Source organism: Heterocephalus glaber, unplaced genomic scaffold, assembly GCF_053883595.1.
Source record: "Heterocephalus glaber isolate CG9 unplaced genomic scaffold, H.glaber_assembly_v1.0 deba00001724, whole genome shotgun sequence".
Lineage (NCBI taxonomy): Eukaryota > Metazoa > Chordata > Mammalia > Rodentia > Bathyergidae > Heterocephalus > Heterocephalus glaber.
In genome coordinates this window covers 8,936,167-9,080,345 of record NW_028258435.1, presented here as the reverse complement: position 1 = coordinate 9,080,345, position 144,179 = coordinate 8,936,167, and the positions used below count along the sequence as shown (strand labels likewise).

Genomic DNA, 144,179 nt, shown 5'->3' with positions numbered 1-144,179 from the left:
ATTTGTATGTTTTCTATTTGTTTCTTTTTTAAAAATTAGCTATGTTATTTTTATGTTATTTTAGTTCTCTACCAAATTTCTCAATCTTTTTTTTGCTTGTGTATTTATTTGTTTTAGCATTCTTGAATATGGTAATTCTAATTATTTTAAAATATGTGTCTGATTACTCTAATATCTGGAAGCCCTGTAGTTTGGTAATTGGTCTGTCCCTTTTGGCTAATTTGAAATATTGTTTGTATAAATTATCAAAACTAATATGATGTTCTCTTCCTATAGAGATTTATGTGGTGCATCTTAACTGGAGGTGACTCCTTGGAGTCCTGATAGAGTCCAAGCAAACACTTAGTGGCTGGCTGGTTGCGGATACTCACAAGGTCCTCAGTCCCATGCAGAGGCACCTTTTCCAAGACTGGCCAAATTCCTCAAAGAAAACCATTCTGAATGTTGAGTTTACCCTGTTTTATATCTGTTTTCTCCCTGGTCTTGGCTCAGTAATTTTTAAATTTCTTGCAAATTTCCAATGTCAACAATCAGTTTTTTAAAAAAGTATCATTTCCAGGTGTTTTAGTTGTTTTTTCAACAGTAAGTCCAAATGATCAAATCTGTAGTTACTAGAAAGAGAAGTTAAGAAATAATTTCATTGGTGAAATGTGCAATGCTCAAAATAAATGAATGGTCTAAGATGTCTTATAGGCATTTCTCCCCCGTGTACATAGTTCAAGCAACAAGGGGGCCCTCTTGCTTCTGCCCCAAGTCACAAGTCTTCAGCATCCCTCCTGTCTGTCTTAGTCACTCCAAGTGTCTTAGTCATGTGGCTCCATCCCGACTGCCTGGCCATTTTTGTTCCTTTTGTGATGTGTAAATGTCAAGTGTACACCAAGCAAAACATAGAGATGAAGGGACTCCACTGAGACCTGAGCCAGGTAACAGGCTTTGTGCTTGCACGGAGCAAACATCCACATATACTGGGACACACTTACCTGATAACTGAAGAGCAGTTTTGAGCATCAGAGGAAATCCACTGTCTGACCTTAGTACCATAAGGATGTGGTATTTCTCTGTGGCCAAATTGTTAATCTTAAAACAGGGATTTAAAGGACTCTTTGCATAGGGTATGATTGCCTTAGTCACTTTCTTGTTGCTGGGAAAAAATACTAGACATTCACAATTTAAAGGAGAGGAGAAGAGGTTTACTTTGGCACACAGATTTTAGAGGATTCAGTCCACAGCTGGCTGGCTCTCAGGGAGGAAGGGCTTGGTGGAAGGGTCTGGTGGAGGACAGTTGCTCACCTCATGGCCATCAGGGAGCAGATAGAGAAGGGTGGAGCCAGGAACAGGAACACTCCCTTCACAACCCAGTGATCACCAACAACCAGGGCACCCTCCTACAGCACATTCAGCTGTGAACTCACCCATGATGGATCCACTGATGAGCACAGCGCCCTTGAGCCATCACCTTCCACACACAGGAGACGTTTGGAGCACATTCTATATCTCAGCCATACAAAAATCAATAGCCAAAGATTATCAGGAAACTGTAAGATGAAGTCTAAACCACACAGCACTTTCTTTATAAGGTGTTTTTGAGTAAAAGCAATGTGGGAAATATAGGTGGTTATCAGGAGGGCTATGAAAGGGAGGAAGTCAGCCAGGGTGGGAAAGAGATAGTATTTGATCTCACAATCAAAGTTGCTAAGAATTCTCATTAACATTCAGGGAGATAGATAAAATCCACTCATGTAGAGGAATCTGTAAAGCTGGTGCTAAACAGACTTAATGGGGTAAAGATCTATTACAATGAGGAATGCGGTGGGCACAATTCCACGCTGAGCTCCAGCTTCCTTCTCTCCCCTACGATCCCCTGACCTGGGATATGTCTGCATGACTGTGAATATGCTGGGTATCAGTTCTGGGATTAGATCACATTATATATAAAAGGGGAAGGAATTTTGCAGATATAACTGAAGTTCCAAAATAGCTGGTTTTGGGCTAATCACACTGGAGATGATCTTCCTTGGCTCTAGTTTGTGAACATACTTAAAGGAGAATTGCCTTTCTTAGTCTCTCTGGCTGGCCTCGGAAAAGCAAGGCACTGAATTCTGAGGCTTTAAGAAAATGAATTCTGGGACAGCCATGTGAGCTTGGGGAGGATCTGGACTCTCAGTGGAACCTGCAGACACTGGACCACAACGTGGCACACTTAGCGGAAGGTTATTCAAGCCGGACCCATGACCCCCGATCTCTGACCTCTGACCCACAGACCCTGTGAGATCATCAGTGTTTTGTCTTAAGTTGCGAAATTTGTGATAATTTCTTATGCAGCGACAAAAAATCAACGCAAAAGCAATAGCAGAAATTATAAACATCCTAAGAGAAATGAAGCAATTACTTTTGAAAATTAAAACAATCTCCTAGTCGAATAAAACATGAATAGAAACAATCCAACAGTGAGTAAATTAAAATAGTTAAAACAAAGGAGCAAATGAAGCCTTAATCATTAGAAATTTTAAAATATGGAAATAGCTGTCTAACTCCTGGATCTATGATGAGAATCTTTAAAAAAACATTACTTATATACAATTTAAAAATAATAGAACTGAAGATATTATGTATTTATATTTGAGAAGTATAAATATTCTAAACTCCCAAGTATTTTCGTTATTAAGCCATAATGATGTTAAATAAAACATTTAACTGAAATGATTAAAAGGAGAACAACATTAAATTATGAAATGGAAGTGAAATATATTTATGATAGTAACAGCCATTAATAAATTACAAGGAATGTGAAATACATACTGAGTTATCTTTAAGAAAACAATGTAGTATATAAACACTGGTAGCTCTAAGCAAAACGGATAAAAAGAAAATGTAAAAAATTTAAATCAGTGCAACAGCAAGATGTGTCAATTGAAACAAAAGAAAATTTGAAAGAAAAACAAGTATATTTTAAAATCTATTATTTTAAAAAGCCATGTCTCTTTAATAACATCTATATCTCTTTGATGTATTTCAATCCTCAGAGTAATCTCTCTCCTAATTAGTAACAAAGTCTTCGTGCTGCTTTTTTTTGGCGGCGGAGGAGGTCACAATAAGTTGCTAATTTCTCCAGGCTGGGCTCCAACTGGTGATCCTCCTGTCTCAGCCTCCCATAGCACCAGGGTTCCAGGCATCTACCATCACACCCAGTTTATGCTTTCCAAATTTGACGAGGAATCATTATTATGTTCATTTTCAAAGGAAAATCCTATTTGTCATTTCCTTCTCACCCTCCTCCTGCTCCTTCTCTTCTCGCGTGAACTCGGGGAGCCCCATCCTCTTGGGACCCCAGTGTCTACGGCGGGAATAATCACGAATATCCACACTACTGCGCAGCTTCAACTGTCCTGCTAAGTATCCCAGCTGGCAGGGAACTTGGGGGATGCGTTTGGGGTTTCGGTTTTCCAGCGGAAAACACATTCCCACTGTGACCCGGATGAATGACGTCACCCACAGATACCAGGTCCTTGCGTGGTAACAAGGCCCCAGCTCGGGGTAGGCATCGAGGAGGTGAGGAGAGAGAGAGGAGGAGAGGCCACAGACAGGTCATCCCTTCTTCCCTCCGTGGCTGGGAGGAAGACACTCCCTTATCCTCACGGCTCCACTAGGACGGCACTGGTGTTTTAAAATAGCTGCCCAGCTGGGGGTGGTGGCCCATCACTATGATCCCAGCCCTCCAGAGGCTGAAGCAGGAGGAACGCCACAAGTTCAGAAACAAAATGGAACAACAAAATAGGTGACAATGGCTCTTAATTATCTAAAATAATGACACATGATAGAGATCTGGCGGGCGTTGGAGAACTCAGCCTTTGTGTATTTGTTCTCTCCCTGACGTTAGCTCGCTTAGTAATCGGGTTCCACATCCGTCCTTACAGCAAATGCTGTTGGACACCCGTCACAGGGAAAACGCGGTGCTCAGAAGGTGGGGCCCCTGGATAAAAACTGGCCTCTAACTGTGAGGGTCTGGTCAATGGGGAGGAAGGAGATTTAAAAACAAAACACAGCACAGTGTTGCCAGGGTTAGGATGAGAGCCGAGCACATTAAAAGCCACTGCTGAGAAAGATGGAAGGACCTCTCTGGGCCTGCGCTTGCTGTCCTGTGTGTCCAGGCTTCCGTTGTCCGCGAGGAGGTGTGTGACCCTAAGACGGACGGATGATGCGGGTGCTAAGGGGTGGTCTGCATGAAAGCCAGGGCCGGGTGGAGGACACCAGCCGAAAGAGATGGCCAGAACTGGCTGTGATGGAGCTGCTCAGGGAGGAGAGTAGCAGTGAAAGTAAGCAGCACGGTGTTTCTCAGCAAGGCCGGCGCCTGCGGCGAGGTGTGCATCTGAGATCGCCCACGGCCCGTGGTGTCCTGTCCTGTGGTAGGTCACTGTGCTGCTTCCTGGGCACTGCATCTCACCTGCGGGTCCTGTGTGTCTCACAGAGGACGGGCTCCAGGCACCCATACAGGACACCTGTGGATCCAGAGACGTACACGATTGCCCGAGGCTCAGTACTCTTCTCAGGGACCTCAGAAGTCGGGCTTGAAGGTGCTCGGCCAGCTCCAGACAGGTGCAGAAGTGCTCAGGGCAGAGGAGGGCGGGAGCCACAGCCGGAGGGGACTACAGCTGCTCAGCTTTCTGCACAGACGGCTCCATTCATAGCTTGTTAAACGGAGGCGCAGGAATGCTTTCAACACCGGGGATATCTTATCGCAGCGAAGATGGGAAATTTCACTTCTAACAAAGCCCTGCACAGAAAGGTCTCTTATCTCGGAGTCCAGAATGAGGATATTAGTAACAGTGCCTGCTTCTCTCCCAAACCCTATTAGCACCAGGTAATAGGTTTCTCCGATGGTTTTTAGCATTTGCTCAGCTGCAGAAAGCTTCTGAAAAAGAAAGTTTCTTTGGAAACAAGGTAGAGGTACACTGAGAAACATTACCCCATCTTGCAGCTGCTATTGATTCACGTATTTCTCAAGAGTTGCTTGGAAAAAGGTTTTGCAGAATGAGTCAGATTTTTTTCCCCCGTTTGCTTTTACTATGAAGGTGACAGTTTCGTTCTTCGCGTAAGATAAGGTTTCAGGAAAAACTGTGCCTGTGAGTTCAGATAGCTCCACGAACCCCCTTTCTATTAGTGTATAATAAATATATCTGTCCTGAGGTACTGCTATATACACATACTACATCTTGACCCCTTTTATTTCCCCTTTCCTCCCTTTTGTCTCCTCCAAGCCAGAGCCCTTCAGATCCTAAATAATTTTGATTGTTTTGCTGTTCAACCTTTAGGTCTCTGGTACTTTTTCCTCTGTAATATTACACACCAGGCTGCAAGAATTGGGAACCGTAGAGATACATGAGCAGGCTGCTAGAGCTTCCCCACGTTCATGAATGGGATGCAAGGCTCAGTGCTGCCAATAAACACACAGTGCCCTCCCACAAGCCTCATGAGAAAGGACCCTGGAGGGGGGTGAGAGCCTGCTGACCTAGGGCTAGGAGAACAGCAGCCAGAAGAAAGGAGCCTGGGTTTCCTCTGAATAAGACCAGAAGTGGCTGGAGGGCAGGGAGGAGAACGTGGAGAAGGCAGCCGGGAGTCCTGAGGTCAGGGAGAAATTACTTGTGAGGGCTGCTAGCCATGCAGGGATCTGGCTTCTGCACCTGTGCGTTGGAAGCTGAAGGGAGGCTGACAGGACTGGATCTCCATTCCCAGAGTGTCCCACTGGCAGCCAAATGGAGGAGAGGAGCAGTGGAGTGGGCTGCAGAATGGAATGAGCCGAAGATGGCGGCCATGCAGAACAATAGCACCCAACTCCCTGTCCTTAGAAACCCTGGCACTCCTTTTGCTTGGCAGCAGTGGGCAGATTCAGGTTCCATGCAGAGCCAACCCGAGGCAGAGCAACGACTTAGAAACTGGCAGTCACTGCCAGAAAGGTCAGAGGGGCTGAGGGCCCACAGCTGCCCATCCATCCCGACCTCTTCAGGCCATGGGCGATGTCCTCCGAGGAATGAGCCCACTTCACCTGTGCACAAAAACAGGCTCAGAGAGAGGCATGGGGCACTCAAGGAGAAAGGCAGCAGCCTTGCTGCATCAGCAATAAAAGTGGTGAATGAAGCCTGGCATAGTGGTGCCTGCTTGTAATCCCAGGACTCTCGGAGGCTGAGGCAGGAGAATTATAAATTCAATCCCTGCCTGAACAATTTAGAGACTTAGTGAGATCCCATCTCAAAACTGGGGTCAGGGGATTTATCCCAGAACCATAAACAGAAGTGATGGGTGGACACCCAGTAGGCTAGGCAGGGCTCCCTCTGTTTATTACACAGCCTCCTGAGTCCAGAGGGGAGCCCCATCACACTGTGGTTGCAGGCTGCACATGGGTACCAGGAGGCACTCGCAAAACACTGGGCAGCCAGGAGAGGGGCCGGGTGCTCTCACCTTTGCTGGGAGCTGGCTGCACCCTTGGGCTCCCCCAAGTCCCCAGCCCCTGTCTGGAGTCCTTCTTCCCTCCTGTCCTTGACACAGCAAGGGTCACCTTGGTCCTGTCCCTTCCACGCTGGAGGCATCACTTGTTCTTGGATGTGTGGCCACTTCTATGATCTCCATACACCTGCCTCAATTAAATTCAACTCATATTTTGTACCTTATATGTGTCTTTATTTCCAGCAGAGACCTTGGCAGACACAGAAGCATAGTTTTTGGATCTTAAGAGGGAGTGAAGAATTATATAAATAAGGGTTTTAACTCTGAGGATTGTTTAAAATAGACTTTATTGAAGCATAATTTACATGCGATAAAATTCATTAATTTTGTTGTTCTTTTTGTAGCACTGGGGATAGAACTCAGGGCCTTTGCACCGAGCCACATCCCCCACCACTATTTTGAGGCAGGGTCTCCCGAAGCCACTAACTTGTCCAGGATGGGCTCAAACCTGTGATCCTCCTGCCTCCCAGAGCGATGGAATGACCGGTTTGCACCACCATGCCCAGTTCAAAACTCACTCTGGTGCACAATTTGATTAGTCTTTGCACATGTAAACAGACATGTGATGAACCACACCACCAAGATAGAGAACATTTCTATGAAGATGTCATGAGATTTTCATGATACCTCCGAGGCCTGGGTGACAATGCTGTTCTAAAAACTATGTCAATCCTAAAATTTGTAGCCACATGAGTAAATGGCCCAGGACATCCTTTACCAACAGCACAAAAATAAACTAATTAGCTAGGATCAGGGTACAGACCTGTAGTCCTAGCAGTTCGGGAGGCTGAGGCAGGAGGATTACAAGTTTGAGCTCAGCCTGGGTAACTTAGAGACTCAGCAAGACCAGTCTCAAAGTGAATAAAAAAGGACTGGGATGTATCTTAGTGCAGAGGACCTGGGTTTGGTCTCCTATACCAGAAAAAAATAAAATTTCTAACCTGTCCATGCAGAAATTAGAGACCAAGAATATGCATTTCCTTTATCTCATGATCACTGAATTATTAGCTTTCCCATCACTGGGTCAAGAAACCTGACAACCCAACTTCAAGAAAGGTTGAATTTGGCTTACGATTTTGGAGTTTCAGTGACCCATGTCTGAAATGGCCTGGGGCAGAAAAGTGCTCCCCTCATGGCAGCCAGGAAGCAGGGATAGAAGAGGAGCTGGGGACAGGAACACATGCTTCCAAGTCATGCCCTCTGTTACCCTCTCCTTCCTCCTAGCAGCACATTTAGCCATGAACTCACCTCTGGGTTAAGTTCCTTCGTGGGGCCTTTTAGAGCTAAATCGTAAGGACCACAGAGGCTTGGACCCAGGAGAGCTGCAGAAGTGCTTCCTTTCCTCAATGTCTTCCTGCTTAGTCTCTGTGCAAGAGCTTCTCTGAGTGCCTGCTCCGAATCTGCTTTCCTTCTAGAAACTACAGGGTTGCTCCTTCCCTACTGACTGGATGCACAGTGGCCAGAGCACTCTATAGAGTTCACAGGGCTTCAGGAACCGGAAGCATCGACGACATCACACAGGTCACAGCTCAGACAACCCCCCTCCATTAACATGACTTTATTCCTGAACTCCCCTAACTTTCCTATTCCAAGAACCTCTTCCCCAGGAAGATCAAATTATAAGTAACCTTGTGGTTCATATCAGGAAAATCTATTTTTCTGGAAAATAGGCTACTCCAGTAGTCCTGCTTATGTCCCTCTTGCTTAATTAGTCTCGTCAAACTGGTATTTTCTCCCCAAACAACTGCTTGTCCCTCAAGATGTCCTTCAAATCTCCCCTTCCTGGGCCAACCCATTCCAAACTGTGGTACATGAACTTTACCTAATCCCAATTAGTCGGCCCAACTAATACTAAGAGACCGATTTTAAAACAGAAACCCACCACCCCAAACCCGAGCTCTCCCCTTGAATACTAGTCAGACACCATTAACACATTGCATTAGGGCCCTGGTGAGTGAGCAGTAAAGTCAGCTTTACTTTACCAACAGGTTATTTGTGTAGTCTTTTGGGAGAGACGATCACCTCATAGTTTTTATCCACAAGGTGTAGAAAATATAAACAAATGTATTTATCTGTTCACAGCAGTCTACAGTCTGAATGTCAATTTCATGATACACAATAGCATTTCTCAGACATATGAAATTCCCAAAGGCCCATACATGGCACCAACTGGGGATTCTGGTAAAGGCTGCAGACTTCTGGACCCACCTGGATGGATTCTGATTCATTATGTCTGGGAAGTGAGTCAAGAATTTTAAGTTCCTGCTATGCAGGTGACTAATGCAGATGGTCCACGACAATATTGGAGAAACAGCAACCTAGACCCAGGTGGCTGTTTTCAGCCGCAGACCATAACAGAGGTTTAATACTCACTTTTGTCATGTTCTGGGCCTCTATGACAAAGCACCACAGGAGGAGTGGCTTATAAACCACAGAAATGCACTTCTCAAAGTCCTGAAGGCTGGCAGTTCAAGATCAAAGTGTCTGTATGTCGAGTTCTGGGGCAGACAGTGGACTTCTTACTGTACCCTGACATGGCAAAAGGAAGGTAAGGGAGCTCTCTGGAGACCCTTGTGTAAGGACATCCATCACATTCATGAGGGACCCACCACGTACCCTACTGTCGACAGCTCCTCACGGTTAGGATTTCAACACATGACTTTGGGGAAATATAAATATTCATTCCATTACACCTGAGGGAAGAGGAGGAATTACACGTCACTTTATTTCAGGTTAATAGAATTTCATTCATTGCATGTTGGACCCACATTGACTAACACCTATAAACTTCATCTCATCGGAGAAAAATTAACTCTTGCCAAATAGGTAATGGGGCAATTATGCCACCTATGTCCTGTGTGCAAGGAGTAAGGGTTTTGAGCTAGAAAACTCGCACGCATATAAACTGTTTCTCCTTTGAGTACCATCCTAAGAGTTTTTAATGCTGTAATTTAAGAATAGTGCTTGAGCACCACATATATTAGTCCAAGAGCTTTTTCTTCAACATTTAATCACCTCTACATTTCTTGTTCACTTTACTCACTGACCAGACATTCCTTATCTCCTTGGGGTGCATCAGCTTGCCTCCTACGTGCATTCAGCATGGACCACATTCATGCCCATTATGGTTTAGATCTAGAACGCCCCCCAATGTCTCAGGTATTCAGAGGTAAGGCTTTGAAAGGTGGTTGATCGTGGGCTTTGTATTCATTGGTAGATTTGTCCATGGATGAGTTCAGAGCTCAGTGTGTTGTGAGGAGCTGGGGTCTGGTTAGAAGAGGGGTCCCTGGGGGTATGGCCTGGAAGGGTGTAATACAGAATCTCCCTCCTTGGCTCTCCTTTCTCTCTGCTTCCTGATTGCTCTACCTGTAACAGCTCTTCTCTGCCATGCCCTTCCACCATGCCATATCTGCCTAGTAGCTGGCCAACCATGGACTGAATCTTCTGAACCATGAGCCAAATTAAAGGTCTTCTTGTTTAAGCTGTGGGCGTTGGGCATTGTATCCTGGCACCAGGGGAGCTGCCTAACATGATGCCTGTGACCCTGAGCAGCCTATCTCCCTGTCCTTCTGAATTTTCTCCTTCCCCAGCAGGAGGTGTGAGTTCTGTCAATCATTTTATCCCAGTGGCTGCTTCCAGCCCAGGAGGGACATGAGCCCTGGTGTTCTGAGAAACAGCATTCACTTTTCACTCTGTGTCTGTTCAGATGTGTCCATCTCTGAACTTTCATGCTCTCACTCTCAGTCTGTGTGATCTGGGTGCAGACAGCTCCACCCTGAAGCCTTGGTGCTGGGCCACACTCTGTGTCTTTGGCTTCTTTTCTTTCTTTCTTTCTTTTCTTTCTTTCTTTCTTTCTTTCTTTCTTTCTTTCTTTCTTTCTTTCTTTCTTTCTTTCTTTCTTTCTTTCTTCCTTCCTTCCTTCCTTCCTTCCTTTTCTTCCTTCTTTCTTTCTTTCTCTCTTCTTCTTTCCTTCCTTTTTTTCTACCCTTCCTTTCCCTCTTTTTCCTCCCTTCCTCCCTCCATCCCTCTCTTCTTCCCCCTCCTCCCCTCCTATCCTCTCCTTTCTTTTTTCCAGTACTAGGGATTGAATCCAGGGCCTTTCATGGAGCCATAGCCCCAACCCATTTTTTATATTTTATTTTGAGACACTGTCTCTTGCTAAATGGCTAAATCACCCAGGCTGGGCTCAAACTTACCACCCTCTGGCTTCACCTTCCCAGAAACATGGGATTACAAGTGTGCACTGCCACACCCAGCTGTACCCCTTCTAACATTGCCCTCTGTTTCTTTCTTTCTTTTTAAATATTTTATTCTTTTATTGGTACATTTCAGGTATACAATACATTTACATTTATCATTGGATGTTTGTACCTGAACATGATATTCTTGGTTCTTATTTTTCCCCCATTACCTGTGTGCCCTTCACCCTCTCCACCCTTCCCTATTTACATAGATTTCATTTCCATTTTTTTTCTTGTCTCACAATTTTTCCTTTCCCCTTCCCCTCCCACCACCCCTACACCTTTGGACTTTTCCCTATTTCAAATTATCAATTATTCATTTTAATCATTTTAATCCTTATTTACACTTTCAACTTCTCACACTAGAGAAACTATTCGGTATTTATACATGTGTGTCCTATTTATTTCACTTAAGAGTATGGCCTCAATATGCATCCATTTAGCTATAAATGACTCTAGTTTCTCATTCTTTATGGCTGAGTAGTACTCTATTTTATGGAAAAGGCACATCTTCTTTATCCTGTCACTCAAGACCCTCAGGGGTTGCTCTGCTTGCATTGCTGGGATGTGAGTGTGCAGAAGCATACTTCACTCAAGCAAAGCACGGCTGCCTGCTGTGAGTGGAGGTTCCTCCAGGCATCGAAGAACACCCAGCCCAGCCTCCTTTCTGAGTTGCTTGCTGGGAACCTGTCCGACCAACTTGTGTGCCTTCACAGTGCACTCTGTCCCCAGGCAGCTCCCCACAGCTAATCCAAGGAGCTGACTTCAGTAGTGCTGGGACATCTCCTCTCAAGCCCACCGAATGTTTAATGGTTGTTTTGTGTAGCTGAAGGGCAGCGTGATCAAGAACTCCAGATCGGGCCACTTGGCCACCTGGCCACAGCCACAGATATCAGAACCCAAAGTTCATGTCACACAACAGTGATATTTTATATTTGTGTATAGAACTTTATCTCTCTGACATTTGGAGTATGGGACTATTGATTTATTCTTTTGAATTGTCCATGTTTTCAAACTGCTTTTCCAGTAGGACACATCTTTTAACTAATTGGATGTCAAATAGTTTCTTGAGTCCCTGGGAACCCGCTTCTTCATCTCTGTGAATAGATTCAAGTAGAGATCTATTTCTTTAACTTAATATCCAGACTGAAATGGTAGGACAGGTAAGACTTCTAGGTCATTTATATATATATTAGCTTCCCTGGCAGTTGACCTTGCTGACTCATGTTCAAGAATTTAATGAAAAGTGTTCTCCAGGGGCCTCGTGGACAGGGGACAATGTGTTGGTGGGAACGTGGAGCCGGAGTTTGGATTCTCTCTTAATTGTCCAACCCAGGGCACATCTGATATGTTCCGCTTGAACCATGGCCTTTAATAATGAAAGCCCATTTCAGACCTGCTGAGGAGAGCACTTTAACTCAGATTGCCTGCAGCTACAGAAAGATCCTCCAGGAATAACAGGGCATAGAAAATTCTTTTTCATTCCTCTACTCTCCTCCTGGAAGCATGACAATTAGGTGTCTTTGAAAGGGGGGATATATGGGGTGGAAGTGAATAGGTTGGGTGCTCTGAGGTCCCAGACATTATAGACTTTTTATAAAGGTCATAACTTCCAATTGGTTGTGAATGACCAACTTTATCAGCTATCATCCAGCACAAGCTTCCATGTGCAATTCTGCCTTCTTCTCATTAGGAAATATTTGAAGTGTCCTAAAAGAGGTTTTATTCTTATTTAAAGTCTTTCTTTCTGGTTGGAAAATTTATTGAACATAGCAACAATTTTCTCATCAATTTCACACCCCCTTGTCTAGATTTAGTCTTCATACTTATAACTTGCAACCTCTTTTAACAGTTAAATAACTTACTTAAATGTTCTTCCTCATTGGGTTAGCATTACTGTGATACCCGGTGTAGTTTTTGTTTTGTTTAAGTGGATCTTCTTAGGACGCCCCTTTGGCAGGTGTGGAAATTCTACCAGCATTTCTTCTGACCCACAGTAAATCTTAATTCCATGGTGAATAGCATCACTTTATTTATACTTTGGCTACGTTTCACAGGACTCTAACATTAGGTGTTTTCTATAGGACTTTGAATTTGAATAGTGCATCAGTTCCTTTTCCCCCCTCTCAATTTTCTCCCATAATTATCGCATGGGATGAAAATGAAAATGAAACAAAATAAAATAGTAAGTGTATAAGAGAACTTTAAAGTGACAGCTGGTGATTTATAAATAAAACAACAAACAAACGAGGAAGTACATCAAGGACTGAGCAGTTTCACCTTGAATACTTCCACCCATCCAAGTTCAGCTTCTGTCTTAATGTTGTGGTAAGTAGCCCAGTTGTCTCTAAATTTCATTATATCCTATGCTTGCCTGGGACCCGGTTTAGTAACCTATCAGCGTTTTCTAACCTTCTGCTATTTTCTGTAACTTGAAATATATTATAACATGTATATGCAGAGCTGTATGTTATATATTTGGATTGGTGACACCACACAACAAAAACTCTTAAATTTCTTTTTAAAATCAGATAATATGGGAGAATAGTCAGTTTATTTTATAAATGCTTATTAAATTCTAATAATGGATCAGAGTCTGTATTAGGTTTATGATTTGGAAGATCCAAAACCAGATGCTTCCCCTGTCTTTATGGAAATAGTGATTACATACTAATATTGACAGATATATGAATAAAATGACTAATTTCTGGTGAGCAAATAAAACAAGCAGGTTTACTCTGGACTGACTTTCAGGGAAAGTCATGCTTGGATTAATTCTTAGATGATAACTGAATAAAAAATAATGAACCTCTGTAGGTACCATTCCAAGCAAGAGAGAGGCCTGTCCATAACTAGGGAAGAAAGAAAGATTTTCAAAAATTTAGGAAGCGTGGGTGACTGACCACAGAGAGCCTGGGGAGATATAAGGCAAGGGGGTGTGGATCAGTGAAGAGTGCCCATCTGCAATCACAAGGCCTGGGTTCAGTCCCCAGCACTGAAACATAAAAACAGAAGAAATGTAAGAGTTAAGTTGTGCAGGATCAAACTGTGAAAGATTTGTTACCTTATACTTTAGAAAAGATGGGAAGCTGTTGGTGCATCCAATACAATCAATGAATTCAATATTCCTCTCCTCCCCCCCCTTCTCCTCCTCCTCCTTTTCCTCCTTCTTCTGCAGTGATAGTGTAGAGAACTCAAGAGGGGAATTCAGAGTGGATTCCAGTTCCAGACTTCTTGGAAGGGCATTATTGCAACAGCAGCACAGCAGCAAGATGAGAGAGCTTGGACAAGAGTTTTGTAGCAGGCTCAGAAATATATACATGAAATTGTGAATGATTTGGAGGTAAAATTGATACATATTTGCTGAGGAGTTGTGTATACATCAAAGATACCCCCAGGTTTCTGCCTGCACAACATCAGTGATGGGTAATATAAGAAATATCAGATTTGGAACAAAAAAATTTGGTTTTGCAGTTGAACCTGTGATTCCTTTGAGACATCCAAGTAAGCTTACTCAGGAGTGGCTGGATCTAGAATGTGGAGTTAAACTTAGGTCTTGTCTGGAAACATCAAATCTGAAGTGATCAGCATACCCATGGGAGATTTTTGGAAACTGAAGCCCTGAGAGCAGATGACTGTGTATAAGAAGAAAGGGGCTTCTAAAGAGGAGAGAAAAGCCAAGACTGAACTCAACAACAAACACTAGGATTTGAAGAAAGGCAGAAGTGGAAAGAAAAACATGCCAAGTCAATACAGGATAAAAAGATTACCCTAAAGTGAACAGAAGATATGTGAATGACATTTTATTGAAAAGAAAGAATAAATATAAAATAAAGGAATAATAGTCTTGTACTCAATCTTATTAGTGATCAAAAGAACACAAAGTAAAAGCACAATGAGATGTCATCTCACAAGAAAAAGAATTATAAAGCAATAAAACCAAGTATTGGCAAAGACATGGACCAATGGGGATGGTAAAGAAAGGTATAAAAAGTGTACAAGAGCCTTGAGCTATAGATTGGCATTGTCTCTTCAACCTGAAGATGCATGCACCCAGCATCCTGGCAATTTCACTTGTCATAGTGCTGAACACTTCAGATTTTATGTGCACATGAGTAAGCACAGGCAAGAAGGTTCATGGCAGCACCGTCTATAATGGTAAAAAATTGGAAGCTAAATCAGATGCAGTGATACATGATTGTAATCCCAGCACTAGGGGAGGGTGAGGCAGGAGGATTACAAATTCAAGTCCTACTTGTGCAACATAGTAGGACCCCATCTCAACATAAAGAATAAAGTGGCTGGGATGTAGTTCAGTGATAGAGTGGTCCTGGGTTACATCTCTACTGCAAAAATGTAGCTGCACAAAAACTCAATGATAGAACAGTGGAGAGACTAATTTTTTATATATTTATATATGTTTATATGATTAAAGACTTGGCTATGAAAATGAATTACCTATATTGGCAAAATTCTGGCATTCAAATAAAAAAAGACAGTATTACATATAAATTCAAGACATGGAAGACATATGGCATGAAAACTCTACATATAAAATACTCAAGCACAGCATTAAATTATCTGAGAAAATAGTAAGACTAGAATGCCAGGGAATAAAAACAACAATAATTCAGAGTGAAAGTTTTGTGTTATTTGTTAGTTTTGTGGTCCCAAGGATTGGACCCAAAATCTCATGCATACTAGGCAAGTCTGCTACCACTGAGATATAGTCCCAGTCCCCATAGTTGTTTTTTTTTTTTTTTTTTGTACCGGGATCAAACTCGAGTCCTTGTGCTTGTGTAGCAGGCAGCGAAACCACTGAGCTAAATCCCCTGCCCCATAGTTATTTTTGCTACTGAAGTAGAGGTTTTGGATTGGGAATTATCACAGAGGAGTTTGCAAACTTGAGCAAAAGTTCTTTTATTAGACTACATGACAGGTTTGTTATTTTTTACATCTATGGAAACAATCTATACATGGTTGTTGTGCACAAAATGAGTTCCTAAAAGGCATTAGGAAGCAAATAGGGAGTAAAAGGGAACAAATACATAATGAACATTTGGTAGTTGCTGAATGTGGGAGAGATGGCAAACGTGGAGATGAGACAGAGATCACTGGTGTTAAGTAGCTTTGGGGGTAGTACTGGGGATTGAATGCACTGAGCTAACACCCCAATGCTTTTTACTTTTAACTTTGAGATAAGGTCTTGCTGAGTTTTTAAGTTCCTACTCAGGCTGGGTTCCCTCTTTCAATCCTCCTTCCTCAGCCACCCAGAGTGCTGGGATTACAGGGGTGCTAGGATTACATTGATGTTGTGTAGTTCGAGGATCCCACAGATCCATATTTAGGGGGTGTAGCCACAAAAGGGGATACAGAAATCAACAGGATGGTCACAAAAGCCTCCCCATAGAGGACAGACATGAATCAGAACCCGGAACATTTTCTAGAGAAGATAAGATGCAGCAAAGTGCATCAGGAATCAGAAGGGGTCAAGGATGGCAGAGCTCAAGGTCATTCACCCCAGGGGCATGGTCACTGGGTGAAACCTTTCCTCTTCGCAGCTGAGGCACGAGGGAATTATATTCTGAATGCATCGATGTAGCAATGTAGGGTGGGAGAGAGCTTCAGGAGAAGCAGCTTCCACGGAGGAACTCAGCAGATGGATGAAAATTCCAGACATGGCTGGGGAGGAACAGCAGTTGTTCTAAGGAACAGAATAAGAGACAGAGTAGCTGGGGAAGAGTGGGAAAGAGGCAAAGGGTGGCCCAGAGCCAGGAACTCCACTGAGCTCCCTGGGAGGGTGGAAGTGTGGTGGGGTCCCTCTGTCTGCGGGGCTGACAAGTGACTCCTGTTCAGGACAGACATCTGGGGACAGTAATCTGCTGTCAGTCTCCTAGAGGAAGTAGCAGAAGTTGGCCGAGAAAGCAGCTGGGATGGACCCCTGGACCGCTGAGGACCGGGCTGCACTTATCGCAGCTGGCCACTGCCTTCCTCCAGCCCCCCTAGGGCAAGGCCCCCAGAGGACGGCTTGTGACAGTCCAGAGCGGTCCTCTTCCCCAGTGTGTTCTCGTCTGTGTAGCGATGGCATAACGATGTTTACATAACCTGCTAATTATACCCAGAGGACAGCCAGAGCCTCCTGTTGAGTGGCATGTGCACTTTAATTCCAATTATTTCCCACGATTTTGCTGTACAGTAGCTAGTTTTAAACTGATGAGAAAGAGCCTGCTCAGGGCAGATGGGAAATGCTTATTATGCTAATCGAGTTCTGGGCTGTTAGTGGAAATTATTAAATGGAGATGTTAGTGATGCCTCTGGTGGAATTAAGGAGGTGGCAGGGTAAAGAGCAGAGATAAATGGCACAGGGACGATGGAGTGGGCTGCGCTGGGAGCTCCAAGTTCAAAGGAAAAATGTGGAATTCTAATTCAAAGGGTGCCACTTCTCTACTGTGAATTGCTCTAGGAGGAAGGGAGTGACATGATAGGGGATGCTTATTCACCAATTCTAAATAGAATAGTTACATTAGATTGAAGTATCTTAGCAGAGGAAGTTCAGAAAATGTCAGCAAAGATAAAGGTCAGTACAGTAAGCCCAACAGAAACTGTAATTTGAGATTTATATAGTTAGCTAGCAACACAGAACATGAGAAGAAAAAATAAATCAGATGTAGGAAGAGACTGTCAATATGTTCAGAGGACAGTGAGCTGACTATGTGGAATAACTACAACTCGACCCAAAAGCTAGCAATCAATTACTTTTCTTAGAAAATATAAATTCAGAATTGACCCAGGAAGGTAAACAATTTGAATATGCCAATAAACATGGAAGCAATGAAAACAAACGAAAAGAATGAACTTTAATAAATGTCCTAAAACAAGACAGTTCAAAAATTATATTTTTTTGAGCATTTTGTTTCATGCTAATACCCTAATATGTTTCACAGAATGTGGTAGGGGTGAGGGAAAGAAATCTCATTTTCTTGTAATGAAATTTGCATACATCTAATATTAAAATCTGAAAAGTAAGTAACAGAAATATTTTAGGGCTTAATTTATTAAAATGCTAAAATCTAGAATATGTATAATGATTTTGAGAAGAAAAATGTAAATATATAAGCTGCTGTAATAAAATTGAAAAGTAAAGTATGCAAAATATTAAAACCAGAAAAGGCATTAACTCAAGAATGAAATAATTTATCCCTATTATGAAATACACAATTGTTTTACAATGTACAATGCAATAAAGATAGTACATATTTAAAAATTCAATAGGTACTGAAAAGGCTTGGTGACTATCCATTCCCTTTTAACCACATAGTAGCTACATGGTGTCCGCCCTCAGCTTTCGTCTTCACCTTCCTTCTTGGACTCTGAAAAATGTGACTTTATTTGGAGAAAGAATCTTTGCACGATAATCAAGTTAAGAATGTCAAGATGAAACCACTTGTATAATTTAGTGGCTCTAACTCCAATGATAAAATATCTAGAAGAAGCCCACAGAGGAGACGCAGGCACAAGGCTGGACGTACTGTGACTGGAGTGAGAGACTAGCGTGACTCAGTCACAAGCTGCAGGAGGCACAAGAATTTCCACGGCTTCAGAGGAATTCAGCTGACTCCTGAATTTGGGTTTCTGGCCAACAGAACATAAAAGAGTATATTTCATTTATTTTAAAGCACTGGTTTATTGTAAAACTTTCTATCAGTCTTAGCAGACTAATACAAAAATTCTTAGTGCATTAGTAGATGGATATTTATTTATTATGATAAAGAGCATCTTCCTGTGCATGTATGCTACTCCAGTACTCAGAAAATGACTGTGTCTTCAGCTGGGTACAGTATGAGTTCTGAGGTCCAAACTTCTGGCCTCTTACAGAGCCCAAGGCTTTTGTCCAGACCTTCACAAGTTGAAACTCCATGTTTTCGTGTCTAGAATGTGGTGAACAAATGCTTCTCAGGGTAGTTACTACCACTTGACATCCATATAAAAATATTACTGTGCACCGTTGAGAAGCAGGGTGACTGCAAGTTTGAGCTCAGCCTGGGCAATTTAGCAGCTTAGCAAGGATGGCTAGGAATGTAGCTCCATGCGAAGGCCTTGGGTTTACACCCAGTACTAGAAAAAGGAGATTCCCATAGTGGCTGGCACATAATCAGTTCATGAAGAATTGTAACTGTTACGAACCCACAGATACCCACAGGGATATGGTACCTGAGGCTGTGCTGCCTTGCACCTGGCAGCCTCTTATCCCACCAAATAGTCCAGCAAGACAGCTGTCACTGGGAAGAGATAGAGCTAACTTGTCAATAAGATGGGTAAACCAAATTTTACCTACCTCTCCATATGACCCAATAAGAAATAATAGCTAAGATTAAAAAATGGCTAAGCTGCAAGAAAAGCATAGGGGCCTTCTGTATGAGCTGCGAATGGAGACATATTTTCCCAAATGCTATCTTAGAAACCCATGAATGCCCAAAGTTAAATGACAGTGAGCCTATCCACATGTGCTTCACTGGTCATGTGGAGTTACCCAGAAGAATTGGCACTAGAATTCATGGTGCCGCATTGGGAGGTACATTTCTTTTCTCAGCATGTTTCTTCAGTTTAGAGAGTGGCTAGGAATACCTTAGAATGTGCATAATGGAGTGGGTGATAGTCCCGGGGCTTGAGCATCTGGAATGTGGGCCTGGTACTGTGCAAGCATTTGTCCGTCATGTAGGAGCTAATTGCCACCACAGAAGCAGGACTAAAGGTAAGACAGCATTTCTCCTGTTCCCAGTCAAACCGCTTTCTCACATAGCGTGGATAAATGCCTCACTGATCTGTGAACAGGTATGCCGGATGGGGCTTCTGTGTGAGTCACTTTCCTGTTGCTGGCATCAATACCAAACACCCACAGCTTAAAGCAGAGGTCTAACGTGGCTCACAGTTTCAGGGGATTCAATCCATGGCTGGCTCTAAGGCAGGAACATCAGGGCAGAAGGGCATGGTGGAGCAAAGCTGCTTAGTTCATGGTGGCTAGGAAGCAGAGAAGGGGAACAGTGCCAGAGAGGAGGGGCAGGGATCAGACATAGATCCCAAGGTCACCCTCCACTACTCACCCAGGCACGCCTGGAAGTGTGTTACTAATCTACCAGCATTTCTTAATCCACTGAAATTGACAAATCAGAATTAGTGGTCACAGCAAGCAGCAAGTGATCACAGCAGCCCTCTTTCGGTCCCTTGTATTCTATCCAGGCGATATGCCTTTAGGTTAGGTAGCACTCACACCCAGGGTGGGCCTTCCCATTGTTCACAACCAGAATGTGATGAGCCAACCAGTGGAGTAATTTAGTAATCACATCCTTTCCATCCCAGCATCACACAGTTTAAACCTAGTATCGCAATACTCAACCCTGGCATCACACACCCTAGAAACAGCTACCTCTGAAAAGCCCCACTTATGAGTGCTTGAGGGTTTGGGGCGACATCTGGACACAGGCTGTAACAAGTGAGCTGAGTGCTTTATGAATCCTCTTTGATGACAGCCTTAATCTCACCCCCCAGAGACAGCTCTCATAGCCAAATCACCTTTCACTGGTCCCAATTTTCAATGCCACCCCATGGGCTGTTACATTTCAGCACTCGAAGTTTGGAAGGGACATGTTCAGACCTCAGGAGAGGCTGCCATCGGCCCTCCCACTCTCCAGGGAAAGGAGCCCACTGCTCTTTCCCAGCCTATGAGACTTAAGGGCATTTAGAAAGGGTGAGGAAGACAGAAGTTATTTAATGAAAGGTAGAATAGAAAGAATCTCTGTAGAATTCAATGGGTGCCTTTTCATTGAAAATTCAATTAATCCCAGTTAGCATAATTTGGGGCCATATTTAGGTTTGTCCTGGCAGAATATTAACTTATTTGGTTAACAAAGACATGAGATATCCTTGCTTATGATTTTTGCTCAGGTATTCATATGGTTTTTTAATATACATCAGGCAGTATGCCAGCAATACAAATCCTGGCAACTGACACATCTTTCTGGGTGTCAAGAATTATGCTCCTGGACTGCTTGGCTTTATTCCAGAGTTTGCATGAGTAGATATTTGGTTCTTTAACAAAAGTGAGGCTTCCTTACCAAAGATGCAAGGGAATGAGGATTGCTTTCAGCATTCTGCTTGATTGTGAAAGACCTGGATATAGAGTAGTAATGAAGGCAAGAAGAAGGTAATGAAAACCCTGTCCATCACATTTCTGGTTTTCAAAGCCACCCAGGTGTGATGCCTCACATGCTTCTGTGCACAGCTGGGTGTGTCTGCTTCCCATGTGGCGCTTTCTCCTCCCAGACCCTTGTGTCCAGGTAAGCCAAGTCCTAGTTGCTGTCACTTCTCATTCTTCCCCTCCACATGTGCGAGTTGAGGATAAGGTGCTGTGCTTTATTTGTAGCTCTCAGGGATACAGATGGATACAAGGTATGTTGGAATTTATTTGCAAAGCTCCCTGCCCCAGCTCCTAGTTACAAAGATTTTCTGCCTCTGGGAAGTGGTTTCCATAGCATTTTGTTTCTTCTTTTGGAGAATTAGCACAGGGATTTCAGGTATTTTTTTTATTTCACAGAGCTCTTACCCATTGACAATAACTACATGTTCTTTGCTACATCTGAAGTTCAAGAGATTCTTAAACCAACTCAAGAACCTAATTGAAAGTGCTATCAAAAAGAATTTTCATTTAAAACTGAACATATTTGGGGGGGGAAATAACCAGCGATTACAGGACCTTTAAAGCAAATTGATGACTTTTTGTCAGTGGTACATGATGACAGTTTTGTTCAGCCGATGGAAGGAGGTGTTTGATCCTTCTTGCATTTCAGTCATTTGTTTAGAAACAGCTGCCTACCAGCTGCATGCTACCCAGAGACACAAGGCCTTGAGACACCACCTTTACAAACAGCAGGAGCGGTGGGGAGAGCTTTTCAGAAGGAAGAGAGAAGACAAAGGCTATGGGGGGACTGCTTGAAAGAGGGCCACTGGGAGCTCAGTGTACTAAGAAGGAATGGGTTGGAGGGATTGAGGAATCAAAGGGAAAAGAAACAAGCACACATTGAGTTTGTAGTGTCACTGTAATGTTTTGGGGAAACAGTCCAAATAGCCTAACACTTTGCTAGTATATTTGTGCACGGAGCCTTTAATAAGTCAAGAACTCTCAGAGGTAGGTAGCTTTACTCCCATTTTCAGACAGGGAAGCCAATAAAGGCTCTTGAATCCCTGGGTTATGGAGTGGAAAGGAAGCATTCCGGGCTAGATTTAGGTTTCTTCCGGTCTGGAAGTTTGGAAACACCATGAGGTTTAGCTCTGGAGGCCTCCATGAGGGTTAAGCATGTCACTGTGACTGACCCTCAGCTCTTCCTCTTTGATCTCTGGCACTGTTCCCCAGCTCTGCTTCCACCACGAGGAGTGAAGCAGCCTTGCTTTCCCATGCCCTTCCTCCATGATGTTCCTGCCTTGGAGCCAGCTGACCATGGTCTGAAAATATGAACCAAATGAAACTTCACCTTTAAATTGTGGGTGTCTAGTATTGTGTCCCAGGGCCAGGAAAGCTGACTAATGCAGCCCGGCTGATGTCTTTCTTCTCTATTTAATCCTTCTCCCTTCTAAGAAAGAATAGAACAAACAGGAGGAGGAGGATCAGGTCTAGGTTGATATTAAATCCTTAAATCTCCTACCCACTGGGTACCTGAGCCAGGATAGCCTTGTGATATCAAGAGGATCTCCCAGTTGTGCACATAGGAGATGATGTAAAGACAGTCTCATGAAGACTGCTCAGCTTTCTGCATGGCAGAGGTTACTCCTGCATCTGGTGGGCTTGGTGCAACAGTGGCCTCTGCACTCCAGACTGCAAAAGCCCCCTGTGTAGCAGATGCAGCTGTGTAAGGGGTTTGAGAAGTCACTGCTACCAGAATATCCTACAGAGTGCACAAGGGTGTAAGAGTCCATGCACTGGGGCTTTGGGCGCCCTGGACATTACCTAGGCCACAGGTATCTGGGGACATTGTCTGCTCCTTGTCCTTCCGGGTCTTTTCAGGTCTTAAGAGACTGTGTCCTCAGCAAACCCTCTGATGTCCTGGACCTTGGTCACATGGTTCAAGTGGAGGCTGGACCAGAGCACTTCCTGGGGAGCATGTGATTGAGAGAATACTGATCCCCATTTGCATATGCTATTTTTTACTTTGTATATATTTTTTGGCACATTAGTTCTGCCCTTCTTCTTCTTCTTCTTCTTCTTCTTCTTCTTCTTCTTCTTCTTCTTCTTCTTCTTCTTCTTCTTCTTCTTCTTCTTCTTTTTATTACTATTATTATTTATTATTTTTTTTTGGTATTGGGGATCGAACTTTGGACCTTGTGCTTGTGAGGCAGGTGGTGGAACCGCTGAGCTAAATCCCCGGCCCTTGTTTTTATTTTTATTACTTATTTACCCTTAATTTCTTTGGTTTGATTCATAAAATCAGTTCTTTTTTTCTAACAAAAGTGTTTAAGACAGGGGCAGGGGATTTAGCTCAGTGGTTCTGCCTCCTGCCTTGCAAGTGAAAGGTTCCGAATTTGATCCCCGGTACCAAAAAAAGTGTTGAAGATTATGCATTTTCCTTATATTTTAGCTCTATCCTTAAATTTGACAATATAGTATTTTGTCATTTATTTCTATGTAAATATTTTATGGTCTTCTTTATTTAATCTTTGACCAAGTTAAAAGTGTGACTTAAAATTTCTAAACACACTATTCAAGTTATTTTTGTTGTCCTTTAATTATGTTTTAGACCTATAACTGTTGAGGCACACATTATGTATGGTACTGATTCTATGATATTTGAGACATATTTAGTAACCTACATGTGGTTAGTGTTTATATTGCTCCATATGTGCTTGAGAAAAATACATATCCTCTAATTGTTTGGTAAAGGATTATAAAAAGAAAAAAACTCAAATAATTACAATTATGCAAATAAATACTCTCTACCACAAGTGGGACCACTGGGAAGAACTACAGAAATGGATCCAGCTGTGGAATTTCATTGGTTTTTTATTATCCTTTTGCCACTCGATAAATATTTGAAAGATGTATCATGTGCCAAGCTACAGTTTTGCTTTCATGGAGCTAATATTTTAATTAGTGGAAGCAGGTAATTAATGTGCACATAAGTAAGTAAATAAGGCAGGGCTAGCAGGTGACAAGTGCTATGAAACCATCTGAACAGGGTGGCTGGAGGGGTGGCAAGGTTGGGAGCTAGGTGAGATGGGTACAGGGTTATGTACGAAGACAGAGGAATTTGAGCTGCAAGAATGAGGCAGGCCCTCAGGAAGATCAAGGCTTCACTGATTCTGGGATGAGAAATAAGCTCAGTAAGAGAAAGGTACATAGAAGCAGAAGTCTGCCATGTGGCCTATGAAGGTTAGAAGTTCACAGTCGAGGAGTCCCTTTGCATCCCCAGAGGAGGTAGCTTCTAGCTGCAAGTCAAAGGCTCACCTTACAGTGGGACTCCATCACACATTGGAAGTTTCTTGGGTCTAGTGGCCTGTTCAACCAGGCTTCTCTCCTTTTAATTGCCATTTAATCCTAGAAACCAAATGAATAGGCGTGCATGTAATTGAAATTGCAGGGAGTGACAGCTAACTCTAATTAACAAAGACCCCTAATACTAGGCATATGCACATCATAGAAGCTGAGCACAGCTCATTACCTAAATAAATTGTTGTTGCCCGGTATAATTCTTACTAACAAATGTTTAAATATTATGTTTTGTTCTTGCATGTACACTTCTAGGGTCAGGCGATGCATTTAAGGTGATGTTAGAATAAAGTTTGCAGAATTTGCAAGTATAGATCCCATCCAATTTTGCTCCTTTTTAAATAAGGGAGCTGGAGGTTGGTTGGAGTTCCTTGAGTGTTGGACTCTCCTTGCTAAACATGCACAGAACATTGCAATTGACAAGGCAGGGATGATGTTCGTTTTACTCATTACTGTATTACCAATGCCCATTACTGTTACAGATACCTACCAGGTGTGTAACTTGATGGATTAATATTTAATGACATGCAAGCATTTAGTCTATTCTGCTGTTCTACTGGTACCTCATTCCTACTTAGGACATATTAACTTTGCATATATTAAATATTTTAGTTTATACATGGATTGAATTTGAGCAGTTAATGTACAGGTCATTTCTTTAGGAGTTGAAATACATATCCCTATAAAGACAATGATAAAACATACACTCAGAGGGGGCTGCTGGAATCAAGTACTGAATTTTAATTGAAATAGGCTACTGTGGGCTGCCTGAGAGCAACATGTACAAAACAGGATCAGGACAAATAATGCACGGGGATTGTTGGGTATGACCCATCTCTCAGGGTAAAAGCATCAATCCTTGACCTCCACAATCCCCAAGTCTTACACCTGCCTTGGTGTCTACTTATTTTCGGGCCATTGGAAAGTCATATAGGAAAGTGATTCAAAGACTACTGAACATTCTGGTGGAGGGTGGAGGGGGTGGAATTGGAGTGGGCAAGAAGAGACAGCAAGACCCTCTGGTAAGTCCGGGCACTTGTAGTTCACAGTTCACAGTTCTCACAGATAAAGGATCAGAAATGAACAGTAGTTTGACCAGCATGACTGAATGAATTGTGCTCATTCAACATTCTTATGTTGAAGTCCTCATCCCAGACATGACTGTAGGTAGAGATAAGACCTTTAAAGAGCTCATTAAGATGTGGTATGTGCATGTACCGCGTAAGCATTATGCACTACAGACATGTACTCATGAACATGAAAACTGAAAAATCAACAAGTGAAACAAGGGTGAGAGCCTGATCAAATAGTAAGGGTGTTGTAGCAAGAGGAGTAGCAGACGGTACGCCTCTCTCGGCCTCTGTCTGTCTGTCTCTCTCTTTCTCTCCCTCTGTCCCGCGACAGACAGCTATCTACAGCCCAGGAAGAGGGCTCTCCCCAGAAATCAGCCTTCCCAGCACTGACATTGCACATCTGACCTCCAGAACAGTGAGAAATAAATTTCCGTTGTCTCACTTGCACAGCCTGTGGTATTTTATTACAGCAGCTTGGCTTGATTAATACATCCAGTATATAATTTTAAGAATTAAAAAAAGCGAGTTTACATTTGCATAGTACTTTATGTTATGAAAGCTATTTTTACTTACTTCATATGATTTAATTGTTCCAAAAACCTTGCCGACGCTGGCATAAATAACTAAGGCTGAGGGAGTTCACTTGCTTTATCTAAGCAAGAATTAATGCTAGGTTTTATGATTCTAATTTGTCCCTTTAAAGAATTACTGCCTAAAGATTGAATACATCCATCCTGGTGTTTCTTTGGCCAAAATGAGGACAAATTGCAATTGCTCATTCTGCCTTTCTACCTTTTTTTGAAAGAATTACCATCTTTGCATCTCTCTTGATCTTGCTTCAGACACTAAAAATCAGTCTCTTTGTCTGCACCTCAGGGAAGCCTAGCCAGGCACATTCACAGGCGTCCTCACCTTCAGAGAGACACTCGGCACTGCAGGCCACACCTGTGAGCTGCCACCACCAGAAGCTCGGCTTCTGTGTGACAAAAGAACCACAAAACCTGCAGGGCTCGTGGTCAGCAAAATCTACCTCTTCCTTTATATGTCCCCTCTCCTAGCTCTGCTGTTTCCTAGCCATCCCCTTGCATTTATCAATGTGTCCCTTCAAAGCCAAATGATTTCTGTTTTACGTTTTCGGTTGTACTGGCCTGCTTGTGCAGTACCTAATGATCACATCCTTGTGGGGAGTTGGTCATGAAAGTAACACAGCTTCATTCTTTTTTCATCCCTCCTCCTCTCTCCCCTCTCCTTCGATCTCTTGGTTCCTTCCCATCTGCAGAAGATCTAGCTTCCTGTTTCCTAGGACCTATCTTTTATTTTGCTCTTTAATTTCTTTGTACCTTAGGCTTCTCATAGAAGAAAAACTATGTGTTAAGCTCCTGTGTCTGATTTATTTCACTTAACATTACGGTCTTGAGGGGCATCCATTTTCCTGTAAGTGACTCAAGTTTATCCTCCTTTATTGAATCGCCATGAATTTAGACTTGAGGAACTGCTTGATAATTAGTCAATCAGTTGTGAATTTTGCCTGCAAACTATCCTTGGGAAAGGATACTGTTGAATAAATCATTGCCTAATTAAGTACATTGCTGAGGATCATTTGTGCACCTACTTTCCAAAACAATTGCTCTTTCTAATGGGCAAAGTGACTTTCCCACACTAGGTCAAAAGAACTTGGTTCAGCAAACACGCCCTGAGTCAAGCGGTACCCAGGAAGTAAGGTGTTATTTCCTAATCAAGGGATGGGCTAGAGCTTCCCAGCTATAGCTGGTGGAAGGCTCCCTTCCTGGTTGAGCTGGAATTAATCCATTCTTCTGAATCCCGCAGGTACCTCCTACTGTGCCCATCCTGTAAAATAAAAGCTGTGTGTGTGTTTATGCGTGTGCACAATTCCATGTTGTCTCATCCTCTCTTGCCCAGGCTGTGATAGTCAGATGGGTGCTCCTCCTTCTAGTTTTGTCTGTTTAACAAGTCTGTGTTCATCAGGAGCCAGGATCTTTTTTTGAAAATCCACATCAGAGCACATCACCTGTGATCAGCTAGACCCACTCTCTCTCTGTACTATGGTCTCAAGCTTCTTTGGACATGCCTGTTATCCTACTTACCTCTCCTGGTTTTCCTTCTCTACTTTTTCCAGTGCTGAAGATTGAACCCAGGGCCTTCACACTAAGGTACATCTCCAACTCTTTTTATTTTGTACTTTGAGAGAGGGTCTGGCTAAGTTACCCAGGCTGGGCTCAAACTGGTCCTCTTCCTGCCTCAGCTTTCCAGAGTGCTGGAATTAAAGACACGTGCCACCTTGCCTGGTTCTGTTCTTCCTTTTTACCCTACATGTGGAGCAAACTCTGCAACACAATGTGACAAGGACTTCTGACACAGGACCATGGCAGAGTTAGGGGTGGAAGACAGCAAAATGGCCACCTGTGCACTGGAGATCAGAAGGACCCATCAGAAGTGGAAGGCTGGAGCTCACTGCAGAGCCCAGTGGGAGTTTGTATCAGGAGGCTGAAGAGCCTGAGCTGCAAGCCTGGAGACAGACATCCAAAGGCGATGGTGAAGACTGGGGCTTCTCTGAAGAAACAGAAGTGAGACTTCCCTCCCCTTTCCATCCTCCCCCTTCCGTTTTTATTCCACCCAGGCTATAAGCCTATTGGTTGAGGGCACCTACACCCAGGGCAGGCCTCCCTCTTCAGCAAGTCCGTCACACCAGGAACTGTGTTCTTAAACCAAGCAGCTGGGCATTTCTATTCAAGTTAACACCAGTTAGCCATCACACCTGCTTTTTCTCTGTAGAACTTATTCCTTGCTGTCACTGCTTTGCTGTGAGTTGCTCACCTGCCATTCATGTGCTCTGCACTCACTAGGCAGTGGTGAGTTCCAGACCTGGGATCCCAATGTGGTTTTCTCTGCTCAGCCTGCAGCAACTGTTCACAGCCCTGCCCTGGAGGAGCTGCTCAACAAATATGTTGAGTGACTTTGGTACATTTTCTTGGGAGTGCAAGACTCTGGCAGTGTGGTGAGACAAGAGGAGATCGCACAGGAGGCAGGGATGCAGCCAGGTGTGCTGAAGCCCCAGCCCCCGGGTCTTCTCACCTGATCCAGAAAGGGATGCAGGATGTTAAGCTTAGAGTTGTGCTTCTGTTGCTGCATGTAAGGCAGAATGCAGGTGCACTCGAGTTCATGTTCATATTCTGCTGTGGAAACTTGCTGAAGTCCCTGCAGGAACAGAGGTGCCTGGCCTTGGAGTGGTGTGGTTGAAGATCCTGTTCTCTGTGTGAGTTCAGGGCCAGTATTTCCACCACAGCAGTGGGCAGTGCAAACCTGAATCCTCAAAGCACAGAGACCATCATGCAGGCAGGGTGTGTGCCCTGAAGATGGGAATTGAGCAGGCCGGGTACTGCTGTGACTGATAATTGTGATGTGTCAACCTGACCGAGGTAAGAACAGCCTAGCAAATGGATAAAGCAAGTGCTGGATGTGTCTGTGGACGATTGACATGTAGGCCAGTGAGCTGAGGTGTAAGGCCCACTGCGTTTGAGGGAGGCACCAACCAATAGGCTTGAATGGAAGGCAAGGGGAAAGACAAAGGAAGTGTGCATGTTTTGGAAGAGCAGCAGTCTTTTCTTTTGCCTTTGGACACTGGTTCCTAGTTTCTTCAGCTTCTAGCTCAGACTCCCACTGGTGACTGTCCAGGGAGCTCCCAGGCCTTTGACCTTGGGCTGGCACTGTGTCCTTGTTCTGCAGCCTCCAGCTTCTTGGGCTGAGCAGCTCTTGGATTTCCAGCTCTCCAGCCCACAGCCAGCCACTGGAGACACGCCTGCCTCTGATGCCACGAGCTACCTCATAAATCCACTCGAGTAAGTAGACATATATTGTCTATTAATTCTGCTCCTCACGAGAGCCCTAACTAACAGAGAGGCAGAAGTAGGAAGTGCAGCCTGGGCACTGTTTTCCACTGCAGGCTGCTGCCTGTCGGGCAGGTCACACTTAGGGGCAGACATCTGTACTCCACACTGGACAAACGCAGCACTGGGTTCCTGTTGCTTCTCTCACGAGGCCTCTGTTAAGCACCCGGTCTAAGACCCAGAATCCCTTGAGAAATTCTGAGGCCATCACAGTCTCTCACCTGCCACAGGTAATTAGTCAGTCGGAAAAGCATTGGTTCTGGCCCATCTGTACCTAAATGCCAGAAAACATGGGAGACACTGGAGCTCTCTGGCCATCAGTTTGCATGTCTACAAAACCGATAGGTAGGAAGCACAGGAATGCAAAAGAGAAAAAATATCTGAAAGAATTTAGTGCAGAGAAATTAACTAGACCAGAGGCCTATTAGAACGGACGGGAGGCTGCTGAGTGAGCAGGAGAAATTACACCAGAAGAGGAGACCAGTTCGAGGTTCCCTACCGGAGGCAGATAGGCTGCGGATCCTTAGACACAGAGACCCAGTGGAAGTCCGATACATTGGCTAAGAGCTCAGCACGGGTCTGCACCCTGGTGTAGATTTTAAAGCCAGTGGCAGAGGGGACATCACCCAGGGATGTCAGGGGCAAAGGAGCAAAGAGCCCCAACCTGCACTCGACAGTTTACACAATTGTCTCCCAGGCGTGATTTCTTCACAGCTGGGAACAGATTTGCTTTGAATTTTATGTATCGGACATAAAAGTTCTTACAATACGTTGTTGAGTTCATTGACTCATTTATTCCACAAAATATTTATCGCACGCCGACAATCTGTAGCCAGCCTCTGATCCTGTCTCTGGGAATACAACAGTGAAATCACATTGTAGAGGAAGAACGAACTAATTTACGAATGAATGGATAATGAATGAATAAACGGATGAATGGATTCGCGTGGAGTTTCGGAATTGTATTCACTAAATAGTCGTTCCACTTCCGTAGACGTTCCCCCCCCCCCCCCGCCCCGGGTCCCTGGCAAAAAGCTGTTGACCAGTAACTACATGTTTAACATTTCCCTTCAAAGTGACACTGCAATAGTTGAAAACTAAGTTCCAGGTCACATCTGCAGCCGAGTTGACGAAGTGAACCAGTTCATGAACTGCATTTGGATGCATTCTCCCGGCTACATCTGGACATTGCTACTGAAGCCTGCGGTGATTATGCAGGCTCCGAAGGAAAACACAACCTGTGTCGGGCCTTTGTTCTCTCTCTTCTCTTTCTGCAGAGGCTTTCAATCTTTGTTTTATTGTTTTCTGTCACAAACTCCTTATTTTCCACCCCTCGGCTTGGCTTGCAGATGTGGCTGGAATCTGCTGTCTTAGACTGTGTTTGATGGACTTCAACAGCCAAGGACACCAGCGAAAAGTTTTCAAGGGTGTCTGAGTAGTGCGGGTGGACGCTGGCCCTAGGCGATGGAAAGATGGAGGCAAGTAATGGTGGTCACCACCTTCGGCAGATTTGACCGCGTGAACAAGCCAGCGAATGGTCAGGTCTTGAAGGTACAAAGAGCAGGAAAATCTCCCTGTCAGGCTAGTGATGTTGAGGGCATTTAAGGCTCTGAGGCAATTATTCCATTGTCTCTTCCATTTTTATTTTTTTTCCATGGTGTTTTCTGGGCTTCCCTAGTGTGGCCTTTCTTCATCAAATGTCCTTACCTATGTAAGACTTGATCACTTCTTGTCTTCCTTGGAAAACTTGAGATCAGCTTGCTTGATGTGGTCTCCACCACGACTCTGCATCCAGGAATCCATAGTCCTAGGAGACCAGGCTTCTAGAAGAGGAGATGAAGCCACCTCCTCTATTCTGACACCTGATGTTGGGAAGGGTCCTGATTCTCCTCATTCCCCCAAGCTGCATTCCATAAATACATTCACATACAACATATCATTTAGCCAATTTTCTCAACTGATCTTGAGCACACTGATTATCACCTGGAGCAATCCTTGTGCGAACAGTCACTAACAAGATCCCCTCAAGATTACCCCGGATTAAATGCACGTGTGTGAGCTTGCAGTTGTTGTCAACTGCACATTTTAAAGTTTTGCTTCCTAGAATTCTTTCAGTACTAGTGAATTTTATTTTATGCAGTGCTGATATGTCATTCTTTCAAATAAATTATTTAAATTCAGTTTTGTCTTTGTTAGTTTATTATTTTAATTGATGCACAATTCAATATTAAATATTAATTAATGTTTATATAAGGGGCAATAACTACAATTCAAAGCACAAATATCCTGGTGCAAGTTTTGTGACCTACTGATTGTGGGATCTTCAGAGTCATGAAATTGCTCAGCATTAAAATGCTCTTGTTTGAGAAACACCATCATCCCTGATCAAGCATTGAGAACAAATTATATGAAAATGCTGAAACTATTTATTAACTCCAGTAGACTACAGAAATGGGAGGGAGTTATGGTGGAGAGCATCATCTTTAGGACTGCCTTCAACATGCTTGGCTATTTAGTTGCCTTTCTCTGAGTTTCCAGGAGGATGGGGTCACATGTAAATCTGTGTTGTATGTAGTTTTATTGAAATGTCCAGCACAGTCCATTGAAGAAATTCAAAAAATATTAGTCACAGAAGGGATAAATCTTTGAGATGGAAGTTTTTCAAAGTAGGACACCAGTGGGTCATAAACCGAACTTAATAGGATGTGATAAACACTAAATAAGTAGAACAGAATGAAAAGAGAAAACATTTGTGCAGCCTGCCTATGCTGGCAAAGTGGAGATTTATACTTGATGTTTTCTTATTTGTTTGTGCCTGAGGCGTCTTTGCTCTTACCTATATTTGACACCTAGTGTAGAAAGCATTTATACTTTTTACCTGGAGAAAAGGAAAGTTTTAACAACTTTTTCTCTAGACAAGAGGGAGGCTGAGTTGTAAATCTTTACAGTGTTACCCAATAGATGAAACAAGTGAGGAAAATTCCATGTAAATGACCTTAAGACATTTCCAGGGTGAATATGGGTCTAACTCATCTCTTTTGCCTTTCCTCTTGGGATATTTGGAAGCAGCAGTCTCCATTTTTGGTGGAATTTGCTGACGTACACTGTTCACACATCTCTAACTACATGTGAAGTCTGCCAAAACCCCGTATGTTGCAGGAACTCTGGCAGGAGGGGTAGATTCTTAGAGAATTTGAGCAACCCAGCCAGGGATTTTGAATAAGGCCAGCAAAATACACTTCCAAAGGCATGGGCCGCCTGAGAAGATATGGTGTGCCATGCGCGGGGCAACTATGGCTGTAGGAACTAGGGAAAATAGGGGGGGGGGTGGAATTAGTGCTGGACCTACTTGGAATCAGGGAAAAGCAAGGCAAGGGTGTAGAGTGACTCATCTATACTTTTAAAAAGAAACAGCAGAAAGCTATTGAGTGTTTTAGGCTGAACCATAGATCGTCATCTTAGTATCCTAGCTTTCCTTCCACTTCTCAGAAGTTTCTATTAATAGGGTCTAAGAAAGCCCAACCCATTGGATATTGAATAATAAAAAGAGACAGTGATGTTGTATTAGAATTAACAGTTAACTGAGAATCTGGGCATGGACCATTTTCCAGAAAAAACACATTGCTATGAAGGAAATGAAAATTGTTCCTACTTTTTTGTTTCCTTCTCAAACAGAACAGCAACTGCTATTATTTAGATTTAAATGTCTCTCCAAAGCCTCATGTGGTCATATGCTAGGCTTTTGAGTGGTGTTTGGATTACAGGTCTATAGCTGACTTGCTGTTAGGAGGTGGGGTCTGGTGAGAGTAGGTAATTGCGGGCATAACCTGGAGGGATTTATCCCCTCCCCAGCTCCTCTCTTGACTTTCCACTTCCTGTCCCCCATGCTGTGAGCAGCTCTCTTCCACCAGACCTCTGTGCCATGCTGTCCTGCCTTGAGTCAGTTGACCATGGACTGAAAGTTGAGCCAAAATAAACTTCCCCTTTTGATTGAAATTGTCAAGTATTTTGCTCCAGCAACAAGAAAAGTGATGGAGAAAACAAGAACAACATCAAACACAGAGGGCTTTGAAACAGTGAGCTGTGAGAGGAAAGTTCACCATTCAGAAATGCAAGACTGGAGGAGAGACACTGAGAGCTTGTTGGAGGGGAATTATGCACTTTCATAGTTTGAGAAGGAAGTAGGAGAAAGGAAATGAAACCATCAAAGTATGAAGCAAGGGACATAGATACTTCACAAAATCTAGGAGCAAAACCAAGGAACAGGGCCTGGAAATAACAGAAAAAAGAAAAAAATTAAACAGCATAACAAAATCAAGGATAGTAGTAAAATTAGAAGACGGTATTAGCTTCCCTGTTGTTGGGATGCAACACCCAACAGCCACAACTTAAAAAAGGAGTGGTCTAATTTGGGTCAATGTTTCAAGGGATTCAGTCCATGGTCAGCTGGTTCTAAAGCAGGAACGTCATAGCAGAAGAGAGTGGAGGAGCAAAGACATTCAGTTCATAGAGACCAGGAAGCAGAGCAAGGGAACAGTGCCAGAGAGGAAGAGGGACAGGGGTCAGATATGGTACCCAAGGCCATGCCTCCATGATCCACATAGACACACCCAGAATTGAGCCCTACCGACCCACCACATAGCTCCTAAACCAACCCAGTTGACACAATGAAGCTTACCTGTCACAGAGAGCTGACACACACATAACTAGTCACCAAAGATACAGGAAAGAATACTAGAATACAACCGATATTTAATATCATAATGGAAAAATAATCTGTTTCCTGCAACAAAAAAGACTTGAAAGTATGTACCGAAAATTTCCACTATGTCAAGGGAAAATGATATAATACAGTCAACTTTGAGACAAACACCAATGAAATTAGAAGTTTTATTTATTTTTTATTTTTTTAAAGTTGACAGTTTTAAAGAGAAAGAAAGAACCCTTTTGGAAGCCAGGAAAAACACCATAATCAGAGTGGGGGAAAAAGAGTTAGCCCCACCTCTCCATCCCTCAAAATCTTCAAAGCCCAAGGTTGTTGAATCACCCTACAAGCACCACAGGCAGTGGAATCTTCCCTGGATTCTGAGCAGACATGGACCGCCATCCATGCTCTCGGCTCTCTTAAATCCCAGATCTGGAGTCTCTGGTCTGAGTTAAGCAAACTCAGTCCCTGACCCCATAAGCCCCAGCCCACACTTGACTCAGGCCCGAAGATGGGTTCTAGATTTGGATTCCAGCATGGGGATAGAAATGTGGAAAACAAGTGACTTTTATTTCTTCAGAAGGCTTTTATCTTGGTTGAAAGAGATGAAGAGGATGAGTCTCATGCTTTAGGAAGCCTTTTTCAGCATTCATCTTGGGGTTCTAAAATTCTGACATTCTGGCATCAGTGTTAAAGAGTTTATTTAGGGTTAACTCATGGCTGCTGCTTAATTTAAACCAAGTTACATTTCATTTACAGTTTTATGAGGATGACATTTCATGGTGTAATTTAATGTAACAAAATGTCATATTTGATCAATAAAGTTTCAGAAATAATGTTGATATCTGTACTAGCCAGCTTTCTTATCACTAAAACACATTATTAGACATTCACAACTTAAAGAAGGAGAGATTCATTTGGTTCATGTTTCCCATGGGCTCAGTCCATAGCCACCTGGTTCCAAAGCAGAAACATCATGGTGGAAGGGCCTGGTGGAAGAAAGCTGCTCAGCTCATGGTGGCCTGGAAGCATAGAAGAAGGGAGGAGCCAGGGACAGGAACGCACCCTTCCAGGTCATACCCAGTGACCTCCTCCAACCAGGCCCAGCTCCTACAGCACAGTCAGCCCTGAACTCACCCATGATGGGGCCACTGGTGAGCACAGGGCCCCCTGATCTTTCCAAAAGCCCCACTTCTGAATATATGAGACCTCAAGGGGACATTTTAGATCTAAACCATAACAATATGTTCTCTAGAATATGTTTTCCTAGAAAAACCTAAAAATATTCTAATATGTAAGAAATTGAGTTGGGAGAAATCAGTTTTTGCTGGTCCACTTTGGAAGCACATCGGTCAGAACCTTTCATGAGTAAATTAGTTCAATATGCATGGAGAAATAATTCTCTGACTTGGGGTTTCTTTATGTGCAATTATAATAATTCCATAGGTTCAAATTCTTCTTTTCTGCAACTAAAACAATAAAATAGAACATATGTAAGCTTTTAAACAGGAATCTCTTGGAAAAGAAAACAAGGCACCAAGTCAATTTTGTGCTTTCTTTTTCAGTGTTTTGGATTGTAAACTAAGAGCATCTTCCAAAATCACACCAGCTGGAGCCTTGGGTGGTTGATAAGTGGAGGCCAATGGGTGCTGTGTTCCTGAAGCTGTTGGGTGAGCTCTAGCCCTTCTGACTTGTGTTCCCCATTCCAGCTCACCTCAAAGTCTGGCTCCACTATGGAGTATGTGTCAGGAACGAACCAGCAGACTACAGAGGAATGAGTGGTCTGATGTTTTCCTGGAATCAAGTATTCATGGCTTTCACTTTCTTCCCACAACCTGACTCAGTCTATTGAGGCTTCCTTCAATGAAATTCCCAAATTGAAGTGATTTTGGAGGCTGGAAATTTATTTCTTATGGTTCCTGAGGCTGGAAAGTGAGACCACTGTGCCCACATGGACAGTTTCTGGTGAGGACTTCTTCCTTGTTGCAGATGGCCAAAAGAAGGCAAAAGATCTCTCTGAGCTATCTTTCATAAAGGCATTAGTCCCTGTCATGAGGTCCCTACCCTCATGATCTGATGGTGTCCCATTGGCCCACCTCCTGAAACCATCACCAATGGGATTAGATGTCACATGTAAATTTGGGGTGGACTCAACCAATTCTTTCCCACAATGCATTTGGATAGTGTTATGGCTTGTGCCTAGCTGTCCCCCCAAAGCCTCATTAATCATAGGTGGGGCCTTTTCAAAGGTGGCTAGATCTAGAGTGTGTGACGCAGAGATTAAGGGTGTATGATGCTGGGATAAAGGATGGGATGCTAGGATTAAGGGTGTGGATGCTGCCCACCCTAAGGGCCAGCAGCCCTGGTAAGATAAAAGGGACAGAAAGAACTGTGGTACTGGCTTGTCACTGGTAGCTTGGTTGTTTGGTGTCTTCTGCCTGTCCTGCTTTGGCATGGTCTTTTTTTTCTTCTGCGATCCCCCTCTGCCATGTCACTGTACCCTGGAGCCAGCCAACTATAGACTGAAACCTCTACAAACTGTGAGCTAAATCAACCTGTCTTTCCTTAACTTTGGGTGTCGGGTATTTTATCTCAGCAATGAAAAAAGTAACTAATACAGAAGGTCCTAGAAGTGTCTGAAGAGAGCCCTCCCTTGCAGCGCTAAGGGTTCAATATGTATGTGAGTCATAGAAAGAATCCCAGGCATAAGGTGGGGTTCTCAGGGCTTGGAGACCAGCAGGAGGTGATGACAGTTAGGATGCAGGGGACTGAGGCTGCTGGGTTTGAACACACTGGTCTGTGACAGAGACTCCTCTATCAGTCCTCCCTGTCCCCAAACGCAGGAGGAAGATGTAAGTGTGGCAGGACAAAGTGCCCAGGTCCCCATATGAGGGGCTTTCTGATTCTCATTGGTTCAGGGGCCCAACATCTCCTCTGCAGTCATCAGCACAGCCATCAGGCCAATCGCTTTATCCTGAAGTTGCTCATGAGTGTCACCTAGCATCCCCAGCAGACACCACCCAGCAGCCTCTCTCCAACACCCTCCTGGCGGTTCAGGAACAAGTGAATCACACTTCTGCTTTGTCCCTGGCACGGCCCCCAGCACTGGAGATGCAGCAAGAAAGAGGACAGAAGTCCCTGCTGCTTCCAGCGTATGTCCTCATCGCAGGAGGTGTTTGAGATAAACAAATAAACAGCATGTCTGTGATGTGTCAGAGACTGATAAGTGCTGAGGATTAAAATAACAGACATGAGGAGAGACAGCAATGGGATGCCACTGAGTAGCTCAGCTGAGCAAGGTGTCTTTGATGATGCAGTGTTTGAGAATTAACCTGCAGGAGCCAGGGAGCTGTGCAGGTGGAAGCAGGGGAGGAGCACATGATTCACAAGCCTTGAGCCTGCAGCTGCTGGGAAGGCTGAAGAGCACTGGGAGTCTAGGGCAGGTGGGACACTGATCTGGAGCCTGCTGGCCCCACAGCTCCCGCTGAAAAGGTAACTTGTAAGCAAGAATTGTGTGTAAAAAGTAAGTGATAGTGCACAAGAATTAAGCATTATGTTAATAAAATATATACTTTAATGATAAAATTAACAAAATAATACCTAGAGGACATGTGAAGTGTTCTAAGTTATCACAAAATTGATTCAAGCAAACAGAGGAAACTTAAAGAGAATAATAGAGATGGAATAAACTAGCAAAGACTTAGAAACAGGCTGGATCAGTTACTCAGTGGTTTGCCCTCAGACCCAAAGGTACCACCTCAGTCTGAGGTGTGCTCAGAGAATACAGTGAATGTTTATACTTAATAATGAATTAGTAAAAAGACACATGGCCATGGATCACCCTCAAAATCCTCCTGTTCACTTCACCCACACTCCTCCCATCATCCTTGCCACTTTCTGCAGCAGCTCTGGAGTCCTCTTTCCTTACTTAGGGTCTTTACCAGCTGTAATCAAAAATAGTGAGTGCTGCTGCCCAGCACCATCCAGCAGAAAAGCCGCTTGTAAAAACATTGTAAGACCGAGGGCCTTACCAAATGCTCTGAGGAGCTGACTGCAGCGAAGAACACCCAGGAAGGAACACACCGGACAAGTTGGAAAGTAAAACAGACCTTTATTAGTCTGGCCAGACGGCACTCCCAAAGCAAAGTAGCTTAGAGAGGCAACTGGCTCAGAGTCCGAGGCTGTTTTTATAGGGGGTCTCAGGGGAAGTTGGCAAGCAGAAATACAAAAGCAGAGGAGAGAGATAAAACAGACCTTTTACGATTATCCTTAAGATAACATATTCAGATATGGAGTTGGGCAAGCATGACAGACCACTACGCACACAACAGACCTTCCTGGCACAACAACAAGCACATCCATGGAACTCGATGTCTACCTGGTGATCCGTAACAGAAGCAGAAAGTTGGGGCCCTATTACAAAGATGGAGTAACTGTTGTTCAGTCTTACAACATGATGCTGGATGCTGTGTCCTCATCCACCTTAGTCACAGGATCTGGCACTGTGTGACCTGTGTCTCTTCCTTCAAGTCACAATGACCATGAAAAGGAGACGTTTTGAATCCATTCAGGACATTGAGGCAGCCAGGACAGCACAGCTAAAGACCCTCAGGAAAGAGGACTCCAGAGCTGCTGCAGGAAGTGGAGAGGATGATGGGATGAGTGTGTTCAAAGCCAGCGGGAGGATTTTGAACAGGATTTGTAGTCATGTGTCTTTTACTGTATAAATGGTAAGCTAAGCATTTTCTATTTTTCCATTGTGCCTCCCAAGTTGTGACAAGTGGGCCAGGGATTTAGCTCAGCCGATCCGCCACTTGCCTCGAAAGCACAAGGACCTGAGTTTGATCCCTGGTACCAAAAAAACAAAAACAAAAACAAAAACCAAGTTGTGACAAGCAGTGAGAACAATGCTAAAACTTCTCAGCAGAGGGCGCTACAGGGGGCGGCAAGCCAGAGAGGCTCCCGGCCATTTCCCCAGGGGGTGGAGGGCTCAGCCCTGGGACTATGCCCCTCTGTGGCCTCCCAGCCTTGGCAGCTCTTGCTTGCTCTGCTCCACGACCTCACGAGCTTGAGTGCAGCCCCTACGCAGTTTCCTGTGGCCTGGGACTCCAGGAGCAAAGCGGATGACCCCTGCAAGGCCCCTTCCTCTAGAAGTAGCCTTCTGGGCGGGGCTGGATCCCGCTGCCCTGGACTCTCACTAGCCACCATAGCCGCTGCTGCGATGCTTCCTGCTTCTCCTTGCACTGGGAGAGCGACTCCTGCTTCTCAGCGACCATATCTGGCACCGCCTGGCTAAGCCAGTGAACTTCCCACCACCCAGGGGCGAAGCCGCACCTTCTGCAACACAGTGGGCCTTTCCAACTTTTCCCTTTCTTGGGCGCCCTCCCTTATCTTGAAATACCAAAGAATTTCCTGTGTCTCAGTTCAACTACTCCTTTATCATACTTAGCGATAGCATCCTTTAACTTGGCTGGGATTTCAGTTTAATGCAAGCTCTTTCTGTTGTTGCGTTTAATGAAATCAGCATAAAAGCACCCCAAAACACTATTCTATGGGTTTTTACTTATTTTGAAACAGAATATTCTTACTGTAAATATTGATGTAAAAATATTCAATAAAAATAATAGCAATGGTGGAGCTGGGGATATGCCTCAGTGTAGACAGCTTGCCTAGAATGCAGGAGGCTCTGGGTTCAATCCCTAGCTTTGCCAAAAGGAAAAACAGAAAGAAAGGAAGGAAGGAAGGAAGAAAAAAAGAAAGAAAGAAAGAAAGAAAGAAAGAAAAGGGTGAAGGGAGGGAAGGAGGGAGAGAGGCAGGAATATCATGGGTCAGTGTGATAATCTGTTTATCAGCAGCTCTCCTCCCCATGCTGCTGTGAAGGTATTTTGTAGAGGTGATTAGATCCACAGGGCCTGCTTCAGCAAGTGAAAAGCCTGAAGGGGAGAACTGGGAGACTCTGGAGAGCAGGAAATTCTGCCTAGAGTGCTGGCTGTCCCTCCGGTGACCTGCTCATCTGCAGCCCTCAGAACTGCGTAGGACAATTCCTTGCAGTGTGTCTCTTGACATTTATCTGCTTCTGGCTCCAGTTTGCTAATGGAATCTGGCTGATAAGGTGCACACACATCTGTAATCCCAGCACTCTGGGAGGCTGAGGCAGGAGAATCGAAAATTTAACCCCAGTCCAGGCAATTTAACAAGACCCTGTTTCAAAATAAAAGAATAAAAATTATTTTAAAAAATGGCGGAGATGTAACTTAATAAGAAAGTCCTGAACTCAATTTCTAGTACCAAAAGTAAAAGAAAAAAGAAGAAAAGGTGAACTTCCTTCTAGGTGTGCAGAAAAGATGTTATAATAGTGGGAAATTGATGGGCAAACTGGATAGCCGCCAGTTCCTAGGTCAAAATAAATGATTAGTGGATTTAAAGGTCAGTAGAAATATAATGGAAAGAAAATACATGCAATGAGGGGTAGGAAAGTCTTTCTGAGTAGGCTAAAGGCCAAAAGGCATCAAGGAAAAGAATGTGAGACATTTGACCACGCTTTCTGAAAGGCCACAACTCACAGAATGAAGTTGAATGCCAACTGCAATGCTTGCAAGAGAACAGCCTGCTTTCCTTCTATGTAGAGAACGAACTCAAGCCCAAAAGGTCATTAGGTAACTCCTTGGAAAATAGTGCCTGTGATTGGTCCCCGGATGTTCCCCGCCCTGGGAAACAGGCACCATGGCATGTGCACTTAAGGTGCTGTTAAGCACTAAGCAAAATATTGAAGCAAAACTTAAACCCTTTTTCGTTTATTCTTGCCCATTTCTGAGGAAATCTTCAAGGATCTCCATGCCAGTCCCCCCCTCAATCATCTCTTTCTGAAAGCTCTGTGTAGAAGCCCGCTGCTGTGTTTCACATCAATGGATGTAAGGCAGGGAACAGGACATGGACGTTTCCTGGCCCATTTCCCATTTCCCATCCGGTCCTTGGAGTAACTAGGATTGAACTTTCCAGACTTTCTCTTGCAAAGCCATTTTGTAAATCCTTTGGCCCACTTCTCTTATGGAACCTCCGAGCTGGGTTACGGTTTTGGGTGGTAGAAGGTGCTGGGAGTTCTGAGTGTCCTTAGGGCACTTGGACAATACAGAGAAAGGAGGACTATGGACCTTGAAGTGGGCTGGATGGTGTACCGAGAAAAGCTAAGTTGATTTTGCCAATACAATTTTATTGAAACTTCCTCCCATCCACTTTCTTGCATGCCACCCATGACTACTTAACGATGACAGAATTGAGTACTTATGGCAGAGTTCATATGGCAAACAAAATATTTGCTGCCTGACCTTTATAGAGAAAGTTCCCCAACTCTTACCCTAGGCCATAATAAACATTCTTTAAATTTTTAGGGAAAACAAATAATTTGAATGGATTCTGCCCATAAAATTACCCCATCAACTGCTTGTGTGGTATGAGACAACGTCTCGTCTCTACAGCCCAGAAAGAAGAAAATGACTTACACTTTCCATAGAACATGTAAGAGGGAAACTACATTGTGATTAGGGTGGATTTTCAGGTTTTAGAAAAGCTTAGCTTTGTTTGAAAGAAAGAATTATTTGTGGAGGAAGGGAAGGCAGGCAGCCAAGGAAAAAGAGATTCCTCTTTTTAAACAAAGAGTTTCAGAGTGAAACCTGAGTCAGTCTGAGAATTCCTGTGTCCTCTTCAGGCCTACAGGAAAGGCCTCAAGGAAAGACAGGGAGCAGCTCAGGCCTGAGAGGGGCCTCGATTGTACCAGGGGCCCCACTGCTCAGCAGATGGGGGCCTCGAGCTGTGAGGAGCCTTTGCCTGTGTTTCTGAAGCTCCCTTTTTACATTAGATGAGAGATTTAAAGAGCTGGGCCTGATGTCACATGCCTGTCATCCCAGGAATCTAGGAGGCTAAGGCTAGAGGATTGCAAGTTCAAACCTGGCCCAGTCAACTTAGCAAGATTCTGTCTCACAACAAAAAATAGAAAAGCAGAAAGGGTTTAGATCAATGTAAAGGCCCTTGGTTTAATTCCCAGGTAGAAAGAGAGAGAGAGAGAGAGAGAGAGAGAGAGAGAGAGAGAGAGAGAGAGAGAGAGAGAGAGGAGGAGGAGGAGAAGAGAGGAGAGAGAGGAGAGAGGAGAGATTGATTTAAGTAGTTACTAAACCATTACATGGATTAGACAAATCCAGGGGTCTCTCTAGAACCATAGGCCCTAACATATCCCCTTAGGGTTTCTGCTTTTGTAAGTCTCCAATGCGAACTGAGAATATGGCTTCTGAATATGGCTATGGTTAAGAAGTCTGATTGTCATTGACTCATGGGCTAAACCGGAGCCTCCAAATTAGACTCTGTGACATTCCTCCCAGTGCAGGGAGTCTGGATTGGGGTCTCCAGCTGGCTTCCTATGTACTGGGTGGCTGCCACCCAACCCTGCCCTATTATCTGGTGTCTAGTTGGAAATGTGTCTAAACACACACACACACACACACACACACACACACAGAAACCACCAGGCTTCCGCTTTTCTGATCTCTCGGCTTCCGTATCTATGGGAGAGGTGACACTTTCTAAACTACCCTGACCTCTCAGGAGCCACTGACCCTGGACTCATCCCAGCGCTGTGGTTCACAGACGTCATGAGCTTCCTCCTGTGTGGGGATCTGCAGTCGCAGTGACACAGGACCTGAGACAGAGCCAGAGGTGACAGTGGGAGCTGCCAGTTTCCTGCGCACCTGTGCTAGAAATTTCCAGAAGCATACCAGACCCTTCTAAACCCGCCAGCAGAGCAAGCTTTCCACTGAGACTCCAAGATAGGCGTTTTTGTTTTGATTTTTTGTATGTTCACTTCTTGATGATTTAAGAAAGTGAGAGGTTTCTAATCAAATCAAGGGTATGATATCCAGGGGCCTGAAAAAGCCCAGAAAATCCATCATTCTTCTCCATTCGCTTGTAGGAGTTTGGCAGCTGCCTTCTCTCCCAATGGGATTAACTCACGTTTCATTGAGCAGATTGTCATGCATTTTGGTAAGCAGAGGTTAGAGACACCCAGGATTTCGGGGAACAGGGTAGGAATCGGGATCCACGGGGAAAAGAGGCTGGAACACCAGATGTGGGTGGCACTGTCGAACCTGCGAGGGAGATCGGGATGCCGGGAAGAGAGTCCGTATGTGACCCCCTTGCTCTCTGTCTCTCTAAAGACACAAGCTGCAACTGCGCTGAATGAGTCAATTTGGGTGTAATAGCAAAATGATTCCATAAATTAAATCCGTGCCAAAATGTTGTCTGAATGTACAAGGTGTGATTGAAATATACAGTGACTGCTTAAATTTTTTAAACGTATTACAGTAAAAGACACGTTGCCATGAATCCCCCTCGAAATACTTTCCCTTGGTTCAAGCACATTTATGTCATCATTCTTGCCACTTTCTGTACCAATTCTGGAATCCTCTTTCCTGAGGGACTTTATGAAATGTGACCCCTGCTGAGCACCATCAAAGGGAAAGGCAGCTCGTAAAAACACGATGCTCTGTCCTCACCCACCTTAGTCACCTGATCTGGCACCGTGTGACTTCTGACTCTTCCCCAAAGTCAGAACAACTGTGACAGGGAGATGTGATGAATCCATCCGGGACAGTGCAGCTAAAGACCCTCAGGAAAGGACTTCCAGAGGAGCTGCTGCAGAATGGGGCAGAATAGTGGGATGAGGGCATTTGAATCAAGGAGGATGATTTTGGAGGAGACTCTTAGCAATGTCTCTTTTACTATAATAAACTTTTTTAAAGATTTTAAATATTCATTTAAAAGAATTCTTGTATTGGTACATTTTAGGTGTACAACACATTTACATTTATCATTGGGTGCTTGTACCAGTACATGATGTATCTTGGTTCTTCATATTTTTGAAACTTTCCTCATATGCTCAGAAACCAACGTAGCCCACTTTTCCTGGTACCTCAGCAGATTTTACTACCGACCATTACAGTGCTCTGTTAGCTCTGCCGTTTCCCAGGGTGCCCCTTTGGGGAAAAGCAATGCAGTTACACTCTGACACTCTCTGACTAAGAGTCAACACTGAGAGCACCACCCCCCAGCAGAGGAGCTTGCTTCCCTGCTTAGCTTTCTCACCTGTGACCCAGGCAGTCACAGCACAGCGGGATAGGAAATGGGACATTCGCTCTGTTCAGTGACCTAGACTGGGATCTGCAGGCAGAAGTGCAATGCGTGTTTCCTGCCCTCAGCTCTTCCTGGGTTAGTGGAGACACAGAGATGTTGACATAAGTTAAATTCATTGTTGTAAGTACTCTGCTTCTCAGGGTTGTTTTCCTTAGGCTGAGAAAGGGAGCCACCATCCTTTCGTGTCTTCCCCTCACTCAGATCCCGCAGTGGAGCCCACCCACTCTGCTCTTCCGCAGCTCTGTATACACACAAGACTTTCTCTGCTGGGGACGTAATGGAAGCAAAGCACACCTGCTCCCCACATTTTCTCTCTAGTGTTGGTATGTGCCCCTAAGATGTATATTAAAATCAGAGGAGCCCCGAGAGGCAGCTTGTCTGCCCCTCTCATCTTGTAAATAAAGTCAGAGACTTTCCCACAGAAGGGGTGATTTTACTCAGGCAGTCAGTGTCAGAACTTGAGCTGGGATTTGGGGTCCCCCACCCCGGCTGTGCCGCTCTTTACATATTGAGAGGTAGAGTAGTAAATGCAAAGATCACACATGGAAAGACACGAGCCCAAGTCCGAATCTCGGCTCCTCTGGTGTTTGCCTTCATGAGGCTTAAAACTTCAGAATTTCACCATCTTTTTGTCTTTATCACATAAATAAAGATATTAGTTATTTGCTTATAGAGTAGCTTTTAGGATTAGACAAAGCACTATGAGAGAAAGCACCTGGCTGGAGGCAGGTGCCTGCTGAGCATTGGTCTCTTCCCCCTTGCAGTAGAGCTTGTGTATTTATTGATGCTAAGAATTAGGAAAGAGACCAGAATGAACATAGCCTACTTCTGATGGTGCACTTGGCCTAGCGCCGGAGCTCAGAGGTATACACAGGTGAGTGCCTGCAGGCTTCGACCCCGACCGGCTCCTGAGCATTAAAGCAAGAGAGCAGTGAGAGCTTTCTTTTCTGGGAACACAAACTCATCAGTGAGGACGCTGAGGGAAGCAGAAGGTGAGTAGTGAAGCCCACAGGTGGCCCGGAGCCTTTGCAGTGACCAGAGTCAGAGTCAAGCTGCTTTCCTCCGGGCTGTCCCCACCTCAGGCTCGCAGGACGGCAGCCAAGTCAAACAGCACTGTGCACACTGTGAGCGGCTGTTGCTTCAGGCTCTCTCCGGGACGGCTCCATCGGGATCTGCAGGTCAGATGCTCACCCCTGTCATCAGGAGGCCCTGCACCTGTATGGCTATAATGTGCCTGCTGAGCAACCAACCACTTTGGTCTCAAAAAAGCTCCTGGGTTTGCATTTCTTTAGAGCATAGAACACTCTCTGAGTGCATGTTGTCAGGACCTCGCCAAACCTAAACATTTGTTTTGGCACCAGGCCATCCAAACACAAGGACTTGGTGTTGTCTGTGGCTGACAGGCGTAGAAGAGTCCCAAAAGCCGAAATTCAGTGAGATCATAAATACTGCTAGGTAGACAGTTGAAGGTGAAGATTAAAATCAGAGGGGAATTGCTTAAATCCAAGAAGTCAGAAAAAAGCAAACTGATTTCCCAGCATCCTAGGATTTGCACTGTACCTTAGTATCAGCTTTCTTTTATTGTGTGGCAGCTGTGGGCCAGTTGCTTGTGTATTTTCCTCCTAAATTCTGACAACGACTGATTCATGTTCTTCTCATGTTCATTTTACTGGTGCACACTCCGAGGCTCATATGGAGTAGGTGACCTAGCGAAAGATCACAGAGTGGACGTGCAAAGTGAGAATTCAAATCAAGGATGGTTTAATTTTTTAAAAAGCTCAAGTTGCCTTTACTATACTATGCTAGGAAACCACGGTAAGTAGGGAAGAAATTAAATACTTTCATGAGATAAGAGGCTTAACAAAAATTAACTGACCAGTGGATTTGTCCTTTGGAAGTCTACAAGCAAGGCACAAGTTCACTGAGACTATGCTTTGTCCAAAGGGGATTGCTCACCAGGATACCCCTTCTTGGTGCCTTCTCCTTACTGTTACTTCTGCAGGCAATACCCTTCTGGCTTCTTACTGTTGAATTCCTCACTGCCATTCATTGTCCTACATTCAAGAAAGGTTAGTGAACTCTCCAGATTCACATAAAGAACAAAATACTTGGTTTTATAAGTACGAGTTGAAATGAAGTTTTGCGTGTTCTGCCTCTAAAGATTCTTATTCTTTAGGGCTGGAAATATCACTTTTATTAAGCATTTAGAGGTCTCTGATACAGAAGAGACATAGCCGTGGGGAGCAGGCCAAGATTTATGCATTTTCTCTCTTCACAAACTTTACAGATCTTACCAGTGTTGTACTGGTAAATGAGGTTTAGTTTCACTTCTTTCAGCTCCATGTGAGGATTTTCTTCTTGTCAATTTTTGTGTGTGTGTGTGTAAATATTTTGATATATTTTCCTTTTTAAATTTTTTTCCTTTTAATAACTTTTATATATAAATCATACATATGTATGTGCTACCATACTGGTATACATTGTATAAAGTTTAAATCAGATGAAACATATCTATCTCCTCAGACATTCATCATTTCTTTATAATGAAAATATTCAAAATTCTAGAGAAAGCTTTTGGGAATAGGCTATGCATAATTGGTACCCACAGACACTATTTTGTAATAGCATACCTGAACCGTTTCTTATTTTTTATTTATTCTAGTGTCAGACTTAGTTGGGCCTTAACAAATGTTTATTGGCCTAACTTACTACCATGCTTTTCATATTGGGTAATGCTACCATGTTTTTCATTAAACAGAGCAATATTTCAGGAATGACTGATTTCATGCCCTTCCTCCTTGTATCAGGCAAACTTGGGAAAGGATGGGTGAGGGAATAGACATTGGAGAGATGGTAATGCAGGCATGTGGGAAGGAAGTGTCAGGGGGGTGCTGGACCCAAAATGGGGTCCAAGAAATCAACTTATCCCTTGGGAGTTGAATAAGGCAATGACAGAACAGCTGTGGTATTCTGAAAGAAACTGGGACAGGCTGCATGGTGGAGGTCTCAGGCTTTTCTTTCACTGCCATCTGACTTTTGAAGCTAGGTTTTCTATTCTGAATGGCTCAGGAACCAGTCCACATAGAGAAGGGAGACTGAACTGCCACGTTTCCTAAGTGCCCCTTCGAATCATAACTGGATGAAATGCAATGAGTTAGGTCTCTTGAATGTTTATCCATCAATAGTTCAGCATAAATTAATATGCCTACAATAAGACAAACCATGTTTCCCCCCCAGTCTGCAGCCTCTTGAAATTTATATGCATGCAAATTTCCTAAATTCAAAGTCCATAGGGAAATCAAGGGCTCAACTGAGTAAGATTTGGAAGACTAACACATTCCGGGTCTTGGAATCCAGTGGTCTTTGGAAAGGTGAACCTAAGTCACTAAAGCAGCCTCCTGCACTCTCATCCTCTTTACCTGTAGACCGAATCTATGGACCGTGATTTTTGTGCTTGTTGTATTCACCCACTCAGGGTTAGTCTTCTGTCATCCTGCCCCCCCCCATTTCCTTCCTGGGAAACCTTCTCCTCTTTGCTGAAACAGCTAGTTGACTCCCTTTGGTGTCCTTCTGCTCACTCTCATCTTTATTCTGAAATGACTCTTCACTTATAAACTTAGAGGACAATTTGAATCCTATTTCTATTCCATAAGAAAATTCCACAAAAAGGGGTTGAATGAGGATATTCTTAAGAATTCATTTGTATTCAGGGAACCAAGACATGCATGACCACTGCTGGGTGGACCAAGAGCATAACTTATTTAGCTAATGCCATCATCACCACACTCCATGTTTCTTAAGCGTTTAACAAAATGGCCATATTTTTGGTGAGCAATTTTGACCATCTCACTGGACAATAGCAATCTCTGTGCAAGAGCTGGGAAACACTGATTTGGACACGTGGGTATTTACAGGTCTTAATATTTACCTTCAGATTCACCCAGATATGCAGGGTGATGCCACAGCTCAATAAATCCTTAATCTTCTACTCATTAAATAAAAGCAAACAAACAGAACTCAGCACCTGTTATGTGCCAGGCATTCTGACAAGTGTGGAGAAATGTGACCTTTGTTCTTAAAGAACTCACAGTTTACTAGGAGCAGCCAAAGTGAAAATGGACAATATGATGAATCCAGGAAATTTCTCCAAAAGGGCTGTTCATAAGGGACCGGGAGAGGGCATCCTGAGCACAGACAAGCCGGCTTTCTGACCTTAACTAGGTATTTAACTAATGCATTCCTTCATTCAGTTCATTCACTCACATAATAAAAGGTCACACACCCTTACTACATCCCAGATGTCATCACCAGTGATTCTATAAGGCAGCCATGAGATCTCATCTTTCCCACCTTTGCAATAACTGAGACTCAAAGAAGTCAGCTACTGCATGAGGATTTATTGACTGAAGGCACAGGGAAGCTAGCTCAAATGAGTTTAAAAACTATGGCTATTTATAGTCTCATATACCTACTTCAGAGCTGGAGAAACTTTAGGGTTGCTTGATCGTGTTTTCAGCAATTATTAATAAGGCTTAGTCCACCCAGATCTGCTCTGGTGCCCATGTTGTTACTAACATTGCTCCTGTTTGCATAAAGGTGCCAGCAAAAGGCCTGGCTCTGCCCACTTGTTCACATGCATGGGAGGGGGGAAAGAAAAGAGAGATATTTTAGCTTTCCTAAAAGGGAAGTAACCTCCAGTAACCTCTTCCTCACAATTCATGACCTGAAGTTTGTCCTATGCCCATTATGAATCTGTGCAAAGGAGATGGAGTTACTCCTAGATTAAGGATTCCCCTAATTTAATCCTAGCACAGTTCTCCAACTTGTCCTGTGTCAGAGAAACACCAGAAGGGATGGAAGAGACCATCACAGTGCCCTCCCTAAAGTGGGAAGAAATCACCCTGTCTCAGAGGCACTGTGAGTTCAAACTTGGGAAGTCGCTCTGGTCACATCTAAAGGAAAAAAGAAATAGCTCAGACATGGGAAGAGAAGGTACAGTTTCAGAATCTGGAAAAAAAGAAACAATGTGGCAGAAAATGAGGAATGAGAATTTGAAGACGTCTGTGTGTGCACCTGGAGAACTGAAGTGAGTTCAGAGAAGCCTCATCTCAGATAATCACAGCTTTCAGGGTGAGGAATTAGGGAAGGAAGAGCAAGCTAAGCCCCAAACAAATAAGGAGACGAGATAAAAGTAGACTGCACATGAATGAAACAGGCAATAGAAATAGTATTGAAGTAGTATTGGGAGACTGTAGAATAGTGGTAGAGATAACAGAATAATAGTAGAGAAAGCAAATGAACATAAAAGCTGACTAGTAGAAAAGGTCAACAAAATTAACAAAATTTAAGCTAAACTAACTAAAAATTAGACAGGAAACTTGAATTACTAAATTAGAAAGGAAAGAAATGACTACCACTAAACTCACAAAACTAAACTATGTTCTGAGAATACAACAGACAGCTCTATGGTATCAGCTCACATGAAACACACAGATTCCTAGGAAGGTGAAAACAACCCAAACTCAAGCTGAAACAGAGCATCTGAAGAAATAAAACACAAATACATCGAATTGTAAAACAAGCTAACAAAACTTTCCCCCCATAAAAGTCCAGGCCCAGATAATTCTACTGGTGACTTGTGCCAGATAAACAAACCCTTCACAAACTCTTCCAAAAATACAGGAAAGGAAGGAACACTCAGGATATTATGTGAGACCAGACTTATCCTGTTAAGAAAACTGAAGAAAGATATCACAAGAAAAGAAAAATGAGGTCTAACACAGTTTATAACTACAGAGGCAAAAATGTTCAATAAAATATGAGTTTAGAAATAAACTCAAACATATACCACCATGTACACTTTATTCCAAGAATGCAAAGTTTGTTGAACATTCAAAAATCAATTAGTGGACTGAGGCTGGAGAAAAATGCCAGAGCGGTGAGTGTCAGCAACTCAGCTTCTCCAGGACAAAGAGCCAAGAGTCTGGAAAGCAAAGTCCAGAGTGGAACCAATGTGAGTGGAGGGCACACAGGAACCATGAGGGAACTGACAGAGAAGAAGAAGGAAATAGCACTCAGTTCTACAGAAGAAACAGCTCTCCGGAGACCAGGTGGTGTGGCAGAGTGGCTGTGTAGCTGCCCTGGCAAGGAGGCAAGAAAACAACTTTATTGCCCACCTTGAGATGGAGACCTGACCTGGACTGGGAGAATACTATGCAGGTGGAGGGAGCAATAAGAATACAAGACATTGTTTCCTGAGTGGCCATCAGAGTCAACAGTTGGTGAGTGAGCAACACACTCATTTGCAGCACACAGTTGGGTGGATAGGCTGTGGGTGGGTGGGTTCACCAATTTATTCAAAAGGCTCAGAGCTGGAACTCTGGGAGCAGAACAGCCCCAGGGTTGCTGTACTGCCAGCGTCCCAGAGTGGAAGGAGGGAAGGGCCAGCCAGTCACAGTGGACGGCTGGCAGTAGGACAGCAGGCTGGGGTGAATTCTGCTGAGAGGTAGGGCTAGGACCACCCTGGCTGTGTTCTGGCAGACCCCCAAAACCAGTCTTAACCCCAGCTACAAAGGACTGGAAACATTCCCCTGCTCTGCAACCAGCAGCGCAAGCAGACAAGCAGTCTTAGCCAGTGGCAGGACAAGGGCATCAGCCCCTGTACTACACCAGCATTTGAGGGCAGTCAGTGGTATGGAACAAAGGAGGCTGTGCCAGGTCCAGGAGGGGTGACCTGTATACTGGACTCAGAGCAGCCTTAGGCTGGCTGCATCTGAGGGTGCCATGGTAACTGGGAGAGGGGGAAAGAGAAAATTACAGTGAGGGGAGGTGGGTGGGCTGCCCTAGGGACATCCAGAAAGCTGCTGGCTGAAGACTGGTCCCAGCCCCCACACCTGGAGACCAAGATCACCCCTGTACCCAGCACCAAGCCTTCTGCAGACTTGGCAGGTTTACACGGGACATTTTTGAGCTCTGACTCAGACACCACCACAGAACTGTGGACACCAGAGGAATTTTATTATTTTTCTTTGCTTGTTTGTTTGTTTGATTCATTTTCCTTTTTCTATCTGGTTGGGGATTTTAAAATATTTTTTAAATTTTTAAAAATTAAAAAAAAGTTTAGATTGTTTAGGTTTTTTACCTTTATTTTCATTTTGTCCTAATTGCCTTCTTTCTCTCTTTGGTCAACTATCTCTCTTGATTTTATGATATTTTCATGTGAGTGAACATTGTCTCTCGTTGTTCTGGTTTGATTCAATATTCTTTTGCTTTCTCCTTATTCTTTCTCTCCTGACCACTTCTCCAGTTTCCCAAAGTTTGAGTGATCATCCTTTGCCCTCCAGCCTTGCTTCTACTACATTTCTATTCATTTATTTCTCTGTTTTGTTTCCTATCCCTTTTAAATCTGCCCCCCTCCTGGGTAAAAATCACTCTATTAAGGGGAAACTCATTGCAGAAAAGTTCCTGGTTTATGTTGGATTTTGTCATAAAAGCTTGCTGATATGGTTAAAGATACCAAATTAATAGTTATCACACTTTGTCAGTAGCTAGGCTGTACTGGGTGCTATTGTTATTACTAATTGCACTACTTTAGCCAGGATGTCATACCTGTTGTGTTCAGTTGTTCGCCCTTGTATGACAACACTGTGATTGTCTGGGGTCATAACCATCATCATAATCCAGTACCAAAGGACTGGGTGCTGAGCCAAATAGGTAGCAACTTCTCATCCTTAATAAATTGGAAAGGTAGGCTCTTGGGATAGACACAAAGACCAAGAACTGCCTCCACCTAGAAGACATCTCTGAAGAATAAACATTTCTTAGGGAAGCCTTGATACTAGTGATAAAGCTATCTACTATAAGAAAGCTACAAGCAACAATAAAAAAGCAAAATAAAATAAAAAGATAGAACATGACAAGATGCATAAGCAAAATGCAACCCCAGACCTCCAGTCCACCCAGAATAAGTCCAGGACACAATGAGATAGAGGAAATTGGAAGCCCCCCACATGAACTGTCTAAAATCATAGCAGCAGAAATTTAAAAAAAACCCAGATAGATGAGACTACAGAGAAAATAATCTCTCAGGTAAAAAAAAAAATGATAATCAAAATGAGGGACATATTCAGTGAATCTAGAGTAGATATATTAAAAAAAATAGAACAGGTTAGGAAAACATTGGAAACCATAAATGTCCAACATACGAAAGAAGTGGAATCCATGAAACATATTCACATACATATTCAGGAGATTAAAAATTCCATTGAAAGCAACTGATTGAATGAAGACGAGGACATAACATCAGATATAGAAGACCAAATTGCAGTTAGTGGCCATGGAAAGAAAGATACCTTAAAAATATCAAAGGTCAATGAAAAATCAGTCCAACAGTTTCAAGGTGATGTAAAGAAGAACGACATAAAATTGATTGGAGTCAATGAGAAAGCTGGAAACAGCACTAACACCTTAAAAAAGAAAAACCTGTTCATGGAAGTAATGGCAGAAAACTTCCCAAACATGGAAAAAGAATTTGACAAACAGAAAACAGATACAAACAGATTTCCAGGAGATTAAAAACTCCATTGAAAGCTTGTGCAGCAGAATGAGCCAATGTGAGGACAGAATTTCAGATATAGAAGATAAGATTGCTATTAGTGACCAGGAAAAGAAAAATTGCTTTAAAATTATAAGGGACCATGAGAAATCAATGCAGCAGTTGGTAGACAATGCAAAGAAAAATAACATAAGACTGATCAGAGTCAATGAAGAAACAGGAGAGAGTGCAGATGACATAAAAAACTGTTCACAGAAGTGATGGCAGAAGACTTCCCAAGCAGGGGAAAAGAACTTGACATACAGACAAGTGAGGCATATAGGACTTCAATTAGCCTTAATCAAAAAAAAATCTACACATAGGCATATAATTGTTAAGATTCCAGAAACCCAACAGAAGAACAAAATTCTACAAGCAGAGAAAAGAAACAAATCACATACAAAGGAAAGCCTATCAGAATCATAGCACGCTTCTCAACGCAAATCCTCAAGGTTAGAAGAGCTTGGAGTGATGTATTTCAAGCCCTAAAGGAAAACAGCCTCCAACCCAGATTGATGTACCCTGCAAAACTATCTTTCAAAATTGATGGAGAAATAAGATACTTTTATGACGAAGACCACCTTAGGAACTTCATGAATACAAAACAAGCACTCCAAAAAATTTTAGACAATATCCTAGGAAAAGACAGTGAGGATCACAACCCCAGGAAGCCCAGCAGAATTAATCCGTTGGGCTTGCCAAGAAATTAAATGCAAAGGAGAAGAATCCAACAAAAAGAATAAGTCATGACAATGATAAGTCAATACGTATCTGTACTGGCTATTTATCATCTTCTTATGTCTACTTTTTAATTGGGTTGTCTGTTAATGAGCTGTAAGAGTTCTATATATATTCTGGTCTTAGGTTATATGTATTATAAATATGGTCTGTTTAAGGACTACTTTTCATTTTCTTAATGATGTCTTTCAAAATTCTAAATTTTGATGGAATCTCATTTATCAATTTCTTTCTTTTGTACATCATGTTTTTTGTATCCTAGGAAATTCTTGCCTACCCTAAATTCATGAACATTTTCCCTTATAATTTCTTCTTAAACTTTTATAGTTTTAGTCTTTCATATTTAGATTCATAGATCCTTTCAATTTATTTTTATGTATGGAAATAAAGGGTTGAGTTTAATTTTTTACATACAGATACCAGATGTTCTAGTACTGTTTGGTGAAAATACTATCTTTTCCTCTGCTCTTGAATTGAGTTTATGTTCTATAAAATCTTAATGTTAAATAATCTTTCAAAATTTAGTGGACCATATATGTGTGATTCTATTTCTAGATTCTCTGTTTTATTCCGTCCATCTCTATGTCTTTCCTTATGCCAACACTGCCTTGATTACTGTAGCTTTAGAGCAAGTCTTAAAATTAGGTAATAAATGTCTTCCAACACAGTTTTCTTTCTCTTTTTTTTTAGGTCCTTTGTACTCCTACATAGGACCTTTTAAATTCAAATTTAAAATTTTAAATCCTACATCCTTTTAAATTTCAATATCCAATTCTTCATTTATAGAAAGTATACATAGACCTGAATTTTTATATATACCTTGTGTTTTCTAATCCTGCTAAATTCAAATACAAGTTCTAGGGGCTCCTAGAGATTTCTTAGTATTTTCTCTGTAGATGATAATTTCATCTACATATAAAGATTTTACTCCTACCTTCCCAATCCTATGCTAATTATTTCTTTTTATTGCCAGACTATTTTGGTTTGGGTCTATGTTTCAACTTTTAATGGACAGGGGAAGAGTAGGCATATCTGCCATTGTTCCCCACCTTAGGGAGAAAGCATTGTATCTTCTCCATTCATATAAGGCATTTTTGCTGGAAGTATGGAGTACATGGCTTATCTGTTGAGAAGGTTCTGTTCTACTTCTAGACTCCTGATAGCTTTTACCATGAACAGCTGTAGAATTTAGTCCAATACTTTTTCTGCAACTACTGACCAGATCATATGGCTTTTTTCTTTCCTCTGTTAAAATGTTACTTATAGGGGTGGATCTTCCAATGTGAACCAACACTACAATCCCTATAATAAAACCACTTTCTACATACTGACTTCTATCTGACTTCTAATAGTTTTTTTTGTTAAACAAATTTTTATCTATGTTCATACTTTTTTCTTGTATTATCTTTATCCAGTTTTAATATTAACACAATGCTAATTTCCTAAAATTAGGGGAGAGGTATTCCTTCTTTCTTCTGCTTTAAATGTTTGATATAATTTATCAGTTAAAATGTATATAAGCCTGTTGTTGTCATATAGGTAGGTTTTCAAGCTAGGAATATACTTTCTTTAATAGGTGCTATTAAAATTTTATATTTCCTCCAGAGTCAGTTTAATTAATTTGTCTTCCAAGGTATTTCTTAGAAGTTGTGAAATTTATTTCAAGAAAGATTTTTGTAGTATGTTTCTATATCCTTTTAAACTCTATAAAACCTGTGGTAATGTTCTCTAAATTTTGATATTGTAATTTTAAAAATGTATAATCGATATTGTGTAATAGGAAGAAAAGTTCTAAAGGAGTAGGGAAAGTGGGAGGGGTAGGGGAAAGGAAAGAAGGGAAAAGAAAAAATATGAGAAAAGAAAAAAATGGAAACAAAGTTTTTGCAAATAGAGAAGGGTGGAGGGGGTTAAGGGAGGGCAGGGGAAGGAGGAAAAAATAAGAACCAAGAAACATCTTGTAAAGGTACAAGATCCCAATAATGAATGTAATTATTTTATACCTAAAATGTACCAATAAACTTAATGGAAAAAAATTATCATCTGGGTTAAAAAAAAAAAGAAAGAAAGAAGATCCAACAGTATGCTGCCTACAAGAACCACATTTAACTCAGAAAGAAATTCATGGATTGAAAATTGAAGGATGGAAACAATACTCCATGGAACAGGAACCCAGAAAAAAGCAGGGGTAACTATTCTAATTGCAGACAATGTGAAATTCAGGCCAAAGAACTGCAATTCTTTGTCAAAAGACAAAGAATGTCACTACATATTTGTTAAAGGAAAACTCCAAGAAGAAGAGATAACATTCATAAATATACATGCACTAAATACCGGTTCACTCAACAATATAAAACAAATATTAGATATGAAAAATCTGATAAGCACTAACACAATTGTAATGGATGACCTTAATACTCCACTATCACAAACAGACAGATCAACTAGATAAATAATCAACAAAGAAATATCAGATCTGAACAAAACTTGGGAACAAATGGACTTAGTAGATTTTTACAGTGTTCCACTCCATAACATCAGAATGCACATTCTTCTCAGTTGCATATAGGATGTTCTTCAAGATAGACCACATACAACCTATAGAACATGCTCAAGCAAATGCAAAGAAATTGAAATTATCCCATGCATATTTACTGACCATAGTGCAATGAAATTAGAAATTAACAGCACAATCCCCCCAAAACTCTATAAACACATGAAAATTAAATAACACTCTCCTGAATGACCAGTGGGTCACAGATGAAATTAAAGAAGAAATTAAACAATATGTACAATTAAATGATAATGCTGATACAACATACTACAATATATAGGATGCAATGAAAGCACCTCTAAGAGTGAAATTTACAGTAGTGAATTCTCACATCAGGAAAATAGAATGAGCTCAAATAAACAACCCAATGTTGAACCTCAAATGTCTAGGAAAAAGAAGAACAAGTCAAGCCCAAAGCTCATACAATGGAGGAGATAATAAAGATCAGGGCAGAAATTAATGCAATTGAGACTAAGAAAAAAATACAAAGAATCAATGAATTGAAGAGTTGGTTCTTTAAAAGATTAAATAAAACCTTTAACCAACCTTATCAAAAAAAAAAAAAAAGAAAGGAAAGAAAAGACTCAGATCCATGCAATTAGAAATGAAAAGGGTAAAATCACAATGGGTCCCGTGGAAATCCAGAAGATAGTCAATACAACTTTAAGAACCTGTATTCTAATAAGATGGAAAACACAGAAGAAATGAACAGATTCTTAGATACATATGAATTACCAAAGCTAACTCAAGAAGATAAAAAAATTCTAAATAACCAAACATCAGTCAATGAAATTGAAAATGTGATTAAAAACTTACCAACAAAAAAGCCCAGGTCTTGAGGGTTTCACGGCTGAATTATACAAGAAATGTAGAGAATATTTAATGCCACTACTCTTCAGATACTTTAATGAAATAGAAAGGAATGCAATACTCCCAAAATCATTCCTGGAAGCAAGTATTACCTTGATACCAATACCAGAGAAGGACTCAACCAAAAATCAAACAAACAAACAACAACAACAACAAAAAACAAAAACTACAGGCCAATCTCCTTAATGAACATAGATGCAAAAATCCTCAATAAGATACTGGGAAATAAAATGAAGCAAATCATCAAAAAGATTATACGTCATGACCAAGTAGGATTCATTCCAGGGATGCAGGGATGGTTCAACATACACAAATCAATAAATGTAATACACCATATTAACAGAGCCAACGACAAAAAAATCACACAATCATCTCAATGGATGCAGAAAAAGCATTTGACAAAGACCAACACCAATTCATAACAAAAAATAAAAAACCCTACAGAAAATTGGAATAGAAGGTCTTTATCTCAATCTGATAAAAGCCATCTATGTCAAACCAACAGCCAACCTCATACTAAATTATCAAAATCTAAAATCTTTCATTCTAAAATCAGGAACAAAACAAGAATGTCCACTCTCACGACTCCTATTCAGTAAAGTTCTGGAAACATTAGTCAGGGCAGTTAGACAAGAGAAAGAAGTAAAAGGAATAAAGATAGGAAAGGAAGAAATTAAATTATCATTATTTGCAGATGACATGATACTCTACATAGATGACTCCAAAAACTCCAAGAAAAGACTTCTTGATCTAATAACCAAATTCATTTGTGCAGTTGGACACAAAGTCAACACTCAAAAGTCAATAGCATTATGGTACACAGATAATAAACTTGCTGAGAGAGAAAATAGGGAAAAACTTTCACAACAGCATAGAAAAAAATAAGACACTTAGGAATTAATCTAACAAAGGAAGTAAAAAGATCTTTACATTGACAATTACAGTACTCTGAAAAAGTAGATCAAAGAGGATATCAGAACATGGAAAGATACACCTTGCTCTTGGGTAGGAAGAACCAACATAGTGAAAATGGCCATACTCTCAAAATTGTTATACAGATTTAGTGCAATCCCAATCAAAATACCATTAGCAGACCTCACAGAACTTCAGAAAATATTCCTAAAATTCATTTGGAACCAGAAGAGACTTAGAATAGCAAAAGCAATTCTGGGCAATAAAGGCAATACAGCAGGCATCACAATCCCTGACTTGAAATTATACTACAGAGCTACTGTGATATAAACAGCATGGTACTGACAAAAAACATACCCAAGGATCAATGGAATAGATAAGAAGATGCAGAAAGAACTGCAAACATGAACTGACACTTCTCAGATGAAGAAATACAAATGGCAAATAAATGTAAAAAGAAAGGTTCAACATTACTGGCCATTTGAGAGATGCAAATGAAAACAACACTAAAATTCATCTCACTCCAGAAATAATGGTTTCTATCAAGAAATCAACCAATAACAAATGCTAGGTGCACTATGGGGAAAAAGGAACCCTTCTCCGCTGTTGGTGGGAGTATAGACTGATGCAACCACTGTGAAAATTAGGGGAGAGATTCCTCAAAAAACTAGGATTAGAGGTCTCATTTGACCCAGCTATTCCCCTCTGGATATCTTCTTGAAGGAGTTGTAAGCATCATACCACAGCAATATATGCAAACTCATGTTTATAACAGAAGTTTGTAATAGCTAAATCTTTGAAACAACCCAAATGCCCATCAACAAAAGAATGGATAAAAAAGAGGTGGTTCTTTTGTACAATGGGGCCATAAAGAAGGATAAACTTGAGGCATTTCTAGGTGAGTGGATGCTCCTTGAGACCATACTCTTAAGTTAAATAAATTGGACACACATGTGTATACATCACATTGTCTCTTTGGTGTGAGAAACTGAAAGTATAAATAAGGACCAAAATGCATAATAGATATTGTGAAATAGGAAGAAATTGTTCAAAGGAAAGGGGAACTAGGGAGGGGGAAAGAAAGAAAGGGAAAAGAAAAAATGAGAGAAGAAGGATAAAATGGAAACAAAGCTTTGTAAATAAGAAGGGGAAGAGGAGTTGAAGGGAGGGAACAGGAATGGGAAAAAAGAGCAATCAAGATATATCATGTACAGGTACAAATTTCCTATGATGAATGTTATCTTTATGTATATCTGAAATGTACCCATAAAAATTTTAAAATCAATTAGTGTAGTACAACATGTTAACAGAAGAAAAGTGATATGGTAATCTTAATACATAAAATATAACATTTAGCAAAATGCAATACTATAATTGAAAATATCCAACAACTGTTTAATCTAAAGAAGTATCCTCAACCTGATAAAGGACATAATTAAAAAACTCATAGTTAATGTCATATGTATTTGTAAAAAATAAATGCTTTCACATTAAGGACTAAGCCAAAAATATTGACTGTCCTCTTGGACCACTATTTTATATTTTAATGGAGGTTTTAGACAAGGTAAATAAGTGGGAAAACCACAAACAAATACACAGGCACACAAATTGGAAAGGAAAAAGTACAGCCATATATATTAAGAAATCAGATGATTATGCAAATAAGAATCCTAAAGTTTTCCCTACAAATACATTAATATGGCAATAATTCAGCATCCTTGAAGATGTATGATCAATATTCAAATCCCAGTTGAATTGCTGTACAGTAGTGATGGATATTATGAAAACAATACCATTTAAAATAGCATCATGTAGAATATCTAAGTATAAATTTAACAAAATAAACATAGATTTTATACTTTACCACTGTAAAATATCAATGAAAGAATTTAGGGATTTAATAAATGGAAGATATCCCATGTTTATGGGTCAGGAAAGTTAATATTATTAATAGTGCAAGAATGTTAAAATTGATCTGCAGATGTAATTCAATCCTTTCAAAATCACAGCTGTCTTTTGCCCAGAAAGTGACAAGCTCATCCTAAAATCTATACGTAAATGCCCAAGACCCAGAAGAGCCAAAATAATCTTGAAAAAGAAGAGCAGAGCCTGATGATTCAAAATTAGTGATTTTAAAACTTACTACAAAGATAGTTATTGAGGGAGTGTGGTACTGTCATAGCATAGTCGTATAATTAAAGGAGTAGAATTGAGAGTCAAGCAATTAACCCACACACTTATGGTCAATTAATTTTTCAGAAGGTGCCACGTCTATTCCATGGGGAAAGAATAACCTCTGCAAAAATAGTATTGAGAGGACCAGATACATACATGCAAAGGAATGACTGTGGAAACTTAGCACACACCAAACAAAAAGATTCATTCAAAAGGAAACTGAGTAAGAGGTAAAGCTATAAAGCTCTTAGAAGAAAACAGGGCTAACTCTTAGTGATCTTGAATTGGAGACTGGCTTCCTAAATATAACACCCACAGCCTGAGAACAAAAGATAAAATAGATAAATCAGACTGCATCCAAAATAAACATTCATACTAAAATGGATATATCAAGAAAGTGAGAGAACAACTCACAGGAGAGAGCATCTTGAAAACCATGTAACTGTTAAGGGATTTATATCCAGAGTATGTATGGAGCTCTTACAATCGCATATTAAAAGCTCAAATAACTCAATCTAAAAATGGACAAAGGATTTTCACAGTTATTTATCCATGAGTATATAGAAATGGGCACTAGACACATGAAAAGATGCTCAACGTCATTAGTCATCAGGGGAACTCAAATCAAATCCACTTCCACTCCACCTCCCATGGAGTTCAGAAGCACAGCCAACAACTCCTTGGGCCACCCCAGAAGCCACACACAGCTCTTTCCTTAAATTGGGCAGAATGTGTTACATTATAATTAAAAAGACAGACAATAACAAGTGCTGGCAATGGTGTGGAGCAGTCGAACCTCTTAGACCTTGGTGGTGTGAATGAAAAATGATTCATCTATTTGGGGAAAAAAATGTCTGTTAGTTCCTCAAAAAATTGATCACAGAGTAACCATGTTTACCAGTAATCCCACTTCTTGGTGTACACCTAAGTGAAATGAAAACACTCATACACAGAATTTAAATGAGTGAATTATAAAGTATATCAGTTATATCTCAATGATGCTGTATAAAAAGTGATGATAAATTAATTTTGGTTTATTTGCACATTAAATATTATGCATAAATGAAAAAGAACTGATTGATACATGGCACATGGAAGCATCCTATAGAAATGATAGTGAAAGAAGACAAACACGAGAAGTATGCACTACATGATTCCATTGACATAAGAAAACTAATCTGCAGGGATGGGAATAAGGACAGAGGGTTCCCCAGGGAGGGGAAGGAGCCATAGGACAGGGTAATGCCCTCACGATCTGGATGCTGGATACTTGGGTATGTCCAGGTCATAAAATTTACTGAGCTAAACTGCAGATTCTATAAACTTTTTCTCAATGTATGTTATAATTCAATGAAGAAGATTTTAAAATGCTCTGTATGTCATATCATTTTAATGCGTACCCTTGTTCTGGGCTATGGTGGAGAAGCAGCCAACTGCACAGGATTTTCAGTTTGGCAACACATTCTTTGTTGATTCAGCATAATATTGAAGAACTGCATGCAGAGTCTTTGAAAATGGCCCAGATTGCTGGATCAAGAAAGTGGACTGAACATTGTAACTACTTCTCTTTCTCCAAGTACCCATTGAATTGGCAGAAAATACATAACTTTGCTTAAACATAAGGAAGAGAGCCAGCCATGAACCAGATATTCTAAGCTATCTTGGGAGGCAGACTGCAGATTGGATTGAATTGATGGAGAAAAGAACCAGAGATCACATCTCAGTACCAGCACGAAGAGCACCCTCTCCCACCAACCTGGGAGATCTCACATTGACAGTGAGAAAACAGAAGACAGCAGGAGCAGTGATTCAGGAAAGAACAGAGGCCGCATTCAGGCCAGCTGGTCCACCTCCACCTCTGCCTCCATCTCCCATGCAATTCAGAGATGTGGTTGCCCTAGTTGAGAAGCACTGGCTAGGAGATGGCTGCTAAATGCTGGGGTCCTTGGCAAGCTCATGACCTGAGGACCACAGCAGGAGGACTGGTACATACAACGACCTGCACTAAGGCCCAGGGTCTATTCTCAGCTTCAACATCCCAAGCAGAATGTAGGTTACGCAGCAACACTTCTTCTCAAGGCTGAAATGCCTCCACTAAAGAGGGGGGCCCAGTTCTGGTGCTGGCAAAGAAGCCTTACTGGTCACTGTCCAGGCAAACCCAGGCAGTCTTGGCAGTTCACCCAGGGATGGTTTACAGTCACCCAAGGGTATCCCAGCCCCAGGTCCCCCAGCTACAAGGTGTGACCAGCAAATGCAGTGACTGTGTGCCTTTTAAAAGTTTGTTGCAGTGGACAGTGCGTTGTCATGAGCGCCCCTCCAAATCCTCCCTCTCGCTTCCAACACACTGATCCCATCGTTCTTTCCTCTTTGGTCAGCAGCCCTGCAGTCCTCTTTCCCGAGTGTCTTTAGTTTCACTGTCCTGGCTGCTTCAGTGTCCTGGATTGATTAAAAATGTGTCCCTTTCACAGTCATTCTGATTTTGGGGAAGAGCCAGAAGCCATACCGTGCCCCATCTGGTGACTAAGGCGGATGAGGACACAGCCTCGTATTTTTAAGAGCTGCTTTTCCATTGTAGCAGCATTTACCATACTTGTGATCACTCCTCGTACAGACCCTCAGGAAAGAAGGCTAGAGAGCTGCTCCAGAAAGTGGCAAGAACCATGGGATAAGTGTGTTCAAAGCCAGGGGTAGGATTTTAAGGAAGACTAATGGCAGTGTGTCTTTTACTGTAATGAAATTTAATTTAGACACTCACCGTACCTTTTAATCACACCTTGTATTTGCCCACTTCTCTGTTTGTGCAAATTCCACTGGCCTCCTTGGAAGACCTAAGGATCCAGGCATTTCTTTACCCCAGGCCTTCTATGGCAACAAATCCTTGGGCCACCCCAGAAGCCACACACAGCTCTTTCTTTACATTGGGCAGAGTCAGGAGAGGAGCATGCAGGACTGTTGGGGACTTGAGAGACGCAGAGTCCCACTGATGTCAAGCTCCGGGACCTTCACTTCAGGCTCAGAGGCTGAGGCAGCTGGCAGAGCCTGTAGGTAGAGGGACACTGCCAGTCCTTTCTCACTGCCCCCATGACTCCACTCTGAGAGCTGCTGCTTCTCACCCTGGGGACTCTCAGGCCTCACCCACCCTGCTGCCCCTGAGTCGGATGGTTGTTGTGACAAGATCTCCGGATGACTCAAGTGCAATTACACACCGAGTTACTCATTGGCTAACACTGTCTAACCTACTGTAACAACGCTGCCTCGGACATTTCACTACCGTGCTGCACACTCCTGTAGATTTGTGACAGAAATTTCCCTCATCCTTGGGCTGAAAAATGAGTTCACTCACTGTGTTAGCCAGGGTTTCCTGAAAGAACAGAACAAATCGATCTGGCTATGAAGAGGCTGATGGATGAGCAGGAATTGGCTCCTGTGATGAGGGCTGGCAAGCACCAGGCCCTGCAGGGAAGAGGCCAGCTAGAGATCCCAAAAGGGCTCCGTTCTAAAGGCCAACAGGGTCCAGATCCAAGGGGAGCCCCCTTTTCTGAAGGAATTGGAAGGCATGCAGACGTGCCGAGACTTCATGTCTCATCACAAAGGTCTTCGCGCAGGAAGAAGCCTCTTGTCTGTTGGTCCATGACTTAGCTCTATTGAAGACACCCACAGATGAGGGTGAGGCCCAGCCTCACATTCGCACTCTGCCGCTTCCCAGCTGGAGGCTCAACTCACTCACGCAGTGTGGAGACCGCCCCGCCTGTTCACCTGTCCAGCTGTCCCTACCACCACTTGCAGCTCCCAGACCTGCTGCTCATCTTTTCTCCCTGTGAGGTTGCTTCCACCCTGAAACATTTGTTGCCGAAGTGGCTCACAGTGTTCTTTTATACTAGATTAAGTGTAAAGTCCACCAGGGGAGGGTGAGCTCTTCCCTCCCGGGGGCTCTTTATAGCACCTGGCAGCGGCTGCCCCTTGGGGGAAGAATGGGCTGCCGTGGAAGCAGGTGCTGTGCAACGTGATGTCAGACGGACTGATAACCATTCACAGCACTCACCTTTGAGGTGCCCATATCACCCTCTCAGAGGTCTTGCACTAAGACCAACATGTGGCTTTCTTCCCGCAGAGATCTCAAGTGGATTCTTCCAGATCTTCATATACTTGTACTTGGATATTCTAGTTATTCCGTATCTGATTCTCCAACTAGATGAAATTTCCAGGAAGAGGCTTCCATGCTGGTTTTGCTCAGCTCAGTGCCATCCTAGCTCTTGGTGCAGGGTCAGGCTTAAGGAAAAACTTGTAGACCAGAGAATAAGGGGCAGGCCTGGCCCTTCACAGAAGGACCCAGCAGATGGAAGGCATGCTATTGAGAATTCTTCTATGCAGGAGTTTCCTAAGTTTTGATCACCTCTGTTATGTGCCTGATGGGTCAAACTTTCATGAAGAGTGAGGATTTCTGGGAAATGTTTCAGATCTACATTTCTCCAAAAATATAACGTGCATTTCTGGGGGCTTCCCAATGAAGGTACTGCGAAGGCAAAAGGCCAGGGAGCTGGGCCTAGTGAGAGTACTAGACAGCCTTATCATCACTCCTGGGACACAATACCTGACACCCACAACCTGATGGAGGAGAGGTTTACTGTGGCTCACCCTTCCAGGGGATTCAGTTTGTGGTCAGCTGCTCCAAGGCAGGAACATCATGGCAGAAGGGTATGGCAGAGCAAAGATGGATAGTTTATGGTGACTGGGAAGCAGAAGAGGGGAACAGCACCAGAGATGAAGGCTTGAGGGATCAGATATAGACTTCAAAGTCACACCTCCATGACCCACCAGACACACCCAGAAAGCCAATCAAGTTGACGATTAAGTTTAACTGTCATGGTGAGTTTTTATATTTTCCATAGCCAAGTAGTTTTAAAATCCCCTGGGCTACTTTTACTATGGTAGGAAGAGCTGCTCTATGATAACCATTGTATTGCTTTAGCCAAGGTCCTTGTCTAATTTGTGTTTCAGTTTCTCAGTTAGCAAAGGGGGCTGTGCATCATGGATGGATCTCTGCAATGTCTACCACCTTTAACACACAGCTTTCTAAAAGGATTCTAGTCAACCTGTATTTGCCAGTAGTTGTATATTAGTCAGCTTTCGCATCCCTGGAACAAAACACCTGACACCTGAAACTTAAAGGAGGAGGGTAATTTGGCTCGCAGTTTCTAGTGAGTTCAGCCCATGGTTCCCTGGCTCTAAGGCAGAAGTGGCCTGGGGAAAGGGCATTGTGTAGGATAGCTGCTCACCCCATGACAGCCAGGAAGCAGAGAGTGGGGACAGGAATGTACCCTTCCAGGTCACACCCCAGTGACTCTTCCAACCATGTCCCACCTCCTACAGCACATTCAGCTATGAACTCATCCATGATGGATCCACTCACTGGGCAGTGCAGCGCCCCATGATCCAATGATCTTCCAAACACATGAGACCCTGGGGGTATTCTAGATCTAAACTGTAACAAGTGGTAACTGGCAGGTCACTCCTTGCCTGGCACATGAAGCCTTGACTCTTTGTCTCTGTGGTCCCCTTCTGATGAATGACTGCCGTGTTCTTTTCAACATGGTGTCGGACCCCCCCCCCCACACCAGCTGAGGTCCTGAGAAGTCCTTGGGCACATTGGCAGGCAAGGAGAAGCCAGCGAGGGTTATCTGTCACACCCTGTGATGACACAGCGCACTCCCTGGGATGGTGTCCCCCCTTTCTTCCTACATTCTTGTTGCCTCCTGTGTCTCTTGCCTTTTTTGCAGCTGTGGCAGTTTTCACACTTGCTTCTGTGCCAGAATCACTGTGGTACCTGTTTAAACAAAGCCCTCAGGATGCTGTGCCCCCAGCATGTCTGACTCCACAGAAACCCCCATTTCTAACCCAGTCCCAGGTGCAGCAGCTGCTCCGGACCCCACTCACAAAATCCTGCTGCCTTGGGATGCAGCGTAAAGGAGAGAGAAGTACCGCTGACTATGGACATAGATTCCCAAGCCCAAACCAGAAAGCTCAACAGGTGTTGACACCAGAGGGTGAGCAATGAGCTGCTGCCAGGTGAAACCCCAGAGCCAGCCACACCTTGGCCAGCAGCGAGGCTCTGAGTCAGGGTCCAGACCACCTGTGGGAAAGGCAGTTCTCACTGGCATCACCGCAACCATAACGAGCATGAAAGCCTGTGTGAGGCCCGGGCCCATCCATCTCTTCCTCTGTGTCTGTGACTTAGTGAGAGCCAGGGCAGCTCCAGTCCTTGAGACTGGGCACTGAGGGACTGTCCACCTTCAGGAGATGACAGAGTTTGCAAGAGCTGGGAAGTGTGGCATTTGTGTATTTGGGACTTCCTTCACAAGAAAACTCTCTCTGGATGCTTGTGACCTGCTTGTCCCCAGGCCAGGAGTCAGGGAGGACTTTAGGACAAGCCCCAAATGCAGAAATACCTGTGGTCACTGCTTTGTACCCCAAATGCTGCATCCAGCCATCCAACCAATGGGAGGTCAAAGACAGCTGGGAAAAATGGAGCCTGTACTGAATACATACCATTTCTTTCCTTGTCATTATTCCCTGAACTATACAGTGTAACAGCTACTTAGTAGCATTACATTGTTCTGGGTACTAGAAGTATCCAGAGCTGACTTGAATCTTACAGAGGGATTTGTTTAGGTTCTATGCAGTGCTTCAGCACTTTATCTAAGTGCCTTGAGCAGCTGTGAGTTTTGCCTTTTTTGGGGGATGACAGACGGAGATCTCATATACAGATATGGAGGGGGAACCACTTATACAGCTGTATGGCCACATCTGGATTGGACTTTCCACTGACTCTGCTGGGGATGCCTATCCTGAGAGACCTCACTGCAAAAGCTTGTGCATCTTACTGTGTTAAAAGTAAGAGGGCCTTGCAAAGATGCGCAGCCAGGTAATTATTTACAAACACTTTCATGCATCCTATATACTGAGAGTCAGGGAAGTGCACAGAAGTGACCATGGGATATCGATCAGTAGGAGAGCTGTGAATGTTAGGAATAGCGGGACCTGGAGTCAGGCTAAGGAAATTGGATTCTTTGCAATTTACTGTCTGAGAGGATATTACAGGGATGCACTAGTGGGTGGAATGTCCCAAGGTCACACAGATGACCTTGAAGGATAAGAACAAAGCTCAACTAGATTCACTGTTCTCAATTTACGAAGGCAAAGCTACACAAATCCTATGGTATTAAGATTTCTGCCAAATTACACAGGGAGTATGACTTAGACTGCATGGATTGGGATGCTGAGGCTTCCACTTCTTAACTGTTCTGTCTTAGATAACTTCCTGGATGTCTCTGAGGCTCAGTATCCTCATCAATAAAATGGGAATAATAATAGGAATACAATATGTGCTTAAGATAAAGTTTTTAACGTAGAGTGTCTCAAAGGGTGCGTAGGATAATATAATATTTGTTCAGATATCCACTATAGTAAATGAAGTTTTTTTTCTTTTTTGTGATACTAGGGTTTGAAGCCAGGACATTTGCTCTGAGCTACATCCCCAGTCTTTTTTAAAAAAATGTTTTATTTTGAGACAGAGTCTGGCTAAGTCACTAAGTTGCCCAAGTTGGGCTCCAACTTGTACTCCTTCAGCCTCAGCCTCTTAGAATGCTAGAACTGCAGGCCTACATGCCTGGCTGAAGTATTTCCTATTTTCTATTAAATAAATTGCCAAAGTCGAATTTTAGATGATTTATGCCTTTAACCCTAAAACCCTTACAGTAGATGTTATCTAGAAGTCATTACCTTGGATCTGCAGCGATGAGGAGGGGTGACAACATGAATGCCAGGCCCTGATAAATCTGGCCTGTAGCCATCCTCTGACCGGAGCCTGCTTCTGGGGACACACGTGACCCTGCTGTGTCCTTCTAGTGAACTCTGTGGTCTTCAGCTGTCAGCACTCCCTGTGGCAGTGAGGGACCTGTGCAGTGTCAGGCGGGTGCCTGCTCCCTGTCAGCTCCCCTCCTACTCCAGGCTGCCGGAGCAAGGGTAGGGTGTGTCTGTCCATACCTCTGCCTGCTCACACCCATGGGCCAACAGGGAGAAGGACACTTGTCTGCCCTAATCTTGGGAGTGTGTGTACATGGGGTGGATGAACACCTCTCTCTCTGTCTTTCTCTTTGTCTCTCCCTCTCTCCTCCCTACTCATAATAGTGACAAAATCATAAGATACAAAGGAATAAATCTAACAAAAAGTCTTCATGGAAAACTTTCTAATGTAAAAATCATTAATTTATAGGTTTCAGTTCTAGAAATGGCAGGCTGAGTAATAAAAACCAACCCACTCAGAATGCAACAATAGCAAAAAATGTTGAATTAAATATGAGAAAATCCTGAAAAAAAATTCAGGAACAGGTGACACAGTAATGGTAATTGGGCTAAAATAGAATATGATCACTTGAAGCGCTCAATCATGTCCAAATGTGCTTTCCTTTAAGGACATTTGCTACTCAAGAAGAATCAACAGCAAAATTGAGATTATGGGATAGAAAAATTTAAAAACAACCCAGGTCAGCCTGATGCTCACCAAGACTCAGTCTGGGGCCAAAAGATCAGGCCCACGGGTTGCACTGTGGGTCCATGTGAGGGTTGCGTCAGGGCTGTCCCGAGAGGTGAACCCCTTCCTGAACTAGCTCTCCTGCTTCCCTTTCCACCTCTCCAGCACTGGGCTCCCTCCCCATTCTTTATTTTTATTAAAAAAAATTTTTGTATTGTTTGGTACTGGGGATTGAACTTGGGACCTTGCGCTTTCTAGGCAGGTGGCAACACCACTGAGCTAAATCCCCGGCCCCCTCCCTGTTCTTTAAAAAAGCAAATTTATTTCCGCAAAGCATGTTGTCTCCCCAGGCTCACTTCTGGGCTGGCTTCTTAACATTCAGTTAACAGATGAAAAGTATTCTTCAATAAGCAGCCTTCCCAGGCCACTCAGTTCAAAAGTATCTAAAGCCTGCCATCTCTCAAACACCTCCCTGCTTTTTTACTTCCCTGCAAGGCGTTTTTCAGGAGTCCATGTGTCCCTTCTTGCTGACTTCTTTATTGCTTATGTCTGTCTCTTTAAATAATGCCACCAGGAGCAGGAGTCCTGGACAGGACACTGTCACACCAGGAGGGGATCCGTGACACTCCAGGACTGTGAGTGAGAACAGGCCTCCCGGAAGCCCAGAAGCTGGCCAGCCTTCCCTGGAGCAGGTAGGCTGCTGTCCCTCAGGAGAGGCTGGGAAGCCAGCACACATTTCGACAGATGCAGGAGCAGTGAACCAGAGCACCTCTGGTTTATTTGACAGCAGCTGTTCTTTCTGTTCTCTGACCTCTGTCCTGGGGACGGCAATTTAGAAGACGAAGAGGTGGCAGCACATGATTATGCCACATGCTCTTATTTAATTGAAATGATCTCATTTTGCAGTAAAGATTGCACATGGCAGCAGCCCCTAGCACCGGTTTCTGCTGTCCTTTGTGAGCCCCACACCAGACTCTGGGCCCTGTGGCCCATTCTCTTCCAGCATCTCTTGGCTATTCCCCCTCCTCTCTGTAATTCCTCCAGTGCCTTCAAGCCTACTTGGCCTCCTCCCTCAGCAGCTAAATTTTAATTATCTCTTTCTTTATAATCTTGTGGTGTCTTGTTTATTTTACTTACATATGTTCTGTGCAAGACTCTGATGTCAGGGCTCCTGCTGAAGCCAGTATATAGGGGCAACCTGTGTCTCCCCACAACCTGCAGCATCCGCTCCAGTAGGGCAGGAACCAAAAGTGTCTGTGTCCTGCCTTGTGCTCTGTCTGAACCCACAGGAAAGGAACTGGCAAAGTTAAAGATATTTCTTTTCCAGAGCTTCCATTTTCCAGGTCCTGCAATAGCCTCTCATTTTCTCCTATATCCGCCTGAACAGCGTCTTTGGTCCATCAGTTAATCCAGAAAAGAAATAGGACTGGTTAACTTCTGTGGTATGCCAGTTCCAGTCACAAGCATAGATGTTCAGATGTTCTCTCTCTCTCTCTGCGCCCTGCTTTCTCTCTCTCCCCCTTCTTTCCTTCCTTACTTCCTCCTCCTCTTCCTTTTTCTCCTTCCTCTCCTTCTCCTTCTTCTCCTCCTTCCTCTCCTTTCTCCCCTCCTCCTTTGCCTCCTTTTTCTTTTGGGGTACTTGGGATGGAACCCAGGGCCTTCACACTGAGCTGCATGCCTCTTTCTTTCTCTCTCTTTTTCCCTTTCTTTCTCTCTTTCTCTTTCTTTCTTTCTTTCTTTCTTTCTTTCTTTCTTTCTTTCTTTCTTTCTTTCTTTCTTTTTTTTCTTTTTGAGATAGATTCTCACTAAGTCACTAAATTGTCCAGGCTGGTCTCAAACTTGCGATCTTCCTGTCTCAGCCTCCCAGAGTATTAGGATGACAGGTTTGTGCCTCCATGCCCAGGATGTTTTCCTTTAATGTATTGAAATAAGTTAAAGGTTGTAGTGGTTGAGTCAAGAACTTCTATAGCCTTTGTAACAATGTGGTTCCAGATCCCTCATCTCCATCCCCACCTCGGTGAAGTAGCCATTTCCAATTCTTCTGCCTGATTTTTCTCCTGGGGTTACGACCTACACTTCTCTATAAAACAGCCCGTTGCTTCTATGCCTTGAGTTTTCCATTTTAGATCGGATCTAGTGACCTCCTGAAATATAAGATTCACCTCTCTCAATGCAGACACTCGTGTGCACTGTGCACACACACATACAAGCACACTCACTTACTTTCCCCCCAAAATGCTGGAATCTGTGCCATATCACAATCATTTTATGTCTTATCTAAGTTCCTCCCTGGAATTAGTACTCTGTTTCTTTGTATCCGTTTAGATTTCTAAGAAGTCATAATTAATGCCTCCTCTTCCACCCTAACAGAAGGCTAACTCTCTTAACATATTGGATTATTTTCTTCTTGCAGGCATGGATTATGAGTCTTTTATCTCTTTCTCTAACAAGCTGGGCCTGTGCATTGCTGCGCCCATGAGAATTTCCTTTATAATCATCCTGGAAATTTGCTTATTCACATGCTTTTGTCTTCTAGGTTAGATATTCCTTTCCTAGAATCCATCTCTTCCCCTTCCTTGGATTAATTCCTCATTTAATGGAGTTCATCTAACAAAAAATTCATGGGCAGAAAAATGTTGAGACCTTACTTTAAAGGTTTTACCTTTTCCTTTTGTCTGGGGTTTGAGTGCAAGAAGGTCTGCAGTGAAAAAGAGTTTTTCCACCGCAATTGTTGTGGATGTTGCTACTCTTCCTCGGCACCTTTAGTTGCTACTGAAAATCCTCTTCCAGATAGCTCTTTTTGACCAGCAAACTATCTCAGAGGTGAGTGCTTAAACAAGGATTTATGGTCCAGGCGGCTGGCAGCTCTCTCTGATATCCACACTGGCTCCTGTGGTGGCACTCTGCTGGGACAGAGCTGGGGACAGGGCTCGGCCGGGCCTTTGCATTCCTAAAGGGCTGTCTGTCCTGGGATCCCTTAAGCAGGACAAATGTGTTCAGAGAGGGAAGACCCCAGGCACCACATCAGCATATTGAGCACTTGCTGGCATCTGAATTGTTGATGCCCATTGGCCAATGCAAACTTGGTGGCCAAGTCCAGGGTTTGGGTGAGAGCTGTCACGCAGGACACGGATAACGAGAGGTGTGACTCACCTGGTGACTTCACCATAACAATGTGTCAGCCCCCCTCCAGCACACTGATCCCCCACTTTCCACACGCAGCACATACAGTGTCCCAGTAAGGACCCTGAAGGGTGATTGGACCACAGCCTTGAGCCCAAATTACAGACCTACAGCAAACCCAGATGGACTGTGGATGCTTCTCTGCTGGAGCCAGAGGTGGGCGAATCAAAAGAAATGCTCTCTGCTTCCTACTCATCAGCCCACAATGGCGGGTGAGCACAGGATACCTGGAGCAGACACCCCTATTGAAAAGGGGGAGCACAGAGAGCTCTCTGGCCCATAGCAGTTCTGAAATCTGGCTGGCAGGGGACTGCTCTCTGGCACAGGGATCTTCACGTAGGCCCACATTGTCCCTCAGAAGGAGTTCTCCAAATCATAGCTTCTCAGGTTTCTTGGTTCCATCTTCTGGGGATTTTCCTTCTGAAACATCTTTTCTTTCTGTAAGAGCTAGTTCAAGAACAGCTTTCTCAGCTCCTGCCTGTATGCAGAGGTTGACATCCCTCCAGGCACCTTTGTTTTTGAAAGATTTCTACTCCTTTTGGACAAAACTTGTACAACTTCTTTACAAACCGTGGGGACATTCTATAGTCCCTAAAGCCACACTCATGATTCCTTCTGAGAGAATCATAGGCCACACCAGGTATACAGGAGAGGTTTAAATAAAGAAAAATTATAGTACAAGATACATTGTTATTAATCCTCATTAAAATCGTCCTTTTGTTTCAAACACACTCATCCCATCATTCTTGCCACTTTCTGCAGCAGGTCTGGAGTCCTCTTTCCTGAGGCTCTTTACCAGGTGTGATAAAAAATATGATGACTACTGTTGCTGAGTGCCACCCAATGAAATGACTGACAGGTTTGTAAAGACACGATGCTGTGTCCTCATCCACCTTAGTCACTGGATCTGGCATTGTGTGACTTCTGGCTCTTCCTCAAAGTCAAAATGACCATGAAAGGGAAATATTTTGAATCAATTAAGGGCTTTGAAGCAGCCAGGACAGTGTAGCTAAAGACTTTCAGGAAAGAGGACTCCAGAGCTGCTGCAGGAAGTGGCAAGAATGTTAGGATGAGTGTGCTCAAAGCGAGGGTGAGTATCTCAAGGAGGGTGATGCCACTGCCTGTGATGAGTTTTAAACTTTGGACTCTCACTGTATTTTTTTTTTAATCACACCTTGTATTTACAGCACTGAAGGGTCTCAAGGTGATATTTTCTGGCTAAGGAAATATGCTGAGCTGGGGTCTTCACAAACAATCTGTGAGCATGCCCTTGCTCTCTTTCCCGCTGAGGCCTTTTCTTACTTTGCGAGTCTTTTGTCAGCTAGAGCCTGAAAATGGAACAGTTTGATTTTCTAACCCTGTAAGTCTGGATTGGAAATTCTCCTTGCATAGTGAAGAGATCTTTCTTTAGCTCATTTTCATCTTTCTTAGTCTAATCATATGGCACTAACAGAAGCCAAATGGCACTTTCAATATTCTGCCTAGAAACCTTATCTGCATACTTGGGTAAATTTGGTATAGTTCCTATTTTCTAACAGTTTCACCACTTGTTTCATTATGACCAAATCTGGGTCATCATCTTTTCAGCCCCAGGTATTGGTTTTATCTCTGAGTTACAGGCTCCCACCAAGCACCCCAAGCCCCTGGCAGCCTCTCCTGCTGTGTGTTCCTCAAGCTGGTGAGCCAAGCTGTAGGGTTTTGTTACAGGATTTCTGCCCTATGTCCAGACCACTTTCTGCTTTAGTCATCTAGTGTCACGAAACAAATTGCCTGAGAATGGGATCATGTACGTCACCCTGCAAAGCACTACACATTTGGGAAATCGTCTCTCCTCCATTCATTCCAAGACATTCAATTTGAAGATGGAAGAAGTGCTCTGTTTCATGTGAATGGCAGGCAGGAGAGTGGATAGCAAACTCTTAACATCGATCTCTGATGTGGAAGTGGGATACTTTTGAGTGCAGGTAGAAGTTTCCAAGTCTTCCATCTCTAGCGAAAGGCTTGTTGTGCCATGCTTTAAATAAAACAGTATTTTATTTTAAGATGTGCGTCTCATTGGAGAACTGATTGAAAACGCACTTACTGGGAACTTTGCAAGGTGAGCTGGTTTGTTTTTGCTCCTGTGAGTAGATTTCAGTAGCAATTACCAAGCAGGGATTTGGAAGCTTTTGCTTCCCTGTGCCATCTGATGCCATATTGTGTGACCTTAGGCAGGTGCCTCGTGGCTCTTCAGGGTGCTCTTGTTTGTGATGTGGCGAGGTTAGGCCATCTGGTCTGTGTCATCTCTCCAACCCTGAAGAGTCCACAGAGGAATGATTGGGGCCGTTAAACAAACATGTCCATCTGGACATTGGACTTACCATCAAAGAAGACAGAGTGTAGTATTCAGGAAAACTCCCGAGACAACTTCCATAAAACATCTTGAGTTATTTTAGATAATATGCCATGAAACCTCCAAGCTTTTATTTACTAATAAGCTTGATGCTGAGACAAACCAGTCAGGGTGTATCACTTCCCTAAAATACGTTGATCATCCTTCAGGGATGAAAGAGATGCAGTTAATTAACCCAGCTCAACAACTGCACTAAACTGTGTGTTAGGGTTGCTGGGTGGGTGATGCTGAGCAAGATGTTTGCCTAATAAGCTGGGTGCTGTTCACATGACACTCTGAGCCTCAGCTCAAGTCTGCTGCTGGTTAATAATTTCACTTTTACTCTCAGAGAGCTGTGCACAGGGAAGTTGGTAATCGTGCATGAGAACATGTTCTGCAGCGATTAACTGAAAATCTCTCCGAAGATAGGAAAGCAAGAGGCATCCTTCTGCTGCAAAGGGAATTCAGCTCTGCAAATTGACAGTGTAGTATAGTTTTAAAGTACACTATTTACTAGGTGATGGTGGCTTATTGTACAAGAGACTCAAAGTCAGAAATGAAAAGGCTCAAAGTGCCTCTAAGCACTTGCTAAACCCACTATCATTTTAACAACTACAAATACAACAACTACATTCTCTTTTGGGATATACTTCTTGAAAAATGGGTAATCTTGGCCAAGTAACTCAAGTACTTTCGAGTTTATCTTTATAGGCTACCAAATCACAAAAGAGCTAATAAATATAGAAATACTTTGTAAATTATGGGCTGCCTTTAAAAGTTGAGAGCTTATGTCTATTCATTCATTTCTTTTTATTGAGGATGCCTTAAATAGCCAAAAAAGTAGACTTTTTCCCATCCACACATACTGTTATTTTGAAAAATTAGTAGATATTAGTATTCTTTGTTTAATTTATTTCAATATACTGTATCTAGTAAAATAGTTAAAAATGTTCCATTATATTAGTAAAACATATAATGTTTTAATTCAAGATGAATTCATATGTTAAAGACAATACAGAAAACACTGAAATAAAAATATAACAATGAGATATATGATTAATAAAATGTGTGGATTTAATATATTCTATAATATATAACATAGTATGTTATATATATTATAAATATTTAAGTTAATATTGTGTATTTTTATATGTTTCTTAGATTTATTTCTACAATATATCATCTTAAAATGTTACATTGTAAATATTTTGCAATTTAATGATTAATTCTTGTTAATTGAACTTTCAGCATAGGTACATTACTCATATAATTGGTAACTCTTTCCATTCATTGTTCTTTAAATGTACTTAATATTTTAAAATAATGATACCATGTTAGTAGTTTTAATGCACAAATTAGTATCTACCTCTTTGACTGTTTTGGTGGAGTAGCTTCTTAGAAGTTTCTGGGATTACTGGGCCAAAGTTATGAACTTGTTATAAATCAATGAGTTATTTTAAGGGCGATTTGTAAGTTTGTAAAATTTGTGCCTTTTCAGATGTTCTTTTCACACACCTGGTCTCCTACACAGACTGAGATGTTTGGGAAGATATTTCTAATTTGCAGTGCCAGCACATTCCTGGATTACTTTAACTTAAATAGATACCATGATAGAATTGCACGGTCCAAAACAATAGCCACTCTCCCACCATAATTTAGATTTAAATTAACTAAAGTTAAATAAAATTTAAAATTCAGTTCCTCATCTGCGTTAGTCGAGTTTCTCATGCTGGGGGCAATGTGTGGAGCCATGGGATTGACCACGCAGATGTGTCTGCTGCTAGAGTCCACTTGGATTTTACACATTAATTAGCTAGTTATGATTGCCCACTTTCCATTGCACATGACAGTCACGGACACATGACTCAACCTTGCTCCAAAACTGAAAATAAAGTTAACTCATTAGCTTACTTTGTAAGTAGTCAGAGTGGTAAGGTCCTAGGGCATGTTTAAGCACATAATTCTGCACAATCTCTCTCTCTCTCTCTCTCTCTCTCTCTCTCTCTCTCTCTCTCCCTCTCCCCTTTCCCCACCAGTTACCTCTTTTTCTAGACATTGTCATTTTCTTCCATGTTCTTTATTTAGTGGCAAAGATGACAGAATGTGGTTTACCTCATCTTCACAGCTAATTCATTAAAAGTTTGGCTGACTTCTTTTAATCTACAAATCAGTTACAGAAGAATTTTCAAACATTTATTATAAAAATTGTTTATAGTATTCAGTTTTCACATCCAAACATAGTAACACTCTGTGTACTCATATTTGTTTTATAAATCACATAAATCACGTCAATATTTTTGTATGCTTTCATATATTTTTTACGTAAAACTCGCCAAATTTATTGCTAGGGTCTTCATATTTCTACTCTTATTCTGGGTGTGGCCATTTTCATTTTATATCCTCTAAAAGTGTGTTGGTAATTTCTAAGTAAATTATTGAATTTTCTGTGTCTATATTTCATGTAATTATTGTGCTTACCTGAGTTAGTGTGCTTAATAGATTTTCAGTTGTTACTCTTGGGCCATCTGAAATATAATTAAAGTATAATTTTTGAATTGTATCTAACTTGGTTTAACTAAGTGTATTTTGTATAACTGAATACAATGTTTGAATTACAGATGAACTTTTTCCTTATTTATTTCAAATAGTTCCAATTTCATTTATTCTTATTTTTCTCACTCTGAGGCTCAAATATTTTTCATTTAAAATTTATTAATACTCTTAAGGTTTTTTTTAATTCAAAATACATTGAAAATGATTAATACAAATTTTTAATAAATTCTTGAAATCTCTACTCGGTTATTTATGAAATTATTTAAAAATGGCTTGGGTGTTTTGAAAATAAACAGTTTTTTTAAGAATTGTTTTTGATTACCATGAAGCATTCTTTAGGAGGGGAAGCCCCCTACTAAAACCATGAAGCCAATCCATGATTCATGGGAAATGTAGAGTTTCCATTACCTGACCACAGGGCAAACAGCTCTGAAGGTCTTGGTGCCATTTTTCTTTCTTGAGTTTCTTACTGTTAGATTTTCACCTGTTCCTTCTTGTAGGTTATTGAGTCACCAGGAAGAGGGCAGAATTGGTAAATGTACTTAGCTGCGTCTTGCCAGGCCTCAGGACCATGGTGCCTGGGTGGCACTTTCTGTCTCTGCCTGCTGTTGGGAGAGGCTCCCCAGGCTCTGGTGGACACTGAAGAGGCCCACAGAGGGGACTCGATCCTTGTTGATGCCTGTTCCTGCTCTGCTTCCACTGTGATCCCCTCCGCATTGTCTCTGGTGAGAGCAGGCTGTGCAGACTCCCAGTCTACCTCACTCTCCATTGGTGGTGGGAGTATACACAACACAGCACCGTGGACAGATGGCTGGGATCTGGGGATGGATGTCCACAGTCAGGGCCAGAGCCAGGGCCACACACTGCCCAGGACTGGACATCTTGGTGTTGGACCTCAAGAGTGTAACTGATCTCTTTATTCCACTTCAGAGTATGGCCTCGATGTGCATCCACTTAGCTGTAAATGTCTCTAGTTTCCCATTCTTTATGGTTGAGTAGTACTTCATTTTATAAAAAAACACATCTTCTTTTATCCATCACCAAGTGATGGCATTTGGGCTGTTTCCAAGTCTTAGCTATTACAAGCTGTGCTGTAATGAACATGGGTGAGCATATATCTCTGTGGTATGATGCTTTTACTTCTTTTGGGATGATACCCAGCAGGGGAACAGCTGGGTCAAATGGGACCTCTTCTTTCCCCCACACTTTTCTGCTGTTAGTTGTTTAGAGGAACTCGGTGCAGAGTGAATGTGCACTCTAAACCCACCTGAGTATTTACTGCGGTGACAGTGACGTCATATGCTTCCTTTCCATGGCCCCCCCAGGGCTGAGTCCCCATGCTCCTATTCTTAGATGACTTCACAAGGTTCTAATACACTGTTGCCTTCTAGGAACCAAAACTTGAAATTCAGATGCTATGTGTCTCATTCTAAAATATAATTCGGAATTATGATTGGTAGGCATATGTCAAAAACCTTGCATAGACGTTGAATTAGTGAGAGGCAAAGTATTTTTATGTATATTTAAGTAGCATAAAGTGTTTAATTTAATCACATATTTTAATTACAAATGATTCATTGGTATTTTTATGCACTGACTTCTTAGCAAAGCTTGGTGGGACACACGTATAAACCCAGCATTCTGGGAGGCTGAGGCAGGAGTGTCCTAAGTTTGAGCCCAGCTTGGGCAACTCAGTAACTTAGAGAGGACTTGTCTCAAAATAAAAATAAAAAATGCCTGGGGATGTAGCTCAGTGCTGAGGTCATGGGTTTTATCCTCAGTATTGCAAAACAACAAAAATATTAAATATTTTGGAATTAATCTTTAAATTCTGAAATAAATTCTATAATTTATCCTTATTAGTGGTCTACTCATTTTCTACTATTTTGAAAACTTAAAAATACTCAGAAAATTACCCACCCAACATCATTGTGAAAGTAATTAATCTAATCTTTATCTGACAGCCTTTCCAGTTTTGCCCTGTGCTGTGTCTACCAGCATACGAATTTTCTGATTTCTAATTCACTTATTTTCATACATCATAGGTTTGCTCTTTCATTTTCATTTTTTCAAAAGACTGATCCTTAAAAACTTCTTATCCCTTTTTCTATTTTCTATATTTCAAATAGCTTTCTTTGCATTTAGTTCTTTGTGTATGTGTGTGAGTGTGTATTCCTTGGTGTTATCTTTCATTTTTCAAATTTCTTGAAATCAGGTCTGGTTTATATCCACTTGTTAGTCTGTGATCAGTATGATGTTTAATAGCATGTTTCCGCCATGTTCCCCAGGACTGCAGGCATCTATGGTTGAATATTCTTGAGTCAGCTTCTGTCTTGTGTATATGATCCTAAGTTCAGATCACTGCCCTCTATTGATGTTCCCTTGAAGGCGATCAGAAATTTTGTTTTACTGTTGTCTTAGTCATATTCTTCCTCTCTCAGACAAAATACCTGACACCTGCGTCTTAAAGAAGGAAAAGTTTATTTTGGCTCATGTTTCAGTCTACAGTCGGCTGGCTCCAAGGCAGGACGGCATGGCACAGGGGCCTGGTGGAGGAGTGCTGCTCACAGCATGGTGCACAGGAAGTGGAGAGAAAAGGGAGGAGCAGAAGAGGGAGATGGACCTTTCCAGACCCCACCCCAGCACCTGCTTCTTCCAATCAGACCCCAGCTTTTCCAACAGATGCCCTCCTAACAGCAAGTCAGCTGTAGTGCCCGATAGTCCAACCCAGTTCCAAAAGTCTCATCTCTGAGCACATAGAGCTCTTGAGGGACATCTAGGTATAAACCCTAGCAGCTGTCTTGAGTTTGAATCTTCCAGTTGGTCAACTTCTCAGACCATGGTAAACAAAGCACTTTTCAATGCCTTTTTGGGTTGAGTTTTACAGGCAAGTTAATATATGTTGCATATGCTGTTCCATGAGATCTTCCTGCCCTGGCTAGTTTCTTTAAAATAAAAAGTCTTCTTAAGTGTCAGTGCCCCCAAATGTAAGGCTGCTATACTGAGACCTTCTGCATTCATCATTCTGCAGGCTGGGGGTCTGTCTCAGACCAGAGCTGGGGGCTGTGAGTTCTCAGCCCATGCATCTACTCAGTGAGAGAGTCTGGGTCTGTGTTTATCATTATTTGGTTTTGTTTACTTATTTTGCTTTGCTTGGTTGTATCTTGGCTCATTTTACAGTCAGCATGAATTCTGAGATCCCCAGAAGAGTATTTGAAAGTCTTTTTCTAGCATTTTTGGAGCCATCTGATTTATTTTGACATGCGGGATAGGAAATGAGATGTTTAGTCCAAGAATACATTTTTCAGTACCTACACACAATAGAATGTATTTTTAAGAAAAATATTTCCGCTTATTGAGTGTGTGCTTCAGTTTTATCTTTAACATACTATGTTGGTAGATTTTGCTTTAGTGTCTCCTTGTGAGTGTTTTAATGAGATGAAAGGAAATGATCTGCCATACTAAGTTTCTTAATTTCTTTAATTTATTGAGAAATGAGAAGAATTGGTAAAAACTTTATTGATTTGAAATTCCTATTTTGTTGGAATAAGATTCATTTCAGTCTTGCAGACAACCACTAAAATTAGAAATTGAGAGCAAAGGAATAGGAGAAATTATTTTTATTGTCTCACACCTATGTTCAATGTATTTCAGTCTTAGAACTACACTAGCATTTAATTTGATTCACACAGATGGCAAAACTGGAGCAACTTAGGCCTTAGGCTATGCCCCTAGATTTCAGCTCTTCAACAACTATTTATTGTGTGCCAGGTTGTACACTCATCACTGAGGGTAAAATGGGGAAAGGGGGGATCATTCCCTTTTCCAGAATATATCTTAATGATGAGTTGTTTCATCTGTAATGAATAAAATACTTTAAAGCCTACCCCACAAGCACAAGGACCTGAGTTTGATCCCCAGTACCACCCCCCCAAAAAACCAAAAACACCTTAAAAAACAATGAGCAGCAAACACTTTTAAGGGGCAAGGAGCAAAATCCTTTTTAAGGAAGAAATATTTAAGCTTTTGAGAGCCAAGAGATGAGATCTAGGCAGATGAAAGGTGTCCAGAAAGAGTCTCAGCCATAGGTCTCAGCTTCCACAGGTGCTCAGGGAAGGGGAAAAGCTCAGGATGTTTGAAGACCTGAAATATAAGCAAGAGAGCTGACACCTGGAGAGTTGTAACCCAATGGGAGTGTGAGCAAGATGGTAGAAACCAGGTGACATGTGATATTGTAAGTCACAGTAAAAAAGAAAGGCTCGGCAAGAGGACATGGCAGAGAAATTATGGTCAGGCCAGTGTTGGCGGTGCACACCTGCAGCCACAGCACTCTGGGAGGCTAAGACAGGGGGGTGGTAAGTTTGAGCCCAGCTTGGAAAACTTACCAACTTAGTTAGACCCTGTCTCAAAATATACTTTAAAAAGGTGGGTTCTGGAGATGTAGCTCAGGACAAAGGCTCTACATCTAATCCCTAGTTCTGAAAAAAACTATGTTAACATAAAGGCATGGTCACAAGGACATAGCTAGAAGGTTAAAGAAGTAATGTATGATTAAACAGGTCAGTAACATCACAGTCTTATTTGTAATTTAAAGTTAAATTAGAGAAGAGTAAATCAGAAACTCTTGGGAAACTGCAGCAATCAATCTAATAAGATTTAATACTGACCTACATTAAGTTTGTAGAGACAGTGTTGGAGAACAGAGGACAAATTCAGAGTATATTTTCGAGACACAGTTGATGAACTTATATTTATTTCAGTTTTTAAGAAAATATGAGAATTGTTATAATCATTAAAAGAGGAAGGTATGAGGCCAAAAGAGAAAATATATCTGAAACCTGCTATACTTCACTCCCAGTTTTGTGGAAGGAGAACATCTGTGAAAGGAGGTGCTGCAGAATGGCTGGGCAGGCACAACCTTCACAGCAGGGTGGAAAGGGTGTATTTACAGGAGTGAAAGGGGCCAGAAGCCCTACTGTTGGATTAATGACTGACAAGGGTAAAGAAAATGAAGACTACATCTGAGGACCACCTTTAAGAATCACATAAAGGGAGTGGCTTTTCCCTGAAGATGGAAAATTCAGGGATAATATCAGATGCTAACCAGAGCAGCCCATTAGAAGAAAAGAATGATGTTGCATAAGACAGTATGAAACCACTGAGAGATGAAGTCCTTGAGAAGGTGAGTAAGGGTGAGATTCAAGTCCCTGGTAAAAGCATCTGCAGTGAATTGAAGGACAAACAAATCCACCTACTTTGGAACTGATGGCAGGAGAAGAATCAATGCATGCAGAGGTGAGTCCTGGACTCTGCAGCAGGAATCAAAGGGTCTTTGCTTCTGGTGCTTCCCACTTTCAATGAGTATTAGGTTGAATGCAGGAGAATGGAAGATATTCGGGTAATGAAAAGATAAAGAGAAAAATAGAAGGTATTGATTGGTGGCCCTGGGAACACATAGCTTTTTTGCCAGTAAGTTCAGATTTGAGTAAATCCTTTCATGCTATTTGAGTCCTGCTGGTACAGATTCAGAAGCACCCTAAAAATTGGGATGCAGAAAGCCAGCCCAAGAGGGGGTGGGCCTTCTGGCATGTGGGCAGGAGCCAGGCTCCAAGACCCTCCCCGCAGCTAGCTCTGGATTTAACTGTCTCTGTTGGCACTCTGTCCCTGCCCCTAGTCAGCTGACTGGCTTGACCGCTTGGTGTTCTGCTTTTAAGAAAATCCAATCCCCACTTCACCACTGGTGGCTCTGTTGACAATACCCCTGTCATCTCCTGCTATGTTGGCTTTCTTTCTGAATCTGTGTTATCGGCCTTTTCTGGAGTGTGTGGCACATGCCAATTTCTGTACTCAACACTAAAATGAATTTTTTTGCTAGTTAGGTATCACACCCATAGAAGGTCTTCCTTAACTCCCTACTAATTCACATTCATAAACATGAACACTCCCCTTGCTCACCCATAAGCATCTCAGGGCATAGTCATGGGACCTGCTTTTGCAATGACGTGTGAGTAAAGAGACAGTTGTCACTTCCACATGGAAGCTTCGAAAGCTGCTTGCTGTTCATATGCTCTCTTTTTCCTCCACCTCAAGATCTGAGGAGCATGTGTCAAAGGTAGGGTATTTCCCGGATGTTCAGTTGACTGAGAAGCAGAACACAGGTGCTTCCCTGCAAAGGACATGCGGATGAGCAAGAAACATTAAATTGCTTAATTTTTCAGATTATCTATTTGGTGCTATAGTATCACATACAGCTCATCCTAACTACTAGAAATTTGTACCAAAGAAAAAATATTTGCATAACAACTCTATTGAAAATTATGGGGATTGTATAAATTTTAAAGATTTTTTGCAGTAAAAGAAACATTGCCATTGATCCTTCTCAAAATACTCCCCTCACCCCTTACTTCGAACAATAATCCCACCCTTCTTGTCCCTTTCCGCAGCAGCTGTGGAGTCCTCATTCCTGTCTTTAGTTACACTGCTATGGCTGACTTGCTGCTCTGAATTGACTTAAAACATTGACTTTTCCTGGTCATTATGACTTTGAGGAAGAATCAAAAGTCACATGGTGCCAGATCCAGTGACTAAGGTGGACGAGGACACAGTGTCATGTTTTTATGAGCTGTCTTTCTGCTGGATGGCACTTGGCAGCAGCAGTCACTGTATTTCTAATTACACCTCATAAAGACCCTCAGGAAAGAGGACTCCAGAGCTGCTGCAGAAAGTGGTAAGAACAATGGGATAAATGTTTTAAGTAAAGGAAAGGATTTTGAGGGGATTCATGGCAGTGTGACTTTTAATGTAGTACATGTTTTAATTTAAACATTCAGCATATATTTGGATCATCCCTTATGTGACTTTGTCTCCAGGGATGGATGGTGATCCCATCAACAGGACTTTGAACCATGGCAACCCTGTGAGGTTGCTATGAAATGTGAGGAGAACTGCCTGTGTGTTGGCTTCAGGGACAAATATGTTCTAATAAAATCATCGCTTTAGGCAAATAGTGAGAACACAGTCTTGGGTAGCACAAGTTGGTTGCTGATGGTTATGTTTGATTAGAGTCTATTTTAAAAGGGATGTGATCAGGAAGGTATTGTCCAATTTAAAAGCGAGAAGAGAAGGGAGGAAAGTCCACAATTCTGTGTCAAGGAAGCGAGTTGGGAAACGTAGCTAATGGTTGCTCTTCAACCTCGAAGATCCATAGGTTGATTAAAATTCAGTCTAGTGACAAGGACTAAATCAAGAGAATCATTTCACTCCATCTTAAACTGTTAAAATTTGACTAAATTACATTCACTGGACACATAGACTTAGGTAAAAAGAGAAATTTGCTTGGCTCTTCCATGAAATCGACTAGGTTCAAAGTACCAGCAATTAAGTCTAGAGAAGTAAAAAAGCATGCCTAAAAATAATTTTGCATGTAGCTACTGAAGCCAAGTACAGTTTAAAGGGCTGTATTTAAAAAAAATCTATCCCTTTATATGGAAAGGGAGGCTAAGCCCCAACTCTGTACTGGAGGGAGTGTCCTAGGAACATGCTGAGCCTTATGTGTTTCCTGCTGATCTCTTTGTATGTATTGCCAAGTAGTATAATTAAGAGGTAGGTAGAGTCTTGGAAGGAGCAAGTTTCTCAGTGGATGAACAGGGTGGGATTTCAGGGTGTTTATTGCAATAGTACAGACCTTTCTTCTTTGCCATGTTTCATTTGAAGTCTTGTTCTTTGTTGGCTTGGTTGAGTTTTTGATCAGTATGTAACTCTCTACAGCAGAATGAGCTCTCATAAGACCTCCAGGAGACTATCACAAACCCTAGACTTTAGTTTTGGTACCATATCTGCACTCTGGACTCTTTTCTCTGGGGAAGAAGTGATGCTTTGCGAGAAGAAAGGAAGAGTGACCTTCATATTTGTGAAAAGAAGGGCAGGGGAAAGACACCATCACTGTAGCCATTTGCCATCCTTTGTGAGTGGAGTGAACTTCCTCCTCTTGGAAAAAAGTCATGGCTGTGGAAATGAGCACTGCTTTGGCCCAGGAAGAGTGAACAGAAGAGACTTTCAGAGCAAAGATGTCTATGAACCTTTTCTCAGACATGGGACTTGTAAGTATCTCTTTCTACTGTATAGGAAGCCTTTTCATCTCACTGTGTCCTTGCTGTGCAGAGGCCTTTCAGTTTGATGTGGTACCACATGACTATTTCTGCCTTTGTTTCCTGGGCTTTTGATGTCATACCCAGGAAGTCACTGCCAAGACCAATTTCATGGAGCTTTCCCCTGTGTTTTCTTCTATGAGTTTTACAATTTCAGGCCTGGGGCTTGTCTTCAATCCATTTTGAGTTTATTTTTGTGCTTGATATAAGGTACGGTTCAATTTCATTCTTTTGCCTATGAATTGCCAGTTTTCTCAACATGATTTCTTAAAGAGGTTGTCCTTTTCCTGCCCTGCATTCCTGACACCAAGGGTATTTCAAAATATACAAGGAACACTGGCAAGTCAATAAAGAAAACACAAATAACTCACTTTGAAAAATGGGCAGAGGCAGTGAACAGACATTTGTACAGAGAAGACATAGAATGGCCAATAGGTACATGCCACATTGCTTGTATTAGTCATGGTTCTCCAGAAAGGCAGACCCAGGAAAAGATAGAGATATGCATTAGATACGGGTGTGAGACACAGTCATACTAAAGGGCATTTGTTAGGGGAGCTTGCTGCTGGGATTGTGAAGGGTAAGTAGCCACACAGTCAGATGTTTTTGAAGTTCAGCCCCAGGGAAGCAATGCTGTGGCTCTCAGTCAGAGGCTGGAGGTCTGTGAGCCAGTGGGACCCACTGTTGCAATTCAGGAGACCAAGGCCACAAGACCTGGAGTTCTGCTGTCCGAGGGCTGGAGAAAGTAGTATCTGAGCTGCAGAAATGAGGGAAAATTTACCTCTCTTCTGTCTTTGTTATATCCGGGCCTCAGCAGATAGAATACTGCACACCCACATGGGTGAAAGGGCATGTTTCTTACTCAGACAACTCGTTTACATGTCAGTCTCCAGGATGCCCTTGCAGGCACACCCAGAAACGCTGCTTTGTCAGCTCCCTGCTTATCCCTCAATCCAGTCCAGTCAACACTTCACAGTGACCATTGCTTTATTCAACCTCATCCATCCTCAGAAAAATGTGAATTAAAACTACAATGACATCACCTCACACATGTTAGGGTGGCTACTATCATAAAACAAAAGATAAGATTTGGCAAGGATGTGGAGATAATGAAACTCTTCTACACTGTTGGTGAGAATATAAAAATGTACAGCCAGTGTGGAAATCAATATGGAGTTTCTTCAAAATATTGAGACTAGAATTCTTACAGGATCAAGAAATCCCACTTCTGAAGAAACCCACAAAAGATTTGAAGCCAGGATCTGCAGGATGTAGCTGTAACCCTATGTGCATTCCAGTGTTACTCACAATAACCAAGTTAAGGGACCAACACAAAAAGTCATTGGCAGGCAGAGGAGGAGAGCCACTCTCAGTGCCCAGGAGGAGGCTCCCAGGCTGCCATAGCACCGCTCCCAGCAGAGGAGAGTGAGCCAATCCCAGTGCCCAGGACAAAGCTTCTGGGCTGCCATTGCTCTAAGTGCTGCCATTGCTTTTCCCGGCTGCATTGCTCTAAGTGCAGAGGAGGTGAGCCAATCCCAGCTCCCAGGAGGAGGCACCTGGGGCACCATAGCACCGCTCCCAGGGTAGAGAAGGTGAGCTATGTGGGTGTCAACAGCATAACCCCTGCCCCTGTCAAAATGAGAAGACAGGTAAACAAGTCTCAAAACCAGACTTCTAGATGACCTACAGCAACCCCAAAGGGAAACAAGAAGGAACAATGTGATACTTAACCACCTGGATTCCCTGAACTGGCAACAAAAGAGGATCTGGAAAAAATGAAATCAGAAATAATTTCTCAGATAACAGCAAAGATTGTGCCCATAGTGTAAAACATGATTAATAAATCTAGAGAGGACAAAGATAAAAAAAAATAGAGGAACTGAGGAACATGATGGAATCCCAACATAGGAAACAAATGGAATCCAGAAAACAGATACAAACAGATTTCCAGGAGATTAAAAACTCCATTGAAAGCTTGTGCAGCAGAATGAGCCAATGTGAGGACAGGCTTTCAGATATAGAAGATAAGATTGCTATTAGTGACCAGGAAAAGAAAAATTGCTTTAAAATTGTAAGGGAACATGAGAAATCAATGCAGCAGCTGCTAGATGATGCAAAGAAAAATAACATAAGACTGATTGGAGTCAATGAAGAAACAGGAGACAGTGCAGATGACATAAAAAAACTGTTCACAGAAGTGATGGCAGAAAACTTCCGAAGGAGGGGAAAAGAACTTGACATACAGATAAGTGAGATATATAGGAGTCCAACTAGCCTTGATCAAAAAAAAAAAAAAAAAACTACACATAGGCATATAATAGTTAGGATTCCAGAAACCCAACAGAAGAACAAAATTCTACAAACAGAGAAAAGAGGCAACTCACATACAAGAAACAGCCCATCAGAATCACAGCAGGGTTCTCAATACAAACTCTTAAGGCTAGAAGAGCTTGGAGTGATGTATTTCAAGCTCTAAAGGAAAACAGTTTCCAACCCAGACTGATGTACCCTGCAAAACTATCTTTCAAAATTGATGGAGAAATAAGATAGTTTCATGACAAAGAGCACCTTAGGAACTTCATGAATACCAAACCAGCACTCCAAAAAATTTTAGACAATATCCTAGAAAAGCACAATGAGCATCACAACCCCAGGAAGGCCAGCAGAATGAATCTGTTGGCCACAACAAGAAATTAAATGCAAAGGGAGAGAATCCAACAAAAAGAAAAAGTCATGACAATGATAAGTCAATACACATCAGTTATAACCATCAATGTTAATGGTCTCAATTCACCATTCAAAATAAATAGACTGTCAGAATGGGTCAAGAAGCAAGATCCAACAATATGCTACATACAAGGAACACATTTAATTCAAAAAGAAACTCATAGACTGAAAGTTAAAGGGTGGAAATCAATACTCCATGTGATAGGAACCTGAAAAAAAGCAGGAGTCGATATCCTCTTTGCAGATCAAGTGGATTTCAAACCAAAATCAAACACTTCTGGTCCCAAGAATTGCAGATAAGGGATAGTCAACTTGTATATACAAATCTATTGTGAAGATGTGTTTTCATTACTTTTTTTGGCAGAAATTGGAACTTTATTTACTCAACAAAGACCACTAGGGATGAGATAATAACTAACAAAAGTATAAAAGGTAACTAACAAAGAATGTGGCACGCGGACACGAACCAGACCAGTTTCTGGCGGTCCTGCCTGCTTGCAAGTAAAACTTTTATTATTTTACCTGAATTCTGTGTCTCCATGTATTTCTTTCTGCCATGTTCTGGAACAGTCTAAAGTAGTGAATCCACTAGATCTGTACTTTAAATTGGCTCATTCTTTTTGTCTGCCAACAATGACTAACATCTCTAGTTCCAAAATTAAAACTTCTTAAACCAAGTTTGTAGCCTGACGACAAACATAAACCTCCTTTACAGTGCTTCCTTATTATATTCTGTCACAAATATAATTAAACCACATTGAAACAGAAAATTCTTTTAAAATGAAGAATTATTCACTCTGAAGAACTGATGGATTCATAATTTTCTTAGATTCCAGTCTCCCTTTTCAGGCCTAAGGTGTGAGTCACTGCCAAAAATGGTTTTAACTCCTAAAAAGAAACCCTATTAAGGAATTTTACTAGGTGGATTTTAAAGCATTCATCCTTAATGTCACACAGACTAATACACACTAAATTAATTTTTATCAGCAAATAAAATGTAACAATTCTCTCAGCTTTATGAACACTGTGTACTCAACTTTCATAATTATAAAGTTTTCTTTTGGATAAATAATTATACCACATAAACAATTAAGGATTTCTCAGATGTATAGCAAGTATACTCTAGTTTCAAGAGACAAAACTCTAATTCAAATTAACTTAAGCAAAGAAAAAAAAAGAAATTTATTGGATCACAAAAATGAAAAAGGACCATTGAGACATCATGCATGGCTGAATCCAAATTAAACAATGTCATTAGATCTCTGTTATCTCCATTTTCCTCTGTTAGATTTCTTTTGAAAGGCTTTATGCATTGGGTGGCACAAAACTACTTATAAGTTTTTAACCCTACAGACTCCTCAAAACTTGCTTTTCCAAAAATTTTTTAAAGGTCTTACTTGACATAAGAATGACCATAAAGAGATCTATTGGTTCACACATGGCCATTTGGCAATTTTTTTTTTCAGTCCTAGGGATTGAATCCAGGTCCTTCCTACTGAGCTATATCTTCAGTCCCCCATTTTTTATTTGTTTGTTTGTTTGTTATTTTGAAATATGTTCTTGCTAAGTTGGCAAGTTTCCAAGGCTGGGCTGAAACTTGCGATCCTCCTGCCTCAGCCTCCCAGAATGCTGAGATTATAGGCATCCACCATAGTGCCTAGCTGCCAATCTTTTACTAACTAGTAGTTTGAGAGAAAATAATTGCTAGCTTGTGACTGATCCACTGCTGGTTCAATTTCATCAGAATTATATGCATTGAGGGTGGTTAAGGTGGATACAGAATAAATAAAAAAGTAACAGATGTCTATACTTAGGTCATTTCAAATAAGGGATGATCATGAACTGAAGGCTTTTCTAAATGTATTACATTCATAGAATTACTAACCAAACAGAATTCACTGATACTCAAAAGACTGAATGGTGACTACGTATTTTCTTTCTTATAATCAGAGGGTTTCTCTATTACGAATTCTCTGATGTCATCTAAGAGCTGAGGGACAGCTAAAATTATCTCCACACTCGTTACATTTACAAGGTTTCTCTCCCAAATGAATTCTCTGATGTAGCCTAAGGGACAAGATCTGATGGAAAGCTTTCCCGCATTCATTATATTCATAAGGTTTCTCTCCTGTATGAATTCTCTGATGCAGGTTAAGGTATGAGCCACAGCTGAAGGCCTTCCCACATTTATTACATTCATAGGGTTTCTCTCCTGCATGACTTCTCTTATGGTGAATTAGAACTAAAGCATCACTGAAGGCTTTTCCACATTCACTGCATTCCAATGGTCTTTCTCCAGTATGAATTCTATGACGTCTAATAAGTTGTGAGTCAATCCTAAAAAACTTGCCACATTTCATGCATTCGTAGGACTTTTCCCTGGTATGTATTCTCTGATGTTGATTAAGGTGTGAGTGATAGCCAAAAGTCTTCCCACATTCATTACACTTGAAGGGTTTTTCTCCAGTGTGAATTCTCTGGTGTTGATTAAGATGTGAGCTCTGTCTGAAAGCTTTGTTGCATTCCTTACATTCATATGGTTTCTCTCCTGTGTGAATTCTTCGATGTTCAATAAGGAAGCATAATGGCTAAAGGCCTCCCCAAATTCATTGCATGCAAAGGGTTTCTCTCCAGTGTGGATTCTCTGATGTTGAGCAAGGTGTGCACTCTGTCTGAAGGCTTTGTTGCATTCCTTATATTCATATGGTTTCTCTCCAGCTCTTTGATGCTCTCTGAGAAAGAAGTCATGGGTAAAGGCTTTTCCACAGTCATTGGATACATATGGTTTTTCTCCTCTGTGAATTCTCTGAGGTTGAGTAAAGAATGAATAACAGGTAAAGGCATCCCCAATTTCATCATAGTCATGGGGTAATTTTCCAAAATTACTGGTTGGATGCTGAGTAAATAATGAGTGGAAACTCAAGGGATCTGAAAAATCAGTACTTTTGTAAGGTATCTCACCAGAAGGAATTCTTAAATCTTTGCTAAAGTGTGTACTCTGAATGAGTTCTTCACATTCATTACCTATCAAAGATTCCTTTTCAGCATGGAGTCTTTCATATTCAATTATGACTGAATTTTGAGAGAAGTTTTTATCATAAATATCAAATTTATGAACTTGCTTTACTATGGGAGCTCCCTGTTGTGTTAAAAAGACTGACTCTAGGGGGATGCTTCTCCTAGAATTATTATATTCATTATGTCTTTTTCCAGTAGAGATGTCTCTAAGAGTTGTCACTTGCCTGAAATGTCTTTCTTGGTTTCCCTGATGCCATACAAATTAACCCTCATATTTCCAGGCTTCTCTGAAATTGGAGCACTGAAGGCCATCACTTTTGATCCCTTCCATTACCATACCCTGGGATATTTCTTCTTCATCAGTGGACCATTTTGAGGACAATTCCTTCATTTCACACCAAGATTCCCAGTCAAGCCATACCAAGTTCTTATAGTTCTCCAACATGACTCCCTGTTTAATTCCTTCTGAGATGGATCAAGCCATTCCCATTCCTCTTGGGAAAAGTTTAGAGCCACATCCCTGAAAGTCACCAACCCCTGGGACATAACTTTACAAAGTCCAACAGCCATTTTTCCTTCCTTCTTCAGTTTCTCTCTCAGTGCTGCAGGCCCTGGAAAGCAGCCCAGAATCTTTCACGTAGCTGAGCAGGGAGAGGACCCAGGCATGCAAGACAGAGCTCAGAGGGAGCTGAATTAGTGACTCAGCATTGTCCATCAAGCCCACAAACTACCAGCTCCAGACTGCTTTGCACCTTGGCCTTCCATGGTCTTCATTACTCTTAAGTAAAAGCTTAAGAACAGAACTGTTGGTTCTTTTTTTATTATTATTAAATTCTTTTATTGGTACATTATAGGTATACAACACAATTACATTTCTCATTGGGAATTGTACCTTTACATGATGCATCTTGGTTCTTATTCTTTCCCCATTCCTAGCCCTCCCTTCAAGTCCTCCACCATTCCCTATTTACAAAGACTTTATTTCCATTTTTTCCATTTCTCATCATTTTTCCTTTCCCTTCTTTCGTTTCCCCTGCCCCTCCCACTACCCCTACCCCATTTAGACCTTTTCTTTCTATTTTACATTTTCGATTATTCATTCTAATCATTGGTACATTTTAGGTATACAATATAATGACATTCATCATTGGAAATTTGCACCTTTACATAGTCTCTCTTGGTTCTTAGTTTTCACCCTTGCCCAGCCCTGCCTTCAACCTCTCCAGTTCTCCCTATTTACAAAGATTTTGTTCCTATTTTTCCATTTTCTCATATTAATCCCATTCCCTTCAATCCTTTCCCCTAGCCCTCCCACTTCCTTCCCCTTTGCCCCTTTTCTTCCTATTTCACATTACCTATTATACATTTAGTCCTTAATTACACTTTCAGTTTCTCACACCAGAGAAACTATTCAGAATTTACACATGTGTGTCCTATTTATTTCACTTAAGAGTATCTCCTCAATGTGCATCCACTTAGCTATAAATGTTTCTAATTTCTCATTTTTTATGGCTGAGTAGTACTTCATTTTATTAAAAAAACACATTTTCTTTATCCAGTCTCCAGTTGATGGGCATTTGGGCTGTTGCCAAGTTTTAGCTATCACACACTGTGCTGTTATGAACATGGGCGCACATATATCACTGTGGTATGATTCTTTCAATTCTTTGGGGAAGATCCCCAGCAGTGGAATAGCAGGGTCAAATGGGACTTCCAGTCCTAGCTCTTTGAGGTATCTCCATACTGATTTCCACAGTGCTTGCACCAGTCTGCACTCCCACCAGCAGTGGAGCAGGGTTCCTCTTTCCCCACAGCCCTGCCAGCATTTGTTACTGGTTGATTTCATGATAGCAGCCATTCTTTCTGGAGTGAAGTGGAATCTCAGCGTTGTTTTCATTTGTATCTCTTGAATGACCAGTGACGTTGAACATTTTTTCATGTATTTATTTGCTATTTCTACTTCTTTGTCTGAGAAATGTCTCTTAATTTCAGATGCTCATTTTCAGATTGGGTCTTTAAATTTGGGAGGTCTGATCTTTTTAAGTTCTTTATAGATTCGAGATAGTAGACCTTTTTCTGAGGAAGAGCAGGTGAAGATTTTTTCCCACATTGTGGGTTGTCTCTTCACACTGCTGGTGGTTTCTCTTGTTGTGCAGAAGCCTTTTAATAAGAAGAGATCCCATTTGTTGATTGTTTGTGCTAGTTCACAGGCAACTGAGGTTTTGTTCATAAAATCTTTTCCTACACCGATGTCTTCAAGGGTTCTACCTAACCTCTGTTCCAACTGGTTCAGCATTTCTATTTTAATATTTAGATCTTTAATCCATTTTGATTTTAGTTTAGTGCATGGTGAGAGATATAGGTCTAGTTTTAATCTTTGGCAAGTTGAAGCCCAATTTCTCCAGCACCATTTATTAAAGAGGCTATCTTTCCTCCAGTGAGGGTGTTTGGCTCCTCTGTCGAAGATGAGATGGCTGAGTGTGTCTGGCATTGTTTCTGCATCTTCTAATCTGTTCCACTGGTCCTCAAGTCTGTTTCTTTGCTAGTACCATGCTGTTTTTGTCACAGTGGCTTTGTAGTATAGTTGCAGGTTGGGGATTGTGATACCCCCTGCCATATCTCTGTTACCTAGAATTGCTTTTGCTATTCTGGGTGTCTTCTTGTTCCAAATGAATTTTTGGATTGTTTTCTCAAGGTCTATGAAGTATGCTGCTGGGATCTCAATTGGAATTGCCTTAAATCTATAGAGCAGTTTTGGATGTATGGCCATTTTCACTATATTAATCCTTCCTACCCAGGAGCAGGGGATGTCTGTCCATTTTCTGATATCCTCTTTAATCTCTCTTTTCAGAGTGCCATAGTTTTAAGAGAAGAGGTCTTTGATTTCTTTCGTTAGGATGATTCCTAGGTATTTCAGTTTTTTGGATGCTATTGTGAAAGGAATTATTTGCCCTATTTCTCTCTCAGTGAGTCTGTCATTGGTGTAGAGGAAAGCTATTGATTTCTGTGTGTTGACCTTGTAACCAGCTACTTGACTGAATTTGGTTATTAAGTCTAGAAGACTTTTGGTGGAGTTCTTGTGGTCTTCTGTATAGAGTATCATGTCATCTGCAAATAATGACAATTTGACTTCTTCATTTCCTATCTTTTTTCCTTTTATTTCTTTCTCTTGTCTAATTGCCATGGCTAATGTTTCCAAAACTATATTGAACAAGAGTGGTGATAGTGGACATCCTTGTCTTGTTCCAGATTTTAGTGTGAAGGATTTCAGTTTTTGACCATTTAGTATGTTACTGGCTGTTGGTTTTTCATAGATGGCTTCTGTCAGTTTGAGGTAGAGACCATCTATTCCAATTTTTTGTAGGGTTTTTAACATAAATGCATTTTGGATTTTGTCACATGCTTTTTCTGCATCTATGGAGATAATCATATGGTTTTTGTCCTTGGCTCTATTGATATAGTGTATTACATTGATTGATTTTTGTATATTGAACCATCCCTGCATCCCTGGGATGAATCCTACTTGATCAGGGTGTATGATCTTCTTGATGATCTTCTGCATTCTGTTTGCCATTATCTTATTAAGGATTTTTGCATCTATGTTCATTAGTGAGATTGGCCTATAGTTCTCTTTTTCAGTTGGGTCTTTCTCTGCTTTGGGGATCAAGGTGATGCTTCCTTCCAGGAATGAATTTGGGAGTATTGCTTCCCTTTCAATTTCATTGAAGAGTTTAAACAGTAGTGGCAGCAGTTCCTCTCTAAATGTCTTGTAGAATTCAGCACTGAAGCCATCAGGGCCTGGGCTTTTCTTAGTTGATAAGTTTTTAATTACATTTTCAATTTCATTGGTTGATATTGGGTTGTTCAGAATTTTTAGGTCTTCTTCGTTCAACTTTGGTAATTCATATGTATCTGGGAATCTGTCCATTTCTTCTGTGTTGTCCTTCTTATTGGCGTATAGGTTCTGGAAGTAGGTATTGATGATCCTCTGGATTTCTGCTAGGTCTGTTGTAATTTCACCCTTTTCATTCCTAATTGCATGGATTTGGGCCTTTTCTTTCCTTTTGCTGACAAGGTTGGCTAAGGGTTTGTCAATTTGGTTGATTCTTTTAAAGAACCAACTCTTGGCTTCATTGATTTTTTTGTATCGTTCTCTTAGTCTCCATTGCACTGATTTCTCCTCTGATCTTTATAATTTCCTCCCTTGTATGAGCTTTGGAGCTGTCCTGCTCTTCTTTTTCTAGAAGCTTGAGGTTCATCATGAGGTTGTTTAATTGGGCTCATTCTGTTTTCCTAATATGCGTATTCACTACTATGAATTTCCCATGTAAGACTACTTTCATTATGTCCCATAGATTCCGATATGTTGTATTGTCATTGTCATTTAATTGTATGAACTGTCTGATTTCTTCTTTAATTTCCTCTATGACCCATTTCTTATTCAGAAGTGTGTTGTTCAATTTCCACTTGTTTATGAAATTTTTTGAGTTTCTTTTGCTATGGATCTCCAATTTCATCGCACTATGGTCTGATAATATACAGGGGATAACTTCAACTCCTTTGCACTTACTTAAACCTGTTCTATGTGTGAGTATGTGGTCTATTTTGGAATGAGCCATGTGCAGCTGAGAAGAATGTGTATTCTGATTTTGTGGGGTGGAAGACTCTGTAAACATCTGTTAAGTTCATTTGTTCAAGAGTTCGATTGAGGTCTAGTATTTCATTACTTATTTTTAGTCTAGTTGATCTATCTATTTGTGACAGTGGGGTGTTGAGGTCCCCCACTACAATTGTGTTAGTGCATATATGACTTTTCATGTCCATCAGTATTTGTTTTATACAGTTGGGTGCACTAGTGTTTGGTGCATAGATATTTATGATTGTCGTCTCTTCCTGTGGGATTGTTCCCTTTACAAGGGTGTAGTGTCCTTCTTCGTCTCTCTTAATCAGTGTTGGTTTGAAATGTACTTGATCTGCCAAGAAGATAGCTACTGGTGCTTTTTTTTGGGTTCCTGTCACATGGAGTATTGTTTTCCACCCTTTAACTTTCAGTGTATGAGTTTCCTTTAGAATGAAGTGTGTTTCTTGTATGCAGCATATTGTTGGATTTTGCTTCTTGACCCATTCTGCCAGTCTATTTCTTTTGAGTGGTGAATTGAGACCATTAATGTTGATGGTTATAACTGAAACGTATCGACTTGTCATTCCCATGGCTTTTTCTTTTTGTTGGGTTCTCCCCCTTTACATTTAATTTCTTGTCATGCCAGATGGGTTCATTCTGCTTTGCTTCCTGTGGTTGTGATCCTCAATGTCTGTTCCTAGGATATTGTGCAAAATTCTTTGGAGTGCTGGTTTGGTAATTACCAAGTTCCTAAGGTGCTCTTTGTCATGAAAGTATCTTATTTCTCCATCCATTTTGAAAGATAGTTTTGCAGGGTCCATCAATCTGGGTTGGAGGCTGTTTTCTTTTAGGGCTTGGAAACTCCAAGCTCTTCTTGCCTTGATGGTTTGTGTTGAGAAGTCTGCTGTGATTCTGATGGGCTTTCCTTTTGTATGTGATTTGTTTCTGTTCTCTGACTGCTTGTAGAACTTTGTTCTTCTCTTGTGTTTCTGGAATCTTAATAATTATATGCCTATGTGTAGATTTTGTTTTTTGATCAAGGCTATTTGGAGTCCTATATGCCTCACTTATCTGTGTGTCAAGCTCTTTTCCCCTGCTTGGGAAGTTTTCTGCCATTATTTCTCTGAAGAGATTTTTTTATGTCATCTCCACTCTCTCCTGTTTCTTCATTGAGCCCAATCAGTCTTATGTTATTCTTCTTTGCATCATCTAGCAGCTGGTGGATTGATTTCTCATGTTCCCTTATAATTTTGAAGCAATTTTTCTTTTCCTGGTCACTAATTGCAATCTTATCTTCTATATCTGAAATTCTGTCCTCACATTGTCTCATTCTGCTGTGTAGACTTTCAATGGAGTTTTTCATGTCATGGAAATCTATTTGCGTCTGTTTTATGGATTCCATTTGTTTCTTATATTGGGATTCCATCATGTTCCTGAGCTCCTCTCTAGATTTATTAATCATGTCTTGCACTAGGAACACAGTTTCTCCTGCTATGTGAAAAATTATTTCTGATTTCATTTTTTCCAGATCCCCTTTTGTTTCCAGTTCAGTGGGTCCAGGTGATTGAGTACCAGAGTGTTCCATCTCATTTCCCTTTGGGGTTGCTGTAGGTGATCTGGAAGTCTGGTTTTGAGACTTATTTACATGTTTTCTCATTTTGACTGGGGCGGGGGGCTGTTAGCGCCTGCACAGATTACCTCCTCTGAGCTGGGTGAAGTGGGACAGGGGCCAGGAGCAGCGGTAGGGATGGTGACTCAAAAGCCCTTTCCTGTGGGCTGGGAACAGCGGGACGGATGGTGGCTGGGAAGCCCCTTCCTCTGGACCAGGAGCAGTGGGATGGTGGCTCAGAAGCCCCTCTCTCTGGGCTGGGAGCTGTGGGAGGGATGGTGGCCTGGAAGCCCCTTCCTCTGGACCAGGAGCAGTGGGACAACAGCTCAGAAGCCCCTACCTCTGGGCCGGGAACAGCTGGACTCAGTACCTTGGTCTGGTGTTCTGGTGTCCTCTGCATCTTTGTAGTGTGGAACCAGGTGGTTGCCTGTCTGCAGTGGGGTGATTCTGTGTCTTCTGCATGACTCAGGACCTCGGTAGGGTGTGCACAGACCTTCCTGTGTGCAGTGGGCTGATTCGGCATATTCTGCGTGACTGGGGACCTCGGTAGGGTGTGGGCAAACCTGCCTGTCTCCATATAGGTAGGTTTTCAAGCTAGGAATATAGCTTCTTTAGTAGGTGCTATTCAAATTTTATATTTCCTCCAGAGACAGTTTCATTAATTTGTCTTCCAAGGTACTTCTTAGAAGTTGTCAAATTTATTTCAAAAAGGATTTGGGGGATATTCTTTCTATATCCTTTTAAATTCTGTAAAATCTATGGTAATGTCCTCTAAATTTTGATATTGTAATTTTAAAAATGTATAAATGATATTGTGTCATGAAAGAAAAGGTCTAAAGGAATAGGGAAAGTGGGAGGGGTAGGGGAAAAGGAAGAAGGGAAAAGAAAAAATATGAGAAAAGGAAAAAATGGAATCAAAGTCTTTGCAAATAGAGAAGGGTGGAGGGGGTGAAGGGAGGGCAGGGGAAGGGGAAAAAATAAGAACCAAGATGCATAGTGTAAAGGTTCAAGATCCTAATGATGAATGTGACTGTATTTTATATCTAGATTGTATCAATAAACTTAATGAAAAAAAAGTCATTGGCAGATAGAGGGGTAAAGTCAAAATGGCATGTAGATTACCCAACTATTACTCAGTCATAGAAAACAAGGAAGCCCTGCCATTTGTGGCAACATAGATAAAACCAGGTGACATAATACCAAGTGAAATAAGCCAGTTACAAGAGAATAGATACTGCATGTTCTACTTACATGAGTTTCCTGAAACAGTAAAGCTCAAAACATTAAAGCACAGAACAGTGGTTACTAGAGAATAGGAGAAGAGGGAGACAGGGTATTACTCAGTTGGTGTAAAAATGCACTGCACAGTATTATTTAACTCCAGAGATCTGTTGTATAGCATAGCATCTATCATCAACAAAACTGGGTTATGCATTTAAATTTAGTCATGAGCTCATATTAAGTGGTTTTAACACACACGTATGAAATGGATGCAGGAGGTTTTGGGGAATAATGGAAATAGCTGTAACTTTGATTGTGTTGATAGATTCATTGTGCATATAGTATGTGTTCAAGATCAGCAAACTCTATACTTTAAATACATGCAGACTTACTATGCAAATGTGCCACAATACAGCTGTTTTTTAAAAAAAATAACATTAAAAATTAAAAGTGAAAGAGAGAAAAAGAACTAGTGTGTGCCTAGGTGTGGTCTTTTTGTCCCAGCTCTTAGCAGCACAGAAGTGGAGATAGGCCTCACCAGCCTTGGTGGTGATTGCCAAAAGTGGCCCTCATGCTGACCACCAGGACATGGGTGTGCAGGAGACTGTCCCTGCCATTGTTTGTCATTTCTGTGATTTTCAGATGCAGAACCTGCTTTGTTCTCAGGGGTCCACCCTGGCTGGGCTCCCATAGCCTCCTCATCAGTTCCACACACTTGGTGGAGGATGCTCTTAGTTTAGGAACTTACTTTGACTAGACACTTAGACACAACTTGAAAAGAGCTGGAACTGGGGAAGCAAGAAAGAGACAGATAAAGTGGGCCATACATGCCATGAGCTGCAGGAAAGAGAGCTTGCAGACTTTCTGTTTTCTTTGAATGATGTTCACCTGCTCAGCAGAGCATCCTCTAAGCTCTGTGAGTTCCTTGGTGGTGGTGCTTTTTTTCTGGGACCTGGGAAAAAGCAAAGAATAAAAAGACCATTTAAAAAAAGCATGAACTCCCAGAATCAGCGGAGATCTTGAGAACAAAGGACTCTCATGGAGAATGAGGTTGACATTGGAGAGGACTTCTCTGGATCTTCAGGGTGTGCTGATCCTAGCTGGGACCAGGTCTGACTTGTGCAATGCTTTTATTCCAGTGCCTACTATGGCCCCAGCCAGGAAAATAAAAAGTTAATGAAAGGATGGATAAAGGACTGCATGAATGATTTATGTGTAAATTTGCCTTCTCCACTCAACTGGGGGTTTTTTAGAGACGCGAAAGCCACATCTCGTGCCTGCCCACATTCTTACCAAATAGGGAGAGGGCCAATGTTTGGGATTTCGGGTATTGAATTAAATTTTTCTATCTTGTTTATTTGTTCATTTTCATGATCAATGTTGTTATTTGAATCAACCCCATTTGTCTTGTTGACTTTCTTGTGTTATCAAACTTCAATATCTGCCTGGAAATGTAGACTGCTGTCTCTGGGACTGTATGAAAGAACAAGCAAACAAACAGGAAATCTACAGCTTTTGAGGCCAGATGAATGTGGGTTCAAATCCTATTTCCCCCCACTACAATCTTAGGCAAGTTGCTTAACCATTCTGAGTCCCCTCACTCTTGAAGAGGAATAGTAATAATAATACCTGCATTCCAGTTTTATTATGGCAACGAAATTGGATGACATGTCCAAGTTCCCTGCAAAGTGTCAAGGGCATGAATGACACTACTCCATTCCAGTGCCCTGACAAACATCTAAGGCTACACCCAGAAATGAGGAAATCTCACCCCAAATTGCAGTTCTGTCAAGATGAGTCCTAGTATTGTATGCTCTTGTGTGAGATGCTTTCTTTTCATCGCCACTGGGAGAAGAGTCTATTTTTATGTATTTGGTTGTTTGTTTATTCTACTGTCATGTTGTTTTTTGCCCAGTGAAAGTAATTTAGGATCACTTAGTTCTAATAGCATCCTGTACCCTAAGCAAATCATGGTTTCTCAAAAACAGAGAGACAAGGACAGTAAACTGTACAAATATCCAAGCATTTTTGAAGCCTGGACCCTTTACAAACCAAACAAAAGCAGAATGTTGTTTCCAATGGAAGTTTTGTTTATTTTTCTGAGTCCCTCAACTGGGGAGGTAGATGGAGAAAGAGTGGAGACAAGATGACAGTATCATTCTGTAATATTTCATAGAGTTCACAGGCGGTTTAACACATGTACACCACAACATTTAGGGACATTGGATACAATAGTAGTACTGGGGGTCATTGTCATCATGGATGACAGCAGAGCTGGGTTATTCACTTGCCAGTGAGTAACTGGCTGTTTTGAGCAAGCATAAAGCCCTCAGACACTTACCATCCCAAGAACTTTTGCAATGTGATGGAAATGTCAGAGCCTGGGTCCCAGCTCAGTATCCCCTTCCTGAGAATGCTGATTGTGGGTCTGTTATCACCACCCATGGGCTGCACGACTTCTCTGACCTCTGAGATATGGGAGGAGTTGATTGAAATTAAGGTGACACCACCCAGGTTGTAGAGATAAGGCAGGGAGCCAGAGGACTGGCTGCAGCCCAGACCAGGAAAGTTGGTTGGTAGACATGGAGGTGAGGCCCTGCTCCCAACACTGGAGCTAGGAGCTGGATGTGCTGGGTGTTTAGGGAGAACCAGGACTATTAGAGATGAAGCTGTGTGCTGAATAAAGTTGATGGGAAATCTCTCCCTTGTTCCTTATCAGAACCTCAATGTGTAGAGAGGCAAAGTGTGAACCTCCACGTGTGGAGTGCTTTTTCCTATATCTTTTGACCTAACTCAAAGATAACAAAATGGAAAGTGGATGTTGGTAAAAAACTAATTATTTTAGATTGAAGAAGACACATTTGGAGCTCATGGGACATACACTGATCCCTCATTATGTGCAGGCAATTGATTCCAGAAACCCCCACGGATACTCTTTTAGTCACTTTCCTATTACTGGGACAAAATACCGAATACCCACAATTTAAAGGAGGACAGGTTTATTTGGCTCCGTTTCCAGTGGGTTCAGTCCATAGTCAGCTGTCTCTAAGGCAGAAATAATATGGTGGAAAGGCCTGGCAGAGGAAAGCTGTTTACCCCATGGCAATCAGAAAGCAGAGAGACAGGAGGAGCCCTGGACAAGAATGCAGCCTTCCAGGTCTCACTCCATTGACTCCTTCCAATCAGATCCTGCCTCCTACAGCGCATTCAGCCCTGAACTCATCCACAGTTGGATCCACTGATGAGCACAGCATCCCATGATCCATCACCTTCCCCACACAGGAGACTTTGGGGAACAGTTAGTTCCACACTATGACAGACACCAAAAGGCACAGATGCTAGAGCTTGGTGTATATAAAATGGCATAGCATTTGCATACAACCCACATCCACCCTGCCCTATACTTTAAATCATGTGTATGTTACATATTACAAGCAAAAGCTTTGTAAGTTGGTCCTACATTGTAGTGTTTAGAGAATGATAGAATGACCCTTCGTGTTCAGCACTGATGTAAAGCTTTAAAAATTACTTTTCACTCTAAGTTTCATTGAGACCCCAGATGCAGTACTCTTGGATAAGGAAGGTCTACTCCATTTCCTTTCTGTTTAATCAACAAACTGATCCTGATTCTTCCCCACTAAAATCTTTAAAGGCTGTTCAAGTCCTGTAAGACGGCACAAAGCACATTTTAGCTCATGTATAAGCTCTTCCGTGGCCTGGGACATGGCCCTCTTCTGCTCTGAGGCTTTTCTTGGACTCTGTGTTGGGTCCTAAGGATCTCCCTGCAGTTCAGGGTCAAGCTGTGTTTCCACAGACCCTTGTGTTTCTATCCCCTAAGAAGCAAACACTCTTTCTTAAAACTCCTTCCAGGATCTCTCTGTGTAGCCTTCTTGGCCTTTGCATGTAAACTCCGGCCCTCCCTCTGATGCACTCAAATTGTACCTGGTGCCTCCTCTGTAATGATGCTTTGGTATCGTGTCATAGTTTACACACTGGCTTCCTTCACAGCCTGTGATTTATCGCAGGAGAGGGAATTGGTCCAAGTGATGATAAATCCCACAGTTGGTACAGATGAGTTCCTTACAAGAGTCTGTTGAACTGAGATAGAAATTTCCCCTTAAGTACAATATGTTTCATCATTAAAAAAATTGGAACATCACAGAAAACAATAATGAAGGAAAAAATAGCAAAAGAAACAACCAACAGATATCTATGGCTGATTTATCTGCTTAGCACCAGACTCGTTATTCTAGGTTGTCAAACACTCGAACATCTTGTAAAGCAGCACAATTTCAAAAGCCATTATTTCTTTTCTCCCTACATCCAAAATAGAGACAAAAATCAGCCTAGAAAGTGTGAGAGAGCACATCCTTGGGTGAGCCATAGCTCATGGCTACTGACAGAGATGAACAGGAGCCAAAGCTCTAGACCACAACAATGAGGGGTCCCAAGTACAGGGATGGAGGAGCCTGTGGTTGCATTTCACCACAGTGGACATGCAGTGGATCACAGCACCACAAAAGGCTGTTTTCTTCTATCTGGGTGAAAAGTGATATTTATTCACAAAAATTTGAAAGTCAAGCATTGTGTAACTTCTTCCTGGGATTTGCCAAATGATTCCTAAGCAAAAGCTACATTGCAAAAGCTACAGCAAAAGCTACTTTTCTCCTTCCAGTGTGTTTAACAGACCACACGATTGTAGTCATTCTCAATGTTCCCAGCAACTGCTATGTGTCCCATGGTGTCATCCTTGGAGTTGTACATGCATTTGGAGTTCTTACCCATCCAAGTGTGACCTAAAAGTCATTTCTCTGTGAGGGCCACGTACACATAATCCCTACAGGACAGGTTTCCAGGCCTGCTCGTCACTCAGTTTTGGCAAAGTTATCTTCATGTTGGGCAGATAGCCCTTATATTCCAGGTATAAGGCCTGCGCATATATGCATAGTCTTACTTAACCTTCATCCAACCAGGGAGTAAGTGGAAGTCATTCACAGCACAGCAAAGAACCTTGGCCCAGTTCTGGTCTTTGATGGGTTTCAGAGACACCTCCTTCTTTTCTTTCTTGCTTGACACAATGCTGTTACGCTCCTGCATCTTAAATTTCAACTCTTCCAAATTCTAGCCACCAAGGCAGGGGTAGTTCAGGACCATCTATCAGATTTCCTAGCCAATTCCCAGTCTCACACTCAAACACAGACAAATATCACTTTCAAATAAGTAGATGGTGTCCAACAAATCTCACTGGCTTACCTCCTTGAAATCTTGTTATTCTCAAGACATCACTGTTGATTATTTTGACAAAGAAGTTGATATTATCTTTACTAATAGGAAAGCAATGCTACTCAAACTTGAGCAAAATATTGCTAATGCGGAAGCATAGAAAAAGGTGCCCTTGGTAAGCCATCCAGGACAATCCTGCCAGGCATGCTCCATGGTCACCCCAGGCTTGGGTTCTTGGTGGCAGTGTGGACTGCACTAGAAGGCCCATCCAGTCAGGGTGACTTCCTGAGGGTGGCGCTTCTCCTCTTGCCAACTTTTTAGATGACACGCAGTGTGTATCATATCACACATAATTTTAAAAAATCACTTCACATGGTGACATGTTTCTAATCCAAACAACTGAATGGAATCTTTCTCCTTTGGGGTCCTCTAGAAATGTGGCTCCTTAATGTACCCATGGAAAAATAAAGGGTGACCAACAGACTGGAGGCCAGACTTACGCTGGAAGATCTCTAATAATAAGATCAGTAAGTAAATTTTAGTTCTTAACACCCACTCTCTGTCAAGTACTTTGACAAGAGGTTTTAAATCCTATGAGAAAGATTGGGCCCGACTTGTTTGCTATTGTTTTCCCAAAGCTTGTAACTGTTTCCAATGCAGTGAAGTATCCCAAACTAACTATAATCCATTTTGTCTTCTCAACAAATCTATAGGGAAAGTATTTCCAGATTTTTTAAAAGATCTGAAAGGTCAAGATCAGAAAATTTCAATTAGCTACCCAAAGTCACAGAGCTGTCACTGAAAGTTTGTTTGATTCCTAAGCCAATCATTTCTGCACAGTTCCAATCTTCCTTTTAAAAATGATAATGCATTTGATTAATATAGTGACAAATGGCTTCACATGCTTTGATTTCAGTTTTGGCAAGAAAAAATTATGTGCTGGGTGTGGTGGGGCACACCTGTAATCCTGGCACTTGGGAGGCTGAGACAGGAAGCTTCCCACCAGTTTGAGGCCAGCTTGGGGGCTACACAGTGAGTCCAAGGCCAGCCTGAATTACAGAGTGAGACCTTGGCTCAAAAAAAAGACAAATGAAAGAAAAAAAAAAAGAAAAAAATGCCAAGAAAAGCCTTATTCTAGTTACCACCGATACAACTGTCCCTGATCTGATGACAGTCTTCCTGCATGTCGGAGTTCCTGACCAATTATTGTGTCTAGGTGAAGTCCTTCCTCTGGAACAGTCCAGATCAGGAGTGGCGAACCCATGGCATTCAGCACAGTACACAGATCCCTCTCTGTTGGCACTCCAGCCATGTGTATGAGTTTTCTCTAAACTAAACCTCAGTGTTTAGGTACAATGGCAGTGTTGGCACTTTGTGATAAATAAGTGGGTTTGGGGTTGCAGTTTGGGCCCTCCGTCTCTAAGAGTTTTGGCATCACTGGTCTAGATAGTGCTTTTTATCAAAAATAAATAAACTAGAACATAGTTTCTAATTCTCCCATCATGATCAAGCACTCTGACACTTTTTTCTCACACTTAGATCCCATAAGTCATACTCAGGAGTGTAATCTCAATCCTCAGGATGATGAGGAATTCCTCACCCAATTTTTACAGGTGAATGACCCAGTCGGATTTGCTTGTCAGGATACTTATTTGTCAGGAGGATAGAGAATGGACTGGAGAGACTGGAGTCAGGGGAAGTCAGTGAAAGAACATTGCATGACTCCAGGACAAAGACTAGGTGTTGGGTGGTAAAGACTAACTTTGTCCAAAGAGAAGTCTTAGACTCTCATGCTCAGCTCCTGAGAAGTCATCTCTGAGCCTTTGGAATGTCACCTTTGGGGGTATTTGTGTTTGCCTGGAGGACTTGGGTCTCCCCCGGGGAACCTAAGGTTGATTTGGGGTGTGGGTCTGAGGTTGCCTTCATGAGTGTTCACAGGAAGCCAGTCAGGTTTATGTCACTGAGCCCGATAACCACCATGGACACAAAGCCCTCAGAACTTCCCTGTTGGCAGTCACACATCTTCTCTGAGAACATCATCCTTCTAGTGTCCTCCAGGGGCAGGGCCACCTGCAGTTCCATGTTTGGGACCATTCAGGGCTTCACCGGTGCCCTTTGTACATGGGTGCTTCAGTCTTGTCCTCTAGCTGTCCTGAACTGTAACCCTGAGCATAACTATTTTCAGTGCATTCTGAGCACTGCAAGTTGTCAAAACAGAGTGGACTCAAGACATCTTGTGATATGAGAACAGTGTCAGCGTGGTCAGACTCGTGGACTGACCCTTCGTGTAGCGGTTGGTGTCAGAAACAAGGGTGATCTATTTATTTCCTCTAACATCACAAATCTGTAGATCTGAGGTGTAGAAGTGGGAATGGAGAGAAGCAGCACCTCTGACAGACATTCAGCAGGGGTTACTGGCAAGGTGTGTGGACCTGATGGGCTGTGAGGAGGAGAGAGCTCCATCAATGACATGGTCAGATTTTGGACTTGAGCACTTTTGAGTAGTTTGTATTGATTTGGCTTCAATACACTTGACTCCTATGTCTAGAAGAGTCTGGGACATTTTGGGTACAAAACAAATATGGCATGAAGAATAATTTGAGGTCACGGAGATCTGACTGATTAACCAGAATGGGAAATGATAGCTAATTGACCATAGAACATTAATAGGAAGGTAAACCCTCTGCTTTCTGGTTTTTAAATCCATCCAGGAAACCAGATTATAGATTGAATAAATGCTCAGAACTAAGTAAAGCCTAAAATTCTATGTAACTGTCATCCACATTTGTTTACATTACATGAATTCTTGGTAAATGACTGAAATATATTTTAGCTAATTTTGTTCAAATCCAAATTTAGGAACTTTTCACTTTAAAGAGGAATTTTATAAGTTATCCTACTTATTAATAACAACCCTAATGATTACATTTATCATGGGAAGATGGAACATGTACATAAAATATTTAATTCTTTTTTCCCAGCCCATCCCTCTCCCTCCCTTCCCTGCCTCTTCCAACTCTTCCTGCCTCTTCCGGTTCCCTTCTCATTTGCAAAAGCTTTATTTTCATTGTTTTTTGCTTTCAAATCTTTTTTCTGTCTTCTTCTCCTTCCCTCCCCTCCTCCTCCATCTCTTGTTCCTCCATCTATTTGCCAAAGATCCCTCTTCTTCCTATTTAACTGTCTTCTATTTTGCTCTTCATAACAACATCCTTGTAAGGGTGGATGTTACAAATTCCATGCAAGAGCTGGGCAGATTAGCATGCACTTTTAATCCTACCATTCTGGGAGGCTGAAGCAGGAGGATTGTAAGTTTGAGCAGAGTCTGGTTATCTTAGCAACTTAGACTATCTCAGAATAAAAATAAAAATAAAAATAAGTAACTAAATAAACAAAAGGGCTGGGGATGTAGTTCAGTGTGACGATTCTGGGATCAATCTCCAGTGCTAAAAAAAAAAAGGAGACTTTCACACAGGTAAACAGAGCCAGAGAGAGACCAAGTGGCTGCCTATGTGGGTGGCATAACTCCTGGATGGCAGAGGCTGAGGGGTTGGACTTCTCCACATCTACTGCTCCTGCTGCTTGCCAAGGTGTGTTCCATCCCCAGGAGCATTTGGTCCTTTGCCAACACCCTCTACAGCAGGGGCATGGTCTAGTTCCCTGGAGGACCAGGAGTCAGACTGAAATGTTAGTTTCTTTTTCTTTTCTTTTCTTTTTTCTTTTTGGTACCGGGGATCAAACTCGGGTCCTTGTGCTTGTGCAGCAGGTGGCAAAACCACTGAGCTAAATGCCCTGCCCTGTTAGTTTCTTTTTCAATGTTGCTCTCTTAATTGGGATGTTCCAAATTCTGAGTAAGAGTGAAAAGCTAATAGCTGCTCTCTTCCTAGTAAGGGATCAGTTCTGCAGTTCCTCCAGCCCACTCTATCCACCACGCATTCACAAGGAGTGGATTATTATAGACGGGGAGCCTAGGAGTTGAAGAGCAGAGCACTGATCCCACAGCCCTCAGCAGTTTAACTTCAGCTCTTCTTGTGTATCTTTGGACCAGACCTGCTGGGAGGAAGTATCTACGGCTGGTTTGAGACGTCAGAGGGGAATCACTTTTGCACTTCCCCAATATATGGAAAGTGTCTAGCAGCACTGTCCCATGCAGTGAGCATGGTTTTTGTTGAGTAGCTATTCAGAAAGAGGAATGTAATTTCACTCTGTTGTCCCCTGCAAGCCCTCACCCCTGTGTGGATAATCTCATAGAGAGTATCTCAGGTTTGATGTTTGGTGGAAATTTGACAGGCTTGGAATTGGAAATCCAGACTAAAAGGTCTTCCTAATTTAGATGAGGGTGCTATTATGAGGACAATTGTAATTGCAGAAGTAACTGCAACAGAAAATAGGAGGTTCTTACTAAAACTGGATTCATGCAAGACACAGGAATGATGCAACTAGGTCTTGTGCGAAGGAGCTGGCGAGGAATCACCTCAAGAGCTGGGCTGTTGAGAGTCCACAACTAGACTGGGATTAGCCAAGCCACCAGGGTGGGCTGTATGTGCTCTGACACATAACCCTGATAAAAAGGCTCAGGGACTGCAGGGAAGGAGTGGACACTAGCTTTTTGCACAGATTCCCTTTGTTTACAAAGTTATCCCGAGCACCTTCTCACTGTGGGATGTACAAGGGTTCTTCACTTTCCGGAACTTCACTCTCAATTTCCTTGTGCATGAAACAGCAATGAGATGGCATTGTTGTCCCCACGCTATCCCCTGCAGTGGCTGTGCTAGCTTCTGTCCCTGCTTGGCCCCCTGACTGCTGAGAGTTCTTGGGGGTAGAAGGCCAGGGAGTTGATCTGCTTGGTCCTCCAGTGCATGACTGGCACTTAATACAAAGACACATGGGAATCATCTACCTTCTTCATCTTTGGGGGCAAAAGTGCCGAAAAGAGAAGACAGGAAACAGTGATGAATGCTTGGATGTGGGAGTGAAAAGCATGCTCATTTCTGGCGTTGATGTCCTTAAATGCTCCAGAGACTGGAGACACCATTGCTCCTCACCCAGAGGCACCATTGAGCAGATAGCAAAATCCATCTTCAGGAGCTCATTATGGCTACCCCAATCCTATTTAGTTAATGTTGCGTTTTCTAAACTGGCACTTTTTGTGGAGTAATTATGAGTCAGACACAGAAAGGAAAAAACGGAATTGGTGCTTAAATAGTAGATGAGATACCTAAACCGAGACATAAAGAGAGACATCCCAGCCAAAGGAATGAGATCATCATGTATAAATTTCCAAGTAAGTATTAGCGATGATGGCCATTCCCGTCTTGAGTTCCTTCCGTGTGTTGGTAGGTGTTGAAGGAAGACAGCTGCCCTTGTTTGTATGAGGTGGATCTGCATTCCCAGAGGGCTGTGCACAGATACAGTGTGGATTTTCCAGGGCAGCAGCATCTCTGCCTTCGGCTCTGGCACCAGTAGGGCTCAGGTGGAAAGCATAGTGGCCCGGATTGGCCGGGTCCCCTCCTCTCCCAAAGGTCACATTGAACACCACATATAAGCCCCAGCTGTTAGCATTAGTGGGAGTTGCAAGTGGATTTGGGGTGATTTAGTCTTTAAATGATTCTGCACTGGGGACCCTAACAGCTTTGCTCTGCCCTCCTGATTCTTCATTTTCTGGATTCAGGCCACACTGGCCTCACTCATTTCCCAAAGCCATGCACCAAACCAGGCTAATCAACTTGGCTAAGAGGAACCCTGCAGCAAGTGTGTCTAAAGCCAAAAGGAATACACAATGACAACTTTTCCTTGGGTATTCTCCATGTGCCAAGGCTCCACTGGTAGCCTTCTACATGTAGCATGTGGCTTTATACGTATAGCAGCTGTCTCCGCCATCACCAGCACCCTGTGGCGAAGGTGAGTTATTGTTGGGAGCTATTATGTTTTGAAGAGAAAAGAGTAAGACCCAGGTAAAGTGTCTAGGGACAAGTTACAGTGTTGGTATTTTCTATCTGGGTGCCTTTGGGACAGCCACAGAAACTCTCTAAGTCTCAGTTTTCTCATCTGTAAAATGGGAAAATATTGTCTCTTTCTTGGGTAGTCATAAAGATTGTCACATCTATCTGATTATGTGACACATTCAAAGAGCTCAATGTACTCTCATTATCTACTCTGATGGAGAAGCTTGATTGTGGCACCTTGACTGGCTTGGGCGCTGCCCCAGCTACTGGTGGAGCACACCTCTGGGTGTGTCTGAGGGGGTCCTGGAGGTGTCCGCTCTCTCTGGCCCTGTTCCCTGCTCTGCTTCCTGGCCCCCAGGAATCAAGCAGCTTTGCTCCCCCACACCCTTCTGCCACGATGTTCCTGCCTTGGAGCCAACAGACCATGGATTGAATCCTCAGAAACCGTGACCCAAATGAAATCTTTAATTTGTGGGCATTGAGTATTGTGTCCAGCAATGAGAGAGCTATTATATCCTTGTTGTGCAAATTAAGCTGAGTTCAGAGAAGTAAAGAAAAAAAAAACCTCACTGTGTTTCTTTCCCTGTAGCTTCTAAGTTTCTCCTAGACAAAGAACAAAGTTGTCTAACTTTTGAGTCTTCTGAGCGAGCCTCATCAGAAGCACCTGGCCAGTGACTGCTCTTGTTAGTTTTTAAAGTCTCTTGATAATGGACTTTGAGTCTCTTCTATTTTTAAAGATTCATTTTGGATTTGGAACCACTTGCTTCCATGTCTTTGTTCTCTCTTTGAGCAAAGCCTACCAGAGGCAAAGACTGAGGGTCCTGAATACTCTGAGGTTGAGGCCACATCCACGTGTCTTTCAGATAAAGGTGAAAGGGGCACTGAGACCCCAGAGGCAAAATCGTCTCTGTGCCAGGAGCGAGTCTCCCACCAAAGCCCAGTGAACATGTGCATTGTTCTACTGGATTCCTGCGTGGTTATCCACCCACAGGACAGCTGCAGGACCTTCCCTCAGCCTATGGCTTGGACTGGAGTAAATTCTCGGTGCCATGATCAGTCTCCACAGCACTACCTCAGAGTCCTCCAGGTGGGAGCTCCCCTTCTGCAATGCACCTGTCATGTTCACGCGAAGCTCAGGATTGAGGTACGCAGCAAGCTACATTCCCTGGACCCCTATGGCAGCCTGGGTTCTGGAAGAGCTGGCCTTGAGCTGGAGCTCAGCATGAAGGACCTTCATGAAGATGTGCTTCAGGATCAACACAGGCAAGAGGGAGAGGAGGGGAGGAGGGACAGAGGAGGCTCAGCTTTGCACCTCAGGAAAAGCAGCTCAGGACAGCCGGCTTATTTCACGGGCTGCTTGGGGAGCTCATGTGAGCTTCAGAACAGCGCCCGAGCTAGGCTGAGATGGTCAGAGTTCTGCTACTGCCCCAGTCCTAAGCCTGAACAAGGATCAATCACACAGGGGAATCTTCCCAAAAGAGGCATGAATGTGGGACTACTCCTCCTCAGCACCGAGAGGATTCCTAAAGGAGCTGCCCTCAAATCCCTCAGCCCCAAGGCCAGAGAGCTGGTCCTCCACTGTAGGGTCACCTGGGGGTCATCATTGTGATCTTGTGTACCCCCTAATTCCTCATGGGTTAAAATGATCCAGTCACTTTTCCTATGACAATGGTCCTGCTCAGAACCATCACAGAAAATATGATTTTTTTCTGCAGCTTTGAGTGGCCCGGGGGTATAAGAGGACACGGAGTTGGGGACAGACAGGGAGCAAAAAGACAAAGGTAGGAGGAAGCATGAAGAGTGAGAAGGGAACTAGCATTTCCTAAGCATCAAGTAAATGCCCAGCACCCATTGAAAATGCTTCACACCCATTTGCAGGTGCTGTCTTGATATAGTATCACCATCAGTTATTAGTATACCCTATTGTTGGCATTTCATACAAACCAACACCATAGTTACACACACACACGCACTGTCCCACAGTCTGTGTTGGGAAATTTTATTTCAGAGCTGGCCCTTCCCTCCTGCTGTGTCTCGGAAAAGCCTCTGCACAGGTGTGAGTGGGCGAGAATTTATTTCCTAAGGGAGAAAAATGACAAGATGAATAGAAAAACCACAAAAGCAGGTATGTGTGATTTTGATTCCAAAATAAAAATGCAGGCAGAAGAGGAGAAAGTGAGGTGTTAGGTGAATTAAGAACAGAAGAAAATATACAAACAGAAAGCACAAGAAGCGCCTTTGGAGCATTCACCTAGAACTTGTGGCTGAGGTGGCCGCGGGTCGAGGGATCCTGCCGTGAGATGTCACACCTTACAAATGTGATCTCCAAGGAGAGCATTGTTAATTACCAACAGGAACCAGATTCAAATGCTTCAACCACATACTTTATATGCACCTGTTATTCTTTTACTTGCTTTGAGTTGCAGGGCATGGGGTACAATGCCGAGTCTTTTGGTTTTTGTAGCTCCATTTCTGGGAGATGCAAGATTAAAAATCCTAATCATTTTCTGCTGTCGAGCCTTGATCAGCTCCCCTTCTGGGCTCATGGGAAAGCTTAAAGATCAGCCAATTTCTAAGAAAGGAAGGGGTAAAAAGGGACAAGGCACTGATGGGACAAAACAGCTTCAACCCTGAAAGTGCTTCCTGTCTGCAAAATTTCAGTCAGGATCTCTAATCAATTAGCTAACTAGCTCCCCCTCTTGAATTTTCCTTTCAGATAAAATTGCACAATGCTATTAAGCAGTGGTGAAATTTCGAATTGGTTTTAGTCTGTGGCTAGGATTAACTGTGTCTTAAAAGAAATTAGTCCAAATGCAAAATATGCTACTTTGCCATTATATTAATGAGATTCAGAGCTTTCAAATCATCTTTTTTGCTTAAAGATTTTTTGGCACAGTTTACAAATAAAAACAAGACAACAAGATGTAGGTACTTACAGAATTAGCTAGAATGTACTACTGGCTTAAAGAGCTAAGGTGGCAAAATTGATAAAACTCATGTCACCAAAATATGTTTGTGCCACTGTCAGAAATGTTTTGCTCCCTGTGTCATTCATTTTGTATTGCTATTATGATTTTATTTTTTTAGATCCAAGCATTTTTCTCACTTGGCCTTAAAACAAAATCAAGAAGAGTTTTGCCAAGCTCTACAACTCAAGCAATAAAGTGGTTATGTGGAATAGGGTATAAAATTCAGAACGAATTGTAGTCATGGTGAGCTAGGTTTTGTCCACATTTCCTGTCATGTCCAGCAAAGCCATGAACTGGAAAGTAACTGGCCCTGAGCTAGTCTGATGCCCTATGCCCTCTTTTAGCCTGCTCCATGCTGCAGATCCGAGTCCTGTAGAGAATCCAAATCCTTCCTGGAGACTGAGTTTCTGACCACTGAGACTCTGATTTCAAGGGTCTGGGCCTGGCCTGAGTCGGGGCTTCAGGAAAGTATTCAGGTGATTCCAATGCGTGACCTCAGGGAAAGCCACCGTAGGGCTCCTCTCAGTTTTTCCTGCCTGCTTTGCCTCCAATATGTCTTTGTTGGCTTCCACAGTTTTGCTTCCACAAGTGATGACTGCTCCTGTCAGGATACTCACTGTGTGAGGCCACTGGACCCTGGTGGCATCCTGACACTTGGGTGGTGTCTGGGCCAGTTGAGGCTCTGTAGCAGAGAACCAGGACTGGGGCAGGGGCCCTGAAACAGCAGACATTTTAAAGACACGCTTCTGGAGGTTGGATGTTCAAAGCCAGTGTGTAGGCAAGGTTGGTTTCTCCCGAGACCTCTCCCCCTGCCTTGCCCATGGCTTTCTTCTCCGTGTGTCCTCACCTCTATGTGTCTGTGTCCTAATCCCCCTCCTTTTAGGACATGATGGACTGGGGTGTACCTCAGTGAACTTCTGTTACCTTCTAAAAGGCATGATCTTTAGACACTGTCACATTCTGAGGAGCTGGGGTTTGGAGCTTTGCCTTATGAATTTTGTGACACAGTCAGCCCAGCACAGCTGGCCAAGAGGACGTTCACATCACCAACTCGTGGGCACTTGTGGTAGTTCTCCCAGGACCATGACTGGAGAAACATGTCAAAGAAAGCAGAAAGAGGCTCACGCCACGCTGGAGCCTCTTCATGGGCTTGCTTATTAGTCAGATTATCAAAATAGCAACCCTAGCACACGACATCCCAGCAGCCTCCTCATCTATGACTACATCAGTGAATATAATTAGCCTAGGGAATGTTCTGGAAACTCCCCTTCCACTCAAGGATTCTACAAACTGCCTGGATGCCTTTTCCTGGGCCTTGGAAGGGAGGAGTCCCTGCCACATGTCACTGGAAGGTTGAGTGGCAGTGTCTATTCCTGTGCTGTAGGTGACTTAAGGCACCTCGGCATCCTAATCCCAAGTGCCCAGCCACCAAATTACCCACAACTGGATGCCATGAGACTATTGAAAATACATGTGTGGACCCCTCCCAAATGGGAGATCATGTGTCACTTTCTCTCAGTCATCGGATACTTGGATTTTTAACATTTAGTCTTCCCTAGCTTGATTCTCGAAAACTCCTTGGAGTTTCTGGTTGGAAATTATTCTCCCAACTCTCTCCATATTCTATAGAGGTTGGGCAGACTCTCATATCCTCTTTGCAAGAAAAGGTTCAAGTAGATTCCATTCTTAAATTTTCAAGCCAAACCTTTCTTTCTGATTCTGTGACTCTTCTCTCGTCACCTCTGTCCTAACCAAGCTGTCTCAGTTTAGGCCTAGGACTTTGGGTTTATTTATTTGCATTGCGTTCCAAGGATCTTTATAAGTGTTCATTAAATCATCTACTGAATTCATGTTTCAGAATGTCTATATTATTTCAAGTCCTCTTCTGTGACTTTATGCTTTAAAAAATTTAGCCTAGGAAAAGACTGAAATAATCAATAAGTAAAGCACTATTTTAAGCTCACTGAGAACATGGACCACACACATCAGTTTCTAACATTTAGTGGGGGGTGCTTGTTCAAAGCTCAGTGAATTGAAATAATTAGATTTAGTTTGATTAAATCAATCATTTTTTGTCATGGTTTAAAGACACTTGAAGTTATTTATATTTTAGAGGTGATTAAAATTCAAACAAAGGATTAATCTGTGACCACACAGGTTATAATATATATATATAGTAGGTTATATATGTACATATATATATATATATATAGTAGGATTATTAGTTAGAGTTTGAAAATACCCATTGTATTTAAAACACATAGTCCTTCAGAAGGGACTGTGTAGCTCACAGGCCAGGGAGAAGATGGCCTACAACAGAAGCACTCACCTGAGATTCCCCATAGCTAGCCCCTCTTGACCTCCAACAATCATCTGGGTGTCCTGGCAGGGGGGCAAGATCACCTGTTCTGTCCACTGAGCAGTTGCTTCCCCTGGAAAAGCAAACTACAAAACACCGACCAGTGAAAGCTGTCATTGCCCTGCTTCCCTCTGTGGCAATCAGCTTTTTCCATCTTCATGAAGGACCCAGGCAGGAAGCTCATCTCTGCAGATCTGGAGAATGACAGCTTCAGGGGGTGATATTTGGACAAGACTTATGGGTGGGGGAGTTCCCACGGGAGAAAGCCACAGGGAGAGCTTGTAGCCTGTTGTTTCTCATGCAGTCACTGTTCGTCTAAGGAGACCACACCTGTGTATTGGTTAAACAAGAATCCCCTCTCCCTACTTCAGTTTGATGAGTAGAAGGGGGAAGATTGGAGCTCTTTGTCTGCAGCTCCAAGCTCTGCAACTCCTTTGCTTTTGTTTCTGAGAATAAGCAAATCACCGAGAGTCTAGAAAGCTTTGCTTTAAGAAAAGAAAATAAGAACTGGCTTGATTTGGGGTTTAATTGGAGCTTTTTGTCTGTGCTGGGTTAGTGGGTCTTCTTCTTCGAATGTTGTTGCTGTGACTTTCAAGTTTCTCCCTAAATTGCGTTAATCTGGTGTGACTTGTGTTGTGATGCCAGCCCAGTGCCTTTCTAGAACAGAGCTTTGGAATCAGTGGATCCAGCAACACAAATATCTTCCCAAAGAACATGGTGGCCATTTATCAAATCAACTGGAGCAAATTCATGTCACAGGCCTGTGAGCTTTATACCAATTCATAACATATCTCTCTCAAAAGCCCACAGAGGAATATTTTGCAAACTGTTATGCAGGGGAAAGATCTACCATATTATTTTATTTGCTATAAAAACTTATTTGTTAATTTGCAATTGTCCTTACACAAATTATCACTCATCACCAAAACTGCAGGCAGGGAGGAGTGTAGAAAAAACCAAACTCCCTTCAGGATTTACCTTGGGATATACTTTGCAGGTAGAATATAGTGTGGGAATACTTTTCATTAAAACAAGAAAACATTTGAAGATAGTTCAGGTAAAATTTTCTCTTTAAAATAGGGATATAACTTATTTATGTGAAGTATCCATTTCAGTCTACTTCCTTAATCAAAAATTTCAGAATTGTGCTTCAAGGTTGAAAGAGAATAAAAGCTTATTGTCAATCCATATGCTAAGTTCCAAAACTTTGTACTTATGAGGCATCATGCTAGAACAAGGCAAGTGAGGAATAAAAGCAGGAAAACATTGATTTAATTTTTGTTATCCAGAAATCACTCATGCCCATCACAATACCAGTATTCACACACCTACACACACTCACTTACATATACAAATACATGCATTTGCATACTAGCAGTCCCAATACCAAGATTCATGGCATATTTGCACATGTAAATATGTACTTTTATATATATCAATAGTCACAATCCCAGGACACAGACACATACACATAAATACACACACACACACACACACACACATTTAACAAAGCCAAGGTATACTCAGTTACACACTGCTTTCCCTGTAGTATTCTTTCCCATACATGCAAACCTACCTCACCCACCATATTTTGTTTTACTGATTCATTTTCTGCACTAAATTTTTGGTCAAAGAGCACTTCTAGGAAGTCCTTCCAGCTGTGCTCTTGCACATTCATCCAATGGACAGCTCTTCCGTTTGTACTCTATTCTCTGGGTATTCCTGCCTAGAATTTATTGTGACATGGGCATGATCATACTTAGGTTGTTCACATGGGCTCATGTGCAAAAATCTCATTCTACTAAATCTGATCCAAGTCTTCTTCAGAAGCTACTGGAATGGGAAGCATTTGTCTCCATCAGTTGAACCTTTCTTGAAGTCCCGAGATACCCCAGAATCTAGGACATGCATCCTTGTGGGATGAAAGGAAGAAAGGCCCTCCAGCTGAGAGCCTTTGATGATGTCCCAGCTGTGACCACCCTAGAGAGTGTGCAGCTCTGCTTCTAGGTGACATTTACCATGGAGAGCTTCCAACAAGGCTGAAAAGATGGTGCCTGGGGCACAGGTGGTCTGGAGGTTGAACAGAGGCAGGGAATGTCGTGGAGAGAAAAGCTCCTTTGATTCCCAGTTCTGGCTGTGTCTACCTGGCTGAGCTTGTAGAGGGATGGCAGCAGGCACACAGGTCTACCCCTCCATGTCCAGGTAGGCAGAGCATCTGCGTGTTCTTCCTGCAGGGCTCACCCTGGCTTTTCTCTCTGTAGCTATTCAGGGTGACTCCTGGATCCTGCTCACTGACTGCACACTGGGCTCCAGAGACCACAGATCCCTGGAAGAATCAAGCTGCAACTGAGAGTCCGGTGACAAATTGGGGACTTCTTATCGAGGCCTGAGTTTCGCTGTGGGAGAAAAGTCCTTCTCACTGTGACTGGCAGAGGTGCAGGAATGGAGTGGCTGGAGGGGATGGAAAAGGGGAGCCAGATGTCTGCCTCCTTGGTTTGTCTGGATTTGTGTCTTTGCCTTCTCCTTTATTGCCTCCTTTGCCTCCACCCACTACTCACCCCCCAGGGTCTTCCTCTTTTAAATGGATACAGCTCTGAGATGTCCCTCATTCTGCTCAACCCTTCTTATTTGAGACAACTTGACTTCAGTGAAGGTAAAGATTCTGCAGGGATGGCTGGAGTGGGGTTAAGGGACCAATGGGAGACTTAAAGGTAAGTTCCTAAGTTTGCCTCGGTTCAGAGAGGAGGAGGAGAGTCGAGGGCTCATGGAATCATTACTTATGAAAGCATTATGATGAAAGATGTCTTTATGATAGGCCCACAGTGCATATAGGAATCATAGGAATGGATTTTCTGTTGCAGCAAAAGCAGATTTGTCCTTGACAGCAGATTGAAATGGTAATAGTCAGTAAAAAATTCTCCACTCGGCCATGAATATAAATCTCTGTTTTAATAAATTGAAAACAGTTTGCCTTTAGGAATTTGAAAAAAAATGTTTCCCTAAGTAGGGAGTGATGAGTTTACTTACATACTCCCTTGACTTCATGCCCTGCCATCATTCTGAGCTTGACACTTTGATGTCAGGTAGGGTAAACTGAGGAAGCCCCAAAACCAAAGCAGAAGTAAAAAAGGTAGATGACTCCCCAGACTGGAGCTGCCAAGATGAGGTTGAGATTTGTCAGGTGTCAGGAGGCATGGGTGGGCTGTGACAGGAATTCAGTGGGCAAAGTACAAAAATTAGGGAAAGTTGTAGTACATTGGGGAAGGAATGGAATTAGAGTCAAACTGCCATGAGTTTCAATCTTTGCTTAGTTATTTACTTTTATTTGTTTATCTTTTGTGGTAATGGGGATGGAACCCAGGACTGCCTGCACTTTAGCTAAATGCTCTAAAACTGAGCTAAATTTCCAGCTCTCAGTCAAGGTGACAAGTTGACTGACCTTGATAAGGGCTTGCCTTTCTTTATTGCTCCAAAGTTAAATAAGAATAGCTTCCTCCACGAGAATATATTTGAATTAAAAATTAACATATGTGGGGATTTTTTTTTTAGCTTAGTGAAGTAGATGGTACATAAATTCTAAATAGATCTGAATGTTGAATAGCGATCAATAATAACGATGAGTAAGCAGGGGTTAGTGATGCTCTGAGGAGTTGTGAGTTGTGTTGACAAGGGACAGCCAATCCTCAGAGGTCTGAATGGCCAAAGGGACCAAGGCTTTGCATCAGGGAAAAAGAAGATAAGGTAAAGCATTGTCAAGAAATTCTGGACTGGCAACCTACATTCTCTTATATAGATTCTCATGGGAGCACCAGAAACTAGGATTTGCATCTATTTTGTAGCAAGTGTAATTGAGAAACAGAGGATAAGATCTTCTGCATAGGCACAGTTTGTTCAGTAAATATAGATAGAACCCAAGCCAATGTGGTTCCATGCTTGGAGTGCTCCACTACACCTCCTGCTTTGTGTTAAGCCTAAACCTTTTGACCTCACTTCTGGGCAAGGTGGAGTAGGATCACACCAGACTCTCTCACTGGTGGAAATCAAAGTATTAAGTTACTGACTGTAAGAAAGCAAAGCCTCAAGTCCATCTAAGCCTCACCTTTAAGAAACTAGGAATAGAAAAGCAAAATAACCATGAAGCAGGCAGACGGAAAGTGATAATAAAGAGCAAAAATGAGTGGAATTAAAATCAGAAAACCAATAAAGGAGATCAATGATGCTGAGAGCTTGCCCTTTGAAAAGGCCAACAAAATCGACAACCTTATAGTGAGAGGAATGAAGGTTTGATTGATGATATCAGAATGATACAGGAGACATCAACAGACCACTAACATACAATGGGAAATAAGGAGTTCCATGAAAGCCACGGAGATATGGGTGGAGTTACTGGAACTTAATTCATATATCTATAAAATGGAAGTTATAGTCTCATACACAATCCCGAAAAGATCAAGGATTAGAGAAATGGAGAATGGATAGACAGAAAGATGATAGCTAGACGACAGATTGATAGATGACAGAAGAAATAAAGAAAAATACAGATGGATGGATGGATGAATGAATGGATGGTATGGTTGGATAGACAGACAGACGGACAGGACTTAACCAGGTTTCACCAAGATCTCTACATTGGCAGTCGCTGACCACGGTGCTGACCACACTAAGGGACACAGAGGTCAGGCAGCCCTGTGTCCTGGGGCGAGGAAGGGAAAATTCAGACAAATTCTTTATCCAAGAAGTGAAGATTCACATGAAGCTTAAAAATTCTGATAAGAGGAGGAAAATGAGAGGACAGAGAATGCTCTTACAGAGAAGTGCTGAATACTGTTAAATACACTGAACATTTCGTGTCCTCCTGGAGCTGAGGGCTAAAAGCCCCTAATGTCAGAAGAGGAGAAATGCAGAGGGATCCCTTGGCCTGGGTAGAAGAGTCAAGGGTGTCACCTGAAGCCCTTCCTGTGATGAGGGTTTCTGGATAAGAAGTCTGGTCTTCATTTTATAGGCAAGTGGAGGCAAGGCCTTTTTGAATATTGATGCTAATGGGGGAGAAATAAGAACCAAGATATATCATGTAAAGGTACAAATTCCCAATGATGAATGTCATCATATTGTACCCCTAGAATGAACCAATAAACTTAATGAATAAAAAAATTATTTCTTAAAAAATATTACTCAGTGAGATTAATTGAACAATGAGGAGATCTAGACACAAAATGTCAGATGTCAAATATTAGGATGTTGGATGACATTTCTGACTTGATATTTATGCCACAATGTCCCATACACCATGGCAGAGAACTGAGTTCTAGGAACTGAATTCTGACACACACACACACACACAGAGCTGTGACATTTCCCAGTGCTCTCTATAACAAATATCAGTTAACATAGGTCACCAGTGTCCCCAGAGCTCTGCACGTGTGTAATGATTATTCTGGTGGAGTTATTCTCCCTACCACACAATAACAATGTGGTTTCTATACTCTCAAGCTTGTAATGAGATAAAACATGTTTTAGGTAAATGCTGATATCCTTACTAGTTTGTTTCTCCTTTTGAACAGCATTTGGAATGCAGGCTGAACTATTGGAGCTACATTCAAATATCATTCTTTATTAATGACAAAAGCTGACAAAGAGGCAACATTTTGTGGGCCAAGGAGGCATGAGTAAGTGCTCTATCTATCTATCTATTTATCTCTATCTATCTTCCTTCTATCTATCCATTTATCATCTATCTATCCATCCATCCATCTATCTATCTATCTATCTATCTATGTATCTATCTATTATCCATTCATCCATCCATCCATCTATCCTTCCACTGATTCATTTTGAACAGTGGCTCCGTGAAGCAGGTTCTTCAATTCCATTCTTCCTCCTCCAACTCCAGGAGTCTTCTCCACACCTGACAATGTGTTATTTGCCAAGGGATACAAACACATCTATACCTCCTCTGACTGACTTAGACATTTACTACATCACTGGTTATTTTGGGTACCACTTTATGGTTCTTAGAAAGCTTTGGAGTCTTGGCACCCTTGTTTGGCATTCCAAAATCACCCTAACACAGCCCAGAACGTGGTGGCCAGGCCTCGACTGTGAAGGCCAAGGAGCATGAGGTACGAGGCCAACAGGAAGACTTTTCTTGGGGTCTGTGTGCTCATCGGGCTTGGAATCTCACAGGAATAAATTGTAGCACCAAGATTTGACTCATGTTTTACTCCTTCCTTCACATTTCACAGATATCTTTTATTTTTTGTTGGTGGATAAATACCTGCAGTTTTCACACCTGTTTTGCTTTTAGGAGAAAGAGAATCTAAAAAAAAATTGGTTTCTTTACTGACAGGTGGATGTTTAGTAAAGTTTTATGGTAATTAAAACCATATTCTAAATATTTAAATAATTAACATAAACTATGAAAATAAGTTTATATTCAATAATTCAGTACACATTATTTAAAAATATCAAATGTTTTTTTAAAGCCTTTTGTTTGATTAGAGACATTGTGAGCCCTCAAAGTGCTGACTTAGAAATTGATGAACCTATAGGATATTGGGTTTTCCATTAGAATTATAAAAATCATATCTGAAAATGTAAATGCTAGAATGATGTCATCTACTAATATTGGGTAAGGAAGTATTTTTAAAATTTTGTATAAGTCTAACAATTCATTATTTTAAATTAATATTTCAAACCAATTTCATTTATTTATTTATTTTGGTACTAGGAATGGAATCTTAGGCCTTAACGTTGAGCTTCATCTCCAACCTTTTTAATTTTTTAAATTTTGAGGCAGGGTCTTGTTAAGTTGCCCAGGCTGGTCTTGAACTTGGCAGCCCTCCTGTCTCATCTTCCCAGGCTGCTGGGATTGCAGGCATGTGCCGCCATGCCCAGCTTCAAATCAGTTTTTTAAAAATGTACCTTATGTGGCCATTCTATCCCAGAGAAAATTAAGGGTGAAATATGAGGAATACACAGATTCAAATTAAAGCAGAAACTTTGTAGGGTGGTCACCACTGCATGCAATGTAACTGTGCTCTCCTCAGCAATACCTTCTTGGCTTATGTCTTACTGTGTGAGTGGTCATGCCTTGGCTGCACTGAGCTTTCTGGGCAGAGGGGTGCAGACAGGCACAGCCTCCCTCCCGACCCTGGATACGTGGTGACACTCAGGTCCTGAGCACGGGTGAAGTCCTTTTCTTCCTTTCTGTCCTCCAGACATATTTGAGCAGGTGACCATCTATTTCTGAGACACAAGAAGTAAAGATTAGACGTGTTTTCCTAGAACTCACCTGTAGCCCATCAAAGCACAAAATAATGTCCCTTTTCTTCCATCCCCCTTAGCAACATGCCAGTCAAAACTGCTTTCTCTCTTCTTTCCCTTTATCTTCTTTCCTCTCTCTCTCTCTCTCTCTCTCTCTCCCCCCCCTCCTCCCTCTCTCTCCTTTTCCTCTTACTCTGTCCTCTCTCTCTCAGGTCAGTAAACACTGAGCCTTTTCTAAATCCTTATCACTATTCAGTCCTATTTCAGTATGCTATGAAACAGAATAGCTGTGCAGCCAGAAAATCGAAGCCCCATGCCCAGAGTGAGGCTGCTGTGCTGCAAGGTGGTAATTCTCCCTGGCAGACTTGGCCATGCTGATCTTGACATTGGACAAATTAGCCTGGCCAGGAGCAAATAAAGAGAAGAAACAGGTGTGAAATCCCCCTCCTGCCTCCCAGGACGGGCAGGCTGTACTCTGAAGGGCTATGCACCTGTGCTATTGTTTTGAAGGAAAAAATAGCTTCTAAGAGCAAATACTCTTGAGCCCGATAGAGGCAAGAGACTCCTGTGTAATTTGAGTATAAATGGGTCTTATTTTCCTTTTATGATGGGTTATAGTATGTTAACTCTTTCAGGAAATGGCTTTAAGTTTCAATTTAAATGTTTAATTGGATCTTGCTTTACATAGAGGTGGGAAAGGAGGATGAAATTCCTGCAAAGGCTTTGGTTCTTTTGAAGAGACCACAGGAGGGGATCCCACACACAGAGCCAGAGAGCACATCCCTGTTGCCGGAGTCCGTCTGGATGTCCTGTGCCCACTAGGCAAGGGAGAAGTAGGACTTCCATCTACCCCAAAGCTCATACGGAATGATAGGGATTGTCCTCCAAAGAGGAAAGTTAACAGTGACCGGAAATCCCATGAAATCTTGCCTTTTTCCTAGGTTAGCTACATTCATGGCTTTTTAAAAATACAAACTTGCACTTCTTCTTCTGGTGGCCTTATTTTCTCATGCTCTAAGCATACAAGCTCAGTGCCCAATGGAGGGACCTAGGGCTGCCCCCCAAATCCAGACCTCACCCCTGTCACATGGCCCTGGCCACCCCCAGCAGGGCGCTGGATCTCAGCCAACCTCCCCATGGAGGGAAATTGGGAAGAAGGAGCTGCAGATTTGTATTCATTAAATTGAGGAGGTCTACAGGACTAACAATGGTCTGAAATGATTTTGAAGATGGTCTTTGTCCCATCTCTTGCTGAGTCTTAGTTTCTGCCTAGGAGATTAGGGATAGGAAAACCAGACAATCAACTGAGAGGTCATAAAGACTCAGAAGATATGCACAAAACACGGGACCCAAAATGACTCTAGAGCCCCTGAGCACTGCACAAGAACCAATCCAAATGTGGTATCTTCAACCTTCATTTGAATCTGGTGCTGTTTGCAGAACCAATTAGAAGATGCTACTTTCAATCGTTCATCTGTATGCAGACACATAGCCAATCAAAAGACACTGATCTTCATCCTTCATCTACATCTAGGGGAAGACAGGCAAGTCTTTCCATGGGCAGTTTAAACACAGCACCAAGGAAAGTGAGCGTTTTATAGGACAGCTATCTAGATACCTAATTTGTGTGAGCAGGGAGCCAATCCAGAAATTAGAATACAAAGACTCCTTTCCTTTATCCTTCAGGGCTGTTGTGAGCCATTCAATGGCTGCGTTCATCTTGCAGAGTGTACTAATTTTCCACCTTCAGTAACTCTACACTTTTGCTGCCTTTTCCATGTGTCTTGCCTTGTTCTTTGTTCAGGACATCAAGAGCTCGGAAAGAAACCCCACTGGACCCTCTGTCTATAAACAGAGTGACCTGCCTCATTCTCTGCTTCTTCCGGGTCAGGGTTCTGCTTTCCTCTAGTTCAGTTCCTGATCTAGAGTCTCGAGTTTTACTCCTGAAACCTCTCAGCCTTCTGTGAGGAATGAGAGTTAATTTTGTTGGTTAGAACTTGTAGTGCAACCCTCCCAGATGGTCTGAATCTGGATAGAACTTCTAAAATCTGAATCCCATTGACAACTCCTTGACTATACTCACTGTGTCCTCACAGAGTTCTTCACATGTGTGCCTTTTCTCAGGAATGACCTTGCCCCGGGCTGGGAGATACACCCCAGCACCTGTCCACGTGGATTCATCTGGACTTTATTCTCATCCTGCCCGTGTCTGTTAGATGTGGCATCAAGATTGAGAGATGCAGAAATGAAGAAAAGTCATTTTTGTCCTCAAAGATCTTACAAATTAAAGCTGGAGGTGAAACATACCGGAGATAAATGCACACCTGACATGATAGTTTTCCTAGAGCGTCTGCATGTCACCTATCAGCAACGTCAATCGTTTTAACATTTTTTCTTATGTAGAATGAAGCCTTGGGCTCTGTGCTTTCCAAAGTCTTTTGCATTTAAAAACTTTATGATCCTACCTTTCAATACAGCTATTTATTTCTAAAAGGTATCCTTAGCATTTGGAGCAATATTATTCCATATAACTATGTGGCAATGAAAATGCTCTATATGTGTGCTACTCAGTGTGGCAGTCACCGGCCACCTGTGGCTAATGGGCACTTGAAATGTGACTACTGAAATCCTGTTTTCAATCTCATCGGTTTTAAATAATTCACCCTCAGGTAGAATGCCACATATGGCTGGTGTGTACTGTGCTACACAGCACACATTTAGAGAAAAGAGGATTATTTGTTGAGGACATAATGAGGCTGATACATAACGTGTATTATTAAGAAGGACTAGAACTTGGGGCTGGGGATTTGGCTCAGTGGTTTTGCTGCCTGCTGTGCAAGCGCAAGGACCAGAGTTTGATCCCCAGTACCAAAAAAAAAAAAAGGACTAGAACTTGAATAAGGAGAGGAAGGAAAGAACTTTAAATGATGCATTAATAGTTCTCAAAAGCATCTTTATTTTCTTGAATCAAATGCACAAGTAGTGATAAAAATGTTGTTGCTCTGAAGGGAGTGGTGGAGAATTATGAGGTACAGGAATCATTCCCTTTGGGCAGGATGGAAACTGCACAAGGAGGACTCTCATTAGGGAAGCAGCAGGCATCAGTTGCCAGCTAAAGCAGTAGTTGCCTGTCTATGGCTCCAGGTGTCTATACTGAGCTTGATAGGACATGGGGCAAGAAGGCTGGCTGGCCTAAGCCTCAGCCCTCAGGGTGGAGGCACTGGGGTTTCTGCTGGGAGGAATAAGATCATGGGATCTGGATCATGCTCTGTGGTGGATGGAAAGAACGCTTGGTTGGGAGTGGGTACAGTCAATTTTGACCTGAATCTATCACCACTTTTAGCAAATGTACTCAGCTTTTTCAACTTTTGGATCACTCATTTGGAAAATAAAGATCTCTGGTGTCTCTTCTTCAATGCTTGCATTGTGAGGACATTTTGTTCTGCTACTGCTAAGTCATTAGCACAGTACGCCTTTGCTGTAGGCACTACAGAACTCAAGACTTTGGGTCCTCCTGGCTTTGTGTCCACCATCGCTGGCACTCCAGAAATGTGGTGAATCAGAGGCTGGGATCCTGATGCCAGTTTCTAGCTCGGACATCTCTTAGTGAGTTTGATATGGATCCTTCTCTGCTCCGACGCCTGGAATCCCAGGGAGTGTAAAGATTCCCAGAGCTGTTGAGCTTTAGAGTGCCACCCAGGGAAGACCTCTGCCCAGTGTTATCAAGACAGAGCGCCTTTCTCCTGTCCCCTCACTCAGCAAGGAGACCCAACGCCACATTCTCTTCCTAAATAACACAAAGTCTTGGACTTTAAAGTTAGAGATCAAAACATTATCTTTACTAGAATCTGGTAGATTGTCCTAAGGCAGTATTTATGTAAGCCAAGAAGTTTCAATTTAAAAGCAAAAGGGAAAAACATAGTAAAATATTTTTCAATTTTTGAAGCACTTACAGTTAGGTATCCGAGATGTGAAGACATATTGTGTCATTATTGTGTCATTGTGTGTGTGTGTGTGTGTGTAGGGGCAAAGGGAGCATGAGGCAAGGAACAGGCTTGCTGTGTTCTCCTGTGCATGAGTCCAAGTAGGTCCCAAGGGTCAGAGGAGAATTCACTTTAGATGTCCTTCCCTTTAGAAGTCAAGATGGCACCCTCGGCTAAACTATGCAGTTCTTTATTCACACTGCTGGGGAAATGAGAGAAAATTGAATAAAGATACCCAGGGCAGTTCCCATACTTCTGTAATTTCTCCCAAATGGCTCACAAAGTGACTATTATTCTCCTCCCATTAAACATGAGGCCATCTGGGGCATAGATATGCAAGGAAGATGAAAATGTGAGTGCACAGAACCCGTTCTTTAACTGGATTCATGCCTTTGTGTCATATGGAGGACAGAAAGATTTTCTGAACTTCTATGGGAGCATCCCAGCATCTTTGTCGCATCCACATCTGCACCCTGTGGAACTGATGGTAATCGTGGTTATTATTATGGTGTCTTCTTCCACTTAAAACAAGGCCATCTGGGGATTGTGTGGTATGGGGATGTATTAGCATTTTTATCTCAAGTGCTGCTTTCCTTTAGTAAATATATTTTATGGAAATTATTTCAGAGACAGGATTATGATCATAATGATGGTAATACTAATGATAGGGTTATTATGTGAGATCTCCTTCACAAAAGTCCCTGGAAAGCATAATCTAGAGCAGGTAAGGCCAAGAATCGAACACCTGGGCTGAACGCTGGGCTAAGCTTGGAAGAGTTTCCATGGCTCTGTGGGCTCCCTGGGCAACCAGGCAGGGGATTTGGGTTGGAAATCTGGGAGGACAGGACAGTGGGGAGACCACTGGACATGTGGTCAACAGGTCAGATGAATTCCAGCTCTGTCAGCACCTGGCTGGGGGTCTTTTCTGTAATTCCAGCACAGTGAAAGGCTAAGGCAGGAGAATCCCAAGTTCAAGCCCAGCCTGGGGAACTTACTGAGACCCTGCCTCAAAATAAAAACCAGAAAGGGAAGGGGATGTAGCTCAGTAAAAAAGTCCTGGGTTCAGTTCCAAGAGAGAGAGAGAAAGGGAGAGGGTTTGTACTTTGGGAGTTTACTGTAAAAACTAAATCAAATGATGCATGAAAGAACACTGAATATAGGCTTGGTGTGCTGTCTTAGTGAGCCTAAATAAATAACCCAAAATATCCACTGGAATGCGTTCCAGTGCCCAACCACGATGGCTTTTGGGTTTCCACACTTCTTGACAGATTAGCCCAACTGTAGTTCATAAGAAAATGTATGGAAGAGCATTTCTACTTTACAGTATGTAACTAGCTGAAGTCATAGTTAAATGCAGGAGGTAGAATAAATCTAAAATCTTATTTTTAAAATATGCATATGTGATGATAAAATGATAATATATAGTGACAAGAATAGAAATCACAGTCACCTAAAAGTGGCTTTGAATTATTGATAACTTTCCCTGGATCAGACTGTCTGGCTTGTACACGTGACCTTATTTATTTTATCTCCATGAGGAGGTGTTTCTCTAACGTGCAAAGGGATTAATTCAGTCATAGAATTCATCTACCATAGATCTGTTATGCAGTGGGTATATAATAAAAGCTGGTTTAATATGTGTTTATTTTTGGTAAATGAAGCCATCTATAGACAGAGTGTGTGGATTTCTCTGTCCCATTTTTATTCAGTCCTGCCACTTGGGTACAGGTTGTCCCCTCTGGCCCCAGCATCACAGTCTGGCTGGTGTGACTTCCTCCGATGGTTGACTTCCATAAGGGGGTGACCCCCTGTGACTTCTCTTCTCTGTTGCTTTCTAGCTATGCTGTATCATTCCCTTGCCATTCTCTGGATGCTTATCTGAAAATTTTCCTTCTTTCAGATTTCCCAGCCTGGATCCTCTTGTCTTTTGGAAGGTAGATTTAGAATGGTTGTGCACATGAAAACCAGACTTTGTTTAGAGGACACTGAACTAAATAAAGGTATATTGTTTTCTAATAACATATGTTAGCTTACATTTCTACTTGATGAGAAATTCCCTTTGAAGATTATACACCCATGTCTCTGTCTCTTTATACAAATATTTATTTTCCTCCATTGTGTAGGCACGTGTGTAGGTTATTAAGGCACAGTCTAGAATAGCATATTTTCATCTGTTTAACAAACTGAAAAAACTAAGAGCCTGGAATCACATATCCTTGGCATTTCTTCCAAGATGAAAAGCACTTCTTTGCTTAAACCAAAATGTGCTCTGGACCATGGATCTGACCAAGATCTGCTTAGAGACTTAGGAGATGTTAGAACTGGAAGGGGCAGGGAGCATTGTCCGGGACAATTTGTCTGTTTATTACTTCCTTGTTTTTCCCCAATTCCAGTCTCGCTGGCCAGCTGATATTCATCCCAATTTGGACAATGGGAGCCCTAGTGGAAAATTAGCAGGGAGGAGGAAGGGAGAAGCTAGCTTTTCCTCCTATTTCCTCCTTCAGTGGTGTCTCCCATGGTGGACCAGCCAGAGAGATACTTTATGAGCTGAATTCTCACTGGGTGACTTGGACTCCATGGCCTCACCATATCACCTCTTTTCTTGGCTCCTCAGCCTAGGCAAGGAAACAACTTCCTGCCCCTCACTGTTCAGCGAGTCCCTCGTGCTCTGTTACTCTCCTACTACCTATTCAACTGGCTTCCTATGTGGTGTTTTCTGTCCGAAGCCCTAGGAGTGACTCTGATTTTTTACCTGAGGTGTGACCAATAGCAGCATCATGTCTGTGGGTCTGCAAGCTCTTCTCAACTCCAGGGCTTTCAAAACTCCTTAGAGTCCCCTACTGACTCCAGGGGGAGAAGGACAAGATGGCAGACATGGTGGGGCCACAGTAGTTGTGGAAATATGGCAACCATTAAGAAATAGTTTCTGCATATGAGAGCTCATAGGCGGTAGGAAATACACTTGTATATTTGTGTGTCTGTGATATTCTCGTTGAAGTGAAATCAACCTCTCATTTCAAGATCTTGGTGAGGCTTTTGGTTGGCTAAACATGTGAATGAATCAATGAATGAAACAAGATGAACTCATAAACCAATGGGAAAGAATGAAACAACTAATTAACCAATCAAGTGATGGAGGAATAAATGAATGAATGAATGAACAGTGAAGAAAGAGGACTGTATGAGTAGTCGTGGATTCTTGACTAAACTCTGCTATTTATTTGCAAGTTCTTCTACCCTGGATCTGTCTTCTCATCTGTATAAATGAAGAGTTTTTTCAAGGCAAATAGGCTTTATTGTGAATGTGACCAGTTGAGAGTGGCTTCTTATTTGTCCTAAAGAGGAGGCTGAATGAGACCCTGGAGTTTGGGTGGATGAGACTGTCATGATCTGGTCCCTATGACTCTTACGGGAATGTGAAAGACACATTAGGCACATACCTTCCTAGACAGGTACTATCAAAGGACAGCTCCAGGTCAGACGGATTTCACCATTCCTTGAGATGATCAATTTGCAAACAGCTTCATGTCAACCTTTCTCTGTACATAGAAGCGTCTGGAAGATACAGTAGCTCAAGATGAATGAACAAAAGTTTAACTGAATTATAAAACGAAAGATCCCTTCCCATTGAAATTTCTGTTTGCCTCTCAGTCTTCCATGCTGAAAGGAGAGTGTCTTGGGATAAGAATGCATCATCAGCGCTTATTAGATCTTCAATACCCCACATAGATTTCCTGTGGGCTAAATAGTGAGAACTGTTGCTTCAACTTAACGCATGAAATTTATGGGATTCTTTGGCAGCTACGCCAGGGGCCAAGGCTAAACATAAAATGTGAAGGTCAATATTAGGTCAGTGGCTCTGAAAGCAGAGCTTGAGACCAGGGCATAAAGTGATGTCGGGAAAGAGTGAAACAGTAAGAAGGCAAAGCGAAACAGGAGGTGTGTTCTCAATCTGATCACTGCCTGAGAAAACTGAGGACCCTCAGACTGCTGTACACAGAGTGAAGGGTGGACAGGATGCATTGATGAGTCATTTTCCATTCTCGTATGTTCAAGACTTGCTCATTGAGGTAGAAACTCCCTTGTTCAGCTTTTAAGTCAGTAAAGACATCAGAAAAGCTGAGAAGTTGTCTTACAAATCCCACTTAACAGCAACAGAGAAACCCTGGGGTAGGAAGCAAAAAGCAGCAGATCGTGTACCTTAGCGTAGCTGGACAGAAAGAATGAGAAGAGTCACAGGAGAAAACTATGTTAGGAGAGCCTCCTGTGTTCAGAGGTGGGGCTTTTGGATGGTGACTGGACTCATTAGTGGATCCATCTGTGGATGGGTTCATGGCTAAATGGGCTGTTAGTAGGTGGGGCCTGTTTGGAGGTGGTCACTGGGTGCATGACCTAGAAGGACGTATTTTTGTCTGTGGTTCTTGGATGCTAGGAGGTGATCAGCTTTCCTTCACTGTGTCCTTCCACCATGCTGTTTTTGCCTTGGAGCCAGCCAACCATGGACTGAACCAACTGGAAACTATGACCCAAATAATCCTCTTCTCCTTTAAATTGCAGGTGGCTGGTATCTTGTCCTGGTGTTGAGGAAGTGACTAATATGTTCTGATATAAAAGCTTAGGGTGGCTTCTTTAATTAGTTCCTCAGTGGTGATTGTAGGGTGCTGAGAAATCCCATGACCATTTCTCTTGGATATGTCATGTCAGCAGAGTGGCTTCAGTTCAAAGACAGAAGAGATGCACAGTCATGAAAAGCTATTCTGATAAGCTACTGCCCAGGGTCCTTAGCCTCCAGCCAGTAGCTTACTTGGTGTTCCCAGTGTCTTAGCCTGGGATGGATTGCTACAGAGCTCAGAAAAGGCTCCCTGGGAACAGCCAGCTCTGCCTCTGCACTTCACACAGACTAAACTCTAGGCATCTGAAACTGCTCCACTTTGACATTTGGACACCGACTGCCTGTTTGCAAATGCTGCCCATCTTGGGAGCTCAGGCAACCTACAAAGTCACTGCAGTGCTAGTGGAGCAGAGCAATGTAGTACAGAGAGCAGGCCAAAGCCATCAAAGTGATGGGTCTGATCACTACCCTTGGTCTAGTGTTGGTGTCCATTAATGTTTCTCAAATTTTAAAGAAGAGGATCGTATTGCCACATGAGCCACTCAATAGATGTGTACAATATAAAGCAGGTGACAGATGCAGTCAGAATTTCTTAATACGAATGTGTTTTATGAGCTCAAATTTATAACATTCTCTTATAATATCAAGTGATTAAGAAACAGAGCAATTTTGGCATAGTGGAAATCTGGGACCTCAGTCTGAATGCTACCACCTAATTTATTCTGATATTTTGTTATGATTATATGAGATTCAAGTATCTTGATTCATGTAGATATGTGATTGCAAATGACTTTATAAAAATGTTGCTTTACATTCTTGGGATTTACTTTAGGAATCTGTGGGAAAGTCCTAAATGCAAATGATAAAATTTTATTTAAAAATTATTCCAATTGTCTGGAAGTCTGACTTCTCTTACAGCCAATCACAATATGTAACTATTCTCGTAGCTAAATCATAAATCTAAAAGCTAGACAAACAGCAAAATCAAATAAACTAAACTGAAATAAAATAAAACAAAGCACATACAAATAAATCACTTAATGCCCTCAGATTATTATGCTAAGACATAACCACACAGAGGAATGCCATGTTTTCTGTTCTTACTGCACAGACGATAATAAATCTGGGGTGGAGGATGGAGTACCTCGGGACACCTGAGCTTGCCTGGCGTTGACTCAAGAAAACCAGGGGACACTGACAATGTTCTGCATCCCTTGGACTTCCAGTCAAAAAATCCCTAGCAGGGAGTCTCAATTTTCTGAAAGCCAGTGCAAAGCTAGAGTGTTAATTTTCAGTGATATGTCTTATGTGAATATCCATATATTCAGGAAATGTATGTGAAAAACATGTTCACATCTGTTCCAAAATAGGTTACCCCGGTTGTACAAATGAATACACTGGTTACTTCCTATGTCTTAAAATTCAGTATGGAACTCTCTGTTTAAACATTGTTCAATATGTATATTAAGAGAGGAATTATGAACTGCCATTTACACAAGCAGAAGCAATCCTTTATAGAGTCTTACTTGAAATTAACTATGCATTTTTAAAGAAAAAACAGATACTAAAGCAAGGAGAAAACTAGAAATCAGCAGCTTTCATGGTTGGCAATGTCTTGTCCTCCTTCAGTTACCCACACCCAGTCTTTTAGCTCTCCGTCTCTGTATGCCCTGTTAGGGTATTAATCCTGTTTTCACCTACCATACAACGTAGTTTTGGGAACCTAACCTAACTTGGGTTTGGGAGAGTGCTTTTACAAGAAATTTCCAGCTCTCTGTGTATATTAAAGATTTATAATTTGCCTGACAAGCAAGAGCCAAGGCTTTGTGTCCTTGTTGTGTGATGGTAGATGTCATTCTAAGAGAGAATTTTCATGCCAAAGAGCAGTACAGTTATCAGACAGTCATTCTTAAGAAATCTGAAGTCATGGTAAAAGGTTATTACTTATTCAACCATAAAGTTTTAAATACTTATCATCATTCATTTTTTTGATAAGAAGAAATAATAAGAGAAAAATCTCTCTACCATGGCACATGGAGAACCAGTGTACACGGCTTAATTCACATCTTGCCCAGTTTCTTTCTTTCTTATTTATAGTTTTATTTTTAAGCATAGCCATGTTTATGTATAAATTTCATTTCACTGTTTTGTGGTCATGTTACAATAAACATTTCCTCAGATGAAACTGTAGATTTTTATAACTCTGACTTCAGAGTAAACAACACACTGTCTTGCTTTACCCGAAGACAACATATCTGACTTCTGTCACTACCTTTGCCCTCCTCCAACTGTCTTGGTCTGTTCACATAATTTGTTTAAATTTACAAATAAGGAATGGTGACTTTTGGGAGAAGAATACTTCCAAGCTTAGCCAATACATACTTGACACTATTGAAGTATGGGGTAAGAATTTCTGGGCTATAGGAAGCCTCGCTGTCACAGTTTCAGTCTGTGCTCAGCTCTCAGGCAGAAACAGCATGGTGGAAGGGTGTGGTGCAGAGAGCTTCTGGTCATGTGGTCAAGAAGCACAGTGAGAGAAGGGAGGAGCCAGGGAGGAGCCAGGGAGGGAGATACTCCTTCCAGACATGAGTGACCCACCTCTTCCCAACAGGCCCCACTTCCTAGGTCCCCTGTAGCAACCCCATAATTCAATCACCTTCCTAAACACATAAGTGTCTTGAGGGACATTTAGATCTAACCCCTAAGACTGAGTCAGGAAAAAGGTATTGCAGGAGAGAGTGGTGCCCAGTCAAGTTAGCCCCTGCAAGTCTCTACCTGGAACATCCACGGGACAAAGGAAAAAGTCACACTCGCCAACATTTCTCACCCTATGGTCTCATCATTCTAGAGATTCACTGTTCTTTTTCCCCCTGCAAGAGCCCACAGTTGTTCTTGGGCTACACAGCTGCCTGAGGTCATACCCTCTGTCTGCATCTACGGCCAGCCTCACCAGTGTTTAAGATGTTAGTCTATTTCTCCATCTCATGACGCAGCCCCTTCATTAGATATCTTTGAAGATTAGTACAGAATTCTCTCTTGGTGGGCTAGGAGAGGGAGGTTTGGATACAGACAGAATCCCTGGTCTCCACTTGTGCTTCCCGACAATGCGATTATTTCTCACTGCAGACATTTGTTGTGCACATCTTAGTGTGAAGCTCACTCCAGCATCCGCGTGTGAGTCCTCTCCTTGAATGACCACAACTCTCCAGGAATCCGTGCTGAGCCTCCTGCTGCAGACAGGACCCTTGGAGAGCTCACTTGCTCTCCACTTCCTATGCAGTGGTACTTGTGCCCAGACAGGTGACCAACCAGCCCCATCCAGTTGTCACCTCCTCCTGTGAGACACTGTGCCTTGCTCTGTCTGCCTTACTGCCTTTAAATTACCAGTGCAGTTCTCATGAGAATGATTCACAAGGACGTAATTCCACTGAAGGACTAATTCCACCCAGGACTAATTCTACTGAAGTCTTTGGGGAAAATAAAGCTATAACTGTGAGTATTTTTCTTTAACAGCTTGGATTGAATTTTCAATCTTTGGCTTTCTTTCTAACCAGCAACCGGGACTCTTGCTTTTCTTCTATTGTATTACTTTCAAGTATTTTAGCCCACAGTGATTCTCTGTTGACTTGAGTCTTCCCTCTGCCCAAGCCAAAGTCACCTGTTTTTCTAGGGATTTGTCCTGACAATTGAAAGCTCTTCACGGAGTAAACAGTATATATTCAGTGTAACAAAAGCATTAGTGAATGTTTTAATTTAAAAAATATATTACAGGAAATGACATGTTGCCATTAATATCCTTCAGAATACTTTCCTCATTTGAGCATACTCACCCCATCACCCTTGCCACTTTCTGAAGAAGCTCTGGAATTCTCTTTCGTGAGTGTCTTTATGAAGTGTGATTAAAAAAAAATGTGACTGCTGCTGCCAATGAAAAGGTAGCTCCTAAAAAATGATGCTATATCCTCATCCACCTTAGTCACCAGGTCTGGCACCACGGGACTTCTGGATCTTCCCCAAAGTCAAAATGATCACGGAAAGGAGATGTTTTGAATCCATTCAAGACACAGAGGCAGCCAGGACAGTGCAGCTAAAGACCCTCAGGAAAGAGGACTCCAGAGCTGCTGCAGAAAGTGGCAAGGATGATGGGATGAGTGTGCTGGAAGCAAAGGGGAGGATTGTGAGGGCAATTCCTGCCAGTGTGTCTTTTACTGCAATAAAAATTTAGAATTAAACATCCACCATGGTTTTCGATTGTACTGCCTACCTGCAGCTATTGAACATCCCTTCTCCCATTGAAGACAGAATATTCTCTTGGCTTCTCAGCACCCCACTTTCTGTCCTGAAACCAATGAGGAAGGTGGTGGCTGAGAATTGGACAGCAGCTCACACTTGGGACCCTGAGAATTGGGGGCAGAAGACAAATGCCAACGGGGCTGGGACCGGGAGATGTGGAAACCCTTTCTGTTTCCTTCCAGCAGAAGCAGTCCCAGACAGAGTCCTCCAGGCTCAGTTGTCTCCTGGGAGCAGTCAGAGGCTGAAGCATTTGCTTCCAGCCTGCCTGCACCTCATGCAGAAGTGAACAGGATTTTCTCAGGAGGAAGGCAAAGCTTCTCCATTTGGACCTACAAGTCTGCAGATATTCTGCTTCCTTTTGGCCTTGTGGCCCAGACAGGACTGATCTCAGAGCCCAGTTGCCTCTTCTGCAGCACAGGAATAGTAACAACCATGGTGCTGGTCTGGGGGGCTGAATTGTGCCTCCTATGCAGTCCACTGGCTGCAGTCCTGACCCCTAGTACCTCAGAGTGGGGGCTTGTTTGGAGGAGAGGCCTCCAGAGCAAGTCAGAATAAGGAGGGCAGGGTGACCCTAAGCTACTCCAATGGCATCAGAGGCCTGGAATCGATCTTTTCCCATAGCCTCAGAGGGAAGCAGCTGCCCGCCCCTTGATTCAGACTTTCAGCCTCAGCATGGTGAGACAATACATTTCTATTGTTTTCTCCTCCTCTTATGTTATGGTAGCCTTAGCAAACTCATACATGGCCACAGACATTTCAGCAGGATTAACCAAAACAATACACACAGTGCTCAGCAGTTATGCAGAGGGCTTTCAAAAAAGCAATGTCAGAATTATCTTATTCATTGTATTATCAGGGACACCACTGACCACATCAAAAAGGAAAGGTGTGCCCTTTGGCTAAGCCCACCCATGCAAAGACTTTGTTCCATTTTCACAGAAATTCTACCTTACCCCAGAAAGAATGGCCATTACCAAGACATCAAAAAATAACAAATCCTGGCAAGGCTGTGGGGGAAAAAGAACCCTTCTACGCTATTGGTGGGAATGTAAATCAGTGCAATCACTATGGAAATCAGTATGGAGATTCCTCAAAAAGTTAAACTTGAAATTCCATTTGACCCAGCTGTTCTTCTTTCATTGTCTTCCCCAAACAGTTAAAGACATTGTATCACACTGATCCATGCACACTTGTGTTTGTAAGAGTTGGGTTTTGGGGTTTTTTTGTACCAGGGATCGAACTCAGGACCTTGTGCTTTCGAGGCAGGGGTCAGCACCATGGAGCTAAATCCCCAGCCCTACACACTTGTGTTTGTAGCAGCACAACTCATAATAGCTAAATCTTGGAAGTAGCCTATATGTTTGTCAACAGATGAACGGATAAAGAAAATGTGGTATTTATACACAACAGAGTACTAATCTGCCATAAAGAGGGATAAACTTGAGCCATTTGTAGGAAAATGGATGCACCTCAAGACCATAATGTTAGATGAAATCAGACACAGAAGCTTAAATATCACATGGTTTCTCTTCTATGAGAAGTCAAAATACAAATAAAGAGCAAAGTGAAGAGATAGACAATAGGAAGTAGGAATTGCTTTTGCCATTGGGAAGGCAACCAAGAAGTGGAAGGAGCAGGGAGGGAGGGGCAGTGAATGGGCCAAAGAAGAGTCAAGGTGTGCTGTGCCCAGGCACCGACTCCCCAGGTGAATGTGTCATTGTGCCCTGCAGGTGTGCACTCAAAAGAGAGCGAGCGGGATTCTGCGGGAATCCGTGCACGTTGCATATGCCCCACCTTGCAGCTTTCTGTTGGAGTGAACAATGATCCTGGCTTCTCTTCCCCATATTTACTTTGCCCATGAATTAAGAATTGGAATTTGAGTCTGGAAACTCCTGCATATCTCTCTCAGCTCTGCTGACAGCACATTGGGGCTGGGTTGTATTTTCCCATCCATGTAGGACTCAATCCTCTACCAGGAAAAGCAATAAAAGGGCACTGAAGCTGGAGCGGGAAAACCAGAGATTAGGGTCTAGATGGCTCATCTGATATTTGCAGGCCTTTGGAAGCATTCATTGCTTTTCAGGATCATCTGCAGAGACAGGGACTGCGGGACCAAGCCTGCCTGATGAGCAGAGGCTGGCAGACACCTCACGCCCTGAGACACGCATGGTCACCTTGTTCGGGAAGTGACACTGCTTCCATCTGTGGGGGCCCAATCTCACCAAACAGCAGAGCACATCTCTCACGGAAAAAGTTTTTCTTAAATGTAGTTTAATCATTCTACTGCCATACAATTAGCATTTTCAAGTGGATCTGAGTTAGTTGAAGCAGATGGTTTATCTTCTCTTCTAGCGTTTCGACTTGGACATTATATCATTTCTACATCTAACTTCATCCTTGCAAGGCTCACGGAGTCATTCCAAATTTCGCGCACTGTGTTTTGACTTATTTAATGCAGACGTACTTTACCGGCAGTAAACATGATTACCAAAATACTTTAACTCGAGAGCTTCTGCTTTCCTCTCTGGTGTAATTAGTCACACTGCACTCTTACTGCAGTTCAGGGGAAAGGGAGAGGGAAAAACTCCCCACACAGCATCTTGCAAATGGATCTCCACTTCTCTCCAGCTGCTGCCTTCACTCTTCCGAGAGTTTGGAGTGTCAAACCTTGGAAACAAGGGCAGAAAAGTGGGAAGCTCCCAGAGCTGTCATAGGATCACACACCTTCTGACAAAGGGCTGCGCTCACATGTGGCCAACCTGGCCAGGACAGGAAGTGTGGGACTCAAAAAGCTGAGGCCAGGGCCACCGAGCCCTGGGGCTGCTCAGAGCCTCCTGCTTGGGATGCAGAGTCCTGTGCGACCTGTGAGGAGTAGGCATGGTCCCGTGTGGAGTAACAGTGACAGGAACTCTTTCAGCACACTCTCCTGTGTGGCTGTCCCCACGGTTGCACTTCAGAAGGTAATAGCCAGGGTACTCAGTGTGACCCACAGAGCCAGAGGCCTGTGGGCCCGCAGCCCTGAGCCCTGTGAGGATAAACTGTCGGACTCTCCTAGGGGCTTCTGGGAGGTGGGCAGAGGGTACTTCGGGGCTGCATGGGAGGACCTGGCCTGGTCCAGTGTGCTCTTCCTCTGGGAAAACCAAGGCTCAGGAAATCTCATCCCTGTGTGTATCCCATGATGTCAGCCAGACCCAGAGGCATGTCTATCCAGTTGCTTCCTCTGAACTGAGGTGAAATCTGCACAGAGCAAAATGCACAGACTTGGCATCTGTGTGAGAACCTGACCTCCTGGGCAGCACCAAACTCAGTCCTCAGACAGCTGAGCCACAAGCAGGAGGACCTTCTGTCTGCATCCAGGCTCGCCTGCTTGCAAACTCCGTGTCCCCAGGGGACGCAGGGTCCCGGGGCCTCTCCACCTTCTGTGCTTGGTTCTCTCCTGCTGGGCTCCTCTTTCTGTCTTGGGTGGACTCTTGTTTTCTGCCTGTTCTGCTCATGCTCCAGGGCCTTCAAATACACACTAACACACAGGCACACACACAAGCGCACACACACACACCACTAACATACACAAGTGCCCACACATACACCGTGCACTCACAGCACATATACACATTACACAGCCACCCATAAATACTGTGTACACACACATACACACATATACACACTCTCCACAGGGTAGACACTGGAAGATATTCACTAAACATCCTTGGAGAATAGCAGAGGAGGCTGGAGGGGGAGCAAAGCTGGACAAAGAGTTTTCTTTTATGTATTTATGAAAAGAGGAAAAAGTAGACTTCCAGGTCAGAAAGTTTATTCAGGGATCTTGGCCAGTCTAACAGATGAATGATAAAATGGATTGGAGTCATAGAGGGAAACTCCTGATAAACCCTAGCCAATAACATTCCACTTTGCCTGTGAGGCCTTCCTGCTGTGGGACCCCCAAATAGTACCCGAGGCTCAGCCTCCACCTGTGCTGCCCAGGAGGGACCTGGGAGAGCTCAGGGCTCCGTCTCCACAGAAGGGCTGGCTGCAGGGAAGCCAGCACGAGAGCCGCTGTGCAGCTCGAGCAGCAGGGAGCTCAGTAACGCCTTCAGTCTGTACTTAGCATTTGGATATTTGGTTCACCAGGGATCTTTGCTCTTGTTTCAGTGTTTATTTTTCTAACCATTGCATTAGAATATCATTTATCTCGACGACTGAGCAGCTCGGCAGCCTGTAAATTTGGACCCTCGGCGAGCGCCCCTCACGCTTCTCAGTATCCTTGTCCTAACCACCCTACCTTCTGGTTCGAACCACACTGGCATCCTAGTGGGATTGAATGAATTCGGCCCTGTTCTCTGGGCAGTCTCCACTGTTGTTTGATCGGAGTCCTGCACCCCTGCCCAGAAACTGGTTCCAGCCACCAGCTCTCCCTGGAGCAAGAGTCAGGGTGCTCTTACCCGTCTCATTGCAGGCCTGAGTTTCTGCCTTGGAGTTTCATCCCAGCCTGCCCACTTTTGGACAAAGTTTGCAAAGTTGATGTATTTCTGAAGTTCTTGAAAACATCAATTCCCCAGCCTTTTGGATGCTCACCTTGCCTGTTTGCTGTCCATGCTGTCTGCTGGACACCCGGACCTGGATAAGCCCTGTCTAGAAAACCACCAGCCCTGAGCGTGGATGCACCTGATGTTGCTTTCTGGATTTCCACGCAGATCTTAGAAGCATTTCTAGATCTCAGGGGCTTCTCTGACCCTTCTTACCAGTCTTCATTCCCCAGGCCTTCTGGACTTTGTCAAATTGTGACACAGAGGTGCCTCACTCAGGAACACAGTCAATCCTAAGACTCATTTCCTTTTTTTTTTTTTTCCCAGTACGGGGGATCAAACTCAGGACCTTGCGCTTGCGAGGCAGGCAGTGGAATCACTGAGCTAAATCCCCGGCCCTCATTTCTTTTTTTAAAACCTCAAAAATGTAAATAAAGAAAAAACTAAATGCTCAGTAATAGGAAACAGAGAGATGGATCTTTTGCAAATTGGAGGAGGACCAAGAGATGAGGGAGGAGGTGAGAAGAGAGAGGAAGCAGATGAAAAAGATTTAAGATGTGTTAGGTGCATGTACCAACTTCCCACCAGGAATGTGATCATTAGGTACTGCACACATGGACTCATAAAAATAAAAGTCAAAAAAAAATGAAAAGAAAAAAGAGCTAGAGAAAAATAATTTCTTTTTTTGAAAACTGTGACCTAGAAGTGAGTTGTTAGCAAAACATCTATCCCAGTTTCTCTGATAAACTCATGGTTAAAATGACTAAGTTGATCTGAGAGAAAATGTGATTCCTCTTTCCAAACGTGTCTTGGATCTCATGGCCTCCAGGTGAGGAATTGGAAGCCCACAGTATAAGGTAATTTTCCCATGGAGACAAATCTTACAAGTATCTACATTTTAGTCTAAACTTGTTAACTCTAAAGGATACGCTCTACCCGACTGGCATCATTGTTTTCTTTCCCAGGAACCCAGAATAGCTTTGTAGCCCCAGGGGTCCCCTCTGCTTGTGTCTGAGAAGTCAAAAGCATCAGGCCTTCTCGTAGGGGAAATAGCACTTGCTAAGTTTTCAGAGGTGGGGGGGAGGGGCAAGGAAAAAAGGAAGGAAAGAAGGAAGGAGGAAGGAAGGACAGAAAGCGAAGGAAGGAAGGAAGGAGCTAAAGCATAAAAGATGGAACCAAAACATGGAGGGAAGGAGGAGACAGGGGAAGTGAAGGGAAAATAAAAAGAATTAAGGTGAGCCTGGGATGTAACTCAGTGGTGCCACCCCTGCCTGGGAGGAACAATGTCCTGAGTTCAATCCCTGGTACCAAAAAAAAAAAGGGTGTTTTATGAACATCTTCAAATTGTGCCAATGATAATGTAATCATTACTGCAAACGTGGACTAGTAAAAAAAATTTAAAAAGAAAAAGAACACAGGGTGAGAATCGGGGTTGAAGAATAATCAAATTTGATTGGAGGAGTTGCTTTTCTGTGGAGCTTAAGAATTCCAGTCAAATTCTGGGTGATTGTGACTTTTTAAGGCAGCCACTTCCTGCGTGCTGTCTTCATGACCCTCCTTGGGACCCTGGGAGGTGTACACCCTGGACTCTTGCTGCTTAAAGATGCAAGTCCCTAACACTTGGTCACACACCCAGCAGCACACAGGTGGCAAGTATGTGTGTAACCTTGAAACCCATTTCTCCTGATTTCAGACTCTGCTTCCTATTTTAATTAGTCCATGATTGCAGTATGTGATGATCACATTTCTCATGGTGAGAGGTGCACGGGTACAACACATCTCAGTGCTTTTTACATTTCCTTCCTCTTTCTTCCTTACCCCATCTCTTGATCCCTTGCAACTTTATGAAAACTCTATCTCCTTTTTTCCTATTACCTATTTTTATTTTGCTCTTATTTATTCTTTGAGTTTCTCATATAAGAAAAATCAAACACTACCTAAGCTTGTGTGTCTGATTTATTTAACTTAACATTATGATCTCAAAGTACATTTGTTTTCCTCCTTTATGGCAGAGGAGTATTCCATTGTGTGTAAACACCACATTTCCTTTATCCATTCATCTGCTGATGGACATAGAGGATGCTTCCAAGATTTAGCTGTTATGAATTGTGCTGCTATAAACATGGATGTGCACAGATCACTGTGATACGATGTCTTTAACCCTTTTGAGAAGATACCTAGAAGGCGAAGACTGGGCTGAATGGAATTTCTAGTTTAGCCTTTTGAGGACTCTCCGTGCTGCCTTCCATAGAGACCACACTAGTTCGTGTTCCCACCCACAAGAGCAACCTGGCCAGAGGCCAACGAGCCCCTCGTTCCTCCCCCTGTGACTGCGCTGCACCTGGGAGCCCTGCTCTCCGGCCCCTGCCCACGAGGAGCAGTGCTCCCCACTCCCCCTGTAAGGGGGGCAATCACTGCTCCAAGTCCCACCCCTGTGCTTCCGGTGTGTAGAAGACACTGGGCTGGTAAGGAGTGGGTGAGCTGGAGGATGACAAGAGGCAAGGATGAAAGGAGGTGGCGGGGACCTTTGGACATCGCCCACTTCTCCAGGAGTCTGAAGAGCTTCTGCGGGGTCCCGGATCCTGATTTCATTAATTTTCATCTTTTAAAGAAAGCATCTGTTGGCCATGGTTAGGATGGACCCCAGGAGGGAAAGGCCACCTGAGAGCAGCCGGTCTTTGTCCTTTGGGTAAGGCAAGAACTTCTCTTCTACCAAGGCGCAGCAGCGCCTGGCCCCTGCCTTTGATGAGTTTGACAAGTCTGGCAGTTTCTAAACCTTGCTGAGCACAAAACTAAAGATCCTCTGCTGCTTAGGGAAGGTTCTCCGTGTGCTCCTCTGGAGATGTGCTTGCAGACCCTGGCTAAGTAACGCATCAGCGCATCTCTGGTCCTTCAGGAGTTTTACTGGAAGTGGCTTGGGCCTCCTGTCTGGCGATGGTGCTACGGTTTGCATCTGCCCTTTGTACCTCTCACACCATGTCCCCGATGGACTCCTGAGGACCCCAGCCCACACGGCCCCTGTGACCCTCTGCCTTCAGGGGTCTGATTCTCAACCAAGGTCTCAAAGGAGGAGAGGAAGAGGAGGCAGAGAGGGTGGGACTGAGAAGAAGGAAGAAAAGAAGGAAAGAACAGTAACAGCGCTGCGTCCCCATGGGGCCCTTGTGGCGGTGGTCTGCATCCTCCGTGAGTTCCCGGGGCAGCAGCCCTCGAGCTCTGCACCTAGGAGCTGATGAGTCGCCTTCAGCCACGCCGTGCACAGCAGCCTCCTTCTTTGAAAAGACCTCTTTGAGCCCGCTGTAGTGCAAGCCTGCAATTACAGTGCTCTAGGAAGCTGAAGCAGAAGGATTCCAAGTTCAGCCCAGCCTGGGCAACTTTGCCAGACTCTGTCTCAAAACAAAATATAAGTAAGAAAGTAAGTAAATAAATAAATAGTGGGCTAGGGATGTATCTCAGTGTGAAGGCCCTGGGTTCAATCCTCAGCACTGGAAAAATAAGTAAATAAATAAAAGCCTCCTTGGCCTGTACAACCACAGCTCCTAGCATTGTCTCTCTCCTGCTGCAACTGGAGAGTTTATCTGTGTCTGCCAGGCGTGATCCTCCCCTGCTTAAAATTCTCCTTCGGATGCCACAGTTGTCAGGGTGGAAAGGCAAAGCTCCCAGCTCATCCTTCACTCTGATCCTTTGCAGCCTTTGGGACTTATGTCTGCCCCTCCCACCATGTAGAGTTCACACCTGGCATCTCCACAGGCGGCTCTTCCTGCTCCTGCAATCCTCTTACATACTAGTTCTTCTGCTTCTTCCTCCTCCGCAGCCGCCTCCTCCTCCTCTTCCTCCTCTTTCTCCTCCTCCTCTCCCTCCTTCTCCTCCTTCTTGCTATACTGGGGATGAGACTCAAGGTCATTGCACTGAGTTACATCATCTGCCCTCCTTTTTATTTTGAGACAGGCTATCTCTAAGTCACTATGTTGCTCAGAGTGATCCTCCTGCCTCAGCCTCCCGGAGTGCTGGGATTATGTCTTTTCTCTGAGAGTTCTCCCACACCACTTCCTATTGATGCATTTTCCTCACCCCTGTCTTGCTGTCCCTGAATGTCACCTGGGCATGACCTGTCCCTGAACTCACCGAGGGCACCCCTCCTCTGCAGTGAGGCTCCCCCCTGCTGCTCCCATAAGCCTGGGTGGCTCTCTGTGGCTCCATATAGTTCCCTGAGCTCAGCTTGCTGACTGGTTTTCTTTCTCCTCTGCCCTCTCTGTGATTCATGTGCTGTGTGCACACAACACAAATGGTGGCACCCAGAAAGCAGCCTACACTTGTTAGATGAAGGAGGCAGGGAATGAAGAAAACAAAAGTGGGAGAAAGAAAAAGAGGGACCTGGACATCCTGATTCTGCTGTTGTTCAATCGATTGATTGATTGGTTGATTTTTGCAGTGCTGCAGATTGAACCCAAGAGCATCACACCAAGCTACATTCACACCCTTTTCTTTATTTTTAAAATTTATTTTGAGACAGGTCTTGCTAGGTTGTCCAGGCTGAACTTAAACTTGGGATCCTCCTGTCTCAGCCTCAGATGGCAGGCGTGCGCTACGGTGCTCAGCTGCATGCTGATATTTCAGAAATCAGAGGACTGTGTGCTACCTTGTGGCACACAAGGAGGGGCACAAAATGCTACTGGGTCTCCTGGCTCTCGGGCTGCGTAGAAACAGTGCTAACCTCAGGCTTGGGTGGCAACAGATCTTCCCGGAATAACCCGAGCATCAGCAGCGCTGCTTTCATTTTTTCTTCCCGTCTGCCCACTCACATTTGATTTGGCCTCTTTCTCATCAGCGAGGCTATTTTCTTTCTCAACATATGCTTATTTTTTGTTTCACTCAACTTTCCAAAATGCTCACATCTCTCTGACATTTGTCAAAAAAGCTTCCCTGACTGTTTTGCAAATTCACTTTGGTGTGTGTGGTGGGGACTGAGGCTTTGCACGGAGCCACGTCCTCAGTCCTTTAATTCATCTTGAGATAATGTCCTGTTAGGCCAGCCAGTAACCCAGGCTGTGCTCCAACTTG

The 144,179-nt window shown here is 42.7% G+C and overlaps 1 long non-coding RNA gene and 1 pseudogene across 7 annotated transcripts; one reads left to right on the top strand and one right to left on the bottom strand.

The window, feature by feature from the left end:
- The first annotated feature begins 46,636 nt into the window (after positions 1-46,636).
- LOC110346378 (uncharacterized) lies at positions 46,637-137,142 on the top strand. Of its 7 annotated transcripts, XR_015446763.1 has the most exons (8): positions 46,637-50,416; positions 69,079-69,196; positions 103,611-103,704; positions 109,983-111,244; positions 112,663-112,871; positions 116,709-117,100; positions 120,009-120,113; positions 123,835-125,126. It is a non-coding gene; the product is annotated as an uncharacterized LOC110346378 (long non-coding RNA). The 7 variants fall into 7 exon arrangements; XR_015446765.1 differs by lacking the exon at positions 103,611-103,704; XR_015446764.1 differs by lacking the exon at positions 112,663-112,871 and having other exon boundaries at positions 46,639-50,416.
- On the bottom strand, positions 89,432-91,169 carry LOC106008009 (uncharacterized; annotated as a pseudogene).
- Positions 137,143-144,179: the final 7,037 nt, after the last annotated feature.